General features: G+C 51.8%; 2 protein-coding genes and 1 long non-coding RNA gene across 6 annotated transcripts; all 3 read left to right on the forward strand.

The window, feature by feature from the left end:
• The first annotated feature begins 10,131 nt into the window (after nucleotides 1–10,131).
• On the forward strand, nucleotides 10,132–82,398 carry Poc1a (POC1 centriolar protein A). Of its 3 annotated transcripts, XM_052719230.1 has the most exons (11): nucleotides 10,138–10,493; nucleotides 12,018–12,102; nucleotides 13,940–14,111; nucleotides 14,447–14,626; nucleotides 16,012–16,119; nucleotides 17,172–17,287; nucleotides 22,790–22,923; nucleotides 33,365–33,433; nucleotides 36,521–36,613; nucleotides 61,046–61,189; nucleotides 81,707–82,398. In XM_052719230.1, the coding sequence occupies exons 1-11, from the start codon at nucleotides 10,476–10,478 to the stop codon at nucleotides 81,803–81,805; spliced, it is 1,218 nt and encodes a 405-aa protein (XP_052575190.1). In that variant the 5' UTR covers nucleotides 10,138–10,475; the 3' UTR covers nucleotides 81,806–82,398. The 3 variants fall into 3 exon arrangements, with proteins under 3 accessions (XP_052575207.1, XP_052575190.1, XP_052575200.1); XM_052719247.1 differs by lacking the exon at nucleotides 61,046–61,189 and having other exon boundaries at nucleotides 10,132–10,493; XM_052719240.1 differs by lacking the exon at nucleotides 36,521–36,613.
• Nucleotides 82,399–100,315: 17,917 nt separating this feature from the next.
• Dusp7 (dual specificity phosphatase 7) lies at nucleotides 100,316–107,380 on the forward strand. The gene is made up of 3 exons (XM_052719261.1): nucleotides 100,316–100,916; nucleotides 102,304–102,738; nucleotides 105,209–107,380. Exons 1-3 carry the CDS (start codon nucleotides 100,400–100,402, stop codon nucleotides 105,514–105,516), a joined length of 1,260 nt encoding a protein of 419 aa, XP_052575221.1. The 5' UTR covers nucleotides 100,316–100,399; the 3' UTR covers nucleotides 105,517–107,380.
• A 5,874-nt stretch (nucleotides 107,381–113,254) lies between these two features.
• Nucleotides 113,255–125,614, forward strand: LOC128098307 (uncharacterized). Of its 2 annotated transcripts, XR_008214203.1 has the most exons (3): nucleotides 113,257–113,367; nucleotides 114,819–120,191; nucleotides 124,944–125,614. It is a non-coding gene; the product is annotated as an uncharacterized LOC128098307 (long non-coding RNA). The 2 variants fall into 2 exon arrangements; XR_008214202.1 differs by having other exon boundaries at nucleotides 113,255–120,191.
• The last annotated feature ends 15,477 nt before the right edge of the window (nucleotides 125,615–141,091 follow it).

Raw genomic sequence — 141,091 nt, forward strand, 5'->3', positions numbered from 1 at the left:
CCTGCATCCCCTGGAGGCCCGGGCTGGGGGGACTCATCCTATTTGAGGATCGGCTGAGCAGTCAGGCATGGCATAGTGGTACACATATAATCTGAACAAACACTCGGGATGTGGAGGCAGGAGAATCTGGAGTTTAAGATCGGCCTGGCTACATCATGAGTTCAAGGCTAGCTTGAATTACACAGTGAGACCCTCTCTCAAAAAAAAAAAAAAAAAAAAAAAAGGGCAGGGCGGTGGTGGCACACGACTTTAATCTCAGCACCCCGAGGCAGGCAGATCTCTGAGTTTGAGGCATCCTGGTCTATAAAACAAGTTCCAGGATGGCAAAGGATACACAGAGAAGCCCTGTCTCAAAAAACAGACAACAACCAAAAAAATAATCAAGTGCTGTCAGTACGACAGCTCAGCAGTCAAAGGCCCTTGTCACCGATGACGCAAATCTGATGATCTGAGTTTGATCCCAGGAATTCATGTAAAGGCAGAGAGAACACATTCCACAGAGTGGTCCTCTGACCTCCACATGTATGCTGTGGCAAAGTACCACATTAAAAACTGTTGCTCAAATTTCTAAATGGTCTTTTAATAAAAACCTGGAGCCAGATATTGGTGTAAATGCTGAAAGATCAGAGAGACAAAGGAACAAGTCACCTCTTACCTCTAGGACTCCTCAGCCTGAAAAGCCTCAGCCGATAAGCCTCTAGCCGAATGAGCTTCCTCAGCCAAAAAGGCTTCTAGTTCCTGTCTCCTCATGCCTTATACACTTTTCTCCACCCAGCCATTAAAGGCGTGTGTGCCTCCCAAGTACTGGGATTAAAGGTGTGTGCCACCACTGCCTGACTCTCTTTCTCTCCTAGACTGAGTCAATCTCATGTAGTCCAGGGTGGCTTTGAACTCACAGAGATCCAGATAGATCTCTGTCTCCTGAGTGCTAGGATTAAAGGTGTGTGCCATCACTGCCTGGCCTCTATGTTTAATCTAGTGGCTTGTTCTGTTCTCTGATCTTCAGGTAAATTTTATTAGGGTACACAACATATCACTATAAAAAAGGGCAACACTCAGGAGGCGGAGGTAGGGAGGATCTCTGCGAATTCGAGCCCAGCTTGGTCTACAGAGCAAGTGCCAGGACAGCCAGAGCTACACAGAGAAACCTTGTCTTGGTAAAACCAACCAAACAAACAAACAAACAAAAAGGGATGTAGCTTAGTGGTAGAGAGCATGCTTAACACAAGCAAGGTTCTGGGTTTGAATCCCCACTACTGAAAATAAAAAGTCTTAAAAACTACGACAAGGGACTGGAGCCATAGCTCAGTGGTTAAGAACACTGACTGCTCTTCTGGAGGACCCCAGTTCAATTCCCAGCACCCACATCTGGAAGCTCACAACTGTCTCTAACTCCAGTTCCAGGTGATCCAACACCCTCTTCTGGCTTCCACAGGCACCAGACACACATGTGATGCACTGGACATGCATACAGGCAAAACATCAATATTACATAAAATAAAATAAGAAAGAATTAAAAAATACGACCATCTGAGTGACAGTGAACCTTCACAGGACAACTAGGGACTTTTAAGTGTGAGACTAGCTGCTTTGGGACAGTCTTGGCTCCATTTCTTTTGTGGGGGGCAGGCAAATCTCCAGAGCCCGCTTAAGTAGTGCAGCATCCCAAACTGGTTCAGACCTCTTAGTCTTTCTCCCTGAATACAGTAGAATTAAGAGGTCAGGCCTGCAGACAGATGGGTTCTAATCTTAGTGCCTCCTTATCAACTTTGTGCCTCAGTTTCTCCAACAGTAAAATGGGCTTAGTACTGCACTGCTCCTGAGGTCATGGTTAAGACTTCATTTGCATTAGTTATCTATCCACGAAGTAGATGAGAGTTATTTTCTCCTGACAGTCTGGTTCCAGGCTACTTCCTGAAGTCCCATTAATGTTCCCACCTCAAATACTCTGGAAACAGCCAGAGAAGCCCTGTTATGTGGCAGAAAGAGTTATGGCCAATCTCATTCTGTCCTGTTCCAGGTATCTAGTTTGGACTAGTTTATCTGACCCCTCGCCTTTACCAGGATACTGGGGCATAGGCCAAAAAACTTCCACAGGTACCATAGATTAGGTACCACATCCCTTCATGACCTTACCAGAAGACTAAAGTCCAAGTGGTCAATAACTTGCCTGAGGTCACAGAGCCAACTCATAATCTGGAGCTGTGCTGGCCAATACAGTAGCCATAGCCATACACAGCTAACTATATCTAAATGAATTAAGGTGAAATAAGAGGAAGAATTCAGTTCTTCAGCCACACTAACCACAGTTCAAGTATTCACATATGACCAGTGGATACCATGTTGGACAAAGCATATGGACATTTGCACAGTCCTAGTTTTCTAGTCATTTGGTCATTACGAGTCCAGAGCCAGGGTTCTCAGTCCTGGCTGTCCATAGGACTCACCTGGAGAGCTTTAAAACACTGACATTAGGGTATGCATGATGGCACATACCTTTAATCCTAGCACTGGGCAGGAAGATCTCTGTGAGTTCAAGCCCAGCCAGGTCTACAGAACAACTTTCAGGCTGGCCAGGGATACATAGCGAGACCACATCACAAACAAAATCAGCGATGTTAGGCTGGGCATGTAGTTCACTAGGTAGGATGCTTGCCTAGCAAGTACAAGGCCCAACATTTGAGTCTGGTGCCTTAGACCCGCCCCCCACCATCCTGACATGATAAGGCCCTGGGTTTCATCCCGGCACCATATAAACTGGGCATAGTGAGCATGCCTGTGATCCAAGTATTTAGCAGGCAGAGGCAGGGGGATCGGAAATTCACGATTCTCTTAAGGCTACATGATAAATTTGCTGTCAGCCTAGTATACAGGAAGCTGTCTAAAACAACAAAGTATGCCAGGCGATGGTGGTGCATGCCTTTAACCCCAGCACTTGGGAGACAGAGACAGGCGGTCTTTGTGAGTTTGAGGCCAGCCTGGTCTGCAGCATGAGTTCCAAGACAGCCAGGGCTACACAGAGAAACCCTGTCTCAACAACAACAACAACAACACTAAAACACGGATGTTGGAGCTCCTCATGCAGAGGTTCTGCACAACAACCAGGTTGAAAGCTGTGCTCTGACGCTGTGGTTGCTTTATTTATTGGAAAAGATCTGCACTTTGAACTCAGCCTATGTGTATTTCCGCCCGTGCTTGCAGGCCCACAGCAGGAAATACTGCTGAGAAATTTGCCTTCATCACAGCTGGGATTCCCTAGCTCATCCCCTGGCTCTGGGCACTGTGAAAGTGGCCTGGGACTTTTGGGGGACAGGAGAGAAAGCGCATAGGTCAGGCTTAGGGGATGTGAATAGAAGGCTTGGAACACAGGTATCCCCATCTGACTTGAGAGGGTGGTTAATAGTCAGCTCCATGTCCACACACTTCTTAGGAACCAACTGCAAGGAAACATGGTCCAAAGTCAGCATTATGTTTTATTTCCAGAAACCACAAGACAGTTCCAGTCAGGTCCACTGCCTACAACATGGGAAGATGGGCCAAAGCTAGGTGCTCATCTAGAGGGACCCCCTTTAACATCCCTATTGGCGAGGGATATTTTACCAGAGTGACTGCTGCAGCTGGACGGAGGAGCAGGGTAGGCAAGGCTGAAGACCTATGGCCCCATTGGCTTTCTTCTCTCTCTAGGTTGTGGCCTGCTTTTAGAGACAGCTGACTCACAGGGTCATGCCAGCTCTGCGAAGGGTACCACTAACACCCAGAATTGCTGTGGACTCCCTGGGGAGGGTACTTTGCAACATCACTCCCACAGCAGGTAGACCTGGGCTATAGTCCCACCTGAGGGGCATGTGGAGCTCTTTTATTTCGCTGTAGCTCTAGGGCAGGGTGTGTGGTTTACTGGAGACCAATTCCCAAGGATCCAGTCTGCTTTTCTGTCCTTACAATCTGGTTTTGCCCCTGATCTCATCTGCCCTGTCCTGATCCATATTCTTCTGTTTATCTCTTTTTTCAGACCTTTCTTGAGTGTGTTACCTACAAACTGTCCTTCCTAAGCCAGATAAGGCAGCCCACACCCAAAGTCACAGCACTTGGGACACAGAGGCAAGAGATCGGTAGTTCAGGTTCCCTTTGGCTATATAGTGAATTAGGGACTAGCCTGGGCTACATGAGATCTTGTCTCAAAACAAAACAAAACAAGAAACAAGGCTGGTTGTGGTGGCACATGCCTGTAATCTGAGCACTCTAGAGGCAGAGGTGGGCCAATCTCTATGAATTCTAGGCCAGCCTCGTCTACACATTGAGTTTCAGGCTATTGAAGGCTACATAGTGAGACCCCAGTCACAACAACAAAGGACAACAACGAAATAAACCCAGTGTGTAGATGACAATACGTCACCGGAGGAAAATGAAGCAGGCATAAGGGAGGAGAGGGCTGGTATTTTAAGTAGAGTGGTGATGATATTTGAACAAGTCCTCATGGAGGTGACAGTCAGAACCAGTTGTCACTGGCATTGAATCCAGTATAAAAGTCCCAAGCATGGAGCCAGGCACACTCCTGTTCAATGACTGATGAGGCCAACGAGGCTGCAGCACAGAGAGCTGGGAAGAGTACTGGGAGTCGGGGCAGGAGGTGCTGGCTAGACTGTTGGCGCAGAGGAAGTATGATGTCATACATTTCATATTAAGTGACAGAGAAACATCAGGCTCCACCATGAATTAATAGCTCATGGGATGTCCCCACCCTCATGTAGCAAGTATAGAACTATGATTATACTATAATTGAGAACACAGAGGCTGGGAGAGGCAGTGTGACTCTTACTAGCTTATCCAGCTTTCGGGGGGCAGAGCCTGGATGCATCCCCAGACCAGCCTAACCCTGGGGACAAGCCCTGAGCTGCCCTGGCACAGAATTTCAAACCCAGGCCATGGGCAGATACAGACCAGATTACCTGAGAGCCCTGATGGGCTCTCCAGGCTGGACTGGGCTAGGCTGAAGAGTGGGGTCCCTGCCTTTCCTATTTCTGTCTTCACTCCATCCCGGGATGCCCTGAGAATTTGGGTTGCAGAATGATGACGAGATGAGAGGTTCACGCAGGTGGACAAAGACTTTCTGGTTCAGGGGCTTGAAAAGGCAGTGCCTCTTGTAGCCCCTCAACATTAAGCTCCCTCCAGCAAGGAGGCTCCTCAAACATTGAACTCTGACACAATGTGGAGGTCCCAGTCAAAACTGCAGTTCAATCTAATGGAGCGGACAAGGGTTAGAGGCCTGCTCACTGAGGTGGGGCTTCTCTCATCTCTCTGGTGGACAGGGAGAGAGAAGACTGGGATTTGGAAAGATCTGGAGGAGACCTAGAGATTGAGCAAAATCTTCCGGTGACTCTTGGTTGGAGCAAAACTATTTTATATATAAGTTTTTCTTTTTCCTTCTTTTGTTCTTTTGAGGTGGGGTCTCTCTATATAGTCTTGGCTGTCCTGGAACTTGCTCTGTAGACCAAGCTAGCATCGAACTTACAGAGACCTGCCTGCCTCTGCCTCCCGAGTGCTGGGATTAAAGGTATTCACTACCACTGCTCGATCTTAAGTTTTTCCAAATTCAACTTTCTTTTTTATTTTGTAGCACTGGAGATGGAATTTAGGGCCTTGATGGAGCTATAGCCTCAGCTTCCTTTTTTACACACACACACACACACACACACACACACACACACACACACACACATATCATTTGTTTAATTAATTTATTTTTGTGTTTGTGGGCACACATGCCATGGTACACATGTGGATGTCAAAGGACAACTTGAAGGAGTTGATTGCCTGCTTTCACCACGTAGATTCCTTCTTTGGTGGTGGTGGTAGTGGTGGTGGTGGTGGTGGTGGTGGTGGTGGTGGTGGTGGTGGTGTGTGTGTGTGTGTGTGTGTGTAAGAGTAAAGATCAAAGGAAGCAAGAAAGTAGTTTGGTTCAACATCACTAAGTAGCCAGTGTTGGTTCAAACTTGAGGAAGTCTGAACCCAAGTAGTTTATTTTAGGCATATTAAAATTTAGTAAAGCCAGGCAGCAGTGGCACACGCCTTTAATCACAGCACTCAGGAGGCAGAGCCAGGTGGATCTCTGTTGAGTTCAAGGCTAGCCTGGTCTACAGAGCGAGATCCAGGATAGGCACCAAAATTACATGGAGAAAGCCTGTCTCAAAAAACCAACCAACCAACCAACCAAACAAACAAACAAACAAAAAAGCACCTTAGTAAAATTTGGTGAAAATATTCCTAGTGACAATGGACTCCATCCCATATGAACATTAAAGATGAGATTATATCAAAACTCTTTGTAAAGTACATGTGACACCTTCCATAAAGATAGGTTCTGTAGATTGACAAGCTCACAATAAGGGTGTGGGGAAAGATTTCCACGTGGTCTCGCCATACTGATAGAGAAAAAGGTCATCAGGCTATTAACAACATCCATTCCCAGCCTTCTAGGTGGATGACAGGTTATGCATCCCTTCCTTTGAAGGAACAAGCCTGTGTGTCGAACATTCCTAGTTCCCTTAGTGCTTTTCTGTGAGCACAAGGACCTCCATGCCTCCCATACCTTCTGGGATTGAACTTAATCACCAGGCTTGCTTGGCAGCAGGCACTTTTCCTTGCTCAGCCATCTCACTGGTCCTTTCCTTTGAAAAATATTTATTTATTTATTTAGTTAGTTAGTTAGTTAGTGTGTACCTGTCTGTGCACACTCCTGTGTGTGAAAATGGAGGCCAGAAGAGAGGGTGAACCACTGAGTTACTTACAGGAGTATGGACAAAGGATTAATTACCCCTTCTCACCTTTTATTTTGAGACAGGGTCTTACTGAATTTCCCAGGCTGGACTCACATTCACTCTGTGGCCCAGGCAGGCTAAGAACCTGTGATCATCCTATCTCAGCTTCTCCAGTAACTGTGATTACAGGGCTGCGCCACTGGGCCTGCTTAAACCCAGTCTTCTGAACTGAAGATTCCTAGACCAAGGGTGTTTAACCGGTAAAACAGACAAAACTGCTGCCACCCAACAAGAAAACATCCTAAGTTTAGTAGACAGACTTCTCTGCATTCCCTGCCCCCACCCCACCACCCCCACCCCCGACATCCCACTCCCCACCCCTCAGCACGTGCCTTGAACATTTAGCTGGCTACAGAGATCAGGCTGTGCCCTGCTCTAAATGACTCCACCTTGTTTGAAAGAGTGGCTTTCCAGCTATGCCCTGCCCTTGGTGACTCCATGGCACACAGCAGCAGCTGGCTTTATTGTGAATGCAAACGCAGAGGCAGAATGACTCTATATTTCTTTTTGCATGCAGGTTATCACTACCTGTCTAGACACCAACCATGATACAAGTATTGAAGATTGGAATCATGGGGCTCAGTTGGGCCAGTGCTTGCCTAGCGTGCACAAATCCCTGGGTTCAATCTCCACCACTGTATAACCCAAACACGATAGTACAAACCTCTACTCCAAGAATGGAGGCAGTATCCTCTGGAGTTCAAAATCGTCTTCAGTTATGTAGTGATCTGGAGGCCAGCCTGGGCTACATGAGACCCTTCTTGTAACAGGGCCCCAGACCTTAGCCCAACTGACTTCATGGTAGAAGTTACTGTACCATTCAGGCTGTAAACTCAGCACATAGACAACACCATCTGCCAAAACTAAAACAAAGGCCTAATCCACCAAAGTCCCTGCTTATGGGGAAATCTCTAAATGGACTAACCTTGCTTTCTGGCTTCTGTGGTTCCTCTTCTGGCTAACTGTTCTTGTTAACTGAAGTATGTCAAGCAAAAATATGGTTTTTGTGTTTAAAAGCTGCCCCTGAGAAAGGCTCAGTGCTACACTCAGATCCCAAACACCCTGTGTAGCTGCCGGCTGGCTAATAAGACTTTCTGTTGGCTTAAACACACGTCTGAGTAGTCTTCTCTGGTGGCAACCCTACAATATTCTCAATGAAGTCAAGAAAAAAGAAAAAGATTAGAATAAAGAATTTGTGGCTGGGGCTGGAGAGAGCAGTGAAGGGCATTGGCTGCTCTTGCAGAGGACCTTGGTTTAGTTCCCAGTACCACATGATAACTCACGACTGTTTGTAACTCTAGTTCCAGGGATCTGATGTCTTCTGGCTTCTGTAGACACCAGACATACGTGTGGTGTATATACATACATGTAGGTAAGCATTCATACACATATATTTTTTGTTTGTTTCATTTTTGGAGACAGGATCTCTCCATGTAGCTCTGACTGTCCTGGAACTCACTCTGTAGACCAGGCTGGCCTCAAACTCACAGACATCCACCTGCCTCTGCTTCCTGAGTGAGTGCTAGGATTAAAGGCATGTGCGACCACCACTCAGCTCACATAAATCTTAAAAAATAAAAATAAAAGGGGGGCTGAAGAGATGGCTCAGAAGTTAAGAGCACTGTCTGCTCTTCCAGAGGTCCTGAGTTGAATTCCCAGCAATCACATGGTGGCTCACAACCATCTGTAATGAGATCTGGTGCCCTCTTCTGGCCTGCAGGCAGAACACTGTATACATAATAAATGAATAAATCTTTAAAAAATAAAATAAAAGAATCTATGACTGCTATAGGAAGAGGCAGGAGGATCTCTGTGAGTTTGAAGTCAGCCTGGTCGACAGAGCAAGTTCCAGGAAAGCTAGAGACCCTATCTCAAACAAACTGACATAGCCTGTGAATTTATCGTTATTCGATACATTTCGACATTGCAGAAGTATACAAACGTGTCCACCATGTTTCTGGCATGGTGTGCTCATGACACTTATAGGCAAGAGAACAACTGAATATTGTTATGGGAAGACTGAAAAGTTGTCCCCCGAACAGTGCTGAACAATCCAGACTGTATTGTGTATGTGAGCAACTATTTTTGTCTTGGGAATTTCACAGTGTCTAAGTTAAGTTGGCCCAAACATTTCTAACGTAAAGGAACCAATTATATGCCAACATAATTAAAATAGCTTCAGTTATATATCCACTTCTTGTATCTTTCCTAAAGACATTTTTAAAAATTATTATTTTTAATTCTGTCTGTGTATCTATGCATGTGAGCACAGGTGCCAAAGGAGACCTGAGGTGTTGAATTGCCTTAGAACTGGAGTTACAGGCAGTTGTGAGCCATCTGACATGGGTGCTGGGAATAGAACTTGTGTCCCCTGGGAGAGCCGTATACACTCTTAACCAGTGAGTCATTCTTTTAGGCCCAAATACACTGCTCCACACGCCAGTTTCTGAGTTTACTGTCCCTGCTGATTTAGGGACACAGTCTCAAGCCTAGGCATGTGGTAAGAAACCTCAGGACACATCCAGATCTTAATTAGAGTTGGAGTATGGACAAGTTGGCCTACCCAGGAGAGGTGATGGAAGGTTCTTGAATCTCACAAAACATCCAGTTCAGGTCAGGTGCATGTTGGGAAGATTCCCAGGGGAAGCGCAGTAGGAAAAAGGTCACTAAGGGCCTTCTCTACTTTCACTGCAGGAAGTGAGAAAGGACGGCCTCTGCTGGTCAGGCCCGAGAATTGCGCCTTTTACCTTTTGATAGGGTCAGATTACGTAAACAGGAACCCAAGATTATCCCCCAGACTACCCAGAGATGGGAACACATGGACTTCTTTTAGACGTAGCGTATGTAAAGGCTTCTCAAGGCTGAAGAGTTCTGAGAAGGCCAGGCTGCAATCACATTCACTCTTAGGACGAACGGAGAAGACTGCCCTCAGAGCAGACATTTTTCCTGAGGTCACCCAGTAAAACCAGAGAGACTTAAGAATTGAACACAGGTCTCTCTACTCCATGGTTGTGATTCTGAGTGACTCCAGTCCTTTTAAATAGACGCTTAGGAGCATTCGGAGGAACCAACCATTCTGAGGTCCCGAGGGGCGAGTAACCGGTTCTCAATGGCGCCTTAGGCGGAAGCTTTAAGGCAGCACCAAACAGCAACACCAGTGTCCTCCTTCCGGTATCCTTAAGGCCGTCTCCCTGAACGGTAAAGCTCCGCCCACCCCGGGGCATCTCGGGAAATGTAGTTCTACTTTTATCTAGACTGTAGGGTAAGTGCTATGTAGAACTTCATTTCCCGGAGGGCTGCGCGCTCTGTTACCTGAGCTAGACGATGAGCCGAAGGCCCGAAACCTTTATTTAGGGCTTTTTTAAGTTCTCAGAAGGAAGGTGTGACGGCGAACTGAGGCTTTTGGCTACTCGGCGGGTTATCTCATCGGGCGAAGCTGGAGGACGAGACCTTGGCGCCTGTCGAGCGGCCCCACTTCCGGTCGGCGGGGCAAAACATAGGGCTCTTCTCCTTTAATTGCAGTGGGCGGGACGCGGCGACTCCGCCGGCGTTGCTATTGGCGGCGATTGGGGGCGCGGAAACTGAACTGGCACAACTGCCGCCGCAACTACCTCGGGATTTTGGGGTGCTGCTGGTCCTGCCAGCCCTGCCAGCCCGGCCATGGCCGCTCCCACCCTGGTAAGTCCCTGTAGAGTGGTCGCCTGGGTAGCTGGAGCAATGGCCGCGAGAGGGATTCTGGGGTTGCCTCCCCACGAAGGTCACGGAGTGGGTCTGGGCATTGACTCAGCTCCTCAAGCGCCAGGCTAGGTGCTGGACAACCCGGGCGAACAAACAGGTCCCTGCCTCTGGGATTTGCGACTTAGCAAAGAAGACACATGCAAGGCCTTGTCGTGGCCTGGGACCAGTGTGAGCCTCGTCATCCTGTCCTTTTCTTATGTCTTCTTGGAGGCGACGTCCTTTCCAATCGGTGGAAACAGTAGGCCATTGGGATGCCTTAGGTGTCGGAGGCCTGCAGTATGACCTGGGACCGAATGTGACCTCTCTCTCAGTCCAGAAAAGGACTCCAAATTGGTATTTTAAATAAGAGTTCGCTTCCAAAGTGCCTGGTGCTCTGGCGAGGTGGTACCCGATGGCCCCTGATGCACCTAAAGACTTGGGCAAAAATAGAACCTCGACTTTTGACTGCCAATCTGAAATTCTGTTTACATAAATGACAACACACTGTTTTTAAGGGAGAGGAGGCCCACATGCAGGGAACTACGCAGGGAAGAGGGCATTGGGAAGGGGGTCCCACTGATCAGGGTTGGACCTGAACATGCTTCTGCCCACTGAGCCTAGGATGGACACTGCCTTGCCTTTATTTTTCCAAGAGTGAAAGGTGAGCTCAAGAGACAGAATGGGCACTTGCTGCTTAGTTGGAGCCCTCCCCCTGAACTACCACTCCATCTGTTAAAAGGCGTGGTCTGGCAGGTGTGTTGGGGGTGGAGCTGGGCACTGGGCCTCACCTTTGTTTTGGGTACAGCTTTGTGGGGTAGCAGTGGCTGTGCTATGCCATAGGAATGTCCTTTCCCAAGCTGGGTTCATTGGAGCTCCTAAATTTTGTTTTTCAGTTTTTGATGTTTGAGGTGGCAGGAGATAACTTACTATGGTTGGGGTATAACTCCTAAAGTCTTGTATGTAGCTTTGGCTAGCCTGGAACTCACTATGTAGATCAGGCTGACCTAGAGCTCCCAGAGGTTTACCTGCCCCTGCCTCCTGAGTGCCGGCATTAAAGGTATGTGGCACCACGCTTGACCCATATTTGGTTTATTTATTGTGGATTTATTGATTCATCTGCTCATGGGCCTGTGTTTGTAGATTGTGTATCCTTCCTTCCTTTACTCATTTATTCTAATAGTTTTTAGTGAATTCCTTAGGATTTCCTATATAAAAGTTATAAAAATGTTTGAGTGGCCAGGCGGTGGTGGTTCACACATTTAATCCCAGCTATTAGGAGGCAGAGGCAGGTGGATCTCTGTGAGTTTGAGGCCATCCTCGTCTACAGAGTGAGTTCCTGGACAGCCAGAACTGTTATATAGAGAAACATTGTCTCAGAAAAGAAATACCTTGAGTGTTTTCAACATCTCCTGGTTATAGGAAGAGTCTTGGTCCCAGAGAAGCCCCTTCTTCGGGCTTTACCCATTTGATCTTGCTCTCCCTTAGGATGACCCCTCACTGGAGAGGCATTTTAAGGGCCACCGAGATGCAGTCACCAGTGTGGACTTCAGTCTCAACACGAAGCAGCTGGGTAAGAGAAGGCATCTATCTTGTCTGGGGCTCTAGATTCTAAACTGAGAAGGCTGAGGTTCTTCCTGGGAAGACTGGTGTGGGAACACCAGAGTACAGCCAAACGTGCTGTCTTGTCTAGTCCTTTGTATTGCTTATGAGGCTCCATAAGCTCCATTGTGCATGACAAGGGTATAATGCTCAGAGAGGTTAGCAGCCTTGCCAGGGTCATGCAGCCTTTATTTATTTTAATTTTTTCCTTTTATTGAAAAAGATTCTTTTTCTCACAAAATACATCATGATTACGGTTTCCCCTCCCTCTACTTCTCACAGTTCCTTCCCACATCCCCTCCCATCTGGACCCACTCCCTTGCTGTCTCACATTAGAAAAAAACAGGCTTCTAAGGGATAATAATAAAATATAATATAAGATAAAACAGGGCTGGAGAGATGGCTCAGAGGTTAAGAGCACTGGCTGTTCTTCCAGAGATCCTGAGTTCAATTCCCAGCAACCACATGGTGGCTCACAACCATCTGTAATGAGTCTGGTGCCCTCTTCTGGCTTGAAGGGATACATGCAAGCAGAACACTGTATACATAATAAATAAATCTTAAAAAAAAAAAAAAAAAAAGATAAAACAAAAACTATCGCCTCAGAGTTGGAGAAAACAAACAAGAAAAAGAACCCAAAAAGAAGGCACAAAAACAGAGACACACTTGTTCCACACACTCAGGAATCCCATAATGAACATTAAATTGGAAGCTATAATATATATGAAAAGGAATTGGTGCAGATCCATTCAGGCTCTGTGCATGCTGGTCATGTATCCTTTGAGAGACTAGGGTCTAGGTTTTTCCACATCCTGGCCACTTCTTGAGTCTGCTCTGTGGCGTGGGCCCCAAACTGGCTCCTTTTTCTTGAGTCTTCAGTTTGATTGCCCACAGGTGTGTGGTACATTTTCTTTTTACAGAGACCTACTGGTGAGAAAGATGTTGAGTGAGGTCCATCTCCCAATTCCATACCACTGCCCCTTCCTTGTACACTTCTTATATTTTTCCTAAACAGCTTTCCTGCTGCAGATTCCTCCTTTCTCCATGGCTGAGGCTTGCCTCTTTATCGTATTGTTGAAGTTTCCTGCCAGAAGCTGTCAGTGTAGTGGTTTGCTGTAAGCAAAGAGGGAGCCGAAGCCATTTTTGTGTTCCCCCCTTAGGTGTCTTACTAAGTTTGGTCCTTTCTTTCATTTTTAATTTATTTTTAGATTGTCTTATTTGTATGAATGTTTGCATGTTTGTCTGTGTACCACGCATGTGCATGGTGCCCCCAGAGTCCAGAAGAGGGCACAGGACTCCCCGAAATTGAAGTTGTAGACTGTTGTGAGCCACCCTGTGCTTGCTGGGAATTAAACCCGGCTCCTCTGGAAAAGCAGCAAGTGCTCTTAATCGCTGAGCCATCTCTCTAGCCCCAAGTTGGTCCTTTAACTAGTTAAAGGCCTTCTGTGTCTGACTGGCTCCTGAGTGTCGGGAGGACTTGCCCCATGCTCTCTGAGTATCACTGGGGAGACCCCACAGGGGTCATTTCATAGGACCCTGGGTTGCAGTCAGAAATGGCATGTGAATGGCCTGTCAGTCTGGTTCCTGTGTTGGCCTGCTGCATGGAGAACTGCTAGACCATAACTCTCCAAACTCCATGTCAGCAGTCATAGGAAGTGCGGGCCATCCCATGGGATCCTTTTCATTGCCCTGCTGGGGGTGTCTGTGAAGGTGGAGCTGGGCTTGTTGCTCTCCTGTGTCCCCAGCAATGAGGCAGGTGCTCGAGGTTCTTGAGATCTGAGAATAATCATGTCACTCACTATCCTCAGCCAGCGGCTCCATGGACTCATGCCTCATGATCTGGCACATGAAGCCCCAGTCACGTGCCTACCGCTTCACGGGCCACAAGGACGCTGTGACTTGTGTGAACTTCTCCCCGTCAGGACACCTGCTTGCCTCAGGCTCCAGAGACAAGACTGTTCGCATCTGGGTCCCCAATGTGTGAGTTGTGGATCGAGGGACTGACAGCATCGAGGGACTTGGTGTAAGAGCTGTCCCTCCTGGGTCCTTATCCTGGCTTTGAGCTGGTCACAGTGGGACATGTGACCTCTGAGAGGTGCCAGCAGAGGGCTTCAGTTGGGGCTGTCTCCTTAGGTTGGAAGGACTCGTGAGGGTAGAGGTGGGGGAGAAGCACTTTGTTTCTGTTGGGGAGCCTCTTGCCTTTCTGAGGGGAGACTCAGACAGTCAGGCCTGGAGAGGTCGAGAGAACTTGATGTATTTGTAGCTCCTCAGGTCACTGTTATGAATCTCCTGAGTCTGGATGTCTATCCTCATAGCAAGGGTGAGTCAACCGTGTTCCGTGCACACACGGCCACAGTGAGGAGTGTCCACTGGTGCAGTGATGGCCAGTCGCTCGTGACAGCCTCTGATGACAAGACAGTCAAGGTGTGGTCAACTCATCGCCAGAGATTCCTATTTTCCCTGAGCCAGCACATCAACTGGGTCCGCTGTGCCAAGTGAGCATTCCCTGACTGGAAAACCCGGGAGGATGCAGAGGTTGTGGGGGACAGAGAGGAACTGTGTCAGCTTGTGACCTTGGGCAAGTTGCGTAGCTTCCCTTTGATGTATCCCTGAGCCTTGATTTCCTAATCCGTACTACGTCAGCAGCTGTGGTTGCTGCTTTGAACTTGTCGGGAGCTTCATTGAGCTCATGTGTGATAATATTAGTCAGCCATGCCCCTCTGCCAGGGATGCTGAGTACTCCCAGGACAGCAGCAGCAGCAGCAGCAGCAAGCTCCTGTCAGTACCCTGTGCAGTTGCCCTCGTTCCTCCAGACAGTTCTGCCAGCTAGGGAGCGTCCTTCTCATCTGGCAGAAAAGGAAACAGGCTCAGAACAGTATCTTCCCCGGGGCATGCAGTGGGTAGGTGGTAGAGCTGGGGCCTGAGCCCACATTTCTCTGGCACTCGGGTTCGCCTACTTTCCTCAGAGCTTAATTGTGCTCCAAAGCTGCTAGGTGGGGGCTTGATCTTGAGGCCCTGGCTTTGGTGTGGGCGGCAGTGCTGTGACATAGCCTGCCGGGTGACTTGAAGAATTGCAGACACAGATATGCCTATCTGTGGCTTCTTCAGCTCCTTCCAACAGAGCTTTCTCATGTCACAGCTCTGCTCCAGAGGAGGGGGTTAGGGTGCCCAGAACGCTAAGAAACCATGAAAGTCAGCGGTTAGGGACCATTGAGTCATCTTCCTCTGCAGATACCGTGGAAGTTACTTATTCCCTAGGACAGAACCATTCTTTATTCTGGGAAGGCCCTGTTCTGCGAGGTCTTATGCTCAAGCACCTAAGGATGGAGGGGGCCGGGGTATGATGTCCACAGTAGGCCTCTGATGGTGGGCCTCAGGCCCTCCATGTGTTTTTGTTGGCCCATTGTGTTTTGCTGATGTACCGATGTGGGGCTCCTGATCTCCTCCGTGCATCCTCCTGTGTGTTGCTACAGGCCTTGTGCCCCCTGGGTGTTCTGTGCATTGTGCTGCTGCGTGATGACTGGGCACTGGAGAGGATGGATCTCAGAGAGGGACGCCCCTTGCCAGGAGCACTGAAGGCGCTAGAGCAGCACACGGAACCCTAGTAGTTCCTGGGTCAGGCAGCTGGGCCTAGTGGTGCACACCTATAGTCTCAGGACTTGGGAGGCAGGAGGATTGCCACTCTACAGATAGAGTGTTGCAGTCCAGCCAGGGCTACACAGTGAGACCCTATGTCAAAACAACAATAACACAAAAAGCTTCAAATGCTCAAAGAGTTCCTGGATCAGGAAACAGCGTGTGGGGAGAGGTGGCTGTAGAGAACATGGTGTGGTAACCCAAGAGTCTGTTAGTAGTGTGCCTTATGCCCCATTCAACTTAGGTTCTCCCCTGATGGGCGGCTCATCGTGTCTGCCAGTGATGACAAGACTGTCAAGCTGTGGGACAAGACCAGTCGGGAGTGTGTCCACTCATACTGTGAGCATGGCGGGTGAGTCCCTATCGGTGTCCTCCATCTGCAGGTGCTCCTGCACAGCTCAGTGGCCTCTGGGGACCGGGACTATGTAAGTGGCAGCCCTGCTTGCTGCTCTTTGGCTGACTTGCCTTTTCTATGAGTTTTGTACCTTTTTCTTTGTGGATGGACAGTTAAGCCTGCTCCCCACCCCACAGAGAGCAGAAACACTTCACTTAAAGTCATGCAATAATTTGGTCTCTTTCCCCCTTTAGTTTCTGGTTCTCAGAATATACTGTGTCTCTCAGAGCATTGAATCAGCCCCCTAAACTGCATGTTAAAACTTAGCATCACCCGTGGTGATGATTTATGAACGAAAGCCTCCGGTTCTTGTAGCAGGCAGTGGCTCTTCGTTCTGTGCCACATCCTACATGGAGAGTAGGAGGGGCCTGCCTCTGAGCAGGGCTTAGCTTTCCTAAGTGTCTGAGCGGACTGCAGCTTTACTCCTCTTTCCGTAAGCCGGGACTCACAGACGGGCCCCTGCAGAGTGCCCGAGTACCACGGATAGTGCATTGAAGGCTCTTGGCTGTCTTCTAGAGATAGATGGATTAGTAGTTCTTGTAGCCCTGGTGGACCTTCCCACCTGTGCCTCAGTTGGCAGGACCTGTCTTGGAGCTAGCCCTGGTAAAAGGAACCTCAGAGCAACTTGGCTGACTCATTGGTCTGAAGATCGCTGTTTCCACTTGTACTGAGAACTCAGCAATGGGCTGGACATGGTTACACACACTTGTTATCTCCGTACTGAGGAAGGGAGGTGGGAAGATGAGTCTGGGTACATAGTGAATGGCGAGCTGTTGTCTCAAAAAAATGTCAGGAGGGAGGGAGGGAGGGACGTGGTCCCTGATAAGTCTGCTTTACTTCACTGCTGGCCACTGATGTCACCTACCTCTTGGTCTTTCTTGGCCACCTGGTAAAGAAGCATGTTTCAGGTGGAGGGAACTGTGTGGACAGACAAACAGCAGCAGGACACTTCTGGGTCCATTCTAGCCCAGGAGGACCTCTCAGGGCACGTGACTGTCGTGTCTTTCCAGCTTTGTCACCTACGTGGACTTCCACCCCAGCGGGACGTGCATCGCTGCTGCGGGCATGGACAACACGGTGAAGGTGTGGGATGTGCGGACTCACCGGCTGCTGCAGCATTATCAGCGTGAGTGGTGAACAGTGTCCCAGGCCAAAGGGAGCTCTGGTGAGACTGCTTGTGCCAGGCTTTTGGTTCATTGCTGGGGTGATTAGCCAGGCCCAGGCCCAGCCCTGAGTTGGGAGGAATCCTGTGGCTGTTGGGTTAACCAGGATGAGTAAGTTGGTGGTGTAGCTGTCTTGGCTTGGCATGTTGATTAGGAGGTACCCTGCTAGGAGATAGCAGACTCACATACACTCAGCCGGGGAGTCTTCTGTGGCTTTCTGGCTAGGACTATCCCTGAGGGCTACTTCTTGAGAGCTTTCTTACTGTTCATTTCTCCCTGTGACAGAGATGACTTCCCAGGGTCAGGAAGACAGGGCTACGCATAGTAGTCATTGTTGGTGGGAGCTTGGCCTCATGGTATTCTCTACAGATCTGCCTAGAGCCGTTAACCAAGTAAAAGATTGACTTTGGCTGGAACCAGGCTCCGCTTCCGGGCCCAGGCCCCTTACTTAACTGTCACCTTTGGATGTCGGAGCAGCAGGGAGTTGACATTAGTTTGGAGCTCAGTCTTTTTTTGTTGTTGTTTTTTGTTTTTTTTTCGAGATGGGGTTTCTCTGTGTAGTTTTGGCGCCTGTCCTGGATCTCACTCTGTAGACCAGGCTGGCCTCGAACTCACAGAGATCCACCTGGCTCTGCCTCCCGAGTGCTGGGATTAAAGGCGTGCGCCACCGCTGCCTGGCCTGGAGCTCAGTCTTTAGCGCTCGCTACCCAGTATCCCCAGCAGCACTTTCTTGGTTGCTTCACAGATGTTGGACCACTTTCTTGAGTCACTGAGGTGAGCAGACCTTCTGGAATGGGGAGAAGTTCCTGGTTTGGGACAGGACAGAGTAGAGTGTGGGTTCTGTAGCCAGCTTCATCATTCCCAGCTGTGTGACACTAGGCGAGTTCAGTTGACTCCTTGGAGCTCTTGGGACAATGATAGGGTTCATCTTACGTTGATTTCATATGATATGGGGTTTGTGTTAGCTCATGTGAAGAATGGAAAGTGGCTGGCACAATATGGCAACAGTGACAGTTCCTGCTGCTCCTGGCCCTTCCCGGGATTTGCCTAGGCATGCAGTACACTCGACCACCACCAGGTGGCAGGCCTTAGCCACGAGAACCAGGTCTTTCTATTCTGAGAGCCTAGGCATCTGCCATTGGTGTTCTTTCCCGGCTTCTAGAGCAGAACAGCAGTGTGCTCAGCCTTCCATCTGGAGAGGTGTGGGCCTCCCTCAGGCTCAGAGACTTCTTTTTTCTGTTCCAGACCAGGTCTAAGGGAAGGCCCAGGGTTGGAGACTGGGTATTATCTTCACATTGACTGGTGAAGGCGGCAGAGCCAGGAGGGCTTGGACAGAGAGAGGGAGGCAGGAAAGGGACAAGGGCATGCAGCAGCCGGGAGTGCAGGCTGTGTTCTGTGAGGGGTGATCTGTGAGCGGTAATCCGATGAGAGAGGATGTATAGGGATTCTAGTGCAGTGCTTGGTGTGCTATGTGCCACACAATCCCCACGCTGGGAGAAGAGGATTTCTAGCTGTTTCTGGCAGAGTCCGAGTCTCCCTGATGGATCAGGAGCCTAGAGCTGATGTTCATGAGTTATAGCAGCATGCACTCACTGGAAGGACCTTGAATGCCACCTCTAAACCTAAGGTTCCAAATCCTTGTGGTTGGCAGCTCTGGGGCATAACACTCAAGGAGCAAATGGATGAGGGGCATTTGAGAGGACAAGTGTTGAGTAAGATTCTGCTAGGGTGTGTGGGGGTGATAGACCCTGGCCGCTGGTGCATGGATTTCCATGCCCAGTGTAGCAGGCATCAGAGTGCAGAGGGGTCAGACCAAGGGGACCACTTATGTACAGTGAGTAGAGACAGAAGCAGATGCTGTGGTGGTGGAGGGTCCCACTGGGCCCTGGGATCTGGGACATGAGAAGGGCCAGTGCCATATTCTGTGCTCTTATTATTGGAGGATCACTGAAGAGCAAAGGTCTCCAAAGCAGCCAGACTGAGAACCTTGAGATAGCTGGGGGAAGGCAGAGGCAGAAGGAGAATGGGGTCTCAGGAGGAGGCAGGCAGGAGGTGGGACAATAGAGAGGAGATGTGGGAGAGGGCTATGGGCTCTCAAGGGAGTGAGCTTGGTCATGGGCAGAAGGACGACAGCTCAGTGCTAGCCGAGCTAGGAGGTGTGTGGACTTGAGTGAGCATCAAGGCCGAGTTTCGAGTGGACCAGAGTGCTTGTAACCCACATGTTCCTCTGAAAGCTTTCAGTGGGTGTTTGCTGCTCTCCTTGCCTCTTGGGATAGAACTTCTCAGCAAGGCTGTAGGGTCATATTTGTCAGCTGTCCTCGTGTGTGGTGGAGCCTTGTGGGGACTTTTGGCAGCCTATAAACACAGCCAGCTTCCTCCTGAGCTTCTCGCACAAGGCTGTGGCACCTGGTAGGTGTTCACATGAGAGCAAACTCACTCCTTAGCCTTGGGGATCACCTGGGTGGCGGGGGGAGAAACACCTCTCACTCTACTGTCTGATGCTAGGCTCTGGATAGGTCTGCTCGAGTCTAGGGCCTTCCCAGAGAGCCCCATGGCTAAAACAGTTCTTGGGAGATGCACACCTCTTCAGTGCACCCATAGATCTGTTTGGAGGCTGATTGCTCAAAAAGGCCTCTCAGTACTGGGGTAGCCAACCTCTGATCTCTGTTCTGTTCCAGATCCCTAAGAAATCCTAAGGACTCAGTGATTCCGAATGTCTCCCCTGGTGATGCTGGGTGGTTGCCAGAGAATGTAGTTAGTACTACTGCCGTGTGCACCTAGCTGCCCCATGGTCATGTGTCCTGCCCTTGGCTGAGTTGTTGGAGTAATGCTTGCTTCAGCTTTGAGCTTCAGCAGAGAACCATCACTGTTTATCTAAGGCTGACTGACTGTCCTCCCAGGCAAGGAGTTTCTTGGCTCTGGCCTATCAATGCAAGGAGCATTTCTGATTTCCCAATTCAGTATGGGTTGGTGGAGTCCTGGGAGTGCCACTTCCCGTGGAGGTGGGTTAAGCGCCATATGCTCAGAGCCCACGTTAAGACTGTTCAAACATCTGAGCAGCAGCCCCCGCCATCCCAGAACGCAGAATGTGCTTTGTGGTTTATAGGCATGTGCAGGTCCGTGATCCAGGCACAGGCCTGGGTGACCAGCCAGACATGGGCACTCCCGCTTCACCCACAGAGAGCGTGAGGCTTGCCTACAGCCATGCAGCTGGAAGGCAAATCTGGCTCTTCAGTGGGAAGGGCCTGGGAGTCTGCCCACCATTCCCATGCTGGGTCCCACGCACCCTAGTGTTTTGTTCACAGGGTTTCTAAGAGAGATGGTTTTCTTTTTCTCTCTTTTTTTTTTTTTTTTTTTAGTTTTTCAAGACAAGGTTTCTCTGTGTAGCCCTGGCAGTCCTAGAACTCTCACTCTGCAGACCAGGCTGGCCTCAAACTCACAGAGATCTGCCTGCCTCTGTTCCTGCGTGCTGGGATTAAAGGTGTGCACCATCACCGCTCGGCAGGTGGTTTTCCTGACTGGCTTTCAACAGGTTTGCCCATGTCATGCCCAGGAGCTGGAGTTGAAATTCTTAGTCCTGAGTTCTCTGGTCACTGGTTCCTAAAAACATTTCCGCACCCCCACCCTATTCAAGAGGTGTTTTTTTAATTTCATTTATTTTTGTACATACGGTATGGGTGTTTTTCTGTATGTATGTCTGTGTGCCGCTGCCGTCCCGGTGGTTCAGGGAAGCCCAGGCTCCCTGAGCATGCCTTACCATGCTCACCTGTCTGCCACTGTCCTTACTTCTGCTTCTTTGCTTAGGTGGGGCTCGGGTGGCCCTCCTTTCGGGGCAGGCTGAGGGTCTCCAGGAGTGGGTTGCAGAAGCCTTCAGATCTTCTCCAGGCTGCCTCCTGGAGTTGTGTCATTGGAGCGTGCTGTTCAGATATAAATACCAGATTACATAAAGCCTTGGCTGTCTCCCCTTAGTGTGCTTGGGAACATGTCTCCACACTCCCCAGCACATCACTACACCAGTGTGGTTAGCATCTAAGGCTTCCTGAAATCCTCGTGGGCTCTATTGAGGGCCTTGCAGAGGTTCCTGCATCCTCCCAGAGCCCAGGGGAGAGCCTGGCTTTTGAACTTGCCTCTTTATTTGTGGCAGTGCCGACACATCAGGGTCGTGACTCTCTCAGCTGCTCTGGTTTCTCCAGTAGAGTAGTGGTAGTGGACAGGAAGGGTTGAAGGTCTTTGCAGCAGCTGTGATGAGCAGGGTCATGCGTTGGCTGTGATGGTGCTCCTTCCCCTTGGAGACTACATGGTTCTGCCCATCTCTACTAGCTCCATACACAACGTGCCTTCAACCTCAGGGAAGGACTGTGTAGTCTCAGGGGCTTCTTTCTGAACAACCATCCTAAGTAACTGCTCCCTCTCCATTTTCTGAGTCCCACTCGGTGCCAGCCACTGAGCAGTAGCGAGGCACTTGACTTGGTCTCTGATGGAGGTGGTGATGTCCTGAGACAGCAGATGGGAGTCTGAACGCAGTGCAGAAAGGAGCGGGTGAACTGGTGTGAGGCTTGTGGTATCTGGAAGGACGAATGAACAGGGCCCAGCAAGGAGTTTAACTTGAAGTTACCTCCTCAGAAAGCTTCCCAGGGGAGATGAGTTTAAGTGGAGAGCTTGAAGATCAGGGACAGGGCAAGAGACTTCTAGGCCCATTGGGAACAAGGGGTGAAAAGGCTTTACAGATGGGCAAGCCACCAAAGTCGGGGTGACTGATTTTTGGAGAATGAGGGACACCAGAATAGATGGTAGGCTTGGTAGGGATGGTGGGGAAAGGGAGTCATGAATGCTAAATGGGTAGAGTCGAAGGGCACAGGGGCCAGAGGAGAGGGATACCCATGCTGGCACTGGGGTCCAAGGGTTCAGTTGAGATTAACTGGTAGCATCCCCATGCCAGCCCCAACAGTGCTGTGGTGCAGATGAAGAAGCTGCCTGGGTCAGTCAGGGTGACTGTTTAGGGTCACAAGGCAGGCCAGTGGGGAGACAGGGATGGGAGTTCAAGCCCTGCTGGCCCCTGACAGTCTGCATCTTCTGCTTGCTGTCCCCACACGAGTCCGTCCTGCAGGATAGCACATTGTATTGTATTTGGAGGGTTTCCCTGCAGTAACAGAATGTCAAACATTCAGCACTCTATTTACCTCTTCCCTTCCAGTTTCACTGCAGAGTGTTAGGGGAAAGGTGAAGGATCATGTGATCCTCTTGCTTGCTGTATATGTCTCCCTTTGCCTGCCCTTGGTCCCCATCCATAAATTGTGCCACTCTCCTGGGAAATCCATGTAGGGTTCCCTACCTCAATAAGTAATGGCTGTCCTAGCCTGGTCACCCAAGGCCAAGAGACACTGATGACTCTCAGTGCCTGTCCCAGGCTTCAGCTGTGTTCTGTGGGCCTCCCAGCCAGTGCCTAATGGCTGTCCTTTCTCTAGTACACAGTGCAGCCGTGAATGCCCTCTCCTTCCACCCATCGGGAAGCTACCTCATCACAGCCTCCAGCGACTCAACCCTGAAGATCCTGGACCTGATGGAGGGCCGGCTGCTCTACACACTCCATGGGCACCAGGTGAGGGTATTGGCATGGCGTGGGGCGGAAGCACAGCTTTGATGCAGGTGCATGGCTAGGTTTCACCTGGGGGCATTCATCTGAGGGGCCTTCCCCTGGAGCCCACTGTGGTTCCATCTCAGCCTAGACAATGCAGTGAGATGCAGAGATAGGCCTGGTATCTGCAGGAGCTGATAGAGGCCTTTTTTGTGACCTTGATTGATTGCTGGGGTTGAACTTGGTATGCCTGAGAAGGGAGTGGGGACCTTAAGATTGGGAAAGGTGTGGGCTGAATGGAATCAGTCCCCTAAAGGGCTTAGGCTCCTCGGTCTGGTGGTTGAGTAGCGTCTTAGAACTTTAGTCACCTTTGGAGTTCTGGGGTGCACTAATTTCCATGACCTCAGAGACAAAGACATGTTTTTCAGAGGTTGGGGCAGGAGAGAGAATCTGCATGTTCATTTAGGAATTCCTGGCATTGAATCAAAGGAGCAGAAGCTTTCTGTCTGTGGCTTCAAAGAGCATCGGCCCTCTGAACTCTCTGGTCAATGGTGGCTAGTAGATGACTCCTGGGGGTCATCTACAGGAGTTGGGCTGCCTGCAGTTCTCACCAGCAGCTGGCCCGGGGCCAGGCCTCTCATCTACACCCCACCAGGAAGTTGAGACGGAGCTGTTTCCTGCTAAACAGATCAGTCACCAAAGTGTATTCTGTTGGAACATAGTCACCATGTGCAAGTGGGGGAGAGTGTGGAGTTCAGAGATTTTAAGTGTGTCCTCTCTCCACCTGTGAGCTGGAGGAAGGCAGGACAAGGAGTAGGTCAGGTCCTCAAGGGCTGAGGGGTGCTCTGGGGGAGCTTGTGTAGCCTGGGCCAACAGCCAGGTGTGGAGTATCTAGCCTAAGGCTCCCCTAGCTGTTTCTGTTAGCGCACATGCAGGCCTTCTGACCTTGGCTCGGAGGTGAGGACATAGCCTTTTCTTCTTTTTTGGGACCTGCAAGCTACTTGTCTCCCGCCTAGTGGTGAGCCCCCGTCTTCCCATGTGGAGGAGTAGGCCTGTCTTCCCTGGGCCACCACAGCCAGGTGCAGTGTTCAGTGTCCTAGGGTGTAGAGACTGCAAGCCAGTTGCCCAGACTCTTGTGAAACTGGGAGGGCCCGTGAAAGCTACCTCTCCACTCCCCGTGGACAAAACAAAAGCACTTCTCAGAAACAACTCATAAGCAGATGCATGCCAAATGACAGTCCAGACTTTCCCTCTCTTTGTGAGGGTCCTTTGAACAGTGGACTTCTCGCAGCCCGAGGACACTTCAGTGGGGATTGCAAATGCCATCCCAGTGTTCTGGTGCATTATCCAGCACACAAAGGCAAACCTGTTGACATTGTTTTCGCTGCAGCTGTCTGTCATCTGCTCCCTGCTCACTGGGTCAGACAGGAGGGACATGAAATGGAGGTTGTGGTCCTACTCTTGGGTGCTCACAGCCTGGGCTGTGGAGGACTGCAGTTAAGGCGGAGGCATTAAACTAGAGGGACAAACTGAGTCTTGTAAAGTTCTCGGAAGGCTGGGTGAGAGTGGGCGGGCCCTGCCCGTCTCCCACAGCGCAGATGAAGGTGAGAGTCAGAACCTAAGGCCCAGATGTTTTGCTCTGCTCACCCTCTAAGTCCCCTATCCAATACAGAAACAGGGTTCTTTGCCACAGGTTTCACGAGCTTCTCTTGTTGAGGTCTCTGATGCCTAGCCCTCTTTGGGGGTACTACCAGCCCAGGGTATCCCTAGGCTTGGCTTCTTCAGAGTTCTGCAGGCTGATCAGGAAGCCAGGGTTTGCCCAGACTCTGCTCCATGCCCACGTTTCCCATAATCCTAGCTCTTTCTAGAGACACGTGTTCTTTGTCTACCTCCCTCCTTTTCAAGGCCCTTCGTGAGGCCCTGTACACTCAGCTGGTGGTAGCTGCTCAGTGCTATTCTCCACAGCCAGTGTCCTCACCCTCTGCAGGATGGAGTGGCTGCTTTGGGCTTTCTTTGGGGTGCTTACTAAAGATATAGAGTGTTTGTGGTTTGAAAAGTTGAGTATTGGGACCGAAGCAAGGGAGAGAGTGTGGAGATCAAGGCTGCTGGAGAAAGAGCCTTATTTGCCCCAGCCCAGTCCAGCTCACCCTCCTGGGCCTGTTTGGAGGAAGTTCAGTGTCAGCTTCCCAAAAGGGAGGATGTTACAGGTTAAACAGCCTTGATTATCTGGGTAGTTGGTTCAAACATAAAGCCCACCAGCTGGACTGAACTCTGTGCTTATGGAGAGCTGTGGCCAGGAGTGGAGTTTGATCCACTCCATCCCTGGAGGCTGGTCTGGCTCTCTGTGACTTGAGAGGGTTTGTCAGCTGCTGTGAAGCAGGTTTGGCTAAGCTCCATGAAATTCTCTGTCTTCATCTCTGGCTAAGTCCTTGAGAGAGGATCTAACTGGGAGCCACATCATAAGAGGCTGCAGACTACTGGGCCCCAGTCCCACAGGTAAGCAGTCTTTGGGGCCCTCTACCTGTGAAGTCCATTCCCTACCTTGATCTCCAGAAGTGCAGGTGGGCTCTGGTGACTTGAGCGTTTACATTCTGTTCCAGGAGGCGATGACATGATGGGGGATGAAGCACAGCTCTTACCAGCCCTCCCAGCTGGGTGTGGCTTAGCAGCCCTAGGGCTTGTAAGTGGTTCCTGACTGCCCCGTGAGTCTGTCCTGCAGATAAGCAGGGTGGCAGATTTGAAAACACTTGCAGACGGATGACACTGAGGGCCTTTGTACGTCTCAGGACAGCAGAGCTGAGATGTTTCTGCTGTTCTCACTTGGCTGTCACACATGGCTTTGACATTCGAGCTGTGGTTTCACCCTTGGCTCCGCATCACTGGTCTGGATAAGATGGCAGCAGGCCCCATGGCTGCTATATCCCAACTTTATTGCTGTGTGACCTGGTCTGGCCCAGTAGGAGGGAGCCTTGAAACTAGCTCCACTTTGAGAGGTCTAACTAGTGGCAGTCCCTAGGCGCAATCCCTAGAAAGCTGTCACAGGGAATTCCATTTGGCAAGCAGGACAGCAACTTTCTTTCTTTCTTTTTTTTTTTTTTTGGTTTTTCGAGACAGGGTTTCTCTGTGTAGTTTTGGTGCCTGTCCTGGATCTTGCTCTGTAGACCAGGCTGGCCTCGAACTCACAGAGATCCGCCTGGCTCTGCCTCCCGAGTGCTGGGATTAAAGGTGTGTGCCACCACCGCCTCACTGACAGCAGCTTTCTTATGCTTCCATTTCCACACGTGTGGGAGGAGGAGGAGGAGGACGAGCACGGGCTGAGGGTGGAGCCCTGGGGAGGTCAGCCTCACAGTCATATCGGGAAGCAGACCTCGAGGAGGTCCGAGGGGCTGTGCATGCTGGAGAGCTGTGCTTCCATGTCCTGTCCTGAAGGCAAGGCCTAAGCGAGCGCTTTTGGGGAGACTGTAGGGGAGGGTCCCACATAGGAGGAAGAAGGGTCAGGGCTACAGTGCTTGGGTGGTGTTCTTATCTGGGTTGAGGCCACAGCTGCCTCAGTGTATCTTTCCATTGTCTCCTTAGGCACAAGGGCATTAACACGAAGTAACTTGCCAAGCACCAGGATGAGTCAGGATTACCCAGTCAGCCTTGGGTTTCTTGGATTGGAGCTTTGTGGGGATGTAGAAGGCCGATATCAGCCAAGGAGTCTGACCATGTGGTACTTTGGTCATTCTCTGGTGTGTGATGGGCCAGACTTCCCAGCGGCCCACTTGAAGGGTATTCTATATATGCAGCCTCCCCTGTTGAATATAATGAAATATTTATGAACCCTCAAGGGGTTCAATATAGGGTGAAGGACCCCCATTGTGAGGCTTAGAGTCTCACTGTGGGGTGAGGGGCTTATACCGTTGGGCAAAGAACTTGCTTTTGGGTGAGTGGCTTACTTTGTTGAGCTAAAGGCTTACTCTGGGTCAAGGGGCTTGCTCTTGAGTGAGGAATTTTCTCTGTGTGGCTGGGGCTTGTTTTGTGTGGGAGGGCCTCGTTCTGGGGTAAGAGACTTATTCTGTTGAGCTAAGGGCTTACTCTGTGGATGAGGGGCTCTTACTATGTAGTAATGGGCTCACTCTGAGGGGTAAGCAGGGTTTTTTTGTTTTTTTTGCTTTTTTGCTTTTTATTTGCTATAACAAAATGCCCCAAATTCAGGCATGGTAGCTAGCACATAGTAGCAATGCCAGCATTTAGGAGGCAAGGCAGAAGGTTTACAAGTTCAAGGCCATCTGGGCTGCTAGTGTGCTGTAGCCTCAAAACAACAGCTATAATTTAAAAAGTGTCCCAAGTTGGGAAATTTATAAAGATCAGAAGTTGTTTTCTCATGCTCTGGAGACGGGAAGGTCCAAAGTCAAGGTGCTAGCCCTCTGGTGAGGGCTGTTGCTGTTCTCTGCTTTCAAGGTAGCACCTCGATGCCATATCCTTCAGGGGAGGAATCCTGTGCCATGTGTTCCACCTCACTTGGCAGATAACAGGTGGGCAAAAAAGCCAAATTCCCCGTGTTCAAGCCTTCCATGAGAGCCCCTAATCCCATTCATAAGGCAGAGCCTGATGATTCAACTTCCTCTTAAAGACCACACACTGGAATACTGTTGCTTTGGGGACTAAACTTTAACATGAATTGTTAGAAAGAACAAAAGCATTCAGACCATTGGAGGCCTAGACATTGGCCAGTTTATTGTAGACATAAAGATTTCTGGTATTCTCATGTAGACCTGATTTTGGAACTCAGAACTACATAGGGTCCATTTTACAGTTCTTGTTGCTTGGCACCTGGGGGCCTGTGAGGCTGGCTCTTCTGAGGTTCTGTGGGAAGATTGCTGAGTGACATGGCTGACAGGCCAGAGAGCTGCCTAAGTTCTTTGCTGGCTTGGACTTGCATGGGTCCTGGCCCTTTAACACTCTGCCTTAGCTTGGAGCCTCTGAGCAATGGTGGGAGGCAATGGGCTGTCTAAAGCCTCCAGATGCAACCCTAAGTGGACACTGCCACTCTTCGGGTCAAGTCAGCTCCAGAGAGGGGCCTGCCCTGAGTCTGACTGAGGCCTGGGGAGTCTGCCACTCTGGCGGCAGTTAAGTAGGGAGGAGCGAATCCCAGCTTGTCTCTCCATGCAGTGCAGCTCGGGGGAAGTGAAAGCTATAAAGGAACTGCAGTGTGGCCCCTCATTTTACGTCAGGGAACACCGGCAGGAGAGGGAAAGGCTTTCCTGTCAACTGCAGCTGTCATTTGAAGCCTCGTGCCCTGAGCAGGGCCCTCACAGATCTGTGTGGCAAGTGTGGGGGCAAGGTGCTAGAAATATAGATTTATTTTTCTGAAACATAGTCTTGAGCCATGCTCATTTGGCTTAAATCCCCTAGATCTATTTGGGAGAGGATGGTGGGTGGGCTGTAGGCAGAGAGTTAAATCTGGTATTAATGGCTGTGCAGTTGGTATGCATGTTACTGCAGAGTGCTGCTGTGGAGTGACTGAGCTGCACACCATCCAGCCAGTGCAGACAGCTACCCTGATGTGGGCGGGAACACTTGCCACAGGCCTAGGCATGGGCAGAGGCTGCTGACTGTACTCATGGCGGGAGCTCAGGCTTCTGAGGGACCCACACACGTATTCTGGACACTTGGGCCATGCCAGGCCCTAGGCGGGGGTTGGGGAAGTGAGGGAGAGGACTCTTAGGTGCTTGGGCTGCCCTTGGGGCCGCCGCAGTGGAAGTGAGCTTCTGGAATGTCTCCCCACCCTGTGTCTTGAGTGCACTCAGCCCTTGTCCGATCGATCACTGTGTTGGGAAGGAGTATTTTGATAGTCAGTAGGGTCTTACCTGGTATTGGTTGGACTCCTCTGGGAAGTGTAAGGGCAGTGAAGACAGGGAGTCGTATCTCATGTGTACCATTGTGAGAAACCCAGAGTCAGCCTGGCCCTCTGTCACCCTCTAGCAATCCAGAGTTAAGCGCTAGGAGCAGGTGTTGTGGGTCAGGGTTGAGAGAGAGCTTTGCTTTCCACTGGCAGCATCTCCTACACCGAGCTGTAATGTCCCTGTGGGTCACCACCTGGATATACGAGCACCTGGTGTGCTGGACTGAATTTCTACACAGGGTCAGAGGCCAGAGCACCCACACCAGAAGTCCCTTGGCCTCCTTGGTCACCGTGACGGCCACTCTGCTTTTTTGTCTACTCGGGGCATGTGTGGTGTGATGGCCCTGTTTGTTCGCTGGTACGTGGTGTGTCAGGGTACCTGCCTGGACTTGGGCTCTTAAGGTACCATAGTCAGAATTCAGGTGTCACAGAGTCTGGCGAGTGTGAAGAGAGTCCAGAGATCTGCTTAAAGGTATCAGAGTTTGCAATTTAACTTAGTCACTAGTCACTATGGGCTTTTCTTTGTTTTGCCTGATGCTTGCTGTTTAAGTAAATTAATGGAAATGGACAGAGAACTGGTCAGATGGCTTGTGGGTAAAGGCCCTTGCTGCCAAGCATTGTTATTTTGCCTTCATGTATGTATGTGTGAGGCTGTCAGATCTTGGAGTTGTAGACAGTTGTTAGCTGCCATGTGGGTGCTGGGAATTGAACCCAGGTCCTCTGGAAGAGCAGTCTGTAGTCAGACCTTTTTGTTGGGACCATCAGCTCCCCAATAATGACACGGAGACTTATTAATTATGAAAGCTGGGCTGATAGCTTAGGCTTGTTTCTAACTAGCTCCTATAACTTAAATTAACCCATTTCTATTCATTTACTTTCTGCCTCGTGGCTTTATTACTTCACCTCTGTAGTGCCCATCCTGCTTGCTCTGCATCTCCTGGTGACTCTGCCCTTCTTCCCAGCATCCTCTGTACCTGGACATTCTGCCTAGATATTGGCCATTCAGCTTTTTATTAAGCCAGTCAGAGTGACACAACAGCAGTCGGTGCTCTTCACTGCCGAGCCATCTCTCCAGCCCTGATGACCTGAGCTCTCTGCCCAGAACCTGTGTGGTAGAAAGAGAGAACCGACTCCTGCAAGTTGTCCCCCTCCTTCCGCATGTATGCCCTGGTGCGTGTGTGTGCATGCTAAACAATTCAATAAAGCGCAGAGAAAACAATCAGCAGCATAGATCCTCTGAGGTCCTGTTGACAAGAAGAGACATGGGATGAAATGACTGGGTGTGAGGCCAGCCAGGTATGGTAAGGTCAGGAGAGAGAACAGGGAAGACACCGTGTGTATGCAGTGTTCACGACAGGTTAAGAACAATCACCTCATAAAGAACCTCAGGGGAGGGGAGGGCTCTAGTTGAGCTTGTGAAGCATCCGCATGGATGTGGTCAGGAGCAGACAAGGGACAGGGTCCCCAGCATGTGGACCGCTCTGCTGCTGGGGGTGCAGGGCAGCTGGAATCTACATTGCTGAAGGCCCAGCAAGAAATGCTCACGTCACACTCCAGGGAAGACCTGGCCTTGGGGTGAAAGAACCAAGCTCCATCCATGCCTGGAGCTGGCCTCCAGTGCACCAGGAGTAGCTGATCAGATGAAAAGACTCGGCTGCCGTGAAGCTAGAACATACCGTATTTGATCACTGACACCTGTCAGAACAGAACTCCCTAACTCCCCTTGGCTTGGAAACCTTAGATTCAGTCACTTCCAAATAACTGATGACCTAAAGAAGAACTGGAGTCAAAACTGACAATTTGGAAGGGAATGACAGCAAAAGTGTTGCAGACTAGAAACTTCTGGGATCTGGCTAAGGTGGTGTCAGAGATAAATTTGTAGCCTTGAGTGAGTTTATTTACAATGAAGGGAGAGTGAAATGATTGAAGAGCTCAGTTTTGAGCTCTAGGAGGAACACCGAGAAAGAGACCTTTTTTGGCTCAGCCTTTGAGGGCACTGAGCAGTAGAGTAGGCTAGAATGTTGGTGAAGGGCAAGATCAACAGAGGCTGGCTTGTCCAGGCCCTGAGAGCCAAACTCCAGAACACTTGAGCATAGGAAGGAGGGCCTGGTCTGTGTAGTCACCGTCTGAGAAACACATCATGATGTGATTTTGTCATGGGGCAAACATAGTTTGTGCTTTCATGAACTGAGGTGGCTCCAGTGGCGTGGTGATACAATCTGGGGGTGGGGGTGGGTACAGACTGCACTCCGAGTGCCCCAGGCTACTTGCTTGGCTCTCAGCAGACTAGCAGAAGCCTCTGATGAGTGCTGCTCTTTCTAGGGATGCAGAGGCTCCTGGTTGCAGAAGCCTTGCTGCCTCTCAGTAAACAGGCACCACTGGGGAGGAGTGTGGGCCCCACAGAGCCTCCTGGTTGCTTGCTTATCCCTGAGTCTCCTGAGAGACTTGGTCTCCTGGGAAAGCACCAGAACATTAGCACCTGCCCTCTGGCCCTAATCCCCCTATAAGCTGGGCGCATTCTTGGAGTCTGCTGCTGTTGCTGCTGACATCTTGTTCCCAGCCTGGCAGCTGGTGGTGGAGTGATGACAGGCAGTGCGAGCCATGAGTGTGCGTGCTCCCTTCGTTGCTGGCCCTTCCTGGAGCTCTTCTCAGGAGCTCTGGGTGGGCGAAGGGCCTGTCTGCTTTTGAAACTCCGCGCTCTGGTTTCCTTCCTCTCCTTTCTTCCCTCTGTGTCTTTCCCCTCAAAATGGAAAGCATCTTGTTGTCTTATAGCATTGCCATACATTCATTAGAAAGTTCCAGGTATGAAAATGGTCCAGATTGTCAGCAGTCAAGTAGATTTTCTTTGAAAATGTATCACCTTCCTCCATCAGCCTTGTAACCCTTTGCCAGCTGTCCACCGGAAGGGATGTTCCCCACCTCCACTATCTGCAAATGCAGCCAGTGTCACTCAGAATGGAGTCACATGGCCCAGTAGGCCTCACACCTGGGATTTGACACTCACTGTTCATGGATATGAGTGGGCATTGTTCCCTCTCAGCAGAAGTGGGTCCACTTCATCTTGGTTAATGATAGGTTAGAATTCCTGGTGTTGCTGGGGGTAGGGTAGACCTGAGCCTGTGAATCCACTTGTTGGGGAAGGGAGGTGACAGGCAGGCATAGGCTTTGTATGTGTCCTCTTGGGCTTTGTTCTCCCAACTTGGAATGGTAAAGGCACACGCTGTCCTCTGGGGATTAGGTGGGTTAATACAGGTGCAGGCTCTGAGCCAGTCCTAGCCATGTCAAATTCTTCCTGTCTCGTCGCCCCAGTGTGAGCCCCTCTGAGAGGAAGAACTCGAAGTGGATTCTGGAAGCAAGGGCAGGCGTGTACCTTCTGCTCCACGTGCCTGGGCCTGGGAAGCCCTGCTCGCTGCCTGTGTCCTGGGAGAGAAGCTGCTTGTGGCTGGGAGGTCTCTTACCAGCCTAAGCCATGGTGGTCCTTCCTAGCTCTGAGTGCAGGGTGTTTTCCATGTCCCCTTTCTCTAGCCCAGGCTCTGTTGCTGAAAACCCCTCCTGTGGGCAGTTCTTGTTACACTCTGCTGGCCTAGAGGAACTGGGGTGACCTTTCTGACAGATATAAGAAAACTGTGATCTGGTTTTGCCAGCAGAATGCCAGGCACTGGCCATGGTAAACGTTCAGTTGGAAGGGAGAAGGTTCCATCTGTGGCTGTGACCTTGCTTGGCATATCTTTCTGGAATGGATTCCAGGCATATGGGAAGGACTGTTCTTTCTCTAGTGGGAGATCCTGATTCCTTCTCAACCAGGGTGTGCTTGTTGGAGAGCGCTGCATGGCATGCACTTGAAGTGCCTCTTTGGGTGGTCACCCAGACCTTTGTCTCTAGGAAGCCAGAGGAGTACACTACCCTGCCAGGCCCCAAATAAGGAAAATGGCACGGACAGTGCAGGGACACTGGTGTCATTTTGGTCCACCCCCCAAGCACCTTCAGTAATTCCTCCTCAGCCTCCTTCCTGTGCTCAGGCGCCTGACTTGGCCTTGTTCATTTGAGCCGTTGGCTTCTCGTTGGCTCCTACTTCTCTGGTCTACAACAGGGCACTACTGGATGTGCATCACAGAGGTGCATGCTGATCTGGGCATCTCTGACCTCCTGCTTCTTGTTGGGAAGCCACGAAAATGATGCCCTCCTGGCCTGACTGCCAGTGTGAATGTCCTGCTCCCTCCTCTGCCCTCCCTTGAGCCCACAGCCTGGCCTTCGTCTGTTGAGATGTTTGGGAGCAGAGGTCCAGCAGCAGTTCTTGTACCTGACCACATGCGGACTTCTTGGACAAAGGCTGAGGAGGACTGGTGCTGAATGAGTGCTCAGACCTTGTCTCACTGCTGCTGTCTTTCAGGAACTGTGCGTTTAGACTGGAGGGATCTTTTTGGAGGGGGTTGTAGGATGTGTGTTGAGATAGAGTCTTATGTAACCCAGGCCGGCCTGGAATTCCTGGTTTCCCTGCCTCCACCTCCCAAGTGCTGGGATCACTGGTGTGTTACCTTGTTCAGCTGACCTTTGGTGTTATTCTGTTTGTTCTGCTAGGGACCTGCTACCACCGTTGCCTTTTCAAGAACGGGGGCGTATTTTGCTTCTGGAGGCTCTGATGAGCAGGTAAGGAAGAATGGCCTAAGGAGTCTGAGCTGATCCTGCTCAGAACCCCTCAGGAGGCTGGAGGCCATCCGGAGATGGGGCTTCAGCGACTACAGTCACGGTGAAGATACTGTGGTGGAGCTTGGGGGTAGGGGTGGTGCTCAGGTCCAGGCAGTTGCTGTTCCCAAGCGAGTCTCCTTCAGGGATGACCTGTGGAAGTGTCTCAGACTAGAATGGGTTGGAAGGAGTTTGAGCTAATTATTGTGGGGAAAAAGTTGAAGATTTTCAGGTTTGTTTTTTTTCCTCCTGATTACATAAAGAGTGAAGAATTACTAGGTACTTACTGCAGATCTGGTAATGCGTCAGTGTGGTAAGAATTTCATAGCTCATTTAGTTCTAGTCCTGTGGGGCAGTCTTCCTTTTTTATTCTTATAGATGAGAAAACAGTCCCAGCAGGTGGCAGAGACAGGGACAGGCACTAAGCCCGCATGACTGTGGTGGAGCCTTGGTTCTTCCCTGGAAGCCTCTACTCCATTCTTGCTGCCTTTTGCTTCCTGGCCTGCTGCATGTTGAAAGGGTCAGCGTTTTCTGTATCCTTGGTTGCAGAGAGGAAGTCCTGTCCCACCTCATCACCCTTTGCCCTGAGGCTTCATCCTGTCACCCCTGTGACACCTTGCCCAGACTGCTAAAAGCCAAGGGCTTATCTGGGGGGGGGGGGAATGGGGGGGGGATACTCTGACCTTGGTGCCCAGCTCAAAGCCTGGCCTGGGAAAGGTGTGGAGCGCTGAGGACTGAACCTGTCAGCAGTCTCCCAGAGTATTTACACAGTCCTCTTTTTCTGGAGGAAAGAGCAGTGGCTGTGAACACAGTTGATCTCTGGTGGATTGCCGAGAATGCTCATCCTCTGGGTACTAGCCTCACAGCTCTGCTGCTCAGCCTAGACAAATCCTCTGGCCTTCCATGAGTCCCAGCTGCAGTGAAATGTACTGATTTTCCAATAAAGCAGAGGCTAGCTAAAGGTTCTTTGTCCACAGCCACCCCAGCCCTAGCTCCTAGCTAGCAGCCAAAGAGGAAGGTAAAGGGAGAGGAAGGTAAAGGAGAGTCTTGAGCCTCCAGTGAGCACGAAAAACGGGAACTCTATGGCAGATACACATGTTAATTGTGTAGTAGATGTACATGCTAAAACGAAGTCACACAGAACAAGAGGCAACCTAGGGGAAAGCTTCGCCCTGTCATGGCTATCCTCAGACAGCGAGGCTGGCAACTCCCTGGACTTTTTACATCTGCTCATGTATTTCTGGGTGTTATCTCTGCATTCACGGTGGCCACTCTGCTGCTAGGAATGTACGGTCTCCACAGTTATACAAGGACCTTGTACATGGCGTATGCATATGCCAACGTTCTCTTCGTAAATTGACAAGTGAGGTATTCATGTGGCCATCCCTCTTGAGCTGGGAGCAGTGGAACTGCTCAGGGAGTGGTGAGGAGCCTTCATGAGAAGTGCTGTGTCTCAGTGGGATGGTGTCTAGGGCATGTCAAGTCTTCATCTTGGGGGATAGAGTGGTGGTTTCTGTGTTTTGTTTTGGTTTAGTTTTTTGTGGCCTCATTGGCTTCCATTGACTATTGGTCATGTTGCATGATTCCTCCTGTGATGGCCAAGCCAGCCATCCCGAAAGTAACCCGCCAGTAGGGGGTGCTCTTGCTGCCTAAGCTTTTGTGGAAGTGCCTTCCATCATCATCCTGCTTGGGAAGATGCTGCTTGTGGTTGTTTATTTATTTACTTATTTGAAATTCTTTAACATTTATTTTTGTACCTTTTAACTTTTTTTTTCTTTTTTTCTTTTCTTTCTTTTTTTTTTTTTTTTTGGTTTTTCAAAACCGGATTTCTCTGTGTAACAGCCCTGGCTGTCCTGGAACTTGCTTTGCAGACCAGGCTGGCCTCAAACTCACAGAGATCCACCTGCCTCTGTCTCCCGAGTGCTGGGATTAAAGGCGTATGCCACCACTGCTAACTTTTGTTTTGTTTTGTTTTTAATGTGTGTGGATGTTTTGCCTGTGAAGGCCAGAAGTGGGCATCAGATCCCCTGGTACTGGATGGAGTTACAGAGGTTGTTAATATCTGTGCTGGGACTCAAACCTGGGTCCTTTGGAACAGCAGCCAGTGCTCTTAACCACTGAAGCTACTTTGTCTGTTTGTTTGTTTTGATGCTGGATCTCACACTGTGGTGCTAGGTGACCTATGTAGGCTAGCCTGGCCTTGAACTCACAGACTTGCCTGCCTTTACCTCCAGTATTTGTACTATAACACCTGGCTAGGAGTATGTTTTTTACTGTTAAACTTATTAGGCTTAGGATAATGAGTGTGTTAGCATCCATTTCCTGATGCCAATAACTGTGTTACACTGTGTCCTGTGAGCCTCCTAGCAGCCCTGTGAGGTGGGAGCTGGCATCTTTTAAATCCCTCACCTAGGCCTCACAGTAAGCCAGTGGTTCTCAACCTTCCTAACACCGAGACCCTTAAATACAGTTCCTCATGTTGTGGGGACCCCCAACCATAAACTTTTTGTTGCTACTTCATGACTGTAATTTTGCTACTATTATGAATCATGATGTAAATATCTGATATGCAGGATATCTTATATTTGGGGGTAAAAGACCCCCAAAGAGGTCTCGACCCACAGGTTGAAAACTGCGCAGTAAGGGGTAGAGATCTGCCATTAACCCAGTGGGTGGCCTGGAGTTCATGTTCACCTCTTCCCACAGTGTCCTGAACAGGGCCACCACCCTCAAGAGCTTCTTTTTCAGAGAGACAGGTGATAGACGGGGAAAGGGAACAAATGGATTAAGCAGTGATTCTGACATTGAGTAGTCATCTAGGACATTCAGGTAGAGGGACAAGCAGGTGCCCAGGTCTAACCGTGCTCCGTGGCTACATGATGGTACTCCATCCTGGTGCCACAGGCCTGTCCCCAAAGCTTACTCCTCGGGGTGTGGAGCAGGTCCAGAGTGGAGTTGGGGTGTGAGGTGGAAAGCACTTTAGCTCAGAACTTCGGGGTTGACTTCCGGGCCCGTTTTCTCCCCTCATTCTGGGCCTGTTGGTCTTGGCAGGTGATGGTTTGGAAAAGTAACTTCGATGTTGTTGATTGTGGAGACGTGAAAGTACAGAGGCCTCCACCCCTGGCCAGCTCTGCTGCGAATCCGGTAAGTGGCTTAGTGTCAGGCTTGAGCCATGTAACTCTGGGATGGTCACAGTCAGCAGCACTGGGCTTGGAGACGAGGAGGCCTGGGGGCTTCTCTCTTATTAGAAAGGAACCCTGGGAAGGTCTATCAAATAACGCTTTGGTGCCTTGACTCCAATCTGGAATGAACAAGTGAGGCATAAAAGCTACAGAGCAGCCGTAGTGTCCAGGACCCTGGCCCTGTGGGTGGGGAGTGTTGTCATACTGCTGCTGGAGGGTGGAGAGTGTTGTCACGGTGCATACTGCTGCTAGAGTGAGGCCAAGGACCCAAGTACATGTTCCTAGAGGGCTCAGGACATAAAGCCACAGCTGGGACCGATGAGAAGACCCTGGTTGGGTTAATCTCACTTCTTTTTTTTTTTTTTAAACCATGGAGAGGAAGTTCCTCAGCCACAAACCATTTTTAGTACCTTTGTTGGTAAAAGGGCATTCAGTGTTCCTGAATAAAAATAACTAATTTTGTAGAATAAATATTTGGCAGAAAAATGATAACTGATAAAGGCTCATTAAATAGACCCATATTCAACTTTAGTTGAAATAAGTCAAGATTGTGATGTAAGCTCCTGTGGTGACAGACGGTTTAAATCTTTCTTCCCTGGACCATAGAAGCACCGTGGCCTCCCTAGCAGGAGGAAACTGGCCTGAACAACAGGAAGCGGCTCACCCAAAGCCTCAGCAAGTCAAGGCTGGAACTCAGAATAGAGGCAGGAAGCCTCCTTAGTCTGTCCCGGGCTTACTGTGGCTCCATAGCTGAATCTTTCCTACCGCATGCTCGAGCTGCTTCCAGAGTAGGCCACATCGAGCCCACAGTTTTCTCCCAAGGATTTCCCCTTGACTGGCCACTTAGCCGGGAGGTTTTGTTTCTGCTGAGTGTTTGCTAATGAGCCTTGAGCTATGGGCTCATTGGTGCTCTCTAGGTTGCACTGATGTTCTCCTTGCTGCTGATTCCTTTTTTTCTTTTTGTTTTGTTTTGGGGTTTTGTTTGTTTGTTTTGTTTTTTGACAGGGTTTCTCTGTATAGCCCTGGCTGTCCTGGAACTCACTCTCCAGACCAGACTGGCCTTGAACTCACAGAGATCCTCCTGCTTCTGCCTCCTGAGTGCTGGGATCAAAGGCGTGCATTACTACCACCCGGCTTGCTGATTCCTTTTTTACCTAGAAGGATCGTGTGTTGGTCCTGCCTTCTGTCCTATGACTCCCTGACCAAGGCATTCATGGCGCGATCAGCACTGCTAAGACCTTTGTGTGTGCTCATTGCTTGCAGAGTGAATAGGTGGTTCCTGTTGTAGTTCTCAGGTGTAACCATGCTGTCTCCTCTGAGCAAGGCTAAATAACCACGGGGACTGCTGGTGGCAGTGGGTGCCGATGGCAGGGGGTGCCGATGGCAGGGGGTGCTATCCTAGGAGGGTACTGCTATCTGCCTCTTGGGAATGGTTAGTATCCACCAGGTGGAAGAAAAGTCCACATTTTAAAAAATTATTATTAGCCGGGCGGTGGTGGCGCACGCCTTTAATCCCAGCACTCGGGAGGCAGAGCCAGGCGGATCTCTGTGAGTTCAAGGCCAGCCTGGGCTACCAAGTGAGTTCCAGGAAAGGCGCAAAGCTACACAGAGAAACCCTGTCTCGAAAAACCTAAAAAAAAAAAAAAAAAAAATTATTATAAAAAGATTCGTGCCAGTATCGAGCGTATTTCTCCCAACCCCCTGCTCTCCCTTTCTCTTCCTCCCCTCTGGGAGTCTCCTTTGTTCCCTGCAGTCTTACTTCTACCTCCGTGTCATATGTCTGGATAAAATTTCAGGAGTGTATATAAAATCTAGGAACCACAGGTGAGAGGAAACGTGTGGAGTTTGCTTTCTGAGACTGGCTTGATTCAGTTAATCCGGGTGTCACTGGTTGCATCCATTTGTAAACAACATAACTTCATTCTTTTTGTAATTTAGCTGGTGTGAATAATGCTGCAAGTGTCTCGGTGTTCCTCCAGTACATATCCAGCGGTGGTCTAGCTGGGCCACAGTAGATCTCCTTTTAGTTGTTTGAGATGCCTCCATTCTAACTTCCACAGTGGTTATTAGTTCGCATTTCCACCAACAGGTGTAAGTGGTCCGTTTGTCTACATCCTTGTCAGGTCTGTCCTTTGTGTCTTCATGTCTGCTATTCTGACTAGGCTGAGGTGGAATCTCAATGTGGTTTTGATGGTTAGTGAGGTTGCTTGTATTTTTTTTTCTTATAATTATTAGGAAAATAACTTGGAAAACTGCTTATTGTCCCTCAGCCCCACTCAGAATGGAGAACATATCACCTTGTTTCCCAGAGCTTCACGGCCTGAGACTCTATGGTATGATCACGTGGGTAGAGGAAGCCAGCAGGACAAGGTGGGGCATTGGCAGGTGAAAGGCTCAATGGGACTCAAGGCAGCCAGCTGTCCCCAAACTGCTTCGAGGCCCATGGCAGAGCTATTGTTACAGTCCTGCCAGTGGCCTGTCCTACACGGGACTCAAGCAGGGCGCAGGATATGGGTTCTGGCATCATGGAGTTGGCTCTGAACCCTGCTGGGCAGCCCTGGACAGAGCACCTCATCTCCCCAAGCCTCCATTTCCTCAGTGAATTCAGAGTACCCACGGGCCAATCATGAAGACTCCTGAAGTGACATAGTAATCGTGACCCATTCTTGGTCGAGATAAGAACTTCTTGTTCTTTGTCTTAAGTCCCTTGTAGAGCCTTGAGAGGACAGGTAGGCCTTCTGGACAGACATCTACCCACTCACACAAACTCCTACTGCTGCCTGAAAGACTTCTCTGAAAGGGAAAAGGAGGAAAGCCAGAGTGTTGCTAGGCCTGGTGTGTGTGTGTGTGTGTGTGTGTGTGTGTGTGTGTGTGTGTGTGTGTGTGTAAATTGACCATTTTAACCATGTCTCAGTATCTGTCTCAGTAAGCCATCAACATCCTCCTAGGCTGGAGACAGCTAATTTTTTGCGGAACTGTGATGACTAGGCTTTCCCCTGAGGTGGGAAGGGGAACTGGTTAATGTGTTCCTACCCTTCTTTCCAGAGCCTTTTCTGGCACTCAGATTCCCTGGCTGGCCAGAGTGCTCTGCTCCTCAGGGAGCCCAGGAGCACTACTGTGTCCTGTGAACAGAGTTTGACAAGCTCCCATGCTCCATTTTTGCCCACATCCCATCCTTCCAGGAACTAGGGGTTGTTCAACCTCAGCAATTCATATCCAGGGGCAGATAGTTATTTGAGTGTTTGCTGTCCTATGTACTGTGAGATCTTTAGTAGTGTCCCTGGTCTTTCCCCAGTGCATGCTGGTGGCATCCTGCTCCCCAGTTTTGATGACCAGAAATGTCTTCAGATGTTGTCAGGTGTCCCCAGCTGAGAATCACTGCAGAAGCTTCTTCTTCATGAAGAGCCCAGAAAGAGAGCGGTGGGATGGGTGAGGCAAGGGGTGTGGAGAAGTGTGGAGAGGGAACCCCGGGAAGCTGCCCTAGGAGCCTGTGCGAGGACTCCACTCGGTTGGGTCAGTTCTGGACTCCCACCAGGGGTGGACCAGAGCACTCAGATGTTTCTGGTAGTCCATTTTGTAAGAATACTGTTTGGTCTATCAAGTTTCAGGGTCTCAGAGATGGTGGTACACAATAAGAAAAGACTTTTCACCTTGTAACAACTCAATTTTCTTCAAATTGGAGCATGTTTCTTGCCTTTCCTGCCCAAAGGCTACCTGGCTCAGCGATAATGCCTGATAAGAGATTTAGTGACTGCCCAGGGTGGTTTGACTTCTCAAAGAGCCGTGATCCAGCTCTGCTGTGTATCTGATGCCCTCTGCCCCTTCACCTCTGTCTCCAAATCACCTTAGGCACTGAAACAGAGTGGATGCTCCTGGACATTTGGGGTTTTCAGAGAGTTCATAGAGTCAGGTATGGTGTGGAACTTCTGACCATGTGCTTTCTCCATTGTGTCCATTGGAAGCCCGAGGGGCAGACCTTGCCTGGACCCCTTGCTGCTCCCCAACCAACAGAGGATGTCAAGGACAACTTTGTGAGCCTGTGGAGGTCCCTTCACCCTTGAGCCCCCCTGTCTGTGACCCCGTCTGTGACTATGACGTTTCAGCTTTCAGATCTTGGAAGGAAGGCTGTCCTTAAACTCACTCCAAGCAGAGCTCTGTTCACTGCGGAGCTATTTTCAACCTCTGGTTGAGATTCACAGCTTATTTTTAGGCACATTTCATGTTGAAAAGCACAAGCCACTTCCCAGCCATTCAGAATGAGAATAATGGGTGCCATTTTCCTTCTGTTCTGGGCTGAGTCGTCCAAAGGGGGGTTTCAGGGCTCGTGACTGTAGCATTTCCTCTGCTTGGAAAGTTGCACATGAAGGATTCCAGGCCATGCTGTGGGCTGAAAGTGGGCAGGAGTCTCCATGCTCAGTCCTGAAAGGAGATTGGAAGGGCTGCTTTGGGGCAGATGAGTGCCTCTAGAGGGGTATGGTTGGATACCGCAAGGGCCTCTCTGTAGCAGATACTTGTACTGGTGTTTCGGGGTCTAATGTTTAGCCCTGTTTCCTGCTGCAGCCCTGGCCTTCTGCCCTCTATTCTTGCCCTCCTGGTACTTAAGGGTCTATCCCTTATGCAGAAGGACCCTTGTGTCTTGGCTGATTTTGGAGTAGCATCTTGCCCACCCCAAATCTCAAGCTTCTCCAGGACGGATTTCTACCCCAGCAGCAGAAGTACTTTTACACTTTTTTTTTTTTGGACAAGGTCTCACTATGTAGACCAGGCTGACTTTGAACTCATATCTGCCTGCCTCTGCCTGCATGCCAGGATTAAAGGTGTGTACCACCATGCCCAGCGTTTTTTTTTTTTTTTTACCCCTCCCCCCTTCTTTTTTTTTTACCCCTCCCCCCCATGCCCAGCTTTTTAAGCTACTTTTAATAACAAAGATGCATTATTTGGATCTACCCTTATTTTTGCCACAATCAGAGACCCGTTATGCAATTGAGAGGGTTGTACTAGTCGGGTAGGGGCGAAAGAACACAAAGTTCTAGGTAATTCAGTGAAGCTGACAGAGGGAAAAAAAACAACCCACTTCCTGAGTTCTCAGGGTTGGCTGCTCCGGTTTAGACATTAACCTTATCTCTGGGGTTGAGGGCTTTTCTCTGCTTACTTCTCAAGATTGCATTTGAAGGAAAAAAGCTTACCTGTGGTTAAGAGCTTGGCTTCTGGCTTCCGACCAACCAGTGATTGAATCCTGTCCCTGCCCTGTTTGCACTGTGACCCCAGCCAGTGGCCGGATCTCTGTGGTCTCAGTTCCTCCTCTGTCAACCTGGGAGTCACTGGGTCCTCCTTCATGAGATTTCACAGGTGGCATGCCAAGCAGCACTTGGCCCTGTTCCTGGCACATGGCGAGTGCTCACCAAGCTGTAGCTATTTCAAGAATGTTCCTTTTCCCTCTTCTGTCTTCTAAGAGGCAGTCAGAATGATCAAGTGTTCAAACCGTTGGGGGTGAGGGGCATGGACAGGGGTGGGAGTGCATTGCTGACTGGGATAAGTTTGGTGCTGGCTCCTCCCTACAGCAGGTGGTCCTTGTGAGGACTGGGGAGGGTTTCAGACCCTTGCAAGCATATGTTGTGTTTTTAAATGACAGATCCCAAGTCTTCTGAGCTTGCGGGTAAGAAAATAAACCTCTGAGGTGGGTGGAAACAAAACATATACACACATACACCCCACACACATCACACATACACCCCACACATATACATACATACACACATATCACACATACACACGCCACACATATATATATACACACCACACCACACATACACACACACCACACACACCACTCATATACACACCCCACACACATACACACACCACACACACCACACACACACACCCCTACACACCCCACACATATACACACACACACACACCCCACACATATACACACACACATACACACACACACACCACACACACACACCCCTACACACACCTCTCCTATCACCCTCAGCACTCCTTAGGACACAATGCCCAGGAATCTCAGAACCTCAGTGCTAGAACCTTCCCTGGAGAAGGGGTTGGTCAGCTAAGAACATCTGCCCATAGCCTGAGGCCTCCTCCTTAAGGTCTCCCTCTCCTCTTTGTGCCCCAGGTTCTGAGGACAAAGCTGTCGTCACCTGCTATGCCTGTGTTTTTGTTTTGGGTGCTGCCATGGAGTTCTGATTTTGGGGTGCTAAAGGGATCTGATTCCTGCTCTGTAGATACTTGCCCTATGCTGAGGATCTGGGGGGTTCTAAGTGCTTGTGGTGGTTTCTCAAGAACTAGCTTTTCCTTACAGGAACCTCACTTAAGAAGGCAAAGAGGAGACCCGTGTCTTGGTGCCTTTCAGCTGCTGTAACAAAATACTGCAGACTAGGTAGCTTTTAAACTACAGAAGTTCATGTCTCACAGTTCTGGAGGCTGGGGTGTGCAAGCAAGGCACTGATAGTCACTGGCGAGGATCCAGTGGTGCAGAAGTAATTCCTTCCCTCCGTCTTTCTTCTATAGTAGACAGTGTTGGCTAAAACCCTTTTATAAGGGCACTGATCCTAATCATGGCAGGTCCATCCTCATGACCTAGTTACCCCCAAAGACTCAATTCCAAATACGTTAGGGATTATGATTCTAACATATAAATTTTTTTTGTTTTGTTTTGTTTTGTTTTTTTTGTTTTTCGAGACAGGATTTCTCTGTGTAGCTTTGCGCCTTTCCTGGAACTCACTTGGTAGGCCAGGCTGGCCTCGAACTCAGAGAGATCCGCCTGGCTCTGCCTCCCAAGTGCTGGGATTAAAGGCGTGCGCCACCACCGCCCGGCTCTAACATATAAATTTTATAGGGGACACAAATATTCAGGCTATTAGCAATTTGACTTTCAGACTTGGGTCTGTTTCCCAAACACAGATTTCTGTTTCGGCATTTGTTTTTTGTAGTGAGAAATAAGGATTTAAGCTAGGTACAATGGCACATACCGATAATCCCAGTCCTTGGAAGGTGGTGGGAGGAAGACCAGGAGTTCAAGGTCATTCTTGACTGTGTAAGAGGTTGGAGGCCAGCATGAGCTACAGGGGAGCCTCCTGCCCCCCAAAAACAAAACATCACAAAATAAAGCAGAAGAAATTCAAATTCAAAAGCATGCTTAGCAGGAGGGTCATTGAGGGTATTTGAAGCAGAATGAACCCCAGATTTATGTATCTTAAAAAAGAACTTCTCCCTTCTCCACTTGACCCCATTCTGGCTCTCTCTCTTTTTTTTTTTTTTTTTTTTCCCCTCAAGACTGTTAAAGGGAATTCTTGGCTTTCTGCCTGCTGTGGTGAATCAGATGCCCAGCAGTTGCACAGCTTGGAAAAGGGCTGTTTTCACAGGGCCCATCCCCCCAACCTATGGAACTGCCCCTGCCTCTGGGTCCAGGGCATTTCTGGTAGTTGAGCTGTATCTCTTCATATGTTGTATGTTGTGCACCTGCTGAATGACTAGCTGTGTCCATGTGTCCCTCATCTCTGTTGATGAAAGCTTGGTGGGAAATGGGGAAGCAGATCCTCTCCTGAAGGACCCCCATTCCTCCCTGTTTGGCTCTTGGGAAGCTTTGCACATCTCAGAGGGCTTTGAGGGGTGACTTGGGAACAATGGGGATATTGCGACTTTTCTGGTTGTATGTCTCTGTGTGGCTCCTGGTACAATTCATTCATGCCTTCTGCATACAGAGGAGGAACCTAGACTCAGAGGTCATATGACATGCTGGTGAATGGTTCTAGACCCAGTCTGTCCCCCTTGGGTGCAGCAAAACCAAGAGACCTTTGAATGAAGAAGCAAAGGGGTCTCCCCCATTTCTTCTTCAGCATCCTCAGACCTAGGGCAAATATCCAGGCTCGGCATGTGTGTGAATGTACACTCACATGCAGAGCCATGGCATTGCTGTCTTAGGGGGGCCTCTGGAGTCGGACTCCCTACCACCGTTGGTCAGGTGTGATCATCAGTTCCTCCCACTGCTGTTTATTTTTCCCACTGCAGACATGGGTGCTGTGGGTCTGGGCACAGTCCAGGGGATGCCAGGTAATCTGGCTGCTCAGGTGCCTTTCTGGCATGAAGAGGGAAATCTTACAAAGATGGACTGTGGGGGTTGGGGATTTAGCTCAGTGGTAGAGCGCTTGCCTAGCAAGCACAAGGTCCTGGGTTCGGTCTTCAGCTCCAGAAAAGAAAAGAAGAAAAAAAAAACAAAACACCACCAACAACAAAAACAAAGATGGACTGTGTTTGCACAAAGTGACATTTGCAGATGTCCCTAAGTCATGTTAGCTGGACTTCCCTGACAGTAGTGGGATCAAGACAGGCTTATGAGACAATCACTATGTAATCCTAGCTGGTGGTCTGGAGGTCAGGCTGGCCTCGAGCTCATAGAGATTTGCTTGCCTCTCTGCTTCCTGGGTGCTGGGATTACAAGAGTGCACCACCGTGCCCAGCCAAGCCAGTTCTTTTAACACTTGACATTGATTGTCCTGAGCTCCTCCAGCTGGTTCTCAAACTCAGATGGACATCATAGCCCATGTAGGGATATTACAACTTACTGCTGGCTGGGCCGTCCCCGGAGTGTCTGGTTTGGTAGAGAGCTTACACTTCCAACACATTTCCAGGAGATGCTGATGCTGCTAGTACAGAGACCCATTCTGAAAACCATTGGTCTGTTGGAAGACAGTCTATCCAGCAGTATCTGGCATCCTAGACAAGGAGTCTTTTTGCATCCTAGACATTTCTGTGTCTGGTAGAAGCAACAGCTTAGGAGAGGTGATTGAAGAATCAGCGTCCCTCTCATCCCACTCTAGTGGAAAAGGGGTGTAGGGGGAGGGGTACAGGTCTGGTTAGAACCTTCAGGATTGTTCACTGTCCCTAAACCTTTAAACCTGTGGGTACCCATCAGTCTGCTTAGAACTAGGCTGACTGACATACAGTTTATTACCAGCCATGACAGTAAGGAAGATGCTGCCCTGCCATAGGCCTCTGCCAGGCCTGTCTTCCCATCTTGTCTCCAGGCTGCCACTAGATGCTCTGCCTCTAATCTAGTCACTTGTCCTTAAATCTCCATGTCCAGGCCACTGCTTTCTACACTGTCCTCAGTGTCTCCTTTTATGCTATCTCTATCTCCTACCTCTCACACTGTAATTGTGGGCACCTAGGCCAGCTCCTGTCCTCTAGATGTGGGTACCTAGGCCAGCTCCCATCCTCTAGATGTGGGTACCTAGGCCAGCTCCCGTCCTCTAGATGTGGGCACCTAGGCCAGCTCCCATCCTCTAGATGTGGGCACCTAGGCCAGCTCCCATCCTGAAGAGAGCCTGCTGACTCTTGAATCCACACGAAGTCCAGAGGCCTCGGGTTCAGTCCTGCATGTATCATGATTTACCCAGCATGTAAATCAGACCATAATACCCCTTTTTGAGTTCTTTGGGAGATTTTCCTCCTCACTGTGGGCTCAGGGCTCTTGTAGCCCCCCTTTTGCATGTGAGGAGCTGGTTCCGAGTCAGAGACAACAATGGGGTGGCCAAACCATTGAGCTTCACTATAAGGCCCACATCGCCCTCAGACACCTGTCATCTCAACCACTGCTGTGTTACTGCCGTTTTGCTAATGGTGATGACAAGCCACCTCTAACCCTGTCAGTCCACACTTTGAAGTCACCTTTCCATGTAAGAGCCAGCAGAGGCCACAGAATGGTCTAGCCAGCTTTGTGCTGCAGAGTAAAGAGCGCACGAGAACTGGGGCTGCAGGCAATGGGGCTCTTCCTCCTTTGGTTCTATCCTAATTTTCAAAACCTAGAAAGCCGAAAGAGGGAGAAAGAAGCCCCATGTAGAGACAAGTCCAGATGCCTAAGTCTGGCTCTGCTCCTCTGAGATGCTGTTCCCAGCAGGGTTGCTCTCAGCTCTTCCCTGGTGGTCAGGAGGCTGGAAGTTCTTCTTTGTTTTTGAGACGGGGGTCTCTCTACATAGCCCTGGCTGTCCTAAAACTCACTCTGTAGACTAGGTTGGCCTTGAACTGACACAGATCTACCTGCTTCTGCCTCTGTCTCCTGAGTACTAGGATTAAAAGCATGTGCTACCAAGTCTGGGCTTTTTTATTTTTATTTTTATTTTTAAGGGGTGTGTGTGTGTGTGTGTGTGTGTGTGTGTGTGTGTGTGTGTACGCAAGTGTGGAAGTCAGAAGACAACTTTCGGGAGTTCTCTCCTTCTACCATGTGGGTCTTGGACTCAGGTCACCAAATTTGGTGGCAAGCACCTTTGCTCCCTGAGCCATCTCACCAGCCCTAGAAATTCTTCCTCCCACACCTGCCCAGGGCAGTCCCCTTCCCAGAGTAGCTGCTCTTTCCCACATCAGTTATCCGAAGCCCTAGGACTGAGCTTTGCTCTGCCCACAGCAGCCAGCATGTGCCTGGAAAAGGATGCTCAGGAAATGAGGATGTGGAGGACATCCTGGGATCACTGAGCACTGTGGCTGGGTGTGTGAGCCTGCCGCCTGCCTTTGGCCCTTTCCTGAGGCATTTTTTTTCATGGTCCCAGACTGAATGAAGAAAGTAACTTTGTGGCCTCATTTGTCTCTTTGGCAGCAGGTGGTATGGGGTGATATGGGCAGCCAGCAAGCCACAAAGGGTGGTAGAAGCTGCGTGTCTGGAATAGAGTTCCAGAATTTCTTTTCATTTGAAATGGAAAAACCCTTTTTGCATTTTATATTTTCCAGATTGGCTAGTAGTGTTGACCATGTGGTGTAAGGGTGTTGGGTAATACTTATGTTTATGTTCTCATTGGTTACCATGGCAAAAAAAAAAAAAATCAGAATAGATGGTTTCCATGGAGATTGTCTTACAGTTAGTTTCTGTGAAGGTCTGGACACTGCTATGGGTTCAGTGAATATTGTCACTGCCATCAGGGGTTTTCTCTGTGCAGTGCCAAAGACTCATGCAGACATTCTTTGGGTTTGGGCAAAGCCATCTGCCTCCCATGCTTGCAGATCTCAGGGCCCCAAAGGTGGCTCTGCTTCCTGCTGGGGTTCCCCAGGCTGGTGGCATCAGCCCACAGCACTTGTTATTAAAACAAACAAAAGCCTTTGTGTGACAGAAATGTTCAGCTTAGTGGAGTGGAGCGGATAACATATCAGCCCCCATGAGCCCCTCACCTGGTTTCTCCGGTCGCCAACCTTACATCTTCCCCTCACTTTTTAGAAGCCTTCAGAGCATTTCTTTAATTCCAGATATAACATTTTACTCTAAATAAGGATTTTCCTTGTTATATAACTGTGATACTCTTGTCACATTTAACAAAATTAGTGATTTCTTCCTAGCAATACCTAGAACATGTTCACATTTTCCCATATTGTGTCAAGAATGTCATTTTGTGGGGCTGAGAATGTGGCTTAGTTGGCCATCCTAATAAACTTATCTGGGGTCAGAGAACAGAACAGCCACTAGATAGACATAGAGGCCAGAAAATGGTGGCACACACACCTTTAATCCTTGCATTCTGGAGGCAGAGATCCATCTGGATCTCCGCATTCAAAGCCACACTGGAAACAGCCAGGCATGGCGACTCACGCCTTTAATCCCAGGAAGTGATGGCAAGAAGCAGAAAGGTATATAAGGCGTGAGGACCAGGAACTAGAGCCTGGTTAAGCTTTTAGGCTTTTGAGCAGCAATTCAGCTGAGATCCATTCAGATGAAGACACAGAGGCTTCCAGTTTGAGGAAACGAGATCAGCCGAGGAATTGGCGAGGTGAGGTGGCTGTGGCTTGTGTTCTGTCTCTCTGATCTTCTAGCGTTCACCCCAATACCTGGCTCCTGGGTTTGTTTTCATTAATAAGACCTTTTAAGATCCGTGTTACATGAATACTCCTCTTGTCCTGCCTGTAGTTCAGGGTAGAGGGTCAGAGTCTCTGGTCTGCAGCTGGAGTCAGGCCAGGGACAAGGGGAGCTCCTCAGGGAGACCCGTCTCTTCTGGAACTATGGTGGGCAGGTAGCAAGCTACTGTAGTGACCTGGACCAGGCATTGGATAAGGTACTGGCCCTCTTTGAAGCCTGCAGGAGGAGGGGAGAGAGAGAGGAATAATGTAACTACAGTTCATTCTGCTGTCTACAACTTCATTTTCCGGGAAAAAGAGAGGCCATGAGACCCCATGGGATATGGCCTCCCATGGAAGCATGGGGCACTGGCAAAGGACTCTGGCTAATCTGAGGCCAGCTGCCTCTGCTGAGTGGATCATCAGGCCTGGGTGTCTGTCTTGGCAAGCCTAGTTTATGTACTATTATGCTGTGCAAAACATGAATTAACAGAGCTTGGGAGTGATGCCTGGGGTATGGTCCGTGGCTCCGACACTCTCCATTGAACTAAGTGCAAGGAAAACTTAAAATAGCCAGCCTTTGTTCCTGGAGTTTTAAAATTCAACTCCAGTAGTTACAATGATCTGTCTTCAAGTGGATCTATAAATAAACTGCGACTGTTCCTCTTTGTCACCAAAAGCTTCCTCATCTTCCATAGACGTCTCTCTGCCGCTCATCTTCATTAGATGCCTCTCATCTGTGGGGCAGCTGCAGCCCTCAGCAAGCTGGGCTCACACATGGAGATTGTAAAGACAGCAGCATGTTCCCTCTTTAAAATCCAGTTCCCCCAAAATTAACTACATAGGAGAAATAATAGCTTTGCATTGGAGAAACTTGGAGAGAGGACAGTCCCCACTGATCTAGGTCAGCGCCCTCAGCATTAAGTCCTATCTGCCCAGACCCTGCAGTGTCAAAATGTGTAACCTGAATCCAGCCTCGTGACACATCAGGCAAAACCAAACTGAGAGCCACTTGAGAAAATAACTGACCATATTCTTCAAAAGTATCAGTCATGAAAGACAAAGGAAGATTGAGGAGCTGACACAGATTGCAGGAAGCTGAATTAATAATAAAGTGTGGTGAAGGGACCAGAGAAACGGGGCAGCTGGGAAAGTGCTCATCCCACCAATGTGAGGACCTGAGTTTGGAACCCAGCACTCACGTCGAAAGCCAGGTGTGGCAATGCACGCCTGTAATCCCAGTGGTGGGAAGATCCCGGAGCTGGCTGAGCAGCCAGCTTAGCCGAATCTGTGAGCTTCAACTTCTGTGAGAAATCTTGTCTCAAAAAATAAAGTGGAGAGCACCGAGGAAGACAGCCAACAATGACCTCTGTCCTCCACCGGTGTGTGCAGGCACACACATGCACACACACAAATCCTGGGTAATATCCTGTCTAGACTGGCAACCCAAGGACGTTAGCTGCAGAAACTGGTGAAACTCACATAAGGCTGCTGCTCACTTTGGGTAGTGGTATTTCCCAGTGTTGCGCTCCTGATCCAGACACTGTCCTATGGTTTTGTAAGATGCTAACACTGGGGTGATGGGCTATAAGTCTAAAATTACAATTTAAGCTTTAAAAAAAAAAACTACAGTCAACACTGAGGCTTTATTAGAATTCTTGATCTCCTCCCTGCCCTCCAGGCACTTGCTATATGGAGGGCAGACTTTTCTAGATAGCCCTGAGAGACTCAGCATAGCTGTAGTGGGCCTTAAGGGGTGTTTGTGGAATTGGCCTGAACAGGAGCTGCCCTGATTGGAGACGGTATGTGTTGCTTGAGTTTTCCTGACTGGCCACTGACCAATCAGTAATTTATTTATTGACCAATCAGCAACACATTTGACATACAGACCATCCCACAGCACTTCTCCTTTTCTTTTCTTAAAAAGGAAGGTTTTAACCTTTACACATCTCCAAAGTCAGCTTGGTATATTTGGGAATTTGGGCATAGCTTCTCTTACTACTTCCTGCTGGAGGGGGGGCGCTGTATCTTCTGGGGAAACAAAGAAAATTTTAGGATCATGGAGTAGTCCGTGAGGCTGTATCGTCTGAGCCAGTTGCCTGGATCATCTGGGCCTTGGTGTCACCTTTCAGGGGGTCTTGGCTGGTCAAACCTGATGTATCTTAATCTGGAACAAATCCATAGCCTCTGGCTTTCTTTGGGAACAAAAGCAGAATCTCCTTTCCAAAGCAACATATCCTTATATCCAAATTTTGAAGTCAAGGTACCTTTAAAATATACATTTTGGCATAACTCAACAGCTTTTACAATCAAATGTTTTTTTGTAGTTAAAAATCCCAAAGACAGGGGCTAGAGAGATGGCTCAGAGGTTAAGAGCACTGACTGCTCTTCCAGAGGTCCTGAGTTCAATTCCCAGCACCCACATGGTGGCTCACTACCATCTGTAATGAGATCTGGCACCCTCTCCTGTATACATAATAAATAAATAAATAAATAAATAAATAAATAAATAAATAAATAAATAAATAAATAAATAAAAAATCCCAAAGACAACACAATCCAGATTCTCTGTGTAATATTCATCTTTACGTGGCTTATTTTTTATATTATCTTTACTGTCTCTTTAAAGACTTTATTTTTTAAAACTATGTATTTGTTTCTATAACTCTATATATCACCTTTTTTTGTCTCTTTCAAGCCTACGTATCTTTTACACACATTGTAAACTATTACATCTGAATCTGTCTTATTGTGAATCTATTGCTTTAAACTGCAACAGCTGTGGCTGCTGGCTCCGCCCACCTCAGCTTCCCAACATGGCGGTGGTTTACCGCCAGCTCTGGGAGCTATCGTGGGTCTATGCTTTTATCCAAGCAGCGTGTAGCCCAGAAACCTCTTTTTTTTGTTTTGTACTAGAAAAGGCTAAATCCACCATGCAGCTTAATGTGCCACTTGCAGAGGCCTCATTCCCGCCATACTGCAGGTCGCGCACGCTAGGAATCCACCAGTAGCTCAAACCAGCAGCTGTCGCTCATTTGAGAGAGACAATTAGGAACTGTTTTTAACTCCGTTTTAGAATCCTTTTTCTCAGTTTTTAGGTGGAAACTCGTGCCCCACGTTGGGCGCCATTTGTTGCTTGAGTTTTCCTGCCTGGCCCACAGTCAGGACAAATCTCTCTCACCCACCAGTCCCACAGCCTCTCAGACCCGACCAAGTAAACACAGAGACTTATATTGGTTACAAACTGTATGGCCGTGGCAGGCTTCTTGCTAATTATTCTTATAGCTTAAATTAATCCATTTCTATTAATCTATACCTTGTCACATGGCTCGTGGCTTACCGGCATCTTCACATGCTGTTTCTCATCATGGCGGCTGGCAGTGTCTCTCTCACTCAGCCTTCCACTTCCTAGCTCTATTCTCCTCCTTGTCCCGCCTATACTTCCTGCCTGGCCACTGACCAATCAGTGATTTATTTATTGACCAATCAGCAACACATTTGACATACAGACCATCCCACAGCAGGTATGTGTTCCAAGGGAGCACTGTTTCCCAGGAGTGAGTCTGAGGTTGACTGATTAGCTACATTGTTTCCTTCCTAAAGTCCCTATGGTCTGACTGCTCACCGTTATTCTGGTTTGTCTTCCCTAAATATGTAATATTAGCTCCTTTTAAAGACTTGGTTTGGGTTATTTTTCTTGTTTGTTTGTTTGGTTGGTTTTTGAGACAGGGTCTTTCTAAGTAGCTATGGCTGGCCTGAAATTCCCTATGTAGACCAGGCTTGCCATGAATTCATAGAGATCCACTTGCCTCTGCTTCCCAAGTGCCAGGATTAAAGGAGTACTCTTCCACTGTGCCTGGCAAACATCTGTACTTTTTATTGTTATTGTTATTGTTGTTGCTATATTACTATTATTATTATTATTATTATTATTATTATTATTATTATTATTACTATTATTAGTGTGTGTGTGGTCTGCCAGCACTTGTATGTGGAGGTCAGAGGACAACTTGCAGGAGTAAGTTCTCTCCATTCAGCATGTGTGTCCCAGGGACCCAACAACTCAGGTCTTCAGGCTGGGTGGCAAGCTGAGCCATGAAAGGGTGCTCCAGGGGTGTGTTCCACATTAGTCCTAGGCAGACTGTATGCAGGAAAGTGGGCTTCACTGGGACGGCCCTATCTGCTCTAAGGCTCTTGTGGACCGGGTTAAAGGATCTAGACCTCAGTGACTGCCCACTTCTCTCCTGGGTTCCTGAACCCCCCCCCCCCAACCTGACCTTGCTGCTAACAGTGTGTATGTGGCTCTGGCTGTGCTATGGTCATCACCTGAGAAACTTCAACACCAAAAGGCCGACTGCTGTTTCTTGCCCCCAGGAACAAAGATCAGGGACCTCCTCTGGGAATGTTCTGGTTACATGATGGGCATAGCTAGTTGGTTCTTAAGGTCTCCATTGGTTTCAGTGCTTACCCTTCTCGGTTTCATATTGCTCCCTCTCCCTCACTCCTGGGTCGTTTCAGGAGAGTAGACCTCCTCACTTCTCCTGAGAGCAGATGTGAACCGTGCCTGCCAGGGCATTCTCTCCCCCTTTTGAAGAGTCCCCACTCTGTGCGGGAAATGCTTGGAGACTCTTACAGAGCCAGGTTGGTTGTGAGCCCAGGAGTGGCTGTCCCAGTCCTGGGGCAAGCAGAGTAGGGCTCTGTGTTTTGTCTGTGTGTCATTTACTCATGCCCACAGGCCTGAGAGCAGCCCAGCTGTAGTGGAATCACTTGCTCTCCCTACCCCTCTGAGGGAAATCATGACATGAAAAGGTGTACCATGTTGCCTTTGGTTCTGAAACCCAGGTCACACTGGTTCTTCATGGCAGGGAGGGCCTGGCATCAACGTGTTAATCAGGCCTGTGGATCCCTTGCCATCCATTTAAAGACATGAACTCGGCTTCCCAGCAGTGAGAGCCTATCTAGTCAGGGTGTAGCCCTGAGATCTGTCTGGGGTCTTTGGTTGCAGAGTGTCCCATTCAGCCTTAAGACTGCTGTTTTGGCCCCAGATCTTGTATGTCTATTCCAGGACTTAAGCAAATGACCTAAGACTCTGCCCTCCCCAGAGCTGGTGAGGGGACCAGGCATGTTGATAAGTCTAGAAAGCCAGCAGTGGTAAGCAAATCCTAGACTCACACTTGGGCAAACATTGACTGCCAAACAATTAGATGCTTTTAGGAAACCAGAATCCCTCATGGCTTCAGAGCTATGTTTAGTACCAGAAGTTTCTTCTCCTGTTGGATTCCATGCTGGAACCCTAAATTACAAGACAAATATGACTATAGTCTTATCCAGTCTGCATATATATGTGATTTCAGAAGCTAGCTGTGCCCCTTCCATGTGAGAAGCTGGGCATGAGGCTGAGTCCAAGTAAGCTCTGCTTTTTAATTCCCTCCCCAGGGCCAGGTTCAGAAAACACGAAAGCAACCGTTAGCTTCTGAGAGCGGCCGAAGGCCTGACATCAGGGCAGAGAGACACCTTCTGAACTCCTTTTGCTAAGTGAGCAGACTGCAGTGAAAGGATTTAACTACGGGGTGTGTGTGTGTGTCTGTGTGTCTGTGTGTCTGTGTGTCTGTGTCTATATGTCTGTATGTGTGTCTGTGTGTGTATGTATGTGTGTGTGTCTGTGTCTATATGTCTGTGTGTGTGTCTGAATGTGTATGTGTGTCTCTGTGTGTGTATCTGTGTGTGTGTGTCTGTGTCTCTGTATGTCTATGTGTATGTATCTGTGTGTCTGTGTGTTTGTGTGTGTGTCTGTGGGCATGTGTGTCTCTGTGTGTGTATCTGTGTGTGTGTGTGTGTCTGTCTGTCTCTATGTCTATGTGTATGTATCTGTGTGTGTGTCTGTGTGTTTGTGTGTGTGTCCGTGGGCATGTGTGTCTGAGTGTGTCTCTGTGTGTTCAAGACATGTTTTCTCTGTGTTGTTTTGGTGCATGTCCTGGATTTCACTCTGTAGACCAGACTGGCCTCGAACTCACAAAGATCCGCCTGGCTCTGCCTCCCGAGTGCTGGGATTAAAGGCGTGTGCCACCAGCGCCCGGCTCTGTAACAAAGTGTGTCTGTGTGTTTGTGTGTCTGAGTGCGTCTCTGCGTGTGTGTGTGTGTGTGTGTGTGTGTGTGTGTGTGTATGTGCACCCATTCCTTCTAGTGTGGCACTCAGCGAGTCTTTGGAAGCTCAGTGATATGCTTTGACGTGTTAAGTAGGCAGTGACCAGGCAAGGCTGTGCAAGAAGGAAATGAGTGAGAACTCAGCCCTAGGTCATCTCAGCCTCCCCGTTCTGGCCCCATCTGAAGCCATGGGTCAGTTCTTGGACACTGGTCCATTTTAGGAGCAGGCTGGGCAGAGGACAAGGTCCAGGGTGAACAGTTGTATACTTTGAGCAAGTGTTAATCATCACCCATCTACCCACCTGCAGCTCAGCTCACAGCATCTTCCAGTCAAACAGCAGCTGCTTCTGGCTTCTTGCCCGCTGTGGGCAGTTCTTGCTTGACTCTGCATGGATCCCTGTGTGGCTAAGGGCTGCTGGGGAACCCTGTCTATGGAGTCAGCTTCTTCCTCCCTCCACGGGAGAGACTACATTGAAATGAGGTTCTCTGCCTCACACGTGGGAATTAATTCACGTTTTGATGAATTAATTTGAGTCATCGGCCCTGCGGTTTAGCCCCTTGGTGATGATGCTCTGTGGGAGGTGGTGCTTCCACCTTGAGTGCAGAGTGGCAGGGATGGAATGTCAAGTGTGGGGCGTGCAGGACAGGAGGGCTCCCGGGGCACTGTGGATTTCATATATCTTTGGGGGGGACTGATAGAGCCTTGGAATTACAAATAGTAGTATTCACCTTGGAAAATGAGCAGTTCTGAGCTTTGGCAAACACCCCCCAAACACACACACACACACACACACACACACACACACACACACACACACACACACACACACACAATCAAGGTACAGAATATACAGAATATTTCATTCATTTCCAAAAATTTCCTTGTGCATCTTTGTGTATACAAGCAACTACTAATTGACTTACTTGTTGTGGAGTTTTTTTGTTTGTTTTTGAGACTTTTTTTTTGAGACAAGGTCTCATTGTGTAGACCAGACTGGCCTTGAACTCATAGAGATCTGTCTGCCTCTGCCTCTGCCAAAATTAAAGGCGTATGCTATTATGCACAGCTATTGTGAGGTGGGTTTATCTGGTTTTTTTGCATGTATGTGTGAGTAATACGTAAACATGTGGATGCATGTGTATGCGTGTGTACATGCTTGTAGAGGCCAGAGGTTGATACTCAGTTATCTATTGATCCCAGATCTTGCTGATTCAGCTACTCCAGCTAGCCAGCTTGCTCTTGGAATTCCCTGTCTCCACCTCCAGAACATTGGGATTATAGGCCAGCCATCACACCTGTCAAGATTTATGAGGTTTTGTGAATACGAACTCCAGTCCTTGTGCCTACATGCTAAGCCCTTTACCCACTAAGCCATCTGCAACACAATTATTTTTTTTTCAAGACATGTTTTCTCTGTGTAATTTTGGTGCATGTCCTGGATCTCACTCTGTAGACCAGGCTGGCCTCGAACTCACAAAGATCCGCCTGGCTCTCCCTCCCAAGTGCTGGGATTAAAGGCGTGTGCCGCCAGCGCCTGGCTCTGTAACAAAAATCTTAAAAGGTCTTATTAATAAGAAACCTGGTGCCAGCTATTGGGGTGAATTCTGAAAGATCAGAGAAGCAGAACAAGTCACAGCTAACCTCACCTCAATAACTCCTCATCAGATCCTGTTTCCACGAATCCTCAGATTGAAAGCTTCTGAGTCCTCACTGGAATGGATCTCAGCTGAACTGCTGCTAAAAGCTTAAAAAGCCTCTAGTTCCTGGTCCTCATGCCTTATATACCTTTCTGCTCCTGCCATCACTTCCTGGGATTAAAGGCATGTGTCCTTCCCAAGCAAGACATGAGATCTCAAGTGCTGGGATTAAAGGTGTGTGTCACCATGCCTGGCTATTTCCAGTGTGGCCTTGAACCCACTATGTCTAATCTAGTGGCTGTTCTGTTCTCTGACCCTCAGATAAGTTTTATTAGGGAACACAATTTATTGGGGACACAATATATCACCACAGCCGTCTCCTCGGCCCTACTCACTGACTTGCTGTCTACGTTAGTTTGTACTTAGAATTTATGTAAGTGGAATCATACAATTACTTGCTCATTTTATCTGCTTTCTTTCAACCTAATTATTTTGAGGTTGATCTATGTTGTTACATATATAAGTAGTTCAAAACTTTTACTGCTGAGGAGGATTCAATTGAATGGCTATACCACAGTCTGTTTATCTATCTAAGGTTATTGATAGATAACATTGGGTTATTTTCAGCTATTTGGTATTACAAAAAAAAAAAAGAGCTGCTGTGAACTTTCATATACATATTTTCTATGGATATACGCTTCTGTTTCCTTACAGTGTATGGCTAGAACATATAATGGGCATAATGCAAAGCTTATAATAGGATAGGCTTTTAAGTAACTGTCTAACTGGCATGTGCTCATGGTAGGTATGGGGATCAAACTGAGGGCCTCGGACATGCTAGGCAAGTACTCTGAGCTGTGTCCCTAACCTTGGCTTTTGTGGAGGCTGAGGGGAAAGTTCTTTCCTTCTTTTACAAATGTATGTGTATGAGTGTTTTTACATGTATGTATGTGCACCACATTCCTGGTGCCCGAGGGAATCAGAAGAGGTTGTCAGATCCCCTGGAACTAGAATTAGAAATGTTTGTTAGTCACAATGTTGCTGCTAGGAACAGAACTCAGATTCTCTGGAAGAGTAAAAAAACTTGATTCTTTTAGATTGTCCCCTCTTTTCTTGTTAGGGTGGGATTCATGCTCCCTGGCCCAGTGTCCGAGGCCCATTGTACAGCCAGCTGACCAGGTAGGAGACCAGCTCAGAGTGATAGCTGTGGCAAGGAATACCTACAGACTGTTCAGGTCTGTTTTTAATGAAATTTCATGCTTTGATTCCTCGTGTGCCTGGGTGACTGAGCATCAGCCACTGCTAGAGACTTCAATGCCGTCCTTGCTGTGTGTGAAGGGCAGAGCCCATGGTGACACCTGACAGGGAAGTGACTGAAGAAGCAGAAACCCAGGCAGGCATCCTGTGAACATCCTATGAGAGCCCTGGATCCTCCTCCAGGGTGTGAGAAAGGTCACCTATGGGTCCCAAGGGAAATTTCCATGAAGTTAAGTAGATAAGTCTGGAGATTCATCTTTCTTGTGGTTTTGGTATTAAAATATTTGATGTAAGTGGCATAGTGTGGAGCTGTACTTATGGGCTGGTCTTAGTTGGGAGTTTGCTTATGATACACTGGATGTGTTAGTTTTTCTCCTGCTGTGGAAAAGTACCTATCAGAGCAGATTAAGGAAGGAGGGGTTTATTTTGGCTCACAGTTTGAGAGGATACAGTCCATCATGTGGGGTAGGCACGGTGCAGAGCATGAGATGGCTGGTCAGACTGTGTCTGCAGGCCAGGAAGCGGAACGAGACAGACGCCACTGTCCCGCTCAGTTCTCCTTGTTCAGTATGGGTGCCAACTGTGGGATGCTGTTGCCCACATTCAGGGTGGGCCACTCCTCCTCGGTTAAACCTGTGAAAACACCTCACAGACATGACCAGAGCTGTGTCCCTGATGCCTCCAAGAATAAGGATCACACCCGAGAACCACTAAAGCCCCCAGGATGCTTCTCTGTAAACTGGTGTGATCTTTCCTCTAGCACTGCTGTGGTCTCCCTGCCCTCGGCATTACTCAGGGCCCTGCTACTCCGAGTGCCACTTCTCACCCTGGCACTTAGCTCTCCCATGTCTGCTTTTGTGCCTGCTCACCAGGCTTCCCAGGAAGTGCCACAGCTCTTGAATGCTGGAGTGTAGGTGAATGACCACAGGCTACCCTGGGGTTCACAGCCTCTTGCCTTAGCCTCCAGGTGCTGGGTTTACATTTCTCCCCTCAGTTTCCTTGGCTGTGACATGAAGACAGCCCATATGAAAGCATGGTATCCATGGGAACACACTTCTCTCCCCAAGCCACTTCTCCAGCTTGGAGCACTGTGGCTCTCGTCCTTGCTGCTCCCTTGGATCTGCTCAGCTTTGGCTCAGAGGGAGATTGCTAAAGTTGGCGCTCACTCCCCACCCCCACCTCATCAGCCACTGTTCCCAGAAGCCCAGTTCAGCACTGGCAGCTTCTGGGCTGTTCTGCAGAAACACTCAGAATTTCCATTCCCTCCTTCCCGGGCAGCAGGCAGCACCAGGCTGGCCGTCTCCATGAAGATAGATGCCTGCTGTCGGGACAGGAAGCCTGTAACCTTCTCTCAGTAGTCTTTTCTGGTAGAGCCATGGGGACTCAGTGCCTCGGGGAAGAGTGTGTCTGTCTGGAAGGAGAGGGCACAGGACTGAGAACATTTTTCAAGGCTTCCTGGTGACTTCAGATCAGTTCAGTCATTGACTCCATTTTACAGATGAGGAGGTAGAGGCAGTGGTGGAGGTCAGTGAGGGAGCCAAGGGCTCTCTGGCTTCTCATTCCTCACTAGTGACAGAACTGCCTGGGCCCAGGGATCACTGTAGTAGACCCCAGCTTTCTTGGCAAGCCTGGCAGTCTTCTGAAGTGTTTTCTTTTGGACTGAGCTTCTGGGTGGGCATTGAGATCTGAAATGCTCGGTCCCTGGAAGGACTAGAAGAGCTTAGGAAATGGCCGCATCACCCAGCAGACATGTCAGCGTGGGCATGTGGGCATGGCACTGATTTCCTCCAGAATGCCCCTCCGGCTCACGTCTCACACTCAAGTTCTTTGGCCACCAGATCTATCATTTTCAAGTTCACATCAGTATGTCCTTGAGAGTTTGTGGTTTATGCAATCAGGACTCTTTCCTGATAAAGGAAAATGTGCAGGTAAGTTCCCCACGCTGAATTGTCCTTGTGTTCTTCCTTTGTCTCTTGGGGATCCTCTCCTGGGTCCGTTCTTTTCAAGGACTGTGCTGTAGTCCAGGTGGGCATCTGCCAGGACTGGGTTGCTGTGGATTAGTCAAGGAGGGAAGACATTGAGAGGAGATGCAAGCAGCCAGCTGCTGACTGTGGGTCCACAGGCATCCCAGTATGGTTAGGACTGGGCGTATCCTAGGTACCCAGAGGTACCCAATATACCCCACTACCTGTGCTCTGGGAGGTGGGCGGCTTCTGGGTAGAGTAGGCTTGGCTCTGTGGTGCATGGGTGGTTCACAAGCCTTGAGCCTAGTGATGTCCTGGGTTTGTGGGGAAAGGAGTGATGAGAACAGGCAGGAGGGGGCAACAGGTCTGTGGCTGGGCCCATAGAGAAGCCAGCATTGATTGATGTGCCTGTGTTCCAGCCCTTGTTCTGAGACGAAGTGGAGAGGAACAGGGCTGGAAGGAGGAGGCCCAGGTATGCAGGAGCAGAGCAGTTCCTGATGGGGAGGACCGTGTACTTCTAGCAGAGGGAGAAATGTAGGGAAGGCACCCATGGAGAGGAAAATGTGGTTTGAATGCCAGGGCACCGAGACAAGAGGGGCATGGAAGGAGGTGGACTGGATGGACAGAGCCCTGAGGGTGACATGGTACAACTGGAATGTCCATTAGACATTTGTGGGTCACCAAAACTTGGGGGTGGCCCAGAGCATTGGCTGTCACTAGCACACAGTGGAGCTGCAGGCATTGAACTGTAGCATCTGTTGACCTGCCCCCAGGCACCCATGCTCAGGGAATCCTCCTGCCCAACACATGCAGGCTGCTTCCTGGGGCAGGAGAAGCCTGCATCTAAGTATAGAGAGGGGCTCAGTGACCCCTCAAGTCGTAAAAACCCAAGTGCCTCCCGTTCCTAGAGTCCTGTCCAAAACAAGGCAGCTGTGCCTGTCCTGTGGGCTCTGGCTCTGGCCAGCCATCTGGGCAGAACAGTCACACAGAGATCTTTGTTTTTCCAGGGGATCTGGAGCAGGGCAGGATCTGGAACATCCCCTCTCAATTCTGGGCCACAGCTGCTGGCCCTTAGGAAGGCATTAGTGAAGCCTGGGCAGCCATTATTGGGAGGGTGGACTTGAAGTTAAACCACTGTCTGAGAGAAGAGGTGACTTCAGGGCCATGCAGTCTTTATGTCTCTGGCTCCTCCAAGATGCATCCTGGATAGTGCCTGAGAGTGAGGAGTGAGAGATGGACCAGCCTCCCCAAGGACCTCTGGGGAGCACTCTGAGGGCACTCGGGTCTACCTGCCCCTTTGCCCAGAACCCATCTAGTCTGGACTGCCATGCACTCAACTCCACTTCTCAGTCTCTGCTGTGAAAGATGGATGTGTGAATCTCGATGTGTTGGAAGGGTGTGTGTCCTGTCACTGCTATTTCCTGCTGACACTTAGAAGCCATTTCCTCAAGTTTCCTGATTTCTCAGATATCTGTCTTTGAAGATGATCCTCCCTCCTTGTTTCTTCAAGTACTCAATAGGCTGAGGGACTGTTCTCTTTCTGTCTTTAGCCAGAAATGGATTTGCATGGTCCACCAGGCAGAGACAAGAGTCTGGAGTCAGTGCAAGGCCAGCCCCAAGAGCCCGTCAGTATGCCCCAGACACTGACCAGCACACTGGAGCACATCGTGGGCCAGCTGGACGTCCTCACACAGGTAGGGCCTGATGGAAGCGCGCACACACATTACTGCATTACTCTAGCGTTTGAATTATTTGATGTTGGTTGGCAGGTACTGAGTTTTGTATTGTTTTAATGAGGGTCATTTTGTGTAGCCTAGGCTGACCTTGAACTGGAAATCTTCTTACCTCAGCCTCCTGAGCACTTCTGTTACAGGGGTGTGTGTGTGTGTGTGTGTGTGTGTGTGTGAGAGAGAGAGAGAGAGAGAGAGAGAGAGAGAGAGAGAGAGACCCCGTGCCCAGCAAGTACTGGGTTTTTTAAAATAGAAGCTCACAGTGCCTTAATGTTCCTCATGAACTCAGTGTGTCCTTCACTGGATCAAAGATATCGTGGCTGTCTTGGTTATGTTTTCTGTTGCTGTAATGAAACGCTATGACCAAAAACAAGTTGGAGGAAAGGGTTCATTTGGCTTATACTTTCACATTGTAGTCTGTCATTGGAAGAAGTCAGGACAGGAACTCAAACAGGGCAGGAACCTGAAGGCAGGAACTAATGCCATGGAGGGGTACTGCTTACTGGTTTGCTCCCCATGGCTTGCTTGCTCAGCCTGCTTTCTTATAGAACCCAGGACCACCAGCTCAGGGGTGGTACTGTGGGAGCCCACAGAGGTTTCCTAGTGAGATCTGAGCTTGCTTTACCCAGCAGGGCTGCATAAGAGGATGGCTAGACCACGTGTGGTTACCAGGTGTTTGGAAGGGGCTGCACTTGGCTGTGCGGTGTGCTTTGATCTAGCAGGGGGAGGTCTTTTGCCCCGCCCCTTGGCATTGTTATAAAAAGCCCTTTTGAAGCCACAGAAGGCGCTGGTGGATTTTGATCCAGGTCCTCCCGAAGCTATCCCGTGTTTCTGTCTGTCTCCTCTCCGATATCTTTCTATCTACAAGTTTCTCATCCCTCTCTCCTCAAGAGCACCCTGGGTAAAAGTGGGAGCTGGCTTCCCACATGGCACCACCCACAATTGACTGTGCCTCCTTAAACACTAATTAAGAAAATGCTAGCCGGGCGGTGGTGGCGCACGCCTTTAATCCCAGCACTCGGGAGGCAGAGCCAGGCGGATCTCTGTGAGTTCGAGGCCAGCCTGGTCTCCAAAGCGAGTTCCAGGAAAGGCGCAAAGCTACACAGAGAAACCCTGTCTCGAAAAACCAAAAAAAAAAAAAAAAAAAAAAAAAAAAAAAAAAAAAAAAAAAAAAAAGAAAATGCCCTACAGGCTTGCATGCTGCCTGATCTTACAGAAGCATTTTCTTTTGGTTTTCAAGACAGGGTTCTCTGTGTAGTAGGGGTTTGAACTCAGAGATCCACCTGCCTCTGCCTACCAAGTGCTGGGATCAAAGGTGTGCGCCACCACCTCCCAACTGGAAGCATTTTCTTAATGGAGGTTCTCTCTTCTTGGATGACTCTAATGTGTGTCAAGTTGACATAAGACTAGTACAGAGGCTTACATCTTTGACTTTAGCACTGGGGAAGTAGAGGCAGGTGGGAGTGTCTGAGTTTGAGGCCGGCTTGATCTATATATTAAGTTCCAGGCTGGCCAAGGCTGTATAGTGTGAGACTCTTTTAAAATAAATAAAGTGTTTCTGTGTGTGTGAACAGGGAGGAGGGAGAGAAAGAGAAGAGAGAGAGAGTGGACCTGTTTTCCAAATTACATTATTGAAGTATCAGTGGCTTCCCTGGGATCCTGGCTGTTGGAGCTATGTAAGCCGAAGCCACCAGACTCCAAAATCACCATACAGGTTTCTGCCAGAGTTTGCCCACTGACTATGGCTGAAGCCACAACAGTTCCTTGAGAGAAGTGTACTGTCCATTCATCCCATTCTCACCTTCCAGAATGCTGGGATTAGTGAGTTGGAGTTTCTGCAAACCTGAGTTTGGACCCAGTGTCATTTTTTATTCCCTAGGTGTCCTTGGAAAAACCCTTTAGTTCTCTAAACTCTGTGCCTTGACCTGTAATGCACAAGTGGTCTGGGCACTTGGCTCCATGTTTGTGGTAAGGGTTAGCGGATTTGAATCTCTGCAGAGTTTGGCTCATGCCTGATTCTAGGTATCTGCTGAGTAAGTGTTTATTGGGGTCCTGCCCATGATCTTCATCAGTGAGGAAAATGTGGGTCCTACTCTCCAGAGCTTAACTTACATTGGCAACTTACAATTTATAGCATAGCAGCTTCAGTATGAACAAAATATCCTGGCAAGAGGTAGCAGCTGCACTGAAGTATGCCCAGAGGAGCATCACCTGTGAGGGAGGCCCTGACAGAAGAGCAGCCTGCCTGTGGTCTGGAGGGACCGCACAGATCCCGGGGTAGCTGACTGGTGCAGTGGGCGGGGCGGTGCTGAAAGAGCCTCTGTCCCCCGGTGCCTTGGCTTTAGCTGCCAGGCAGGGACTCCACAGACCCCCATGGCCCATGCTGGCTTGTACCTAATGAGGCTGTGGGAGGGACACGTGGTCTGCTAGGAAGGGTTGTAAAAGCAGGGAGGGAAGATAGCGATCCCCAGTCCAGCTCTAGGGAGGAATGCGAAGGACGGCTAGTAGAAATGGAGCCCAAGCACCTGGTAGCCTTTGCCTGACTCTGGACCTTGGGCTGAGTGAGAAAAGCCACTCCACATCCTGTCTCATCACCGGTGCAACGTCAGCCTTGAGCCCACAGATGGAAGCACCCAAGGGAGAGGCGGGCGTCAGGGTTGTGGGACTCCAGAGCACAGTGTACAGAGACTCTGGAAAGCCTGGTAACCCCCGGAGAAGAAAGCCTGCTCAAAGAGATGTGAGCAGCGTGCGAAGTCTTTAAGATGAGAAACCCACTTCGGGCCTGACAGAAACCGCCTCATGTTCTTCACAGCCTCATCAAGTGAGAGGTCAGGGGAGGCAGAGTCATTAGGACTTTACAGGATAAAATTGGAAATTAAGTCCGAGAAGGTGGCTAAAAATACAGGAGCATAACACTGAAAACATTTCCTGCTGCTTGCTGATTTAGGGGTGCACATGGGAGCTTTGTTTTCTGTTAGCAGTCAGGAGTATGATAGTAGCTTTTTGTTTGTTTGTTTTTGTTTTTGTTTTGTTTTGTTTTTTCGAGACAGGGTTTCTCTGTGTAGCTTTGCACCTTTGCTGGATCTCGCTCTATAGACCAGGCTGGCCTCGAACTCACAGAGATTCACTTGCCTCTGCCTCCCGAGTGCTGGGATTAAAGGCGCCGCCGCTGCCGCCGCCGCCGCCACCACCACCACCACCACCGCCTGGCTGATAGTAGCTTTGTAAGGAACCCATAGCACAGAGCAGAAGGGGCCTGCAGCTGAGTGGATGCCCAATGACACCCTTGTCCTACCTGACAGTGTTTGGTCTCTGCAAATCCACGGTGGTCTTATCCTCTGTTCCTCAGTGCCACGAAATGAAAAGTGTTCCCCTTGAACCCAGTATGTCCTGAGGAAGCTTGGGTTCCATGAAGCCCTACACGAGGCCATAGACTCAGCCCAGTTTTGTACAAGGTACATTGGGTTACTGCAAATGCTCTTGGGAGGCTTGGTCATTGGTTGTTTTCTAGACCTAGTCCAAACTGAACCAGCCCTCTCCTGAGGCCTAAAGGCCAGGTAGCCACTGCTGCCTTTCCTTCTAAGTGACTTGTTCAGCTAGGCTCCCTGTTTAGTCTGTGAGTTCTGGCCTTGGGTCTGCCCCTCAGCAGCTGTTCCTCACTTTGTTCTTAAAGACTAAGTGCTCTGGCCACCTCAGCACTGACTCCTGCTTCAGTGAGGTCCGTATGAATCATGTGCTGTGCGCTCTGAGCACACTTACTGCCCTTTTTCTTCTCTTCATGGAAGTCGACTTCTGTGTGGTCTCCTAGAGAGAGATGGCCTTCTTGGGTCCCTTACACTTCTATCCTACAGAACATCCTTCCAGGGAGAGCCATTGCAGTAGACAGTGGACAAGGATGAGTCCCGAGTGAGTCACGTGTCCTCCCATGCTATGTTACAAAAGACTAGTTCTTTTTTTGGTTCTTTGAGACAGGGTTTCTCTGTATAGTCTTGACTGTGCTGGAACTTGTGCTGTAGGCCAGGCTGGCCTCGAACTCACAGAGATCCGCTTGCCTCTGCTTTCCAAGTGCTGGGATTAAAGGTGTGCACCACTACCACCCTAGTTCTTAAAGATGAATTCTTAGTTCACACTGGCTATCCTGGCTCTTGAAGTGCTGCAGCAGGAGGATCAACAGTGTAAGCCCAGCCTGGTCTACACGGCCAAATGGTTTCTCAAAGTACCAGAAAAATAGAAATAAACAAAAGCCTACCTTCTTTAACAGCCTGGGTGTGTGGGTGGACAGCTCAAGGGAGCAAGACCACCTCTGTGGATGTTTATGGTCTGTCTGCCACCACTGTGAGGGACAGATACAAAATCTCAGCTCTCTAGGGTGATACCCTCACTCAGCAGTCTTTCTAGAAGGAGCAGTCCTGAAGTCAGAAATCCAAGCAGTCCCCCTTGGGGCTCAGTGTGTGTCTGGCTTCACTGCAGCCTTAACTGGTGATCTGGGGACAACCTAAGCCTCCTGTGCCCCGATCTCCAAGCCTGGGGTGCCATGTCCTTACCAGCCCCCACTCTCCAGGCCTCCGGGAAGATAAGCTGTGTCCACCTGTGGAGCTATCTCATCAAGCAGTGCCCAGCAGTGCTGTGTGTTCCTGCTGTGTTAGGAGCCGCCCTGGGGCTGCCACTGCCACTACTCAAGGCTTGCTGGGGACAGAGCCTTCTGTATGACAGCACCACAAGGCCTTCCTCCCAGTCTTCTGCTGCTTCCTGAAGCTAGACCTTCCTCTGCCCAAGAGAGCCATTGCTCAGCCCTTACGTAGAAGTGATGGTTCTCTCTGTGCGCACCCATTCACTGAGCCCATTCTCAGTGTCAGTTCCTATGTGAAACCCAGTCCTGCTCCTGAGAAGTCTCCTTGACTGAATTGGATGCCAGAGCCAGGCTTTAAGGGGGAGCAGGCAACTGGGACCATTGAGAAAGCTAGGAGCCATGATAAGGAGCACAGACAGCCAAGGCATGGACACCTTGGGTCCTCTGGTGGGAGTTAGAGAAGCAGCAGCCCAGAAGTGATTGGACACTGAACAGCAAAGCTGGAGCCTGACCCAGCAGAAGCCTGAGGGATGCGGGGGTGAGACAGAGACACAACAGAGAGACCCGGACTTAAGCAAGAGGCAGAGCTGCCACAGGCTTGCTCCTGGGAAGCAGCTTCCTAAAACCTTGGAGCTAGATTTCACTGCAGGTCAAGGCAGCGGTGGTGAGATCAGCCAACTGTGAGGCATCTAGTCTCCCTAGCAAGCAAGTTGGCCCCGTGGGGCCTAGAGGCCTTGCAGGTCTGTCAAAATTCCAACTGCCCTTGGGGTTTGTGCAACATCAGAAATCAGTTCTTTAACAGACACACACCACACACACACGCGCACACGCACACACACACACGCACACACACACACACACACACACGCATGACTGTACACGCATTTGGGTTGTGCTGGTTTTACCTTTTAGAGAATCTCCTGTTTTTATAAAGTGCGCGCATTACTTGCATTACTTTTCAAAAGTGCATTTATGAGCCAGGTGTAGTAGTGCACACCTTTAGTCCCAGCACTGGGGAGGCAGAGGCAGGAGGATCTCTGTGAGTTCGAGGCCAGCCTGGTCTACAGAGTGAGTTCCAGGACAGCCAGGGCTACACAAACCCTGTCTCAGAAAGGAGTATGTGTGCATGGCATTTATAAGAAGATATAAGAGGAGCATAACTTTTGAAATGACCTTGCGAGGCATGGGCCTTTGCTCGTCTCCTGCTGTCTGTAATCCCAATAGGCAATCTTCAGGTTGGCCTGACCTTTCAGGTCTCCTCCAGCCGTTTTAGATGGAAAGTCCCTGAGAACATCCTCCTGATGCTTAGCTGAGGCCTCAGCTCTTCCAAGGCTTCCCTTTGCAGCCCCCACTTGACCTCACCTCAGGGTTTCCCAGCCGTCAGCATCTTACCAGGTCCTGATAAGGCCTTAGTCTGGCTTGTTGTACCTGGATCTATCCAGCCCATGGCTTTGGCAAGAAGCAGGTGGTCCTGATCTTAGCGTATGTAGGCAGAGCATCCCCTCAACCCCTTACTAAACAGTGTGGGTAGAATTTTGGGGTGTCTTCATCGAAGTTTCCCGTGGAACCAGCAGGACGGCTCTTCCAGTGAAGCACTTCTGTGCACACCTGGAAACTAGGGACAGGTCTTTGAACCTGAGCTAAGGCATTCAGGACCAAGACCAAAGTTCTTCAAAGATGCATGCTTCTCATGTGGTCATTCTTTAAATCGAGTTACACCGTAGCCTGGGAGGCTGCTGTGAGAAGTGCTGTGTGGGGCCATCCAGCAGCTTAGTGGTTTTTGTCTTAGACGCCAACAGTAACTGACTTGGGGAAAATGTGAGTGTTTCTTTTTTCTTAAGATTTGTTTATTTTTATTTTATGTGTATGGGTGTTGTTTTTTTGTTTGTTTGTTTGTTTTTTGTTTTTCGAGACAGGGTTTCTCTGTGTAGTTTTACGTCTTACCTAGAACTCGCTTTGTAGACCAGGCTGGCCTCGAACTCACAGAGATCCGCCTGCCTCTGCCTCCCGAGTGCTGGGATTAAAGGTGTGTGCCACCACCGCCCGGCGTGTATGGGTGTTTTGTCTGCATGTATGTCTGTGTATCACGTGTGTGTCTGGTGCCCATAGAGGCCCTGAAAAGTTGTCAGATCCTCTGGAACTAGAGTTATAGATGATCGTGAGCTGCCGTGTGGGTGCTGAGAACCAAACCCAGGCTCTCTGGGAGAGCAGCGGCCTCTCTTTTTTTTTTTTTTTTTTTGAGACAAGGTTTCAATATGTAGCCTTGGCTGGCCTGGAACTCAGCTCATAGCGATCCACCTGCCTCTGCCTCCTCTGTCTCTCCTGTGGGGAACTTTGCTATGAGATCATCTTCAACCTAGTCACCTCCACACCCAATACATACCTGTCCTATGGCTGCTCACATCACTCTGCTGAGCCTGCCTGAGTCTTTTTTTGCTCACAAAGCTGGCTGTACCGCGAAGGCTGTAGGGTGTACACAAAAGCCAGGAGAAGGGTAAAAAGGCCTGGCTGCTCTGGTTGGGCTTTGCTTCTTAAGGCTTTCTCTAGGGTGAAGCTTCTAGTCCAGCAGATAGAGGCCTGTGGAGTGTCCATTCCTGCTGTTTCTGTACCACTGGCCACCACACTTCCCAGGTTGCCCTTCACAAGCACAGACAGAACCCCTGTGCTGCTGCATGGTGTCTACCTTTCAGTCTTTTGAGGTGGTCAGCAACATCAGCATCTCTGGCAGAGCCAGGTCTTCCCATGAGGCCTTTCAGACTCTGCTCTGCCACCGCGCCAGGTTTGTAGCCCTCATGGCCAGATCCGAAGGACCTAAACCCTAGGGCTGCCAGACCTACTTGCTTGATGTCAGATCCTGAGGGACACCGGCACAGGCCCTGACCTGCATGTCCTTTCCTCTTGTGCCCTGTACAGATGCTGGAAAGCTAGCTAGCAGGCAGGAAGAGTCCTGGTCAAGCTCACTACCCGCATTGGCTCCCCTGTGTTCCTTTGTGGACTCTGAGAATCATCAAGAATTGCTGGGCAGGGGCTAGCTACCCTTCTGAGCATTTGAGGCCCTGGGTTTCTCTTCAGGAGATGGGGTGGAGCATGGAGCTATGGCCAGTGACCCAGGAGCCTGGCAGGCTTCTGTGAGCAACCCAGCACAGACTTAGCCAGTGACTTGGTGGTTTTGTTTCAGAAGCCAACAGCGGAGTTATTTTTGACTCCAGTTTCACATCTTGCTGCTTTTTAAAAATACCAAGCCATGAAATTCTTGCAAATTCTTGCTCCAACTTTTTTTCCCCTAGCACGCAATGCTTCAGGCTAGCCCCAGCCATGCCGTGACGTCACAGTCAGGCTCCTGTGGCTCATGGAGACTGCTGGGGTGCTAATCTAAGACTTGGAATTTCAGCAAGAAGAACCAGGCCCTACGAGCTTGCTGCTTTGGGGCTCCTTGGCAGTTGAGTTCGCTAAATGTTCAGGTCTCTGAGCCCTGCTGATATCATTCAACAAGGCCAAGGGTTTTTGTTTGATTTGGGGATTTAGATGCCTTTAACCACCCCTGTCCTGCTAAATCCTGGCAGTTCTCTGCTTAATGGGCTACTGGGGTAAAGTGTCCAGTTCCACACTGGTGGGAAAGGTGGGATTACTAGGGCATGCCTCTGTGCTATGGGCCAGGCCTGGCTACTCTGGGGCTTTCAGTGTCCTTCTTTGCCAGGCAGGCCAGCTATTGTTTGTAGAAACAGACTAAATTTTTAGTAGTTATGTTTCCCCTAGGGTTGGTCCTCCCATGGGATCCCAAACCCAGTTTGTCGGGAAGGTACAGAGCGAGTCCCCTTGCGTGCCTTCTGCAGTCCCTGCTTCTAAGAGGATGCGTGGTGGCTTCCACCAAACCACCCTCTGCACATCAGTGTTTGCAGCAAGCACGTCTAGCTACCACGCAGTCCTGGTCCAGAGTGGATTTGTCATCCTTCTCTCTATACAGGCATTCATGGGCTACCCTTTCAGCCACAGTCAAGTTCAGAACAGCCTGAGCCCCTGCCACTTGGGGGTTTGGAGACAAGAGGCTTGTTTGTTTCTCTGTTAAGAGGCTACTTCCTGGGAGACAAGGGACTGAAGACCTGAAGACGTTGTGTAATCTGTGGTAGGGACAGGCTTGATGCCCGCCTTTAGCCAGTTGCAGAGGCACCACCGGGGGGAGTAAGAACATCTGTCTGGTCCCCAGCTCCTCCTCCCCAGCCCCGTGGCTGGCTTTGGCATTCAGTCCACAGGCTCCTGTGGCTTTACAATAGGGAAGGGTGGGGGAGGCTGGTCCCTCCTCAAGTACCAAGTCAGGGCAGAATGCAGCCTCCCCTCGTGGCACAAAGCTTATTAGATGCTCTCCAGAACTAGCTCGTGTTTGTTATTGCATGGGGGGCTGGATGGCAGCTCCCTTGGGGATCTGGCAGACATCTCTTGCTCTCCATCTTCTATCCCGTCTGCGGTTGTGGTGAAAAGTATCCCCCCACACAAAGAAGCAGCAGATTGAAATGGGCTGGGCAATGGCTGTGGTTACCTCTGGAGCCTGGGAATGTTCACAGCCAGTCATACGAGATTTCTTCTGAGGCTCCAAGCAGATCTGAGGAGTGGGGAGGGCTGGAAGATGGTGAGCAGGAGTGGGGGATGGGGACATATGAGACACATGCATGAACCCTTCGTTCGGGCTGGTGTAGGATGTGGTTAGAGATGGGTAAGGAACTCCAGTAATTTGTCCTTGTTCATCTGGAGCCCTCTAAAGGAAGGGTCAAGCACAGAACACAAGAAGGGGCCTGTGTAAGCTTTATGGCAGGCAGCTGCAGACAGGCCTGTTCTGCTCTGAGATTAACCAAGCCACAGCTGACCCTGTAGCTGCAGCTCGCTCTGTGCTGAAGTTCCACCGCAGCAAAGCCAGGGAAAGCTGCCACAGATCCTGCTCTTTCCACTCACTCACTTTGGTTCAAGCCTGCACTCTAAGCACAAACGGTCTTCACACCTTGTGGGCTGGAGCAAGAAGAGAAAGAAGTGTTGAGCTTTAACTAGCATGGCTATTGGAAAGAACAGTTCTTTGACTCATTCTGATCTGGGCCTAGCTAGTGCCTCTAGAAGACTCAGGGCGGCGAAGCAGATTTTCGCTGGTGGGTCAGTGGACACTTGGCAGGGCCAGGGAAACTTATAAACACCCACCTGATGTCACATGCCCTTCTCCGTCCCTGCAGTTGTCCTGTTGGGCATGAGCTACAGCCAGCTGGCCAGGCCATGCTGGAGTTTTTCAAGCCTCCCAACTACAGAACAGTCTCCCAGGCGTGAGGCTGCAAAAGGTGGCCAAGGTTTATGCCCCTACTTAGCACTGTTGGGATTCACATAGAATCAGCATAACAGAACACTGGACAAACTTGCCTGGCTTCCTGTACTGTATCTTGGGTTCTGTCAGACACCTGGCTTCCCGGGTGGGCCACACATGGCTGACAAGGAGAGGTACCTAAACCCAGGTCCACATTGGCAGGACTGTGGTTTGGTATCCTTTTTGGTGTGAACAGCACTCTATAGGGCCCAGGAGCATCTGGCTTTACAGATGCAGGGTGTGGGCCCTTTATAGTGTCTCTTTTTAAGGAAAGGCTGTGCTTGTCGGAAAGGAATTGCTATGAAGCCATGAGAAGGTAAATTAGTCAAAATTCCTTAATCCAGTAGCTAATCCACTGATAGAAAATAGCATTTCCTATACATCCCAAAGAGAGCTAATCCTCAGTAGAGATGGGGCCTGGGGCATGTGAAAACATCAGGGAAATCCTATATCCCTGAGATAATGGGAAACAGAGTTCGGACCCAGGGCTCCAGGAGCCAAAAGCTTGTGTTGCTTGCAGCAGACTGTGGACTGGGGGAATGGTTAGCGATTCTGAGGGATTTCTATAGATTCTTGTGTTTTATGGGCCAGCTGTGTGTGATCCAGCATGTCAGATGTCATCATAAGAGGGGACCTCCATTCCTTCCCTCCGGAGTTCAGGCCGTGAAGCTGTAAGTCATCAAATCAGAGCTGAGGCTGGACAAGGAGGAACCCACAGATTCTTTGATTCTGGCCCTGATGTTATCTCCCCCATTTCCTGCTCTGCTGAAGTCAGGCTGTTTCTCCTAAGGCTAGCCAGAGGAGGGCTGCACCGAGGGTAGGGTGTTTGGTCTCTGTCAGCCATCTCCCTCCCCTCCCATCCCTTCAAGCTTGTCATATCCAGGGATTCAAGTGAAGTAAGTGCCATTCAGCAGCCAGGCAGACTCACCACCCACTTGAACTGTCCTTTGGTCTCAGGGAACTGTGTTCTTGACACTCGCCCAGCATTCAGGACTCAACATTTGTCCATCAAGTACTTTCTAAGTGTGTCTTGGAACTTGTCTGTGAACAAGACTTATCCAAAACCCTGCCCTTGTGGTACGGACACTGGACGACTGACTGACAGGCTGCTTGAAGGCCAGTGTTGGCACCCTCAGGGTCGAAAGCCCCTCTGCAACAAATCATGAGATATGGGCTGTGACCTAGGAGGCTATGTCTAGGAGGCAGACTGAGTAGTAGGAAAGATTGAACCCAAACCAGCAGCCTGTCCCCAGGGAACCAAACCAGCAGCCTGTCCCCAGGGAACCAAACCAGCAGCCTGTCCCCAGAGAACCAAACCAGCAGCCTGTCCCCAGAGAACCCAACCAGCAGCCTGTCCCCAGGGAACCAAGTTGGCCCCTCCAGCCCCTTGTCGCCTTGACATATAACTGGCCAGGGCACCATTAGCAAGGCAGGGCTTCCTATGTGCATGTGTGTGCACACGCATAGATAGGGACATGTACCAAGAGATGAGGCTGGGGCTTGCAGAGCTGAGACAGGCTGCATACCCAGCATCCCTACAAGACCTCACAGCAGAGAGAGAAGTTCCCCGTTTACTGCATCTGTTTTAGATGTTGAGCATCTGAGCGGAGTCAAACCATGCTACAGTGAGATTAATTCCACATTTTCTATCTTTAAAATGGAACCAAAGGAGTTAGATAATGTGTTGCACAGTCCAGGCCAGGCTCTTAAAGCCAATGGCCAGCCTCAGAACATCCCCCAACCTGCCACTTTCACTCACAGTGGTGTGCCAGGGTAGCTGCACCCATTTTCTTTGACCAAGAGCAGCTAGCTAGCACTCCTTAGCCGCTAATAATTGAATCCTGTGTTTGGTGCGGGGAGGGGAGGTTACTGGGGAACCCAAGACCCTCCAGAGAGATCTCCTCAGGGAACCCAAATCAGCCACAGTTCTGGAAATGATTAAAAGCAGACTTCTGTCGTAAGGGAGCTATAAGAAGCCACAGACCACTGTGCACTCCAGTGGCTCAGACCCTCTCAGGACTGACCACAGGATACCCTCTTTGGGACTTCAGTGAGATTTCCCCACTATCCCAAAGCTCAGCCAGGGCAAGAACCAGGGGTGTCACATTGCCCACAGTGCACCCTGTTCGCAGCCCAACAGTAGGCGAGTCAACACGAGCTGTTGAGTGTGTGTTGCAGGAGCTCTGAAACCTGTATTTTTACATACAGGAAAACTGAGGCAGGCACCTTAGCCAAGGCCAGTCGGCTTGGGCAAGCCGGTCAAATTCAGATATGAACACGGACCATCAAAGTCTGGAGCTGAGAACTGAACCCAGGGCTTGCCTAGCAAGCGAGCGCTCTACCACTGAGCTAAATCCCCAACCCCCTAGAGGCTGTTCTTTTGTCATCCGGGCCAAAGCTCACTGGGAATCGCTGTGACATTTCCTGGGGGCTCACACCCCTTCTGTAGCCATGCTGAAAGGGGAGAAAGGCAGACCCAAGCATGAACTGGAGCCCAGGAGGGAATCCTGGGAGAGAGGTTGGACTGTGTCTTTGAGAAGCAGTACTGATCTACTGCCCAGGGCCACAAATGCCATGGGAGTGTCACAGCAAGGACCTGAAGTCTTGGGTAGAAGAGGGATATGTCAGAAGGAGTGGGAAGAATGGAAATCAAGGGTGACCTAAGAGAGGGAGTCACTAGGAAGCTGAGATGTGTGTGTTGGGGACAGGCAGGAGTATGACAAGGAAGGTATGGGGCCACGGTGCTGGCTGGATGTGGTGTGTCCTGGTGCAGAAGGAGACCAGTAGAGCATAGGTGGCCACCTGAACCTGTCAGTAGTCCCTTCTCTACAGAGCCTTCATGTAAAGGCTCTGCTGGCTACCGTGTTTACGAGGATAAAACACTCAAGTGCTACCTGTCCAACAGTCCTGCCTTTTCCTAGCCAGAGTGGATCCCTGTCTTGTCCCATCAGACTAGGGAAGATGGCCCAGGCCCAGGCTTCCCTCTAGACTAGTTCCTCCTCCTCTTGCCCACACAGAAGGCTTGGTAGGTATGTGGCTGGATGTCGGCGTTCCATTTCCATCTGGTCACCTGGCCTAGCACCTTGTTCATGTGCACGTTTCCTGCTTTCCAGTTCATGGAGCAAGCCCAGGAGGTTGGCTCCCTCCTCCTTGGACTCTGCTATCTCCCCAGGGAACAAGACCTGGACATAGGGAAGTGCTCTGGCCAGGGCAAGCAGCAACTGCTAGGAAAAAGGGCCCCAGAGCCGAGTGGCAGTGGGGGTGACCGAGGGAAGCCGCAGTGAGTTCTGCACATGCGGAAGCCCTTCTGAGAGTCTAGCCATGTGTGTAAGGAGCATAGCTAGAGTGGCTGGCCTGCCACATGCCTGAAAACTCATTTCTTCCTTCCTGCTACGATGGCACTTATCATCAGTGACAGTGAGCAGTTTCGCCAAAACTCAGCCCTTCCAGACTTGTGCTGGCCACAGCAGTGTCTAGAAGCCCTTGGGAACCGGAGTCCCTGTGCTGCGTGTGTAGGTGCCTGGCAAGTGTGTGGTAAGGAGAGCTGTTGGATGTCCTGAGTGGGTCCTTTTGACCCACTGAGTGTCCTGTGCTCCTTCAGGCTCCAGCTTCCACAAGAGAGGCCTTCTGCATAGCTTGTGGTGGCAGTGGCTGTGGTAGAAAGTAGCTGTGGAGGGTTCGTGCCTCTGAACGTGTGCCCTGTGCCCTGTGTTCTGAAGTGCCATCCATTCCTCTGCTTGTGGGACCAGGTGACTAGGGTCAGTTCTTCACCCAGAGTTCATTCAGCAACCGTCAGCCTGCATGATGGTCCCGGCACCACATCATCTTCCTTGACCGTACCTGCTCAGACCTGTACGCAGTGACAGCAACAGGCAGTGGAGACTTCCTCCTTCCCTTTCCTCTCGGACTGCAGGTGCTGGAACCCCTACTCTAACTTCCTTCTTTTTTCCCTTTTATTGGGGGGGACAGTTCATACAAGGTTTCTCTGCGTAGCCCTGGCTGTCCTGGAACTCACTCTGTAGACCAGGTTGGCTTTGAACTCAGAGATCCTCCTGCCTCTGCCTCCCAACTGCTGGGATTAAAGGCGCATGCCACCACCATTGGCATATCTTCATTATTTCTACTGTATATCTCTTCCTACCCAACCACCCTGGCCTCCTGACAGTTTCCCAGGCATCACTTAGGCCTTTCCACTCATCCTACACTTGAGAAGCACCGCGTTCTACCTGCCTTGTAACATCTTGTCGTGGTTTTCTGCCAGAGATGGTACCCTCCCTCCCAGCACTGCCAGCTGCAGGCTGGGCCCCAGAGCGGGTGAGCTTTGTCAGGGTACCCTCCCAGCGCATCAGCATACACCGTGCTGTTCTCTTGCCTTATCCCAACACAAAGTGAAAAGTAGGATAAAAGAAGAAGTAAGCTTCCGGGCGGTGGTGGCGCACGCCTTTAATCCCAGCACTCGGGAGGCAGAGGCAGGCGGATCTCTGTGAGTTCGAGGCCAGCCTGGTCTACAGAGCGAGATCCAGGAAAGGTGCAAAGCTACACAGAGAAACCCTGTCTCAGAAAACCAAAAAAAGAAGAAGAAATAAGCAAGAATTAAGAAGAAAGAGTTGTAGAAAGATGCAGGACCAGCCCACCTCAAGAGAGAACCGGCCAGAGAGGGGAAGAGGCCAGGGAGACTACAGGAAGGGGAGGTCAGTGGTGAGGAGGTAGGAGAGTGGGCAGGAGATGGCCATCAGGAGAAAGAAGGGCCAAATAAAAGGCCACATGACCCAGGGAGAGAATATGTGGATGTCAAGGGCTCTGTGCCACTCCCTGAGGTGTGAGGGACAACCACACAAGTTGTACCTGACCTTTTTTCACTTTTCACCCTTTTTCAGGGGAAAAATGTAGTCTCAGGGTTCTGGACTTTCTTAGCCCTCTTTACCATGCTCAGAGAACTCTTCTCTGGAATTATGGAGAGCCTATAAGTGCTCTATAGCTACCTCTGAGGCCCTATAAATTTGCCCTGGCTTCCTTTGATCAGTCAAAGAATGCCTGAATCCCAGTCACACCAGTCAGAGAAGCCAAGACTCTCCTCAGTCACTTCAGGCCAACAGAGATACCCAAGCCCAGATTTGGTCCCATGCAGAGCATCTGATGTGACCAGTGTGGGCTTTTGGTCACATGCAGGAGCTGGATTCAGCTGTTTGGGGTCCCAGAGCTTTCTTGGGATCCTAGCAGGCCTTCAGCAAATGCCTCATAACTGCTGCTGGTACAGAAAGTCATCTATCAAAACGACCCTGGTGCTGTGTTCCTCTGCCACTTGGGGTGGGGAGCCCAGGTGCCAGACATCTCAGGCTTGGCATTTTGGTACAGCTTCTTTGAGTATCACCATAGTTCTTAGGTGACTAAAAATAAAGGTTGTCACTTTAAAGTCAGTTCCTTTTGGACTGTTTATAAGGCCCTTCAGGGTGTTACATAAAATGTCTTACTCGCCTTGAACTGTGAGTGAGAGAGACTTGCCCTGTGAATGTTGCCCTAACGGGAGACAGATCACTGCCTCCCTCCCCTTGCAGGAAAGTCAGAATGGAAAGAGAACACCATTGTTGAACCAGTCCTGGGAGGATTTTCCTCCAGAAGCCCAGGATGAGTCATACTGGAAGCCCCACCCCCTAGCCCCAGCTCCTGGATCCTCATCTGCTGCCCAGAGCCAAGGGCTACCCAGGCACTTCTCACTGTGCTCCTGGTTTTGGTCCCCAGTACCTTAATACTTCCTTCCCATCAGTTCCGGGGCTGGCCCGTCCCTCCCTGGCCATCTCCTACAGGGCTCAGTGGCACCCCAGCATTGGCCTTGGCCCTGCCAGACTAGATTCTCTTTCCTGCATCAGGGGCTGTGGATTCACTGTCCTCCCCTCCTTTTCTGCCCCTCCAGCTGTCCCCTCCCCCACAGTGAGGAGCCACTCAGAAACACTTACTCGGCTGCCTCTTCTCAGACCACTACAGGCCTCACATTCCGTCTCTCTGGGCTTTCTTCTCCTCTAACCTGAGTCTTGGCTCACCCTTCAGAGAACTCTCTAATTTTGTCTACTTTCCTCCAGGGCTTCCCTTTCTGCAGTCTGAGACCCCCTCCACCACCCGCCCTCACATCCCTGATTCCACCTTGCCTTCCCACAGCTGTGCAGCCCCTTCCAGACTATTCCTAGGCAGCAGCCAGACTGCCTCACGGCTCTTTCCTGCTGCTCTGATGATGCAGTGGACCGTGGGGCCTGAGGCCCTCTCTCCTTGGCCTACAGTGTAAGCCTCCTGTGGTTCTCTCTCTTGCCTGGTGAGCTCCTCCTCAGCTCCTGCTCTGCCTCATTTCCTTGGCGTAGCTTGAGGCCAGGCAGACCAGCACAGCCCCTGGCCAGTGTTAAGCTTGCCTTGTGCCTCCTTAAACCAGTGGACACCTGTCTGCCTACTGATTCCTGGATAAGATTGTCCCTATAACATTACCTCTTTTTCTACTCTGTTAACCAGGCTGCCCTTGACTCTCGAACTCACAGAGATCCACCTGCCTCCACCTCCTGAGTGCTATTATTAAAGGCCTGCGCCACCACTGCCTAGCTTCTTTAAAAAAAAATAATAATAAATTGTGCATGTATGATGTACACACACACACACACACACACACACAAGCATACCGCAGCATGCATGTAAAGGTCAGTGGACAACTCTGGGCGTTGATTCCGTCCTTCAACCATGGATCCTAAGGCTCAGATCAGAATGGCAGTCTGTTGTGGCAAGTTCTTTTATATGGGGAGCCATCTCACCAACCCCAACATTTATCTTTTCTTGCTTTTATGGCTTCTTAAAACCATACGGCCAAACCTAAGTGTTTAGGCAAATAAAAGATGGTTTGCCTCGGGCAGGGGGAGGGCACTGTGGTCTGGAAAGCACTCTCAGTGTTATCGGGTATGCCAGGGCTGCTGACTAGCCCTGGGCAGTGTCTTTGGACTGCGTGTGTTTAGACATTGGGGCTGGAAGTCGCTGGGACAGGTGCTCTCCCTTAGGTACCTGCCACCTGACTTGACACAGTTCCCTCTGAGGGGCTGGGCTAGGGCTCTGCTCTCTGGCCAGAGCACGCTGAGAGACAGCGTGGCTCACTGGAGGGCCTTTGTAGAAAAGAAAATCAAGGCTGGTGGGCTGTGGCATGGACTCCTAATAGTGCAGGTGCACCTTTAAAGTCCCACTCACACTCTGAGAGTAAGGTGTGACCTTATTTCCTAGCCCAGCCAGACCAGACCCTCTGTGACAGAAGAAGCCCCAGGGGATTGAAATGAGGTGAGCTGCTAGCCACCCTGTGACTGGGCTCCCCTGCATGGGCACTGGGCACGAAGAGGGAACAGCAACTGCTTTTGTCCTTGGACAGTGAGGCAGTACATATTTACTGAGCCTTCTGAGTGCCTGACGCGAGTGTAGACATGTGCTCATCACAGGTAAAAGTCACACTATGAAAAGGCCACATGAAGTGGCCTCGGTTAGTCCTTACCAGGGATGCCCTTTTCCTCCCCTCTAGGTGCTGGCACAGTGGCAGCTTCTCTGCAGTGCTGTGACCCATGCAGACCCTGCCAGGGCCTTGCTCAGCTACATCATCAGGCTAAGCGTGCCCAACCCTTCTACTCAGATGCCCTGGCGGGACTCTTCCATTGCTGGGGAGAAAGGCACATCATGTGCTGGAGATAGAGCCGAGTCGGTAGAGTGCGTGGGTCTAGCTTGCACAAAGCCCTTGCTTGATTTGATACCCAGCACCAAACTGGGCATTAATCAGGCTTGGTGACTCATGTATGCCTATGATCCTAGCACTAAGAGGGAGAGGCAGGAAAAAAGTTCAAGGCCATCCTCAGCTTAACAGTGAGTTCAAGGCCAGCCTGGGCTGCAGGAGATCTTGTCCCAAAACAAAGGAAAAAGAAGAAAAAACTAGAGTTGTTCTGGGAGGGTATACAATCTAAATTAAGGGAGTTACAGTCTCACACTGAGATACCGCAGCGGACGTCAAGAACATGGTTTCCAGCTTAGATGCAAGATTATAAAACATCGGTAGCGAACTTCTGCCCTCCGGGGTTCTCCCATTGTGCTGTAAGCCTGTATTTAAGACCTCGTCCCTCCTTCAATAAATGGCATTCGGCATTAAAAAAAAAGCCAAGTTACAACGCAGTAACCAGACTTCATGAGAGAACCCATGACAGCCAGCCAGACCTCCTCCAAGAATATAGAAAGCATTCAACTTTATGTAAAACCCTGTAACAATGCAGGATTTTTTTCTTTTGTTCTTTCTCTGTTGTAGAATATTATTTTTAAGGTGTGTTAAAAAAAGCATTGTTTTTTGTGAAAATGAACTTGTGTGCTTTATTAGAGTAGGGTCATCAAGGAGAAAATGTGAAGCTGAGGATGCCAGGCAGCATTCTCATGTACAGATATCTAGAAAGCCCCTCCTAGTCAAGCCCATCCTTAAGGCTCAAAACACATTCAGATCAAATGGGTCTTGGAACTGCCTGGTAGTTATCCCTGGTGGTGACTGCCACCTGACCCCTTGGCAGAACAGGCTGAATTTGGGGCAGGACAGACAGGGGTGTGTTGTCCAAACATAAAGATGGCGTGACTCTTCAAGCTTGCCTGGCAGGGAGTGAAGCTAGAGAGTAGTGGGGGAGATGCAGGTACGAGGGACACACTATAAAGCGTCCTTTGCCAGGCATGGCTTGCTTGTCTAGCACCCCAACAGTGGAAAGGTTGAGGCAGGAGGATTGCCACGAGTTTGAGGTTAGTTTGGAATACATATATCAAGGCTTCAAAACAAGGAAGGCGTCCCCCTTCAGAACTGGAAACCAAGTGTCTTCGGTGGGCCCAGCACCCTCCATTAGTGAGTGGCTGTGAACCAGAGGGTGCTTTTCTCTTCAATTTAATCTAATATGGACGTATTTAAGGACCACATTCCTGCTGGCCTGAAGTATAGGCCTCCCTCTGAGGGAACAAGTGGAGGCCCCAGTATTGCCATTGGTCCAATGTCTCTTGTTTTCGGAGTCCACAGTCTGCATTTGGAAATTGGGTTCCTGTTAAAAATTTTAAAAGGAAGGGAAAAAAAAGTCAGAAAAGGAAATGGCACCAGCCAGGCTCCCCCACTGTGGCCTTGAGTCTCGATTGTGTCGGAAAGGGTCTGGAAGAAGAATTATTTTGGCAGTGTGAGTTTCACAGCAGCCAATGGAAACTTCCAGGAATGCTGCTCGGGCCAGCCGGGGGCTGTTTCCACTGCCACTTTTACGAGATGCAGACCCGGTCCTGGCTGGCTGGCTGGCCAACTTGGGGATATGATGAGTTCTTTGAGCTTAGCTCTGCCTCTGGAGGTCCAGTTCATGTTCCACAGGCAGTGGTCTTTCCAGGTTCTGCCCTATGGCACGGTCCTCCCATCCCTGGTTAGCTCATTCAGAAGGGGCCAGCCATCAGGTGGGGCAGGTACCTCTGTGACAGCTGACGTCTTCGCAGGATGCTGTGCACGTTTACAGCTGCATTGAAGGGGAGACTCTCCCAGAATGTCTCCATTTTATCAAGAGCATGAAAGCTCTCTTCTGGATCAAGCTCGAGCCTTCATGGGACCTCAGGGAACGGGACAATCTCTCTTGAGAGATATCACTGGTGAAATTACATGACCTTCCTAGTGCCTGTGGTAACCAAGCCTGCTGCGCTTACAGTGGCCTGGCCTGCAGTGACCTTATCCCCAGTGGCTGGTGTGGCCTTCATGTATGCAGTAGGCACTCAGCAACCCTCAGTGGGGGAAATGAAATGACCAGCTGAGCGTGGGTCAGCCCAGCAAGTGTTAGTGTAGACGTGATTGGTGGGACGGGCTGGGATGGGTAGCCCCTGAGAAGTATACAGCTGTTCTCTACTGACACTTCTCAAAGCCAGAGGAAGTAGACCACTTTCGTGGGAGCCCTGTCTGCAGGGTCTTGGTCCATGAAGTCACACAGCCTCAGGTGACTGGATCTGTAGGCAGCCTTGGTGCTAGGTGTGTGGAAGTAGATCAACGTGGCATTGTCACTTGCCAGTGGTCACCCTCATCCTCACCCCCAGGTGGCACTGTCTCACTCTGTCCTCATAGGACCCACACAAGTAGAGCGCCCACCCTCTGGGCTCCAGGGACACTCCCAGCTTTAGCCCCTGCCCACCTTGGGAAGAGTTCCCTCAGCACAGAGGGGAGGGCCGTGTCCTGGGCAGGACCCGGTGAAGTAGTGTCATTTGTGGGGCAACTTCCTTCCCAGATAGAGGTGGTCCATGGTCTCTGTGATGGACAGAGCCTGGGCCAGGCTAGGGGTCAAAATTCTTTATGCCATGATTGTCTTGGGAGAAGGGCTGAGGGCTGTGAGATCTGCCACCTGCCTCCCCACAAGGCATCTTTTTCTGCCCACAAACTCCAGAGATGCGCACAGAAGGCATGAGAGGCCAGGCAGAGCCTGTTGGTGGGAAGGGAGGCACTGGCATTGGGCAGCAGGCTTGGTGGCTTATGGTGATCCCCAGGGCAGCAAGGTGGGCCCTGCGTCCTGAACTGACCCCTTTTGTTTTGCAGACAGTGTCCATCCTGGAGCAGCGGTTGACCCTGGCAGAAGACAAGCTGAAGCAGTGCCTGGAGAACCAGCAGCTAATCATGCAGAGAACGCCATCATGATCAGGGGGCAAGAATCAGGAGCTCAGTCCATTAGGGATTTGTACAGGGACATGAGTAAATAAATAAAGGGAGCCACATCTGTACAGCCCAGTCTGGGATTGGGTGCTCCTGCTCCCCCACCCCCAAGTGCTGTTTGCACTGGAGCCTCCCCACCCGACCATAGGACACTCCCAGTGGGCAGTGCCACACAGAAGGGAGCCTTGAGACCCTGCTGGCAGGACCACACTCAGTTTAACCAAAAGGAACCACTTGGACTGTGCGCTTCCTCAGAGTCCTAAGATGGTGGCGCGCTGTCTAGAGAGCCTTGCTAGGTTTTCATTCACCTCACCTTCAGGCCCCTGACTGGCTTCTAAGTTGGCAGCTCATTGCTTGGATGAACCAAGAATTTTCTCTCCATCTGACCACCCCCTCCAGAAAGCCCCCAGTGGGCCCATCTGAGTCGGGTTTGTTCAGGAACAAGCTTGATGGAATGGGTAAGGCCTTTGCAAAGGCTTTATTTTCTGTCACCACATAGATTCACCAGGACCTGTGACTTCTTCCTCTCTACATGCATGAGAACAAAGGAATCTGAAAATTAAAACTAATTTGACTGATCTTGTTGCAGGAATGGCTTGTTCTGGGTAAGACCTAATCAGTCCTCCATCCCAGGGCCCGTAAAGAGAGAAGCACAGCGACAACAGGGGGCTTGGGGGGCGTTGTTGGAGGATACCCTTGTTTGCAGCTGTTTAGGGGTGCTGGAGTGCAAGGGTAGCCAAAGCCCTGTGTACTACCCACCTTCCCCTAACTGGCTTCTGTCAGGGTGTGGAGGCCCCACGCACCCTATTTCCATTCATTCATGAGGGTTTCCAGGGGTCCCTCCTCCACATCTGGACTGGGAAAGCCAGAGTGAGTGCTTTCCATGTCTGCATTGCCTGTACCTCCAGCCTTCAGCGTCTTGAGGCTTAGCCAACCAGGGAGGTCCTTATCCCGTAACATACTGTCCTGCCCTGCCCTGGGGTGGGTGCAGTGCTAGAACTCCCCGAAAGCTGTCAGTCCCGGCTCGTTAGCATGGTCACAGCCCATTCAGGAGAGCCTGAATGTCTAAGAGTGCAGGCTGGCAAGAGGGCCAGCCTGTGTTGATTTCTGATAAATCACAAGTGTGGGAGGTTGCCTCCTCCAGCTTGCACTAGGCGGGGAGAGCTGAATTCCAGAGTTAGACCTTGGTCCTGCCCGCCCCCAGCTGTACCCCTCAATACTCGGTCTAACCTGTCTGAGGCTCTGATGGTTACAGAGTTTTGAAGCAATGACCTCTGTTCCTCTAGGTGCTGCACTCTGCCAGTGCAGAGTCGTGGCTCAAGGGACCCTGTCACTCTGTCCAGTCCCACTAGATGGCAGAGCCCATTGTCAGGGACAGCAGCTGGGGTTCCCTGGGAAGCTGCAGTGCAGGCCTGGTAGCCTGCACTGGCAGGAAAGCCTCTCAGCTGCTTCAGGAGGTAGAAGGCACCCCGTCCCAGGAGCTTTAGCTGGCTGCTACTCAAAGGGTGCAGCTTGTGGAGCCGACCTTGTCACCCCTGCCATGCTGGTCTGCCACCCGGCATGGGCTCCTTTGGTGAAGGCAGGCCGAGGGTGGCACACGCCTTTAGTCCCAGCACTCAGGAGGCAGAGACAGGTGGATCTCCGAGTCTGAGCCTGTTCTCACAGTGAGACCCTGTCTCAAAAACAGTTGAGAGTCAGCCTCCGTCCCCTCTGCCTCCTGGCTGCAGGTGCAGGTGACCAGCTGCTTCGAGCTCCTGCTGCTTGACTTCCCCACCACGATGGACTGTGAACCAAATGAACCTTTCCTTCCTGGAGGTGCTGTCGCCAAGTGAGAGCGGCCTTCCTGGGGTGTTTCCACAGCTCACACACACCTCCCTCAGTAGAGCCACAGAGACCTCGGGATTAGGGAAAGTACAGTTCTCAGTAGGCTCGCCTTCTACCTATCACTGGGCTTTCTCAGCCTCCATTGGAATGAGTGGTAATCTTTACTTCCATGCCCAGGGCAGACTTATGAAGGGCTAAAGCTCATTTAGGGCCAAGTTCTTCCCAAAGGGTCCTTTTTGCTCCCACAAGAACCAACTCAGAACTTCCCTGCTCCAAGAAGCTGGGGACCTGAGTTGCACTGGTTGGGGAGGAGGTCTACAGTCCTCTTTCCACTCCGGGCGTTGACTAGCTACACTGTTACCTCCTACCCCTGTGAAGACGTTCCAGCTCCCTGAGCTGGACAACTGTCTGGAATGCTAGGGGGGTCCAACACGGGAGGTGGGGAGGGGCTGGATGGACTTGGGGGGCTTGCAAGGTTGGAGGTCATGTAGATGGACCTTTCTTGCAATATTTATATCCCCAAATGATACTATCAGCCCTGCCTGATAGCTCCTCTGCTCCCACCCCCTCCCTCTTGCTCCAAGCACAAAAGCAGCCCTCTGAAAGTTCAGCGATGGCTCCAGATTGGATTTAAGTGACTGAGCTCCCAGAGAGGCTCTAACTCTTTCCCTCCCCTCCTGTCCTCATCCCTCTCTCTCTCCCTAAGAAGTATCTGGTTAAGTTGCCCTGGCCAGCTTGCGGAGGTTCCAGGGCATGGGCCTGCACTTGTCAGAGATGAAATGGTGCCAGGCAGCCCCAGGAAGAAGTGGCCAAGCCAGCTCCCAGCCACGGTTTGCCTCTACTGCTGTGATAAGACATTCTGACCCCAAGCATCCTGGGGAGGAAAAGGTTAACTTATCTTACACATCCAGATCTCAGGCCATGCCTAAGGAAAGTCAGGGCAAGAATTCAAGCAGAGGCCATGGAGAAACCCAGCTTGCTGTCCATGGCTCACTCAGCCTTTTTATACAACCCCGGACCACTAGCTGAGGGGTGGCACCACAAGGGGCTGGACCCTCCCACACCAATCATTATTCAAGAAAGTGTCCCACAGATTTGCCTGCAGGCCAATACGATGCAAGTATTTTCTCAGTTGAGGGTCCACCCTTCTTCCCAAATGACTCTAGCTTGTCAAGTTAACCACAACTAACCACACATGGCAAGCCACCTGCCCCTCATCTTTGAGTACCACCCCCCAACTCAAGGGCGTCTAACAGGTGTGGTCCAAGAGCCCCCAAAGGCCTGTGGCTATTTCCACAGTCTCTGCCTTGGAGCACTCTCCCATGCTTTTCCTGCCTTCTGTCCTGGGGTCTCTGTCTTACGACTTTGCCACGGCTCATCATGATTTCTTCCTGGTAGTGGGCAGAGCAGCAGAGGTGAGATGATCTTCCTCATCATTGCCCAGATTCTGGCTCTTTGGTCTTGAAAAGTCCCCTCAGCTGGGCAGTGATGGCACATGCATGCCTTTAATCCCAGCATTCGGGAGACAGGCTGGTGAGTCTCCATGAGTTCAAGGCCAGTCTGATCTACAGAACAAGTTCTGGGACAGCTGAGACTGCACAGAGAAACCCTATCTCACAAAAAGAAAGAAAGAAAAGCCCCTCCTATTTTCCGTCCTCTGTACAATACTCAGTGTGAATGTGGATAGTATATGACTGTCTATTACCACACAGCAAGGTCTCTTTTCTGACACTTGGCTTACATATCTATGGAGACAGGGGACTCGTGGGCCCAGGGTCTCTGGCTCAGAACTCCAGGTGGCCTTCATTCCTTGTTCAGTAGCTCCTGCCACAGGCATCTCCAGGGGTGAGGAGGAGTTTGGGAGGCCACTTCTGCCACCACTAGGGCTAGCGCAGGTTTGGGAGTGGATATTTGTGATTACCGAGAACCCCGGAAACCCTGCCCGCTGAGCAAGGGAGTGCAGGTTGAGTCACCCTCCCCCTGCCTGCCGCCGCCGCAGTCCCAGCTCCGTCATTAACCTCATCTTCCTAATGGTTGGCTCAAGATAGGCCCTTGATGGCCCCAGCCTAAACTGGTGTGTGACCATGGGGGCGGGGGGTGCACCAGAGGCCACAGGGGCAGCTTCTCACCCACAGCCCCTCTCCCCCTGCCTCACCCACCTCGGGTTGCTGAGGAGAACCAAGTTTGCTGAGGAAGCTGTGACAGGCAGCATCATTGCCCCAGGGCATAATTCTATTTCCTGTGAACATTGCTGCTTGGCCATGGGACCCGGTTCCTTTACCTGGGAGACTAGCCCACCCCAGCCACGGCACCGTGAGCGCTGTGCGCTTACTTCCAGCACACTAAGGAAGTACCCCTCTAGAAGCTCCACTCTGCCTTTTGGCTCAGGATGTGGGGCACTCATGACTATGCTTGGGGTGGACCGTGAGCCGGCCCGAGTGCCTGTTGCTGCCTAGCTGCTAGGAAGCATGGGGGGCCAGCGCCTCCTGCATGTGGAAGCGCTCTCCAGAGAGCCTATTTATAGAGCAAGGGTAGGTGTTTTCACTTAGATGAGGCCACCAGCCAGTGGCTTGCAGTCAGTTGTGGAAGAACCCCCACCCCTCCCCCCACCCCACCCCTCCCACTCCTACTGCCTGGAGAAGCCTGTTCACTGGGAGGAAGGAAGGAAGCCTGCTTTCCTGCCCTTCCTGTTCTCAGCCTCCACTTCTCTCTTTCAGGCACAGCATCTGTTCCTGGAAGGGGGTCCTTTAGTCTGCTTGGTGGGTCCCCTGTGGGCCCACAGGTTAGTGTCATGAAGCCACACACACCAACACCCTGTCCATCTCCACCTTCCAGATGGACACCTGCACTTGGTGATTTAGATGTCCCTGAGCTCCTGGGCTCATGTTTAACCAGGCCTGTGTGTTCCCTCGATCTCAGCCCTAGCCCTGGAAGAATGGTGTCCTTGCCTCTAAATGCTCCGCTCCCTTGCCTCCTGTACCCTCTGCCTTCCACCAGGCTTGGCTTGGCCCAGGGCCTTGCTGGGATTTGACAGATCCCTCTAGAACAACCCTGCTCTTCAAGAAACTGCTGCACTAACCCAGCCCACCTCCACACTGAGCTCCTTAGACTGACCCCAGCCGAGGACCCAACCCTTGTGCTCAGGGCAGGACATGTTCATCTCTCCCCAGCCCTGCTCAGGGCTCAGAATCTTTTTCCCATGACAGCTGCTGCAGAATTTGTCCCTCAGAAGCCTCTGAAACCTGGAGCTGAAAAGCATGTGTAACTAGCACCCCTCCTCTCCAGGCAGCAGCTCGCATGCGCCCACACCTATGCCTGCTCCCTGGAAACAGAAGGAACTTTCTGTCCCAGAAACCAGGCTGCTATGGACTCCGGCAGGAGCTGGGAGACTGACCTCTGTTCTGAGGCTGCCCCTGGAATGTGGGTTGTGACCATCTCCCCCAAGTGGTTGGGATGCACCTAGAACAAGGCCAGTCGTGAGATCTCACAAGAATGCTCACAGCCCTTTTGAGAGGAGTCTAGTCTCCTGTTGAAAACCAATGCCTCTGATCTGAAGGAAACGCAGGTCCTCAGACCCCTCTGGTGGGAGTGGAAGCCTCAGGCAGGGAGGCCAGGTGCCGACCACCAACCTCCCCAAGAGCATGAGCCTCTTCAGCCCTCCTGCAGATCAACAGGGAGCCTGGCAAGGAGCCCAGGCCTTTCCAACCTGGTCTCCCACGCCTGCCCCTGGCAACCCCATTGGTTCTCAGCACAGCACTCAAGCTGCCAAAGGGTCAAACTGAAAGACAGTAGGTAACAGAAAGGTTATGGACAGCTCATGCCGCTCCTGCTCAGCCTCCTCCAAAGACAGGCCAAGTGGGCCCCTCATTCCCGTCCCCCTCAGTCCCAGGGCCTTTGCACACACTGCCCCTGCAGCCAGGAATGCAGGACCTCACCTCTGAGTCTCAGCCTTCATACTGATAGCATGGAGTGACAGCCGAAGGAACCTTGTGGTCTGCTGGAAGACTTGCTGAGACAATTCACGCACAGTTCCAAGAGCTTGTCTCCAGTGGAATAGGATCCATGGCCCAGGGAGGAGATAGGAACTCAAGAGTTGGGCCTGGATTATTGCTGTTCCCATGCTAGCCAGCCAGCTCGGCCTCTGTTGACTATCTGGGCTCCACTGGGGCTCGGCCAGTATTCCTGGGGGGGAGGGGGGCCCATTATGCTCCATGGTGCCTTCACATGCCTTTGCCCAACTGCCACACATCTTTTACTGGACTCTACCACCCACCACATAACCAGTATGGCCTTTCCCTAGTGGACTTCCAACCACCAGGCCAAGCCAGGTGCCTCCACACAACTCATGTGCCAGGCAGGCCTCCCCATGCACTAGCTGAGAAAGCCAAGGTGGTTAGCTCCTCAGACCAGCGGGCCTGGTGAGAGGGCAGGGTTTGAGAGAACACTGTCACTAGTCACCAGAAGTGAGGCGCCTTCTGTCCCCAATTTCTCCTGCTTACCAGGTGCTTCCCCCCCAACCCGACCCACTGTGGTCCGGGACCCTAGATAAGCAGAGTGAGGATTGGGACTTTTTCTGGCTGAGAGAAAAGAGCGGCCTCCTAGGGGCCCCTTGCACCGCCCCCATCCAACCACTGGCCTGGGGCCTCCTGCAGGGGCCTGGGAGCCTGTCTGCCAATCTGGAGTTGTGGTAGAGCTTCTGGGGACCAAGTCTGCCTTGGCTTCCTCCACAGCCATATGTTTCCAATCCCTTCCCAGGCCCCCTCTCCTCCTCCCCAGCCCCTTCCCATTTCCTCGCTCAGCCATCCACTCCATGTGGAACTAATTAAGAGACCCTCAGGGCTCGTAACCCAACTCTGGCCCCGGCTTGGGGAGGGTGCTCTGTCCTGGGCCGTGTGCAGAGCTGCAGCTTCCCCACACTTCCCACCTCATCCCTGTCTGGTCCTGACCAGCTCTAAGCTGAGACCACAAAGAACTGGCCATAACCAAGAGTCAGCTTGTTGATGGAAGGAAGTATAGCCAGGCAGGCCATCTTGGCTCTTCCTCTTGTCTCCCTTGAAGTACCCCAGCCTCCCAAGTAGCTGGACTAGGAGCTCTGCTCCCAATGAGGAGCTGGACCCGTGTAAAAGGCAAAGCCCGGGGTCCCTGGGGCAGACTTTGGGGGTTCTGAACCACTAACTTGGTGATCTGCAGCTTCCCATTTGAAAAATGTTGAATAGCCACCAAGCAACATAAGGCCACATTCTCCTAAAAGCCCCACTCCCTGGAGGTTATGCAAAAAAAAATCTGGTGCTGATCACTCAGATCACCGAAGTTTGGGAAATGCCAGACTTCTTTGGGATGGACAGGTATAGCTGGAGCCTCCCTGCAGGACTCGTCAGAGCCTTCCGTGTAGTCCTCTACACGGAAGTTGTTTCCAGAGGCGTGACCACGCGAGCTCTTGTACAGAGGTGGGAATCCGTTCTGGAAAATACTGTCAGGACAGTCGTTTTCCCCTGGCTCTTAGGAAAGGCGGGCACTGAATGGCGGTGACCGCTAAGAAGAGAGCCGGAGCCCATGGTGGCGGGGGTGGGATTGGGGGTACTGTGGCCAAGACTAGAGGTTGAAGGATGCTTGAGTCAGGCCAGGGCCCTGGTGATTCCCCGCCTGATCTTCCTTCCTTATGGGAGAGCAGGCAGTGGGTGGGACAGCATGGGTGCTGAGGCCCAAGCTGGCAGGCAGGGCCTTTCCCATGCAGTGAGACCTGCACAGGCAGGCCCAGGCTGTTGGGAGTGTCCGCGCTGCCACCCCACGGCAATATCAGCCTGGGGATGGGGCAGCCACTGGCTCAAGGTTCAAAAGAGCGCCTTTGTCTCTGCTTCACACCCGGTTGGGGCCAGCCTCTGCCCAGAGCCCACTCTACCTGCATGCTGGCACAGGTGTCCCACACCCTCCTGGCACTCGGCTCCAGAGCCTCCCCACCAGGGTCCTCTACTGGTTCTCTCTCCTCTCCTGCCTGAACACAAGGAGAGCTGGGCAGGGGAAGGCTAGGCTTTTCACACATGCGTGGGCCTTTCCTGCCTCATAGAGGCCTTGCATGGCATCCCACAACCCACTTTACAGAGAAAGAAACAGGTTGGGAGAGAGGCAGTGATGGGCTGGGGTTGGATCCAGCTGTCTTAGGCTTTCCAGTTTCCACCCCACCCACCCCATTTCATCCCTACTCCGTCCTGAAAGTCACAGTGTAAGGCCTGGCAGGTGTCTGTACTTGACCTTGTCTGACACAGTTGGACCAGGCCAAGACGGCTCCTGCTACCTCCTATAGGGCATGAGAACAAAACAGCGTCTGTGCTCCGCCAGCCCCCTGGGCCACGGAGGTGCTTCCCCGGTGTTTCCGCCTAAGAACCTGCCAGGCTTCCCTCTGGGAGTTAGTGAGGCAAATGGACAGATGCAGGGCCAAGGGCCGGAGCCCCGCCTGGAGCCATCCCAAGTGACAGCACAGTTGATGTCTTCTCAGCTCTCCGGGTCTTCGTGTGGCTCCTGGGAGCTGCCTGGAAGTCCCACATCCTGTCTGGAAATGAGAGTCAGAGCGATGATTTTAGTTCTGGTTTTGCTGTCTCCTTCCTTCCTCCCTTTCTTTGTTTTCTTTCTTTCTTTTTCTTCCTCTTTTTTTTTTTTTTTTTTTTTAACTTTTTTGAGGAGACAGGGTCTCACTATGCAGCTCTAACTGTCCCGGAACTCACTATGTAGACCAGGCTGGCCTCAAACTCATAGAAATCCAAGATCCGCCTGCCTCTGCCTCCCAAGTGCTGGGATTAAAGGTGTGCGTCACTCCTCCTGGCTCATGCTCTCTTCATGAGCTAGAGCTGAGTGCCAGGAGGAAGACGGGGTAACTTCCAGCAAAGCTAGCCTCTTGCCCATCCTGTCCTCACATTAGAGAGCAGAGTCAAAGTTCACTGAACCTCTGCATCCTTCCACAATCTTTTATGTGCTTTCTGGGATGGAGGGGGACCTTCCTTGGGACACTGGCTGATATGGCAGAAGTAGGCCTCGGGGCAGCCACCAGATAGGGGCACCCCCAATCTGTTTCCTGGCACCACCAACCTGGGGACAGGCAGCCTAGCTCCAGGACAGCCCAGCCTATGTGAGTTGTACTAGGTGTGAAACCTGGGACAGGGACCTCAAGCTAGCGCCCGTGTCTGGCCAGGCCAGGTGGTTCCCAGGCCATTTCCCTGGCATCATCATGGTCACCGTCATTGTCACTATCAATGCCTCATAGGAGGGATTCCTGAAAAACAGGGCTGCGTAGGCTGCTAGGGAGGGGACCAGACAGGCCCAGGCGACAGGCAGATTCTAATGAGGCAATTAGGCTGAGCAGTTACTGAGAGACCTGCCCACCCAAGGCAAGCCCAGCCCAGGCCCCTGGCACATCCGCCAGCCCAGGCCAGGTGCCCTGGGAATTCCTGGCCTGCTCCACCCTCCCAGCCTCAGAGGTGGGACTGGTTTGATTGTCAAGAACCTTTTTACTCCTGCTTTCCTAGTTTGAAAACCATAGGCACGTTTGGCGAGACAGAACCAGGGGACTCCTAACTCCATCACTACTTTTTATAATTGAGTTAGGGGGGCTAGCAGGGCCCCACCCATAGGTACTCTAGGCCCTTCCTGGCTGAGGTAGCCATAAAAGGACCAGAAGCTTAGAGACAGAGGCCAAGGATGACATGGTGAGCAGTAGCAGGCAGCTAAATACCCTGCTTTCCAAAGCACTGCTTCCTTCAGAGTCCAGGGTGGGCTCATGGGGGTGCTGCCTCTAGCCAGGGTCTTTCATAGAGGAGGGAAGGACAGAGTTCTTGGAATGCTGGAAAGGGGATACTTCGGGGCGGGGACCCCTCTCCTTCTCTACCCAGCCTGCCTCTGAGGCCTAAGAAAATTTTCAGCAGCCTACCTGATTTCCCCAGGCTGTGGAATGGCTTCTCCTGGCCCTCCAGAGATGACTTCAGTGTTGGCAGATGGAGCATCTGGATGAATCAATACCCCTCATACTTCTTTGGGTTTAAGGGGTGCTGGTATGGGCCTAGACCCAGGCTCAGGGTTCTAAGGATTCAAGTTCCACAAAGAGGCTAGAGTTCTGGTTCAGCCTGTGGAGGAAGGGTATGCCATACCGATCCTGGCAGGGGAAGGAGGAGCTCTGACAGGAATTTGAGGCCCTGGCAAGGGGGAGAGCAGAGGCTTGGGGCAGGGAGCCTTTGGGCTCCAGGTTCTCCTACCGAGCATCTCCAGGTAGGTCAGAGGGAACATACTGAAGGCCACATGGGGAATGGAAGTGAGGGGCTTCCAGAATCGTATCACGTGACAGGGGAGGCCCCAACACATTTTAAATCATAGGAGCAGATGCTTACGGCTGACAACATAGAAGCTTCTAGAAGCATGCTGGGGTGGGTTCTAATCCTGACACAGCCACTTTGCAGGTATCTGCTCTGGCTCAGAAGGGGAGTCTGGGGAAGAAAGAGAAGGTAGTCCAAGGCAACAGCAGGAAGGCAGGTTCTAGTAGAGGGACCGATAAGGGCACCACCACCCAAGCAAGAACCAGCCAAGTGTCCAAGAGGAAGCCAGATGAGCCTTGTCAGAGGCTAGCCAAAGAGTCAAAGAGTGTGGTGGACAGCTGAGACTCCAGGGCCTGGGTAGACCTCCTATGTTTGCCGTTACCCCCCCCCCACCGCCCTACCCCCCACCCCCCCTGTCTTCCCACACTGTGCCAGTCTTCCAACCTGGGGGTGGGAGATGTGGGGGAGGGCAGAAGAGCCTGGAACCAATTGAGAACCCTGGCAAAGAAAGAGGAGCTCTGGATTTTAGTCCGGACCCAGGCCTTGGCCACAGCTTGACTTGTGACCGTGGGCCTCAGTTTCTTCATCTGTCAAAGAAGTTGGCAACGCTCCCAGAGCTGACGCAAAGCCCGGGGAACATGTTGGACACAGTCATTTGTGCACCTGGCCAGTAAGCCCAAGGGGGCTGGTGTGTGGGAACTCTTCTGGAAGCCCCAGGCAGTCCTCCAGCCTCTCCCTAGACGGCCCTTCCTACTTGCTCATGTTTATATGTTTCCTTCCCATCACCTGGGCCACCGTGACTCACCCCCGGCCCTGTGGGTATGTGAGTAAGTGGCTGGGACCAGTGCCAAGCCAATGGGCAAGACACTTCCCTTCCTGGGCCTCAGCGTTCCCATCTGTAGAACGGTCGGAGGCCTTCTTTGCTCACCTCATTGAGGAATCTGGAACAATCGCAGGGCTGAGGAGGTGAAAGCAAGAAATGGCCAGGAAGAGAGGGCAGCGCAGGCCTCACCTGCCCAGAACCAACCGGCACAGCTGTCCCCATCCTCTCAGGGATGCCAAGAACTTGGAATGGCCAATGAGAGGCCTAGCTGCTCCAGGACTCTGGCTTGACACTGTGGGTGTCGTACTCAAGCGATGGAAGGGACCAGGCCCCGTGGGATGAAGTACCTTATAAGCAGGTAAAGGGTGGGAACTGCTGGACCCTGTAAGGGAGAATTTGGAGCTTGAAGAGACCCTGCCATGGCCGGGCAGAAAAACTTCCCGAGCCAGGGGCACCCCGGGAACTCAAGAGGTGATGATGGGCACTGTGGCATAAACATGTAATTCCAGCAGAGAGAATGGGCCTGAAGTGGGAGGCTTGAGAGTTCAAGGCCAGCCTTAGGTACACAATGAGACCCTTTCTCAAAACAAAACGGCTTAGAGAGAGAGCTCAATGGCAGAGTGCCTGTCCCCTGTGTGAGAGAGTCCCTAAGTTCAATCTCCATCCAGTACTTGGGAAGAGGATGGGATGAGTTCAGAGGGTGTGGGCAGGAGCACTGTGTCTGGAACAGGGAGTGGGAGGGTCAAAGGTCATGAGTGAGGGGGCGAGCCAAGAGGCCACAGCTGGTATGGCTGTGAATTGAGAGCCCACCACAAAGAAGGGGTTTTGTGTTTTTGCAGTACAAGGGCATTGAGTATGGAGTCAGAGAAGAACCTGGTGTTCCCCTTGCATCATGTGAGTCCCAGGGATCGAACTCAGATCCACAGGCTCAGTGGCAAGTGCTTATACCTGATGAATCATTTCACCAGCCCCTACTTCTTATTTTTGAGCTAAGGTCTCACTAGGTTGCCCAAGCTGGTCTTCAATTCACTCTGTAGTCTAGTCAGGCCTTGAGCTTGGGAGCCTCCCACCTCACCTCCTGGATAGCTGGGGACTACAGACTTGTGTCACCAGGCCTGGCTACAAATGGGTTTTATGCCCTTTTCCTATCACAATTATTTGGCCTGGTAATGTTTGCTGTAAAGATTTTGGAAGCCAGGGTATGGCTTAGCAAGAAGTGCTGCAATTGACTAGTAATACCTGCCTGGAGTAAAACATAGATGCCTGCCCCATGTGGATTCCTGCCTCCTATTTCCCATTCTCAGACTGGTTTCTGTAGATGGGGCCTGTGGCTGAGAGAGGCACACTCTCAGAGTGAGTAGCTACGGGGACTCCATGTAGAGAGGTTCTGTTTTGTCCTGCTGGGTGAGGAGGACTCTTACATTATTCTGCTCTTACATGAATGTCCATTCCTGCCTTGTATCTTTCCTAGCACAGAGCAGGCGCTCAAAAAGTGTTTGAGAAGCTGGGCAGTGGTAGTGCATGCCTTTAATCTCGGCAGAGGCAGAGGCACAGGCAGGTGGATCTCTGGATCTCTGTGAACAGAGCTAGTTCCAGAACAGCCAAGGCTACACAAAGAACCCTATCTTGAAAAACAAACAAACAAAAACAAGCGTTTGAGAGGCAGCAGGTGGGAGGCTGGCCTAAGACCTGGTTCTTTTCTCTCCCGTTCCTTTGCATTCTTTTTTTTTTTTTTTTTTTTTTTTTTTTTTTGGTTTTTCGAGACAGGGTTTCTCTGTGTAGCTTTGCGCCTCTCCTGGAACTCACTTGGTAGCCCAGGCTGGCCTCGAACTCACAGAGATCCGCCTGGCTCTGCCTCCCGAGTGCTGGGATTAAAGGTGTGCGCCACCACCGCCCGGCTCCTTTGCATTCTTTAGGCAGCCTTGGGATCAGATTCCCACAGATATTCCCAGGCCCTTGCTTCCGTCCTGTCATGTTTCATGCTCTGATTGACCTGGACGTGGCCCTATCTCTTGCTCTGGTTATTTGTTCCCCAAGGCTCTGCATTCTCACCTGCTCAGCCCACACATCTGGGCAGATGTGGTTCCCAGCTACCCTGTGCCCTAAGACTGTCATTTGGGGTTGGGGGGGGGGGGGGTAAGCCAAGAGTGGAATCCTCATCCTTCAAGAACTTCAAACCACTGAGACCCTAGAACCAACCAATAGGAGACAGTGGGTCTGGGTTGGGGGAAGGAGTATGGTTCCCATTGGTTTGGTGGGACAGTTCCTCTGGCTAGCCCATCTGCCCCACCTAACAGGAACAGCAAGTGCCAGACTGGAGCTGAGTATGTGCATGCATCCAACAATGTGTGTGCACATTCACTTAGGTGGCTGTGAGCGTGTATGGATCCTAGGGAGATGCATGCATGCCTCAGGGCCTATGTTGTGTGTTCTTGAATGTATATGTGTGTGTAGATGCAAACATATGAGCATGTACAGCAAGAGTTCTGTTCAGAACTAGTCTTTCACAGATTACTGCTCACCTACTTGTCTGGACATCTACCCAGGTGAATGACCCACCAAAGGCTGAGCAAGCTGTTCCAAGGGGCAAGGGTAAGCAGAGTGAGTATGAGTTTCCAATAGTGGCATGGGGGAGCTTCACTGGGCACAGGGTGGCTGAGCCAACAGCAGCAGGAGTTGTCGACTGCAGTGTTCCTCACGGCCCCAGCCGCTACTCATTTCTAATAGGGGATGGTAGGTAGATCTGCTAGGAACTCACCCTCTTAGCTGGAATCATAGGACACACCTGTCGTCCCAGCATTCAGGAGGCAGAAATGAGGGGTATAATTTGAAGCCAGCCTGGGCTACAACCCAGGCTACAAAAGAGAGGTCTTGTCTCAAAAGCAAAACAAAACAAAACAAAAAACAAACCAACCAAACAAAAAACAAGAAAAAAAGTTAGAGGGGTTACAGAAAGGAGAAAGAATACATAAAGTAAATAGGTGCTCACCCTAAATGTGTGCTAGCTTCATTGGGCTCAGGAGGACAGGAAAGTGACCCTTACCTACAGGACATGCTGCTCAACATGATTGTTCATCTTGAAGAAATCCATGTTTGGTGACACAGCAGTGGGGTCACCAAGCCACACAGGGGATAGGGGCACACCAGTTCACATCTGTCCTCCTGCCAGAAAGCAGCGAAAGGCAGGAAATGCCCCCCCTGCTCCCACCCTCCCCCCCATCATGGCTAGGCTTGTCCTCCGTCATTCTGGGTTGGATGTGCACAGACAAGAAAGGCAGCTTCAAACGCGCCTTGTGGGTTCCAGGTAATTAGGGATGAGACAGGGACAGAGGAAGCGGATGACCATACATCTCCCTGGGCATCCAAACTGAGGAAGTCTGTAGGTGTACTGTCCGGTCACTGTGACGGAATGCAGACCCGATGGGGACAAGGATCCTGGAAGCTTGCTGCAGCTAATCGCACTGAAGGATCAGAGGAGGCTCCTGGAAAGTGACATCTAAGCTGAGCTCAGAAAGTAGGCAATGGCTAGGGGCAAGAACTGTCCAGGCCTTTGCAGGGGATGGTTGTTGTGCAACAGTTTCCTCTGAGATTGAAATATTCCATCCTACAGGGAAGCTCCTTAAGCAGGAAAGTAAACAACTCAAAATAGCTTCAGGAAGTCCCTGACACCGACCAGATTCACTAGGCCCCTCCCTGTCAGAGTAAGCAATAAAGGCTGAGCCCGTCCTTACAGAAGAGCAGAGACAAGCTGCAAAGAAGACTCTGAGACCAGACCAGCTGCCAGAAAGAAGCCGAAGCCAGCTGAGCTGCCTGGGAGAGGTTTAGATCAGAGTCACTTGGAAAGGACACTCTCCAGCCTGTGGATCTGCCTGCAGGCTGTGCAGGGTGCTCCAAGTTCCCAGCTTCGTGAGCTGTCACCTGTGCTGGGGTGGGCTTTGAGTTATTTCTGCTCCTGTACGTAACTCCTCACCCATATCTCTGTAAGTAACCCCAATAAAACCCATGGTTCACCAAACTGGACTTTGGTGGTATCTGTACCTTGGTCTGTCATGGGCTCTATCTGCAGTAAGTAGATTTTGTGTGTGTGTGTGTGTGTGTGTGTGTGTGTGTTGCCATCTCCTCAGGAAGTTTTGTCACACAACAATGGTACAAAGGCCTGGAAGTGTGGAAGAGGCTCACTCTCCCTGCAGACAGCTAGGGTAAACCCACCTGTGTACCCCCTTCTGGGGTCTGCTTACCTCAGGGGTGCAGACCTATGAAAGAAGCCTTCCTCTGCTCTACCTTTCCCTCAGGGTCACCCTGGTAATTAGGCACTTCTGTGAGATGCAAGAGAGATCAAAAAGAATGTCCAAAGGGAGGGAGCACCAGGTTCCCAGCAAGATAAACAGAACATCTCTTTCAAGGCCCTTCTCCCAGCATCTATGAGACTCCCAGGTCCTGAACGTTCACTCAGAACCAAGGCTTTGGGACTTTCCTCCAACCTGGCTAATGCCCTGGCCCTGCCCGCCTCTCACAGGCTTCTTCTCCTGCATCCCTTTGTTCCCATGGTCATCCCCTCCCCACGTGGTCTCCCTCACCCAAACTGCTTCTTTTTCCGTCCCTGCTGAGTGCACCCCCACTCCCATCCCCACCGAGGAGCATTTCCAATTCCCACCATCCTGAAGGTATATGTCCCTTTGAGGGACTCCAGAGGGGAGAAGGACCAAGGAGTGGGCTACGGGAACACCCCAAAGCTGTCCGTTTTAACTGAGGCATCACTGGGCCGACCCACTGATTCCCCATCTCCCATTCCCAGGCCTTCAGAAGCATGCCTGCACGCAGTGGGATCTGGCCTGACCTGTGGACAGCTGGAGACTCTTGCTAATGTGACTCTAGCTCGCCCCTCTGGGGATGTCTCCGTGACATCATGTTAGTAAATCACGGACTCACCTGAGGAGAGGCCCTAAGCCCAACCTTCCTCCTAAAGAAAAAGGTCTCTGGGTTTGTGTGGCTCGAAACCATCTGTAATTCTAGTCCCAGGGCATCCTGTGCCCACTTCTGGCCTCTGTGGGCATCAGGCACCCACACAAGTAATACACGAACGTACAAGCCGACAGAACATGTCAACATTTTTTTTTTAAATTAAAGCCAGGTGGTGGCGGCCTTTAATCCTAGCACTCAGGAGCCAGAGGCAGGCAAATATCTCTGTGAGTTCGAGGCCGACCTGGTCTACACAGTTAGTTCCAGGCTGGCCAGGGCTACACAGAGAAATCTTGTCTTGAAAAACCAACAAACAAAATATTAAAAGAAAAGGGACTCTTTAGGCTGCCGAGGGTCTGAGGAGAACAGAGATGAGCGTTTAACCCTGGTAGCACAGAGAGACAAGCACCTAGGCTGCTAGGCCTGGTGCATGGAGGAGGGAACATTGTTTCAGCTCCAGGGGCCCAGCCCTCAGGTCTGCTATGAATGAGTCACAGTCCACATTCATTCTCCCCTGGGGGATTGCTGCTGCATCCATCCATCTCCAACAACCAGCACCCAGACTGGCCCCCAGGAGTACAGCCTGAGTGGTTGTTCTCTACCTGGAAGGATGATGGATGGGTTGACAGTTTGAGTATTGCACTCTCCTTCCTTCCTTCCTTTCTCTCTCTCTCTCTCTCTCTCTCTCTCTCTCTCTCTCTCTCTCTCTCTCTCTCTCTCTCTCTCTCTCTCTCTCTCTCGACAGGGTTTCTCTGTGTCGCCCTGGCTGTCCTGGATGTCCTGGATCTAGCTCTGTAGACCAGGCTGGCCTCGAGGCATTAGAGATCCACCTGCCTCTGCCTCCCGGGTGCTGAGATTAAAAGCAGGCACGCGCCACCACAGCCCGCCCAAATTGGCGCTTATGTTGGCAAAACTGAGGCCAACAGCCCGCCCAAATTGGCGCTTATGTTGGCAAAACTGAGGCCAAGAAAGGAGAAACATTCTCAGGTCATAGGACACATGAGCAAGTGGCGGGACAGACTGGGTCCTGCCAGACTGGGTCCTGCCAGGGGGACTCCAGCTCTGTCTACAAGCAGTGTCCTGCGACCCCAGAACAGTACTCCCCAAAGGGTCAATTCTCCTTTACATCTACAATTCCCCGCTAACAAGACCTTCTCTGGCTGCCCTGCTGGGACCTTTCTGAGAGTGAGCGTAGAAGAGAGCTCCCACGGCTGTCGGGGAGGAGACCCTCTAAGTGGGAGCTGGGGACTCAACTACAGCCCGATCTGACACCACTGCCACCCTATCCGGGGTTGGGAGCAAGGCGGCTCAGAGAAGACTGGCCATCAGAGTGAGGGATTAAGCTTCAAGTTGGGCCACCCTGCCTGTCAAGATAATGCACCTGGGATTTGGGGGGGGGGGGGGACAGCTCTCTCCCAGGAAAGACCACCTCAGTTTGGTAAAGAACGCTCGCACGGTGGGTCCTGCGCACGCGCGCCGCCGGAGCGGAACCGCTTTGTCTCAGCCCTACCTGCAGATCCTTTTACCTCCTCAGCCCCGCCCGCCTGAGCGCTTATATCGCAAGCTCGGCGAGGCCCCGCCCACTCCCGGCTGGGTGGAACCGGCTGCGGGCCCCGCCTCCTTCCCCCACAGCCTCTTTCGGCGGTGATTGACTAGCTGCCGCGCGCGTGCCCGCCCACCGCAAAAGTTGATTGGCGCATGGAGAGGGAGGTAGGTGAAGGAAAGCTGATTATGGAGCGCTTTCTCCCTCCCACCCGCCCCAGTGGGAAAGTCACGTGGCGCTTCACTCCGCGCTAGTCACCGCCGCACTTGTAAAAGCACTTCTTAAAGCGCTCGCGTTCCCTTGCCTAGGGATGGTCCTTTCAGAATCTTTTTTCAGCTGTGCCTGCGGTGGGTGACAGTGGTCCTTGAACCATCCTACCCCCGAGTCACCTAGGTGATGACTCCCTCCGCCGACTTGCTGGGGTTAAGACCCTCCCAACTCGGGTCGGGAACCTATGGCCATCAGGGGGAGGATGGGGTCATCTAAAACTGAGACCGCCCAACACAGAGCACGGCACGTAGTAGGAGTTCAGTTTCCATTTGCTGAATGAACGCGGTCAGAGAATGAATGAGGATAACAGACCAGAGGAGGAAAGGCTGGCTCTGGGTGGCCGCCCCCCACGCCCCAATCCCGGGGAAACTCGGCTTCTGTAAATGTTGGGTGGGGTCCCCGTGCAGCCTTCCTGCAGGGCACAGATCTGGGCGCTCAGCCTGAGGGGATCCACGCGGGCACCTCGGCTGGGGCACCTCGGCTGGGCCCCCTGGGCAGGTCGTCGCCAGGTCCCGGCGAGGCGGGACGGCAGGAGCCGGCCGAGGGCGCTCCCGCGCAGCTGGCGGGGGAGGGGCTGCGGAGGCGCGGTGCCTTTAAGCCCAGGCGCCGGCCTCGCGGCCCCGCCTCCCGGAGGACGCCCGGGCGCGCGGCCGCCGGAGCCGCGGTTTAATTGGGGCTGTCAGGCCGCGGCACGCGCGGAGGGCCGGCCGGGCGGGACTGAGGCCGGAGGCTGGGAGGCCGGGGCGGCGGGGCGCGCGGCTCGGCGGGAGGCGGGCGCCCGGAGACGCGGCTGGGGCCAGCGCGGCCGGGGCGCCGTCCCAGGGCTGGGTTGCCCGGCCCCGGCCCCCGGCCCCGGGCTCCCCATGAAAAACCAGCTCCGCGGGCCCCCAGTGCGGGCGCACATGTCGGCTTCGGGGGCGGCGGCGGCTGGGGGCACCCGGGCGGGGTCGGAGCCCGGTGCGGGATCTGGGTCCGGCGCGGGCATCGGGGCGGGAGCGACGACGGGAGCGGGGGCCATGCCCTGCAAGAGCGCCGAGTGGCTGCAGGAGGAGCTGGAGGCGCGCGGTGGCGCGTCCCTTCTGCTGCTGGATTGCCGGCCACACGAGCTCTTCGAGTCCTCGCACATCGAGACGGCCATCAACCTGGCCATCCCGGGTCTCATGCTGCGCCGCCTGCGCAAGGGCAATCTGCCCATCCGCTCCATCATTCCCAACCACGCTGACAAGGAGCGCTTCGCCACGCGCTGCAAGGCAGCCACCGTGCTGCTCTACGACGAGGCCACGGCTGAGTGGCAGCCCGAACCCGGCGCTCCCGCCTCGGTTCTCGGCCTGCTCCTGCAGAAGCTGCGAGACGACGGCTGCCAGGCCTACTACCTCCAAGGTGAGAGCAGAACCTAGACCCCAGACGGCGTTGGGGTTGCGCCGCTGCTCCCTGGCGCCCTCGCTGCAGGCTGTTTCCTTTCCGCACGCTTGGCCAGGCCGGGCGCCACGTCGCCCCTGGCCCGAATCCGCCCTTCTTCTGGGAGCCATCCCCCAAGGCGTGGGTTTAGCCAGGCACAGGGTACCCAATCTGTATCTTCTTTCTCAGCACCATTTGGTGGCCGAAACAAACTTTTCCCCTTCCTATTATTTTTTTTCCCCTGTTGATGGGGAGGCAGCAGCGCACAGGCTCCCACTGAGCTCCTCCGAGGGGGGAGAGATCACAGCTGGAACCCAGAAAGGAGCAGGGCCCACAGGCTAGCCTGGAATTCGTGTCATTAGAAGGCTAGGATCGGGAAGGCACCTTTCACAGTACCACCCAACCTCCTGTGCATGGGGGCCGTTTATGTTGGGTTCTCTGGGATCCTAGTATGGCCCCTACCAACCAGGATTGCGGCTTCTTGGAGGCACTTGGGCAGGATGTGGGCAGTGGCCCAGGTGTGTGTGTTGGGGAGGGGGGGTGTCCTCAGTCGGTTGCCCCCGAGTTTATAGAAGGGGGAGGCTGGCAGGCGGCCGGCAGGGGGGCTAGTGGCTGCAGCCGGTGTTTCCAATTAACATTCCAAAATGGCCTCTTGCTGGCAGCAGACAGGCGGGGAGGGGAGGGGAGTCCTGCGGCACCCTCGGGTGCCGCAGGGCCATGCCTAGCTGCATGGTGCTTCTTGTCTCTCATGTCCTTGTATAGCCCCCGTGGCCCTTCTCTGTGGGTCACATGCGGGGGGAGGGGGGTGCTTGTCTTTGAGGAAGGGCTCCAGAGAAAAGTGGATCACTAGTACCCATTTCCCCTCTTGCTGGGGGAAAGGACCAACGGTAGCTTCACACCATCCCCTACAAAGTGTGGTTGCCTAGGCTCTCTGCCTCTGACTGGCCAATGGATATGTTCTGGCTCCTCTCTCATTTCGGAATGGGGTTTGCTGACCTACAGGTGCTAGCCTGAGATGGAGCGTTGGCTTTTCTTTACCCATTAGCTCCTACTGAGTACTCAGGTGTGTTAGAGAGATGTGGGCCTGTCCTCAGATGCTCTTTATCAAGTATCAACCCCATAATAATCCCTGGGGTTATGGGAAAGGGCTTAGATCTTAGGCCTCAGTTTCCTTATCTGCGAGGTGGTATTAGTTTTGATGGCAAGACCACATTGAGTGGGTGCATGTGTAATGTGTTTGGCATGGTCACATTGTCCTTTTGACGTGGACATGCTGTGGCCTTTGACATGGGGAATCCTGGCCGTTAATAGTCTTTCACGGCCCTTTTGGACTCACCAGACCCCCGCCCCCATCTTGCCCTGGCCACAGGTGGTTTCAACAAGTTCCAGACGGAATACTCAGAGCATTGTGAGACTAACGTGGACAGCTCGTCCTCTCCGAGTGGCTCGCCACCCACCTCTGTGCTGGGCCTGGGGGGCCTGCGCATCAGTTCTGACTGCTCGGATGGCGAGTCAGACCGAGAGCTGCCCAGCAGTGCCACCGAGTCGGATGGCAGCCCTGTGCCGTCCAGCCAGCCAGCCTTCCCAGTCCAGATCCTGCCCTACCTCTACCTCGGCTGTGCCAAGGACTCTACCAACCTGGATATACTTGGCAAGTACGGCATCAAATACATCCTCAATGTCACACCCAACTTGCCCAATGCCTTTGAGCATGGTGGCGAGTTCACCTACAAGCAGATCCCCATCTCTGACCACTGGAGCCAAAACCTCTCTCAGTTCTTCCCTGAGGCCATCAGCTTTATTGGTAAGTTCCTTTGTGCACTGGGCAGAGTGGGTGGGTGGGCGAGGCAAGGTGTGTGAGGGACGCTGGGTGTCGCCCCTGCCCAACTGGGTACCTCTGGGCCTGTCAAGACCTGTGTGTGCTCTGCATGTGCCAGCGTGTGCCCGTGGGTGTATACCCATGCTTGCTGTGACTCACCGAGTCCCTCGGGCCCCTCTACCTGTTAGGACCTGAGCAGTCCCCTGAATCCTGGACTCCCCCAGCTCTCATCCCCTCCTGGGCGCTCTCTCTGGTCCGACCTGTGTTTTTCTGGCTTTGCTGTAGTTTCAAGCACAGCAAGCTGAAACATCACAGCTTACAGACTCCCACGGGTCTCACTTGCTCTGCATCACGCCTCGGCACATGTGTCTCTCCAGGATGGGGCTGTCACGATGCCTCTTTGGGCTTTATTGTGGATCTGAAAGGGCTAGAAGGTAGCTCTGGAGCCAGACTGACCCCAAACGGGCAGCTTCGGACATGTGATGCCCCCAAGTGCCCCTATGGGACCCAGATGCTCTTAGCTGCCTACACAGAAGAAGGTGGAGGCAGCTTGAGGAAGGCCTCCATCCCCGACCTCAGCTGACTCAGGCTCCCCTTCCTGCTTCCTCCTTGGCCAGCTGGCTTGGAGGTCATCTCTTCTGGCCTCGAGTCTTAACCAGGCAGCCAGGAAAGGACGCAGGCTCGGGATAAACATAAACCCTGTGCCCTTTGAGCCTGGCGCTTCTGTTTCTGCCCAGCCTCCAGTGGCAGAGCGAGAGAGGACCTGGGCAGTGTTTTCCAGATTGATGGCCACTGTGTCCAGCTGAGGGCGTTTGGTGTCAGCTGGGCTGGGCTAACTTTAACAACAGGAAGTGGGAGGCTTCCCCGCCTCATCCGCTTACTGGGAACCAAAACTAGGTGCCCAGGCTGGGAGGAAGGAAGGAAGCTGAGGCCTGGGGGAGGGGCTGCCCAGCGCTTCCAGCCCTGCCCCAGGGGACAGAGCCAAGCACTCTGGCGGTGCTACCTCAGTGTTTGGGCTCCCACAAAGATGGAGGGTGCAGAGAGGGGGACCCCAGTTTGCTCAGGGCTCAACCTGGCTTGTGGGTGGTTTTATTCTTAAAAGCTCTCCTCCATTCCTGGTGAGGAACAAGGAAACAGAACAGGATACAGAAGTGGAAGGGAAGGTTCCCCTTATTTGACAACTGAAGGAAACTCGGGTTCCCAGCCTCCCATTAGGACCCAGTGAGACAGGATTGAGCCACACTCTGAAAACTTAAGGAAAAGTTTCAGTGTGGGTCATCTGGGAGTGACTGTGCTGTGGCATTCTGGGGGCTTTTCCTTTCACCCCTTCCCCAAATTTCAAAGTCAGACCACTTGACCCTTTACAGAGCCCTATCTGTCACCTGTCCTGCCAATCCTGCCCCCAGTACCAAAGCCAGTGGCCAGCCCGTCAGTCCTACTGTCTGCTTAGGAGTAGGTCCCCTCAGATGCACAGAGACCATGAGGAGAAACTTGCCAGGCCAGAGGCAGTCAAGAATTATGGGTGAACAAGTGTATCTTATAGGAGAGCATCAGTTGCCTACTGTGTGCCTGGCTTCCAGGAGGCGTGGAGGCAGGGATCATAAGGACCCTGGGACCGTCTTTTGTTCATGTCCCTGGCAGCAGTGGTACGGAAAGAAGCCACTGCCGTGGGGTCTAGGGGAGAAGGTCCCAGCACCACGGGTCAGTAGCTCTGTCAGTGTTTGTAGAGTTCCTACTATGTGCCAGGCAGAGGTGTCTGTAGTGGCCCTGAGGGAAACTGGAGGGTCACGGGAGGAAGAAAGGGGACTAGCTGTGGTAGGAGATGTCGTCTCATCCCTGGGTCTTCAGGAGCTAGAGTTAAGGTGTTGGGGACTGATTGGGTAGAGCACATGGCCATGCTGGGCCCGGCCACCCACTTCTTTCCACAGATGCCTGTCCCAAGCCCACATTCTAGGATATGCTGGGAGTCCCCATGGGAGCGGGTGCTAAGTAGAAGGACCCTCTGTGTGTGTGGCCTTGTCACTTTGTTTCTGCATCTGTTCTCACATTGACACAATGGGTTTACTGGCTGTGGTGCCATCAGGAGGATGTGGGTGACACCCTTTGTACCACTTGTGGCCATGGTGGGGCTAGTAGTGATCCCAGTGGTGACAGTAATCGTGCTTGGTGAAGCCTTCCTTGACTCAGGTCCCTACGAAAGTCCTGAGAATAAATAAAGTCAGGTTGCATCGAGGAGGACCCTGAGGCACAGAGACAGCCAGGGCTCGGCTGTAGCATGGTGTTGTCTTCTACCACCCCATCCGTGCTGGGCTTTATCAGGCCCTTCAAGCATCAGGCTGTGCTGGCCAGCCACTGCCCTCTGTACCTCAGCTCTTCTGCTGTGACCCATCTGCCCACCTGTTTGGGAGGTTTCTTGGAGATGGCTCTACTCTGACCCATGTTCCTGTTGTTTCAGATGAAGCCCGCTCCAAGAAGTGTGGTGTCTTGGTGCACTGCCTAGCAGGCATCAGCCGTTCAGTGACAGTTACTGTAGCCTACCTGATGCAAAAGATGAACCTGTCTCTCAACGATGCCTATGACTTCGTTAAAAGGAAAAAGTCTAACATCTCGCCCAACTTCAACTTCATGGGGCAGCTGCTGGACTTTGAGCGGACGCTGGGGCTCAGCAGCCCATGCGACAACCATGCTCCCAGTGAACAGCTCTACTTCTCCACACCCACCAACCACAACCTGTTCCCAATCAACACACTCGAGTCCACGTGAGGCCTGATGAACTGATGGGTGCAGCACCAGGGTCTCCCAGCCTTCCACAGGGCCTGATGGCAGGGGGAGGCCTAGCCTGCTGCTCCCCTGGCCTGAAGAACCCACAGATGTCACCTGTGTCCAGAGAACCAGGCTGAGCTCCCCTGTTGTCCCGGGCAGGGCCACAGCAAGGCCGCTTGTGGTAGCACTTGCCGGAGTGGCTTCAGCTTTCCAGACGTGGGTTGCTGAAGTGAGCATTGGCCTCAACTTTCAGACTTGTGGCTTGGGGGCCAGTGGGGCTTTGTCTCTGCCCCAGGACATCCATTCTGCTGATGGCCCAGCCATTGTGACTGTTTTTAAAGACATATCCACAGACCTGAGTTTACTACTTCTGGCAGGTAAATCCAAGCTCCCTGGAGCACCGAGAGTATTCGAGCTCTTCTTGATTTTTTTCTTTCTTTCTTTCTTTTTTAACAAAAAGTGTTATTTTTTCGGGCTACATGCAACAGTGGATTGTATAAACCAATATTTCACCCCTTAATCTGCAAGAGAGAGAGAGATGTTCTCAGTTTCTTTTCTTCCTATTTCAAAAAGCAACCATTGGCGTGTTTTCTTTTTGTTTTCAGTGGAAAAGACAAACCACGTGTTCTTCACCAGATGCATTCTGCACATGTGTGAAACCTCTGTTTTCCCAGCAGGCCATTCTTGAAGGAGTGGGTGGGAGGCTGCTCTCCAGGCATCAGGACCCCTGGTTATACCATCTCCTACCTGTGGCCCAGACCAGTTCAATGCCTCATGTGCACTGGCCAGTTGCTGCGAGTTGTACTTGGTGGGCACTGGTGGTCTCTGGGTTATCTGCCCTCCTGCCCACCTTCTGAGAGTCCTGCAGACCTCTCCGAGGCAGAAGGTGGTGGTTCTGCCACGTCTTAGGGCTGGAAGTGCTGCCACAGGGGAATGCCAAGCAGTAGTGTTAGCCATGTGGGCTTAGTCCCTAAGAGGGCTGGGCCTTGGCCCTGTATTAATTTCCCTTCCATTATGTCATCATCTCTGTCTCTAACTGAGAAGAGAGACCCCACAGTGCCTGGGTACAGCGTGGATGGTGGGGTCCACCCTGCCTCCCCAGTCTCTTCCCTCACCGTGGCTTTGATCCGGTTACCACTCCCAGCCCCCTTGTCCAGGTGCACACCTGCCCTGGCCTGCTCTGCCTGTGCCTTTTACCTGCAGGCAACTGAACACCCACTGCAACCCAAGGAAGCGCTGGGGCAGGTGGGGCAAGGACAGGCCAGTGGAGGGAGTGTGAGGCTCTGGCTGCCACCCAGTATCCATAGCACAAAGCCACAGGTTCCATAATGCTCCCCCGGCTTTATTCCTTTTCAAGCCTCTTCTCATCAGAAACCATGCGAAATGGAAAGGGGAGTGCTGGGGTCCTGGTGGAGCCAGCACCCACAGTGGGCAGTGAACGAGGCCACAGAAATGCCACCCCACCACATCTTACCTCACAGGGGTGGTTTTCAGGGATTCTTTAGGGCAGCAGGTTAAAAATCTTGCCACAGTCGAGAAATTGACAAAAAAAGCTTCCATGCTGTACATGGTATGTCTGTCTGTCTGTCTCTCTCTTATTAAAAAAAAAAAATCTTGAAAGATGGATCAGAGTGTAAATGAGGGTATACCAGAGGGTGGCCAGTTTTGCTTTGTGATCTTATGAAGGAAAATTTGTGACCCTACATATATACATATATACATATATATATATATATATACACACACACATACACACACACACACACACACACACACACACACACACACACACACACACATATATATCCCGAGCCAGCAACGGGACTTTGTTTATATTGCAAATAAATATTATTTTTTCTTTAAATGGAGTCATGGTGTTCAATAAGGGCCTGGGGAGGTGAGGCAGAAGTAGTGTGGCCTGTTCCCATGAGAGTGGGCCTCACCTTGCCTACGGTCGGTCGGGAGGTGCTCCAGTCTAGGAGGGAGCAGCCAGGGCTTCTGGATGAAGCCTTTCTTGTCACCATCTTTAAAGTAGAGTCAAGCTGGGTGGTGGTGGCGCCCACTCGGGAGGCTGAGGCAGGAGATCTCTGTGAGTTCGAGGCTAGCCTGGTCTACAGAGTGAGATCCAGGACAGCCAGGACTACACAGAGAAACCCTGTTTTGAAAAAGCTTAAGTAGAGCCAAGCTCACGGTGACACTAATCTTCTCGTGTTTGGCATGACTAGCTTATGTTTTTCTGGTGAGGGTATGGGCATGCTCAGGCCTCCATTGGGGCTCCCACTGATAGGCGGCTCTGGTGCGTGAGGGCCACAGTGGGCAGCAGCCCCTTACTGGAGATGTGCTTCAATCCCCTTAGGCTGTGCCCTCATCAGGTGGACACAGGTGCAAGATGGGTAGGCAGGGTCAATGCCTGTGTGCCCAAGGCTGCCCTCACCTCTCCCAGGACTTGCCCCTCTGTCTCCAGGCTCCTCTCTGACCCTGTCTCATTGCTGCTCACAAGTTACAGAGCACCGGAACGGTCACTACCTTCGCAGCTTGGCCTGTGACAGAGACCAGGTTCTTCCGCCGTAGGTGCCTCAACTATCTGCTGTGACTGGCAGCCTCAATTCAGTGTTTGGGACTTCAGAGTAAAGGACCTCACATCCCTGCAAGTCGAATGCCAGAGAAGTGGGGCTTCTCAGTGTTGGCTAAGGGGCGGTTGCTACTCAGGGCCGTGGTCCTTCTGTGCCAGGGGCAGGCAGGGGTGGGTGTCTGAGAAGGCAGAGACTGCGCCTTTGTTTCCTCTCAGTGCCCTTGCCTGCGGTTGGGGAAGCCCGCAGGCGCCTGGCTGGGGGCTGGGCCCTTAACAGGCCGAGTAAGTGCCTGGCAGTGCCAGTGTGCCCAAGGACATTCTGGGGGTGGGAACGGCAGTCACTTCCTGAACAGACTCCTCAAGCTGAGGACTGAGGGCTTAAGAGTGCATGAAGGGGGCCAACCCCATTACTTCCCAACCATAAACTCAAGCCCAGTGGTCTCTCTGACCCTCGATATCCTCATTGTATAGAAATTCCTTCCAGCCAGGCGGTGGTGGCGCACACCTTTAATCCCAGCACTCAGGAGGCAGAGCCAGGCCGATCTCTGAGTTCGAGGCCAGCCTGGTCTGCAGAGTGAGATCCAGGACAGGCACCAAAACTACACGGAGAAACCCTGTCTTGGGGAAAAAAAAAAAAAAATTCCTTCCAACCTCACACTGCCTAGCTAAGACAAGGGGGCGGTGGTCCAGATCATGGCTGAGTAGCTGTGCCCTGGTTCCCTGCTCTGAAACCTTAGGCTAGGCCATGCAGCTCTGGACCAGAGTCCAGCCCTGTGGACTCTGTTATTCTGCCCTGTCACAGCCAGTCCTCCATTCCATGGGTTCTGCTCATCCCAAGCCCATCCTTGGCTGCATCCCCAGACGCCAGCCTCCCCTGAACTTGGGGTGAACACTGACTCCACTGGCTCTCGGGCAGCATCCTGGGCCGCTCTACCCTGTCACTCTCCTTCTGGCCCTCTTAGCCCTATAAGGTCCCTGTTTCTGCCTTCTCAGACTCTTCCCCCAGGAACCCAAAGAATTCCACTGCTTTGCCGCTTTTTAGCATTCTCATGGGAGAAGGATCAAGCCACTTACTCACTGGCACATTCATGCACCAGCCATTTCCTGTGCTGGCTGGGCAGTCCCAGGAATGGGAACATGCCCCAGGGAAAGCTCTGTGATGTCAGCCTGGGTGGCAGGATAATGGGCCCTCAACTTGTCTTCTGATAAATGAGTCCGATTGCAACAGCCAGAGTGACTAAGGCTGGACACCAAGAAGAACTTGGAGCACTATGGACTAGTCACCTTGAGGGGGTGTGTGAACAAGAAGACCACATGAAAGATGCTCGTTTCCCTAGGGTGGCCCTACTCTGAGCCTGGGATGGGAAAGACAGCCTTTAGGATAGGGGCCACTCTACCTATCTGCCACCCTCAAGGTTGAAAACACTCATGCCTCCCAAATGGGGCAGGTGTATGGGGGGCAGCAGGTGAATGGGGGGGGGAGGGCAGCAGGCCCTGATGGAACCTGACCTCTCCCTGCCCCTGTTAGTGCACAGCAAACTCAGGGGCTGGGGTTCTGTGTCTCCTTACGGCTGTCCCTGGGTCATCAACCCTTCAAACAGAAGCCACAGGGTCTGCGGGAGTCTGCCTTCTAAGGAGCGCGTTAACGTGAACCTCGACGCCCCGGTACAGGGAGAGCATCTGTTTCCGGCACCTTTCTCCCTGCTTGTTCCATGCACCAAAATGTAGCACCCTTCCTGTCCCAGAAGCCTCCCTGGACTGGTCTTGTCTGATACAGAGACCTAGCAGACCCAAGAAACCTTCAGACTCTTCAGGTATCCCCACAGCGGGGCAGAGGGGTACCAGGGAATAAGTCACTCCTCAACTCCGTCAGTCTTTTCTCAACGCCCTGCCTCCTCCATCAGTCTGGAAACCTTTCTCCCTTGGGCCCTGTGAGAGGTCAGACACACTCACTCATGTGCATGTGTGAGGCCTCCTCATTTCTCAGGCTAAACAGGTCCAAGCAAGTCCCACAGAGATGAAGGAGAGAGCCTGCCTCTGGCGGCAACCTCCTCCCACCGTGTATGCCTGAGTGACATCAGCCCTTCCCAGACCTGGACCTTAAATCCCAGCATTTAAAAGCTCTCGGGCGGGGGGGGGGGGGGGGGGGGGGGGGGGGGGGAGACTTCTCCTCATTGTCTCTTGACTGGGCCACAGGAGCCCTGTCAAGGCCTCTAGGCCAGGCAGGAATCCACCTTGCCTAGGTGGCCAACTCCTTCCCCGGGGCTTCTGTGACACACCTCCAAGGACACTGTCTGCAACAGAGCTTCTGCACTCTGTGGGCTCTTCCACACATCCGCTCACCTGAGGGCCTGCAGGTGAAGCAATGGGAGCCGTTCCTTTCCACAGGAGACCTCTTAAGGGGGCAAAAGGCCCCTTAGTGACTTCCCGTTCAAGGCTGTCAAGGTCTAATTGACATTGTCAGATGTCCTAGTTGCTGAGAGCAAGTGTACAGATCAGGGGATGATGATGAGGCTAGGCAGTCACTCATGATGGGTCAGAAGGGCTGGATCACGAGGCCCAGGAGCTGACAGTGAGACAACCTATCTTCTGGACTGACAAGACTTGGCCCTACGGGAAGCAGATGCCATATGTGAGCAGAGAGTCCCAACTTGTCTGACTCCATGTCCAGGGCCTAAATCCTGACTGCCAGCCTCGTGGGTCCAAACCTTAGGAGATGGTCCTTGGGGCTGGGAAGATGAGATGCTTTAGTCGTGGGGACTCGAATTCCGATCTCCGGAATCAGAATAAATGCCAGTCACTGCACTAGCCTGCTATCCCAGCTAGGAAGGCAGAGAGAGACAAGAGCATCCCTCAAGCTTGCTGGCCAGCCAGTGTAGCCAGATCACACACATGAACACACACACACACACACACACACACACACACACACACACACACACACACGCTTGAATGGGTCTCAGTCCCTGCTTGTACCTCCAGAGGGGAGCTTGTACCACTCTTCCCTATGTTCTACACTGAGCCCCCAGGAGAGGCAGCCTCCTCGGGTTCTTCCCTCCCCATCCTCCCCTGTCCCAGGAAAGCACAACCCCACGGCCCTTCTCAGAGACTTAGGAATATGAGCCACGGGGACTTACATAGGACCACCCCACCCTTGCTGAAAGGGCACCTTTCAGGGGACAGCTGCTACCAAGTCACTGAGGACTGTGGGCAGGCCACCTTCATATAGTCATTGCCCAGCCTGATGAGGATAATGAGCTGGAGAGACCTGGCCCTCAAACTCAAACCCTCAGTCTTGTCCCAAGGACTTGGGCCTCGGTACCCAAGAGGAGCCGAAGGGCCAGTGCTGAAGTCCCTGGCAGGGGGTGGGGGGAGTCTAAGGGCCGCCAGGACAAGGTGGGACCAGGCCAGGCTTTTTTCCACTCCAGCAGCAAACCCCTTCAGACTCCAGCAGCCTGTCCGTCCTCTCTTCCTTCCTTCCTTTTTTTTTTTTTGAGACAGAATTTCCCCATGTAGTTTTGGTGCCTGTCCTAGATCTTACCCTGTAGACCAGGCTGGCCTCGAACTCATAGAGATCCGCCTGGCTCTGCCTCCTGATCCAGTGCTGGGGTTAAAGGCCTGCACCACCACTGCCCAGCTCCCTCCTCTCTTTCTAGGGGACACCCTTCTTCACTTGGTCCTGAGGTCCAGGGAGTCAGAGTGCTCTTAGCAGAGGGTGCTTAGTCTCTGGTCCCGGCTCCATCAACTGCTCCTCCAGGCTCTGCTCTGGAGTTCAGCATGGATTCTGGCTGTGGCCCATGTGGCCATTAGAAAAGGCCTTAATCCCAGCCCACTTCCTTCCAATCTTGTCTTTGGATCTGCTCATCTCCTACACTATCCCTATCTCCTTCCCCACAGCCTCCCAACCTGGCTACCCCCACCCAGCACCTCTGGGAGCCCCCTCTAAGGCCCTCTAACCCAACCAAGACTTGGTTTCTACCTAGCTCTGTCTCACTTCCTCCCTGAAGAGCTGGGAGCTAGGAATGGTGTTATGCCAGGCATGGCAAAGCACAGAGGCAAAACCTTGCTCACACCTGCCCCAGACCCCTAGAGCTGGAATTCTTCTTTTCTCTACCCTGTCCCTGGGGGGGGAAAGAGAGGCTGAATGATAACTGCCCCCTTGGTCATTAGACATTCTGATAGTCTAACTTCTGCCTTGTCCCTTCCATACCTCTGGACAGAGAGTTGGAGTGTGATTTCTGTACATCTGTGATTCTCTCCCTAGGGCATTGTGCCCAGAAATGGCATTTCTGGGACAAACACCTGTGCTCTGTTTTTCTGACTTGGCTTCCGAAGGAAAAGAACAGGACTATTTGACTTTCCTGCTGGACTATGGTCGCTGACTTGCAAAAACCGAAAGTCCCCTGTCCTTGGCAGAGGCTAGAGACCTAGCTAAGCACCCCTCTGTGGTCCGAGCCCCTGTCTGACCTGCACTGCCCCTCCTGGTTGGCCCTACCCGGGAGTTGTGCTGACTCTGGGATCCTCAGCAGTTCTGACCGCAGCAAGAGTGATGATGATAATAATAACACACCCGGCGTGGCCCTCGTTCTGGGTCCCGGTGTCCTGCAGGCTTAAGATGATAAACTCATGTAATCCCCCCTGCAGCCTTCAGAGGAGGGGCTGGGCTAACCCTAATGGGTGATGAGGAAGCTGAAACAGAGCGGTGCAGCCAGGATTAGGGCGATGCTGCACTGAGCTTGGGCTGCTAGATAAAAGCGCCCTTCAGTGTTGGGGGTTTTTAAAAGAATTTGTTTGTGTGGTCATACATGTACTTGGGCGTGTTGTGGAGGTCAGAGGACAACTTACAGGAGTCACCTCTCTTCTTTCATCATGTGGGTCCAGGGGCTCGAACTCCAGTCGTCAGACTTGACAGCAAGCACACGGACCCATCTCACCGACTCCTAAAGGAGACTTTGGTCTCGATTCCCCTCCTAAACCGTAACATCACCAGGGGCCATGTCTCAGGAAGTTGAACATGGAGGCCCCGCTGAGGGGATTCCAGCGTGTCTGTAGGTTACTGGGAAGAGGACAGTAAGCAACAGTGAAGGGAACTTGGAATGGAGCCAGTGCTGTCCTCCCAGAGCACAGAAGCTGGAAGACCAGAGAGGCAGAGACAGCCAGCTCTGATAGGAAACACAGCCTAAGAGGCTCCTCAGAGGGGGCGACATCTTCCAGCGAACCCGAACTTTCTAAGCATCCCGCCTCCAGTCTTTGTGTGTATGACTTTCTCTTTCTGGAAGGTAGGATTACCCACCAGCCCTTTCGAGTGGCTACCTCTTACCCATCTTTTCTCTGAGCCCATCTCCAGTGCCCTCACCTCTAGGAAGCCCTTCCCTAACTTCATTCTCCAAGTGAGGGTCTGATGTCCCTTCTGGTTTCCATGAGCCCCTGTGCGGTATCAACCCTGGGCCAGGCCCATTGCCATCCCCCTGGGCCACCTGAGGAACATGGTCAGCTCTGAATATCTGTCTGTCTTTGTGAACTGTACACAAAGAGGTCTTGCCTAGGTCCCCAGAGGGCTTGCCCCCTTTCATCCCTTCACATGGTCGGGTTACTCAACCCTGCCTGTCCAGGCTTACAGTGATGCTGAGGAGGTGGCACTGGGCACCCCCCACGGTGCTGCCCCACTGCCTCTGCCCACCCTCATTGCTACCCTGCCCTTGGCTAGGTTCCAGCCAGAGAAGGTTCTGGCCACTCCTGTTCAAAGAGATCTGCCATTGCCCCAGTTAAGTGGAGGGGTCTGGAGGCCACACTAATTGATTAATTAAACCCTCTCGGTTAATTAGCTGCATCCCTCCAGGGAAAGAAGTCTAGAGCAGAGCCAAAGCCTAGCTAGGACTGGGGGAGGGGGTTCATTAGCTGGGGTCAGGCCCAGCCTGAAGCTTGATGCTCAATGACTGAGAAGGCAGTGGAGAGGGGGGCTGAAGCAGTGCACAGAGGAGTTCTGGGCTCTGGAGCCAGACAGTTCACCTGGGGCAGGGAGAAGGGGCCTTTGTTTGTCCTGGACCCCCATGACATTCCTGAGCACACCCACCATGAGCTGTAGAGACTGGGGGGAGAGAAAGAAGCGCAGGAGAGCTGGAGCAGTCCTGCAGGAGCAGAGGGTTGAAGCTGCATCTGGCATGGGAAGTCTGGGTCAGTGTTCGTGCACAGGACTGGGAGGATCCAGGTAACCTTGTCCCCAAAGACTGCTGCTTCTGTGCCTTGAGGGAGGCTTTGAATGCCAGCACCAGAACATGAGATCTGGGGTGTGTGGGGCAGGCTGTGGCTTGTTTGCAGCAGGGGAAGCACCTGATCAGGATTGGACTTAAGAAAGAGTTCAGGAGAGGGGCTTGGAGGAACAAGAGAAGGACAGGAACTGGAGCAAAGGGTAGGAACTGGGTGTCCATGGGGCAAGGTCACCCATTAGGTCTGGGGATAAAAAGATAAACTCCCACTACACTGGCTAGGAGCACCCAAGTTCTTCCTCTGCTTCTCTTTCCTCATTGGCAAGGTGCCCCAGGGTGGTGGGTGGGAGGAGATGCCCCTGAGGCTACAGCCTTGGGATATGAATGTCACTGACATGTTTCCTTGCCCCAGGACAAAGCACCTTCTTCACCTTCAGCTCTGGGTGGCACTTACAGTCCCTGAGGCTCACCAGTGTGTGAAGTGCCCAGCACCCCATTCAGGATCTACACAATTTTGATTCCAGGGTCTCAGAAGGATACCTGTGTCTAGCCTGGCTCAAGAGGAAGAGGGATTGGCCACGGGTCAGAGGCAGAGAGCCCAGGACATCCCGAGCAGCCACAGGCAGCAGGCAAGGGCTACAGCCTTGGCACAAAGCCTGCCATGGGCTGGTCCTCCAGCTCCCTGAGTGGCTGCCCAAGTGGGAACAATGACCCTTTCACGTCACGCCTCCTCCAGTCACAGCAACTTTGGCGCCGCAGGACAAAGGGGCCGTTTCATCATTGTTGGATTGAATCAACAGCTTGCCGGACAGAGCTCTACTGCCCCCCCACCCCCAGCCAGGCCCAGGACTCTGTCTGGTCCAACCACATGGGTCCCAGGGACCCTCCTGATCCCTATCTTCCTCTTTACGGCTCGCTATGAGGATACTAGCCCTGCTTCTAAGCCTCCGTCTCCCCGAGTGGGGAGCGGGCAGGGCAATGGGCTATCAGGGCTCCATCCAGGTCGGCTATACTGAGATGTGCATCTTCCACCTGTGCCTTCTGTCCCCAGTCTGCCTGACCCCAAGGAGGGAGCGTTGAGATGGAACAGGGCAGCACAGCCTTTGGAAGGGGTCCTGTGCTGAGGGTAGAGAAAGCAGACTCTTGTCTGAGTCCTTGTCCCCTGCGTAGCCTTCTGATGCTAGTGGCTTTCCATAATGTGAGCTAGTCCAAAGCCAGATTTTCTCATTTTGGGGTTAGCCTCAGCCCACTGTGGACGCCTGACTACACAGAGGCTCAAGAGGTTGGCTTGAGCCGGGATTGGCTAAGGGGGAGATGGAGACGAGCCTTTACCTTGCTTTTTGTGAAGAGACCCTTATCTAGAAACCAAGACACAAAATGCACACCGCCACCATTACCACCACCACCACCACCACCACCATACTACCTCCTGTGATCAGGACTAGAATCCAGCCATATGGGGCCCAACTTCCTCCCAAAGAAGCAAGGACTATGGGACACAGGACAAGCTGTAGTTCCATGTACCTCTGGCCTGAAGGCCATAATGGCATTGATGGTTTACATGGGTCCAAAGACCCAGAGGTCTTGGCAATGGGTCAAGGCAATGGGTCTGGGGATCACAGCTGTCTAGAACCACACAGTCTAAGCCATTCAAGAAGCCTGCTCCAACAGGAGCACTTTTTGGCCCTTCTGCACAGCATGGGTATAGATTCTACCATGACAGGCTTTTTCAAACTCAGAACCCTGAGAGTGGAACACACTTGGAGAGTAGCCTCCATGTGTTGGGGATGGATGGATTCACCATCATCCCCATTTCACAGATAAGAACCTGAGGCCCTGAGGTAGTGGCCACCTGAACCATACTGATAGAGCTGGAATACCTCAGTCGTTAAGAGCACACACTGCTTAAGTTTGGTTCCCAGCACCCATATCAGCAGCTCATAAGCACCCGTAACTCCAGCTTCGGGGGGTTCAAATGCTGGCATCCCCAGGCACCCCCATACATGTGTGCATACTCCCCCCCCACATACACATCATTTTTAAAAAATAAAATCTTAAAAAATAAAACCCATATGCACTGTGACTCTAACGTCTCTGGCAGGTGAGAGGCAGAGATGAGGAGAGAGCTGGAATATGGGACTGGGCTCAGGGTGGCCCCTGAACACTGGGCAGTATGGTGGATGTGGAGGGTAAACACAGCATGTGTGGGTGTGGGAGACCTGCTGGGCTGGGCTGCCATAGTCCCTGCAGGCCTGGCGGCCCTGCATACACATTACCCATTTACCCTGCCTCACTTCCTCTGACTAACCCTAAAGAATTACCCCTCCAGGGGAGTGGAGCCCTGGCATCCATCAGCAGGAAATGCCCAGCTCAGCCCTCCCCAGAGCCACGTGCCCTGGCATCCTTATCTGGGTGCTTGCCCAGGCCTCCTAGGAACATAGGGTTAGAGGTACTGCCTTTGCTGAAGGCTGCTGAGCTCAGCCTGGGCCGTCATTAGGTAATCTGGGGTAGAAGTGGGTGCCCTCTCACACCAGGCTGGCCAAGGATACCCTGCCCCAGTCACCAGTTTTGCTGACACCCTAGCTTTTAGAGTTCTTGGTGTCGAAGAATGCAGGGCCTTGGGAGGAAGTTAGGGGCCCAGCCCCCAGCAGACAGGCAAGGCTTGCACTTTCGAACATGTTCAACTTCCTTCAATTCCTAGGCAGTGCCACTCAGGAACAGTCTCTATCCAAGAGGCTGAGAGGGCGAAACTGCCTTGATGCCTGGAGGAATGGGAGCCTGGCCTACAGACAATGGAGACCAGGCCCCTCTAGGAAGCTCAGATGATCCTCTGTAGCTGCCATCCGGCTGAGGTAATGAGACTCAGGCTTTGGACAGCTTCTAGGTCAAGGGCACCTGCCTAGGTAGGGCCTGTCCTAAGCAGAGGCCACTGAAACCCCAAGAAGAGGTGCAACAAGCCACAGAGGTCCTCAGAAGGGCCAGGAGGCTACATTTCTGGATTCTTACTGTTGCTCCACCCCCGAAGGGACACAGGCTTGCAGCCAGGTCATTCCTGGTCTGGATCCCAGTATCCCTTAAGGCTTCACATTGGCCAGACTGCTGTTGATGATGACCCTGGTTCAGATTCTGAGTGCTTGTAAAATACCTGCTAGGCCAAACACTCTAGTGTCGTGTAGCCAGAAGGCCCAATCAGCATGTTTCTGGAGAGTTCCTACGAGGGGATTCCACTCTGTCCCCCGCCCCCAATGGAGTGGACGGGCACAAAGATTCAGTAACGGCAAGGCCAGCCAGCATTGTCGCTGGGTCGAGTGGCAACATCTAAGATATTCTTAGATGGAGACTAGGCATAGAGCAGCTTGCCTAAGCCCAGAGACGACACTCACACTGAGATTTATGCAGAGTAACCTGAAAGCATTTTTACCACTCAAACCATAAAACAGTGCAGCCAGGGTCGGCATGGGACAAACAGAAAGCCCCATAGCCGCTGGTCCAGCAACCTGTACCCGTGAAACTCCTTAGTGCCTCCTTGTATATTCACTCATGGCTTCCTGGGCCAGTCAGTGACTCCAGGCTATGTGATCCAGGGCCAGCCCTGCAGGCCCTCTCTAGCCTGTAACTGCAAGTCCTACACCGTGAGTTCCTGCCCTCCTTAAAGGATGTGGGGAGAATCGGAGATCTCAGATGAGCAATGTCTGTGGAGAAAGCTCAGTCTGGCTTTGCACTCAGACTGGTCTGTAGCCCACCCTCAGGAGGGACCCTCTGTGTGACTCTCGGGCAGGTCATTTCACTTCTTTGAGTCTCACTTGAATGAGGACACTGACGATACCGCATCACACATGGGGTACCCTGGGGCCCCAGGGAAGAGGAGACAGCCCCTCCCAGGACAGTAGTAGTGCATGCACAGAGGGTACTCAAAAGTTTTAGGGGTGCAGGCTGCTGGGGCCAACTGTGATGGGCTTTCTACCCGTCCCAGGCCATCACCCTAAGGGCAGGTGGCATGGACTATGGCACAGGGGATGGCTGCAGTGGCTCCTGGGTACCCTGTGCCTGGTGCTGTTGACCCAAACTGCAAAGGCTTCTCCTCCCAGGGTTTGGAGTTGCGCTGTTGGGACCATGCAAAGTGCAAATAGCCCCGCCATGGCATCTGCCGTGACTGGAGGACACAGGGATAGACAGCCTGCCTCTAAACAAGGCATGCACTCTGGTGACCCTGTAGAATGGTGGAAGAAAGAGTGCCAGGCCATTGTGCCTAGGGGCACCCCTGTGAAGGAAGGTGGTATCTCTCCCCTGACCATGAAAACCTGAGCCTGTGCCTGAACTGGTGGCAACGGACTCTGCCAAACTCTCCCCCCAGAAGGAATCTCCTTCCTGACATCTGGGGCCAGCAGCGACCGCTGCTCCAAGCCAAAGACTTGGCTCAAGCTCTCCAGCTTACTCCATTAGGTTCGTACTTAGCATGAGTGTGGACACTGAAGCCAGTGTTCAATAAAATGGGGTGTGATGGGGGACCCCAAAGACCCAGTCCTTGCCCGGACAGGAGGGATAGACTGGAGCTGTGTTGTCTTGGGCCCTGGCTTTACAGAGAGGCTTAGGAACCAGGCTGTCCCATGGACTCCGATTCAGGCTATCCCTCTGTGCCAGCGACTGTCTCCTGCTTGAGCTGGTATCACCTCTTCCAGGGATAGATGAAGGCTGCGGCTTGACTGTACCCTCCTCCCTGTCTCCTGCCTCAAGGCAGGGCTAACTCATTCACTCTCAAGTCTCTAAAGAACGAAGTAAAGTGGGAGGAGCCAAGAGAAGAGACCCATGAGGCCATGGAGCCTGGAGATCATGGTGGTAGGGCCCTAGGTGGACTCACCCCTGGCCCTAGGTATGACTGAGTTACCAGCATGGGGGTGGGTAGCTCAGTCAGACAACTGAGCTACACAGTATATTGAGCTGCTTTCTGGAAGCCATTGAGTCAAAAGATCTGAAAATATGCACAGCCTTTAGCCCAGAAATCCATCTACCCCAGTGTGCCTGCCCCGAGGAAACTGCCACCTGAGCGCACAGAAGGGGCAGCCTCTAACTTGCTCTGTGATCCCTGACTCACGTCAGCCTGTCAGCTATGTCCAGAGTCCTTCACGGGGATTGTCCCCTCCCACCAGCCTGTGGTCCCACATCTATGCCCTTCCCTGTCCACCCAGGCAGGATCTCTGTTTCCCAGGAATACAGGTGTCCACAGAGGCAGGGAAAAGCAGACTGTGGGCTTTAGCCCTCCTGTGAGCCAAGCTCCATTCTAGACACACAACGCTCCATCCTGTCCTCACAGCAAGGTTTTATTCGCCCTGTTTTTCAGGCAACAAAGCCAAGGCATCCAGGGCTGCTGAGGCACAGAGCCAGAGAACTCAGCTGTAATCCTGCAGGCAGCCGAGGGAATCCTAAGAGACATGTGGGCAGGGAGGGTATGGAAGCTCCTCCAGGGCCCTCACAGCCTCCCCGGAGTGTTTCAGCACTCCCCTTCACAAGGCCATAGCAGGTGCTAGAGGCAGAGGCTGATGTTTCTCTCTCTCTCTCTCTCTCTCTCTCTCTCTCTCTCTCTCTCTCTCTCTCTCTCTCGTCCCTCTCTTGGCCATGCACACCCGAGCGCTGGTGTCACCCCACAGCCTCTGCTGCAGCCTCTGGATGTGCCTGGAATCCCAACACCGAGCTGCAGAGATGTCTGGCCAGAGCCGCAAGGTCAATCCCTCTCTTAACACGGCACACACTACTGCAGCATTGGCCCGGCCTCAGGGGACCCTCCCCTCATCTTGGAGAAATGGAGCATGAGTCAACTCCCATTCCACCTCCAGACCTGGGAAAGTAGCATGGGAGCGAGAGGCAGGATTCCTGCAGAGCTCTGGACCCATCTCTTCAAGGTAATGGCTGCCGAGCCACCCACACGAGCTGTCCAGAGGGCTGAAGGCAGAGCCAGGAGAAAGCCAACGCTCCTGCCCTGGGAACCTAGAGTTTAGCAGTAACCTGAGAGCCACAGATGCCCCTCATGTGGACTCAGGTCAGGATAGCCCCCCAACTGTGCCCCCTACAGCTACGTAATTTCGTGCACTTAACCCTAGTATGTCCCAGATTCCTGTTTGGTAAATGGGGAGAGTCTGAACAGAACCTAAGGAGTTTGGAAGAGGCAGGCAGGACAAGACCTGATGTGACCATGAAAGCTCCTGCCACTGCCACCTGAGTGTGACCTCAGTCTGTTCAGGCTTCTGCACAAAGCCTTTTGTGTGCACACTGAATCATCACAAAAATCCCATGAGACACACCTATTCTCCTCAAGCATGTGGTATGCTCCATGGGTCACAGACAGGCAGAGTGGGCTGAGTCACCTTGCTGTGAGGACAGTGATAGGGGTGAGGGACTGTTGACTTGAAAAGACAGTGTGGGGTGGGGTGGGGACAGGAATGAGAACTGGATGGGAAGCCCTTGAAGATGGCAGTCCAAGCATGGGCAGGAGCTAAACCAGCTTCTTCGGAGCCCAGGGTTGGTCTTGGTCAACTTTCCAAAGTGCTGCAAAGGTAGATTGTTCTGGGCCCCATCCACTCTTAGCAGCCTCCTGAGCCCTCAGCCCGGCTGTCACGGCTGCCAGTCCTGGCCTCCTCAGTGCTGCTCAGCCGAGTCAGGCTGAGATAAACGTGCTCAGGAGGTGGCAGGCTTAGGTCCTTCATCCCAAGTAACCAGACTCCTATGCAGACCCTGACTGTCCCTGAGACACAGGTGCAGCTCCTGCCTTGTCCCCCTCCCCCCAGTGCCGGCCCAACAGAACGATCAATCACGGCTCTCCAGCCTGCACATGGAGCTGGCATGACTCCCGGAGAAGTCACCAGCATGAATGGATTCCTTGCCCTGCCACCCCAGCCCCCAGCGGATGAGGAATAGTCAGCCATGAGGCAACAGGAGGCCTGATCTGCCCTGGCAGCTTCCTCCTTCCTATGGAGAAAGTGCCAGTTCGAGGCTGGAGACTCCAGGCCGAGGCTCAACCTTGCCTGCTCGCCCTACACCCTCCCAGAAAAGGATGGAAGAGTTAGAGAAAGCGCCCCATGGTCCTCTACCCCAGCCCTTTGCTTCCCTCGTCATGTGACATGCTTCTTGGTCCCTTAGCCAACCTCAACCCGAAGATCCACCAGACCTGACACTGGACACCTGAGAGGCCCCCAGTGGTGGAATTTGGGGCATAGGGATGGAGCCTGAGCCCGCTTGGAAGTGGGTGGGTCTTATTGCTGTCATGAGTGGGGAGGCCAAGGAAAACGGTAGGGGCAACATCTGGATGGAGCTGTTCAGCTGCCATTAGGCAAAGAAAGCAAAAGAACAGCCCAGTCGAGGCAGGGATGAGGAGAGGACTTCCTGGCTTGGGCCTTAGGCTTTAGGACCTGCCGGTGATCAGAGCCCAGTGGCCCTTGTGACTAGTTCTCTAGTATTCTGTGGCAGCCCAGAGTGGCTCTGCGCCTCACCAAGCTGAGATGTGCAGCGCTGAGATTGGCAGCCTCGGGGCTCACAGTGACTGGGGCCTCCTCTGGCTAGCACAGGGTTCCGGCGGCCCTCACTGCACTCAGGCCACAGATGACTGAGAGGCAGCCCTACCGGATCTCGGCACCAGTGTTCTCCAGCTGAGCAATCTCAGGCCAGGCTGGGTGAAGTAAGTTGCAGGATTTCAACGAAAGGGGACCTGCCATGAAAGGGCTGTGACAAGCCTGCAGTCACTAGTTGTCTTGTTTGTTTGTTTAAGCAAGGACTCTATGTAGTTCTGGCTGTCCTGGAGCTCACTCTGTAGACCAGGCTGGCCTTGAACTCACAGAGATCCTTCTGCCTCTGCCTCTGCCTCCCGAGTGCTGGGTTAAAGACATGCAACACTATGCCTGGCCCACCGGTTGTCTCTTGATCCAGGTGGATGTCCCCGAGGCCTACACCTTTGCACACACTCTTCCATCCCTTGTCCCGTTTGATAATGGAGAAGCTGAGCTGACCATAATGCCCTGACTGGTCCAAGGCCACAGGACGTGTGTGTCACAAGTGACTTGATTTGCCTCACCTTGGTCTCCTGGGCCACAGGAACTAGGAAGGTGTTGGGCTAGGGGCGGAGATGGGGAATCCCAGAGACTTGACCCACTCTGGAGAGCCCTGGTGGTGAGCACAGCCCTTTCTAGCCTCCCTTTCACTCCTGAAGCTTCAGCCCCTCCTTTCTAGCTTCTGATGTCATACCCACCCTGAGCACCCCCCATCTTCCCACTGTGCAACTGGGGCCAGGAGGACAGACAAAGGCCTGAGGTTCCTTTGTTCCTTGCTATTCAAGCTCTGCCCAAGGCAAGCCTGAAGCCCAGCTGAGGCTCTGGTCATCACAGGTCAACCTCACCGCAGACAGCTAGCTACCCAGAGGTAGAAGAGAGCACCATGACTGCCTTGTGACTGGAGAGTGTCTGAGGTGACAGGAAGGTGGGCGCACACAGTAGGGGAAAGGTGAGAGAGACGAGATGGAGGAGGAAGGCGCCGGGGCCCGGCAAAGTCAAGGTTCTTAAGCTGTCTTTCATGTCTGGGCCAGCCCTGAAGCCCTAGTCAGGACGTGTTCCTGGGGCCTCAGCTCTGTTCATCTCCCTTTGTCCACAGCAAGTATACAGAGCCATGGTCGACAAGGGAGACTTTGAGGAGCCCCTGGTGGGGGATCCGTGTGTATGTAGGCACATCGAGGGAGGGCCCCGAGGATGTCTCTTGGGATGTCTGTGAATGCCCCTGTGGTATGTAGTCAAGGCCACATCTGCCCTCCACTGGGATAATGGGTGTGCTGGGGGGTCGGTCCACGTCAGCTGAAACCATTTTTTTCTCTAGCAATGGGCTTGGGTTGCTTCTCTGGCTTGTCCCAGTCCCATCACCAGCTCCTGCACCCATCTCACTGGCATCCAGCGGAAGGGCCTGAGATGGGGATATTAAGTGTCCCAGGATCTCTCATCGGGGATCTTGCTGGCCCAGAACCCCTCGCCAGGCCCGGCTCTTAAGCAGTGAGGTACTCCCTGGGGGGTGTCAGTCCCTCTGAGCATGTGCACTGGGCAGGAGGATTATTGATGCTCTGTGATTCTGGGCAGGGTTTAGCCCCTCTGGGCCTTAGCTCCTCATCTGTAAACAGGGATTAATAATTGTGCAAATCTCCCAGGGTCATGAGAATTAATTAAACAAGAGAGTACCGGAAAACTGAGCTCAGCCAGCGTCTGGGGCAGGGCCAGGGCAGAATGTGCTGTTCCCTAGATTTCTTTGGTTGTCCTGTGATCACATAGCTGCTCTGTCCCCCGAGGAGACCTACCTGCTCTGTCTGGAGCCCTGAAGCCAGCAATACCTTTGTCTCCCCACACAAATACCAGAACCACTTCTGAGAAGGATTTACCCTGGTTTCTGGTTCAGGGGCCAGCCAAAATCCTTGTGTCCTAAAGATTGGAGATTGTGTCTCCTCATGGTTTAATGTCAGGTCACTAGACCACTGCCATGTAGCAAAAATCCTTTTTATATCTCCCGGTCCAAATGAGCCCATCTTGGAGTGCAGGTGGAGGCCCCTGGCCAGACTGAAGGAAGGGCCACTCAGCATGGGAGCCTTCAGGGGCCTAGGGTGCTCAGGATGGCACCCATCCAGCAGATCTGCGAAATTCTTTCTGCATGACTGTAATGACCACAAGCTCCTTTCTGAAGCTCAGGGACCCTTCCAATCCGAATCTGGACCTTCATGCCTTCCCAGCAAAGCACAGGCTAAAGAGGATCCAGAATCTCCTAGAAGATAGTTGTGAGCCCCAGGCCCCTCCAATCCCCCTGGGACTTCTGTCGCCTGTCAGACGAACTCAAGGGAAATCTCTGGTTGAGTCTCCTGGAGGGTGAAGGAAATTCAGATTTCCTCTCCAAGACTTGCCCTAGATCCTGAGGTCTAACACCTGAATACACTAGCCCTCAGGCACGCCAGCTGAGGGAGCCGCAAAAGTGTTCACCGTGGTGGGATGGTAAGTCTGGTGCCAGCTAGGAGAAGCATATCCTCACCCCTCCTTCTTCCTCCTCTTCCCCATCTCTGTAATCCAAGGCCCAGGCTCAACTCCTTAGCTTTCAAAGAGGGCACTGTCCTTTTTCAATGGGGCATTCCTGGGGACCCGGCAGATGATGGACACACGTGTCCTCAGTAAGGAACTTGTCATAAGCTAGAAAGATCGATCCGAGGGTAAAGGTACTTAACTGCCGACACTGAAGACCTGAGTTCAACATCCAGGACCCACAGAGTGGAAGGACAGAAGTGTCCCCTGCAGGTTACCCTCTGACTTTCATGCATGTACCAGGGCACGGGCATGTGTATACACACACTATAAACAGAGAAATGTAATAAAAAACCCTCTTAAAAGGTTGTCATCAGCCGGGCCATGGTGGTGCACACCTTTAATCCCAGCACTCGGGAGGCAGAGGCAGATGAATCTCTGAGTTCAAGGCCAGCTTGGTCTACAGAGTGAGTTCCAGGATAGCCAGGGCTACACAGAGCAACCCTGTCTTGAAAAACAAAAACAAAAACAAACAAAAATTGTCATTGTTTATGCTCACGTGTTTACCCCTCACTGAGTCATTTGTTCAGTTGTTCTTTTTCTCTTCTCTTTCTTTTTTGACAGAGTCTCTCTTATACAGTCCAGGCTGGTCTCCAACTCTCGATTCTCCTGCCTCAGCTTCCTGAGTGCTAGGATTGCAAGCACGTGCCACCGCCTTTGGCTGTCCAAAAGCATTTACTGAACCCTACCGAATGCCGAAGGAGGGAGGCGAGGCGGAACAACGCGGGTCATTCAGACAGCTTGGGGTTGATGGCCTCTAGCCGGGCAGAAGGACCCCAGAACTTCCTCCACCTGGTGGGTTTGTCCTAGCCTCTGCCCGTCAGTACCCAGGACCACGATGGACTGACAGGGGTCCACTCTGGCTTGGAACGCTTCTCCAAGCGCCCAGCCTTCAAATTCAAATTGGTCACTTGTAAGAGATGTGGCCTGGGCCTGGTGGATTCGATCTGGGCACTGTCTCCGTCTGCTCCAGACCACGGTGGGAACTGCACAGAGGTCACATGAGTGTATTTAGTAAGTGCCCAGTGTTAGGATTCTGTACATGCGCAGCTCGGGGTCTTGTCTGGCACCTTATTACGTCATCAATGGGCGACTGTGTCCCGGCCTTAAAGCCGGACGTGCGCCCCCACGTGCTCTCTCTCTCTCTGGCCTCTCTTCCTGTTTCCTCTCCGCCAGGCCTGGCTTCTCCGGCCTATCCCCTCTTCTTTCTAATAAAGTGCATTCTAACTCTGGTAGCCATGGCTCGTGACTCTTCCTCCAGACAACCAGCGCCGTTCACCCTTTCACCTCGTGAGGTGTTTCATGAGTTTCCTTCCCTCCCACCCTGTTCAGCAGGGCAAAGGGCAGGCCATGGCCCTGTGTTTGCTTCCTCTGCCAAAGCAGAGGAAGCCAAAGCCAGACCCTGTACCTCAGTTTCCCATTTATGTCAGTGAGACAGAATCACAGAGGTCCTGCTATTGCAGAATTTAGCCAAAAGGAAACATAATTTGCATGGGCTAAAGCAGCCTATTCACCAAGGACCAGGTGCCTGTGGCCTGCAGTTGTGGGAGCAGGCATTCACAGCATGGGGTGGGGGTTGAAGTGGGCCCAGGGTGGAGACATGATTCCTCCTGTGACCTCTGAGTGACCCTGGGCTATCTCCTGCAGACAGCTCCTTCCAGCTCCGCTCTCTGGCCACTGCTTATCTCCCTGATAAATGGCCCAGTGTCCTTGCAGAGGAAGAGCTGTGTGTGTGTCCTTTGGAGCCTTCCCTGCCTGGCCTGGGCAGAGCCGGTGAAGACCTGGGCCTAGGCACATGGCCTGTACTCCAAGAGTTTCCCAGGTAATGGTAGTGCTCTGCATCCAGGGAGGTTAGCTGTCCCCAGATTGTCCTGATGACCACAGTCTGAAAGGAGAAGCAAGGTTTGGCCTTCCAGACTCTGAAAGAAACAAGGTTTGGGGGCTGGAGAGATGTGCTCAGCAGTTAAGAGCACTGGCTCCTCTTCCAGAGGACCCGGGTTCAGTTCCCAGCACCCACATGGCAGCTCACAGCTGTCTGTAACTCCTGTTCCAGGGGATCTGACACCCTCACACAGACATGCATGCAGGAAAAACATCAACGTACATAAAATAAATAAATTAAAAAAAAAGAAGAAGCAAGGTCTGGTTCTTCCCAAAGACCCCTCATTCTATATCTGAGTGCCTATTCCCTGCATACCCTAAGACATACATCAGATAGTCTTGGGTCCTCCGATGCACTGAGCATTGGGCTGGTGGTAGGAGGAACTGGACATTGCTTTGAATTGTGACCTGTACATGACTCTTAGCAACCGTGGCTGGGGACTGGATCCCATCAACGAGGCCATAGATAGGGCATATGTAGAAGAGGGAGGCCTGTGCCTGTCTCTGTGGAGTCTCTTGGTCCTCACAGCTGTTTAAACACATCACTGGAGAGCCAGGCCCAGGCCCCCACCAGAAACAGGAAGCTTCCAGGAGCCTGCAGACCCCAACCAGCCTATCTGTCTGCAGAGGGCAAACAAAAACAACAACAAAATTTTCCCTTCCCTTTGGTCAGAGGACCAAACACCACTAATCCTGCTTCTCCTCCTGGCTTTAGCCTGATGTCCACATAGGCAAAGGCAGGTTTGTCTGTCTGTCCACATGCACAGTGCTCATCCAACCTACAGCATAAATTGCAGCTGAAGGAAATCTATTGATGGGTGGATGCTGGCTCCATATGCTCGGGTATCTGAATGTTTTCATTCAGAAAACTTTTTTGAGTTGTGAGATAGGGTCTTATAAACTTACTATGGAGCCCAGACAGGACTTGAACCCCTGATTCTCCTGCCTCCACTTCCTAAGTACTAAAATTACAGGTGTGTGCCACCATGCCCGACTGCAAATATGTTATTTTGTTTAAAAAAAAATCTCTCCCATTTTGTAATGAAGGGGCCACCAACTCAGCTGGCAGCACTGCTGTTGCCAATCACTTCATGGCTGCCCCCAAACCAGCCACAGGTGACACTGTCAAAGGATCAGAAGCATATGTCTTTCCATGGGTTAATGCTAGGTTATCCAGCCAGCGCCATATGGCAAAATTCATTTCTGTACCTTCCAGTCTTGAACGGCCCCGCTGGAAGTGAAGGTAGGCGCCCACAGCCAGATTTTAAGGACATTGAGAGGACCCTAAAATGGCTTCCTTTTATATTCAGATCTTAACTGTGTCTTAGTTACTTTTCCATTGCTGTGAAGAGACACCATGATCAAGGCAACTTACATAGGAATGAGTTTATTGGGCTTACGATTTTCAGAGGGCAAATCCATCACCATCGTGGCAGAGAGTATGGCAGCAGGCAGGCAGGCATGGCGCTGGTACAGTAGCTGGGAGCCTACATCCTTAGCCATAAGCATGAGGCAGAGAGAGAGCTAACTGGGAATAGCGTGGGCTTTTGAAACCTCAAAGTACCTCTGACTCCAGTGACATACGCCCTCCAAATAGGCCACACCTCCTAATCCTTCCCAAACAGTTCTATCGACTGAGGACCAAACACTCAAATATACATGTCTATGGGAGTCATTTTCATCCAAATACTACAAACCGCCTCTGCAAATTTTCTCAATATGTGGATATGGACTAACATTGCCACTCTTAACAGTTGGGTGCATCTGAACTTGCATTTTTGTTCTAGAAACACTGTGGTTTCTACATTCATTTACTCAATAATCACATATATTTATTAAGAACACTTTCTGGACTCAGTCTGTGGGTAAAGTAATGAGATACAGCCAAGAAAATCATGGTGTATTCCCTAGAGTGGAGTCTGTTGTCATCAAACTCTCTCTCTCTCTCTCTCTCTCTCTCTCTCTCTCTCTCTCTCTCTCCTCCCCTCTGTCTCTCTGTCTCTGTCTCTCTCTCTCTCTCTGAAGGATCTGAAGGTGTTGAGTGCACCGTGGAACAGTGCAGGGGCTGTAGGCACAGGGACCTATCAAAGTCTTAGGAGCCTGGGAACTGTCCTGGGAGTGTTAGTAAACAACAAAATGAACCAGGTGCGCAGGTACACACCTTTAATCCCAGCACTTGGGAGGAAGAGTCAGGCAGATCTCTGTGAGTATGAGGCTAGCCTGGTCTACATAGTGAGTTCCAGGACATAGAGAGACCCTGTACTAAAAAACAAACAAACAAACAAAACAGAAAAGAAAAATGGAACAATTCACAAAATGGAGACACTCCTGCTCAGCATCCTGACGTCATCAGTACATGCTGACAGCAGAAGCAAACACCTGGGCATAACCAGCAAGACCCTGGGAACAGTCAGCCCTCACCAATTAGGAGCAGGCCAAAAAGTCTGCAATTACAAGATAAGCCTCAGAAGACTAAAACCAAGACTCCAGGCAGCTCAGCAGACTGGTCTCCAACATACCTTAACACACACTAATCACGTACTCTAGCAACAAGGGACCCTTTCAGTGAGTAAGTCTCCCATAATATCCTGACTCTGGCCTGGTTCTCACTTTGGGACCACTGAGCGTCTAGCACCCTGGCTGACCTGGCTAAGCGTGACTGAGGCCATGACCAGTCAGCCTCTCACTCTCAGGCCAGCACCCACCCACTGTCCCTCTCCTGCCAGTGGACGAGGACATGATGGCTGGCTGTGCACTGAGCTATCAGGCTTACAGCCCTCTTGGCCACCTCCACCTACTGTCCACGAGTCCTGCCTCCGGATACTACTGGAATCACTTAGAACTAGATTGTTACACTCATTTGTTATGAGTTGTGCCCCCCCCCCCTTTATGTGTGAACAATAAACCGCGCATTTGAAAAAGACACCTGACTGTGACGTCCAAGGTCTGTTTGAGAGAGCTAGGAACTAAGGAGCTGGCTCTTGAGCAGAAAGTGGCAAGTAAAACTAGAAGGGAAGATAGGCCTTGTGGTGACACTGGGTTTAACCTCAGGACTCAGGAGGCAGAGGCAGGTGGAGCTCTGTGAGTTCAAGGACAGCCTGGTCTACAGAGTGAGTTCCAGGACAGCCAGGGATACACAGAGATCGATCCTGTCTCAAAACAAGCAAAGAAACAACAACAAAACAAATCAACAAAATAACAAAAAAGAAAGGGAAAAGGTTCCAGACAGAAAGAAAAGCCTGGCAGAGCCTCATGGCCAGAGGGACCATTGAGGTGGAGGCCAAGAGAGGGTGGAGCCAAGCCCCACACAGGGCCACATGGAGAGCTGTGGCAGGCCAACCTGAAGGAGCAGGAGGCCAGTGGTGACTCTGACAGGCTCCTCTCTGGTTGCCGGATGGAAAGTGGATTCTGAAGGGTTTTGCTCCCAAAAGTCTGGGGCAGCTTTACTACTGTGCCCGGGATTTATTGTCGCCTGCTACCTCCCTTGTGGCTGTCTAGACTGAAAGCTCCTGAGGGCAGAAATTGGGGTTGAGTTCGTATTTAATTCTTTTAGCTCTTCTCCTTCACCCTCTCCCTCTCTCTTCGACATAAGGTTTCATTATTGTAGCTCAGGTTAGCCTTAAACTCACTACCTAGCCTAGGTGGGCCCTGAACTCATGATCTTCCTATCTCAGCCAAGTGCTGGGATTACAGGTGATTAGAACTATGCTAGGCTGGCATCTAGTGAATTTCTAGAAGTCCAGAAGCATTACAGAGCCAGACACACAGCAGGGGCTGACAGAGGGGCTCACTGATCAAGCATTCATCTATCTGATGATGCCCCTGAAGGTGTCTATGTGGCCCGGCCTCTACCTGTGGGCTAGGATCCACAACCTGGTCAGGCACCATTGGATCAACACAGGCAGGATGTACCCGGTAACAAGCTAGGCATTCAGAAAGCAAGCTGGGTACTTCCAATGCCCACATGCTGGCTGTCAAGTGGGGAAGCTCTCACCTGGAACCCCACAGCCATATGGTCAGAACTGCTGGCACTATCCATCAAGACAAATCAGTCTGGCAGCCAGAGCCACGCAGGCTGTGGAACTCAGGGTCCTGTCCGGAGTCCGTCTGTCCCCAGGCTTTCTCAGGCAAAGGAGGTAAAGGGATGAAGATGGGAGCTGGGGGTGGCTGCAGGTTAGCTTCCAGAGAGCCATGGCTGAGAGCTTAAGGCTGAGAACAGCCCCTCATCCAGAAGGATGGCCCAAAGCTGAAGTTGGGCAAATCCAAACTGGTGAGCAATGAGCCGCCTGGCAGGTGAGCTGTGTGAGTCAGAGCCCACGCTGGAGGAACCTCTAGCTCCTCTCCATCCCATCATGCATCCTTTGTCCCACTGGGGCTGGAGAAACCATGTCCTCCAGGCCTGCAGCCAGTCCCTGTGATTGTGGTATCTGTAGAGGAGGGTGATGTGAGATATCCCAGAGAGCCCTCCTCTACCGCCATACCTCTTTACACCACACACACACACACACACACACACACACACACACACACACACACACACCTCTCCCATCGTGGTCTCTTCCTCCTCCCTTCTTGAGGAATCGGATTCCTACTCCCACCCCACCCCATGGCGAATGGACAAGGTCCCCAGATCTGAATGCACCAGTAAATGCTTCCACCCACTCCTTGTGTCTACACCCCAACTCTGCTCCTCTCGCTTGTACTCTGCTCCCCTGGAATGGTCTTCCCCTTGGTCCCGGTTCATTCGGGAGTCCTCCCTAACGGCGTCAGGAGTTCCCACCACCGCTTGCTAGTCCCCTACCAAAGTTACTCCATCCTGTAACCGTCTGGTCACATGACTGTCACCTTCCCTCCCACCCAGTGTTTCAGAGTCCAGCACAGTATCAGAAATGATCTCCAAACTGCCTTTGAACTTGGGGTTGGTCTTGACTGGACCTCTTTGGCTTCAAGCTCACTGTCAAATACCTACAGAGTACAGCCTTGACCTGGATACTGATGGGGGCTCGGGACTTGGGGATCCCTGCACTCAGAAAGGGAGGGTACATGCTTAGAACTCTTTTGTAACATAGTCCTCACTTGGGAACCGGCCAAGTGAGGGCATTTGAGAGCCGGAAACAGGAAGGGAACTTGGCTTCTGTTCTCCTGCCCAATCTCCGATTTGGAAGAGGTGCACCCTGTAATTTGGAAGACTAATTTGGTGTGGGGTTAGGAGAAAGCACTGTGTACCAAATGATGCTGCCAAGCTGGTGGAGAGCACTTCCTCCCACCCGCTGGGGGACCTGAGATCTTCACCTTCAGTCACAGGCCATGCTGCTCCAGGCCTCGGAGACCTGAGCTGGGACTCCAAAAAATGTGGGCAGCCAGGGCTCAGGCATGGAAAGGGAGAGAAGAAGAGACCCGGCTCCTGGGACTCGGTGCTCCGCAGGCATTATCTTCACCTGTTCAAGGGCACATTAAGGACCCAGCATCTAATCACTGACCATCTAAATGGGGGCTTCCTAGGGACAATGGGTCCCAGACATCAATAACCTGCAGAAGCAGGGCTGGAGAGATGACTCAGCATTTAAGAGCACCGGCTGCTCCTCTGGAGGACCTGGGTTCTGTTCCCAGCACCCACATGGCGGCTCGCAACTGTCTATAACTCCAGTTCCAGGGGACCTGACACCCTCTTCTGCTCTCCTCAGGCACCAGGGATACACGTGATGCACAGACACACATACACACACATGTGCAAAACGCACACGCACCTAAAAAGAAATAAATCTTAAAATAACCTGCAGAGGGCCTCCAGAGAGCAAGGGTCATTCCCAGGCCACCCACCCAGAAGATGATGTATTTTTAACTGCTGGGAAAATGGAGGAAATGGGCACTGTAGTAACCTGCCCCAAGTAGTGTCCTCCCTAGACACCCCTGACTCTAATTCCTGCCACTCTTCCAAAAGCATTGGAAACATTTAATGTCCCTTCCACAAAGTCACACTTATTGAAGGCTACAGGCCACTATCACACTTCTTCCACCATCTCTGTTGTTTGAGACAGTGTAATAGGGCCCCAGGCCTTAGCACAACTGACTCCATGATGGAGGTACCATTCGGGCTATAAAAACCAGCACATAGCCGGGTGGTGGTGGCGCATGCCTTTAATCCCAGCACTCGGGAGGCAGAGCCAGGTGGATCTCTGTGAGTTCGAGGCCAGCCTGGTCTCCAAAGCGAGTTCCAGGAAAGGCGCAAAGCTACACAGAGAAACCCTGTCTCGAAAAAACCAAAAAAAAAAAAAAAAACCAGCACATAGACACCACCACCTACCAAAACTAAAATGAAGACCTAACCTATCAAAGTCCATAACTCTGGGGAAATCTCTAAATGGACTAACCTTGCTTTTTGGCTTCTGTGGTTCCTCTTCTGGCTAACTGTTCTTGTTAACTGAAGTATGTCAACCCAGGACATGGTTTTTGAGCTTAAAAGTTCACCCTAAGAAAGGCTCAGGGCTACACTGGGATCCCAAACATCCAGGGTAGTCACCAGCTGGCTAAGAAAGACTTTCTATGGGCCTAAACCCATGTCCAAGCAGTCTGCTCAGGTAGATACCCCACAGCAGACAGGTTCTTCTGTGTAGCCAAGGCTGATCTTGAATTTGGGTCCTTCCTGACTCAGCCTACTGGGATTAAGCCATGCATCACTGTTGCTTTGCTTTGCTTTCAGCATTAAACATGTTTCAGCCTCTTCCCCTGTAAAGTCCTCTGTGATTGGCAAGCTGATTCTGGTCACCTGCCTTGTAGGTGCCTGGTGGCCTTCTCATCAGGACACAGACTCGGTGAGCAGGATTGCTTTTGTTTTGGCCCAGAGACCTGCCTGGGGTCTGGCTTGGCAGAGCTGTGATATCTGATAGGCAGAGAGGCCACTCCACTCATGACTGTGTGGCCCTGGGCCAGAACTGGTACTTCCCTGGGCCTCAGTTTGCTCCTCTGTGGGCCAGACACAGAGCACTCGTTAGTGAGCACTCTGGGGTGAGGAACTGGCTTGGCCTGGGCAGTTTCCAAGCCTCTGACAGCTCAACCTCTCCTCCCTCACAGTGCAAGCCTCCTAGCCCAAGCACAGGTCAACCAGTGTGTGTGTGTTTGGGGGGGGGGGGGGGGCAGCCCTTGTATGGCAAAGCTGGGCAGGAGCCTGGAAGGACAGGGCAGGTAAAAACGGAAAGCCGTGACTCTGAAAGGGTGTCAGGTGACAGGCTCAGTCGGAGTGGGACAAAAGACTCTTTAGAGAGCCCTCCCCCCACGTGTATCAGCTCTTTTAGTTCCAAGACCTAGGTATCCTGGGGTAGCATACCCTCCCCATGCGGTGCCCACCCCCCACCCCTCACCCCCCCAGTTCACCCACACCCTAGCAACTCTGAAACTCCTGCTAACTGGGCTCAAACCGTCTGTCACTGGCGCTGGTGATTCACACACTCCGCTCTTCTTTCCTCTTCCTGACTAATTATAGCTCTTGCGTGTTTTTCCTCCTGGAAAAATGTCTTCTTGAAAAATATATCCCCAAGCCAGAGGTAATTAATTTGGTGAGCCTCACTGTATACATTTCAGACTGACTTTGAGGACAGGCAGGTTCCAGGTATGGGGGTATGTATACTGAGCCACAGAGGAAGGACTGCTGTGGAATGTGAGGTACACGCACATGAGGGGTAAGTCACAGGAGCTCAGCCCAACCCTCAAGCCCCCTCCCCCAGGTCCCATCATGTCTTTAAGGACCCTGGAGAATAGCAGTCACAGGAACAGTCATCTCTGCTGAACACTATGTCCTGAGCTTGAGAGCAAAACACCTGCCATATGCGTAGACATTTGTACCCTGGTCCTTGCTCAAGCATGCCTGGATATAGCTACAACTCTTTAGAAGAGGGCCCACAGTCATCAGTGACCTCAACAGAGATAGACCCCAGGGAAATTAAGCCCTCCAGATTAAGCCTTTCCTCTCTCGCCTCTGGGGAATTACAGTGACTGTCCTGAACAGGTCACCACTGGCACCTTCCAAGCTTCTCCAAAGCTTCAGCGGGTGTCTGAGTGGGCAGCCTGGCATGGAAGGAGGGCCTAAGAACAATCGTGAAATGGGCAATCTGAGTCTGGATCAGAGAGCACCAGCCAGAGGCAGAGAGAAGACAGAGAGCCATGGGGCACCAGCAGAGACAGAGAGAGACAGAGAGCCATGGGGCACCAGCAGAGACACAGAGGGACAGAGAGCCATGGGGCACCAGCAGAGACACAGAGGGACAGAGAGCCATGGGGCACCAGCAGAGACACAGAGGGACAGAGAGCCATGGGGCACCAGCAGAGACACAGAGGGACAGAGAGCCATGGGGCACCAGCAGAGACACAGAGGGACAGAGAACCATGGGGCACCAGCAGAGACACAGAGGGACAGAGAGCCATGGGGCACCAGCAGAGACACAGAGGGACAGAGAGCCATGGGGCACCAGCAGAGACACAGAGGGACAGAGAGTCATAGGGCACCAGCCAGAGGCAAAGAGAAGACAGAGAGCCAGGGGGCACCAGCAGAGACACAGAGGGACAGAGAGCCATGGGGCACCAGCAGAGACACAGAGGGACAGAGAGCCATGGGGCACCAGCAGAGACAGAGAGCCATGGGGCACCAGCAGAGACACAGAGGGACAGAGAGCCATGGGGCACCAGCAGAGACACAGAGGGACAGAGAGTCATGGGGCACCAGCAGAGACAGAGAGAGACAGAGAGCCATGGGGCACCAGCAGAGACAGAGAGCCATGGGGTACCAGCAGAGACAGAGAGCCATGGGGCACCAGCAGAGACAGAGAGGAGGCAGAGAGGGAGCCTGAACCAGAAATAGGTTTGGGTCCAACTCTGAAACAAGAATAAAACCTAGACAGACAAGATAGGAGCTGGAACCCAGCAAAGAGAGAAGCTGGAGTCCTGGACAGAGTCACAGGGACAGCTGAGATGGGTGGGAAGCCCAGATCCTGTGCAGCAGTGCTGTGACTTCTACTAAAAGACCAGGGGCTAGGATAGAGCCCAGGCTGAGGACCACTGAGAACAACAGAGTGGAGCAGAAAGATTCAGGCCCAATGCCTTTATAAGCTTAGGGCTGCTGGTAAGGCTCCAAAGAGAGGCTTCAGCTATGAACACAGTACCTTCTGTCAGTTCAGGAAGACTGCTGGAGCATCCCCAGGGCAGGCTGCACTCTGGCCTAGGGTTTAGGAGAGCAAATGCTAATGGAGCAAGGGAGCCGGATGAGGTAGAAGCAATCCTATTCCAGGACAGAGTCCTCTGGGCCATGCTCTGTGACTGGCCGTCTCCTCTCCACTCTACCATAGAGACGAAGACTGGCCTAGGGGCCTGGAAAATCCAGGCAAAGCTGGACACCTCATTTCCTGCATGGGGAAGTGCAGTCAGGCCCAGACCTCCTTTCTACCCCATTCCCCAACTGTCATTAAGAAATATATCATCAGCTAAGTGTGGTGGCACATACCTTTAATCCCAGCACTCAGGAGGCAGAGGCAGGCAGATCTCTGTGAGTTCAAGGCCAGCCTGATCTATGTAGCAGGTTTCAGGCCAGCCAGGGCTGCTTAGTGAGACTTTGTCTCATAACAAACAAAACCAAAATAGAAATATGTCCTCTCAGACAGGGATGGTGGCATAGGCTATGATCTCAGCACTTGGCAGGCTGAAGCAGAAGGATAGTAAATTCAAGGGCAGCCTGGGCTACACAGCAAGTTGTAGGTCAGCCTAGGGTACAGAATAAGAGTCTGTCATTTTCTTTTTGTAACTAAAATAATTTTTTTTTGCTGGGTGGCGGTGGCGCATGCCTTTAATCCCAGCACTCGGGAGACAGAGCCAGGCGGATCTCTGTGAGTTTGAGGCCAGCCTGGTCTACAGAGCAATCCAGGACAGGTAGAAAACTACACAGAGAAACCTTGTCTCAAAAAAACCCCAAATATATATATATATATATATATATATATATATATATATATATATATATATATATACATACATACATACATACATACATATAAATTTTATCTGCCTGGGTGTTTTGCATGCATAAATGTCTGTGCCGGGTATATGCCTGGTACCCTGAAAAGGGCATCAGATTCCCTGGAACTGGGGTTATTGGCAGTTGTGAGCCACCTTGTGGGTGCTCGGAATTAAACCCAGGTCCTCCAGAAGAGTAGCCAGTGCTTTTAACCACGGAGCTACGTCTTAGCCCTAAGATTCTGTCTTAAACAAATAACAAACACCTAGTGAGGTGGGGCACACCTATAACCCCAGTTTTCAGTAGGCAGAGACAGGAGGATTACTGTTGAGTTTGGGGCCAGCCTGGCCTTCATAGTGAGTTCCAACCCAACCAAGGCTATATAGCAAAACTTGTCTCAAAACAAAACAAGACAGAAAAAAAAGAAAGAAGGGTGTATATGTACAGTGCTCATATATACATACATGTACATATATATATATATATATATATATATATATATATATATATATATGTACATGCATGTATAGCCTCTCTGCCAGCTCATAAGACCAGAAGCCTATCCTTTCTTCAGGTTCCTCAGGCCAGATAGTCTTCCTTACCATAGTGTATGACTATGCTTCTTTCCCTGGGCCCATCAAGGCAAGATCTGTCCCCTGCTTAGACCCCTCAGGACGAAGCCTGTCAGATCCCCAGGACAAAACGTGATGCCCTTCTCAGACTTCAGAACAGGGTCACCTCCTCAAATTCCTCAGGACAGGACCTGCTGCTTCTTGGACTCCCCAAGAGTCCCCAAGGGCTTATCTCCTCAGGCCCCTCAGAACAGAGCCCTGTTGATCTTTCAGACCCCTCAGGGCAGAACCCATCAGCTCCTCAGGTCCTTCCTCAGACCACCCAGATCAGGGAAAGACCCCTCCCCCAGCTCCAGGCCTGCAGGCCTCTGGCAGCTGGGGAGGTGTTGACAGCTTGTTAACCACAGGCAGACTGCCTCCGACTTCAGCTATCACCTCCCCCAACTTCTCTGGACACCTGACATGGCCTCCTCCTGGCCTGGGGTCAGGGCCTGGTGCCCAGGACCTTTTAGCTAGGCAGCTGTCAGGATTTCCGGCACGAGGAATCTCTCAGCCACTTTCTTGTCTGGAATCTCTTGGCCAAGTCTGTGCTCCTCTGGGGTCTGCGTCTGAACTTCGGTGCATCTGTCGTTAGAAAGGAGAGGGATACAAGAGAGAGCAGGTGGCCTTTGGTGGCCTTTAGCCCAGGAAGTTCGAGGACAGTGCTCGTGAGTCCCAGGAATGGGGGGGCGGGGGGGAGATGGCTGTCGATTCTAGGTCAGGGCTGTAGTCAGCGCACGAGTCAGGAGGGCTGCAGATTGCTCACTGGTGGTCCGGGCAGCCCAGTGAGTCCGCAATACATGGTGGCCAGGGATTTTTTTTATGGAAGCTGATGGTTTTTCATGGGCCTACAAAACAAACCAGAAAACTTCCTTTTGGAATCATAACTAGAAACAGCACAGTTAGATCAGTCCAGCTCACACTGGTAGACCAATACCACCCACCTCAGCGTCTGTATCTGTAAAATGCCTTCAGCAAACCATTTTCCACAGTGTTCTGAGGACAAGGTTCTCACCTGCAGCTGAGACAAAAATGGACAATATACTCTGGGCAACCCAGACTCCCCCTCATGGCTCCAAACCATTCCCTACAGCTGTCTTTCTCCTGCCCAGCACCTAATGGCTTACGCTGATAGGCGGCCCTTAGCTACCATCCTAACCCACTGTAGCCCAGAGGACCACGCTGAGCTCCTCGGGAAAGAGAAGCCTGGATGGGCACTTAGAATCCAAGACCTAGAGAAGAATCCCCGCCTGGGAAGAAGCATGGTCAAGGCCCTCCCTCCCAGCCTCTGCAAAACTGGGGGACTGCTGGCTGAGTGCCTGCTTACTCTGATGAGGAAGCCACAGGCTGTGGCCAAAGTTCTTCCCTCTTCCGTATCTTCACCCTGCTTCCCTGCCTTCCAAGCTATCCTGACCTTTGGCCCCAGCTCTTTCAACAAGATGAGAGGGAGGAGAGATGGCCACCCCCATCCCAGACCGTTTTTAGCCCCCTGGGAACTCGGCGTCCTCCCAGCAAGGGTGCGTGGGTCGTAGTGGGTATTAATAGCTTGGCTGGAGGAGGTGACGGGGACTCTCATAACCAAACTCTGGAAGCTTCACATACTAGGCAGGCCAGACAATCCTCTTGTCCCCATCTCCCCTGTTGGCTCTAAACTTCGTCATTTCTGTCCCCCAGGGGCTCTCTCAGCCCCACCAGCTCCCACCCCCTCACACATGCCTCTAGCTGCCCCTTGGTTTGAACCTTCCACAATCCTCTTGGGCCAGAGCCCTGGTGGGTTGGTGGCTTGAGGCTGCTCTGTGACCTGCCCGTGGGAGATGAGAACAGAGGGGCCTGTGACAAGGCTTTTGCCTGTACCCTTCCCTGTCCCCTGGCTGGTTGCTCATTCCTGCATGCCTCCTCCACCTCTGGTTCTGCTGGGGCTATGATGCCTAGTCCTCCAATGTCTGTCCGTGCTCAGCTGAGCATAGGAAAAAGTGGGGAAACTGAGGCAGAAGAATGAGAGTCTGGGAAAGGAGCCTGCACACTGTTCAGGTGGGCAGCTCGGCCAAAAGAAAGGTACTCTGGGCTGTGACTGGGGACAGTGTGCTGGCCCGGTGTTGCCTCTAAGGCTATGCCATGGGGCGGGCACACCCCACACCTGTGGGAGGACTCATCCTTATTTCCACTCTCCCCACCTTGCAGTCTGTGGCCCTGGGGGAAGGGGTTGCAGAAACAGGCAACACCGAAGAAACACCATCAGTGATGGAGGTGACCCGCAGTTCAGCCACTAGCAATGGAAGGAAGCCTGGGGCAGCGGGTATCCTGAGGGCAGGAAAACAGAGTTGGAACCTCTGAAGTGGGGCTTTGGTTCCAGCCCTTTCAAAAGTTCAACCCCTGGAAGCCCCATCTGGCTTAACACAGCAGCCTCTCTGTTCCCAGCCCCCGGCTGGTTTATTTCTAGGAAATGGGACCGTTTCGGGGTCTCTGAGGGCCTCCTTCTCAGGCAGCAGCAGTGGACTAGCATAACCATCTGACCCCTGACCTCTAACTCAACCTTAGCCTAAGTCCTAACCTTGACCTCTGACTGAGCTTACACCTCCACCCTCATCAGATCTGAGTAGCATTCCTGCCCTGTGACCCCTGACTCCAGATCGACCTCTGGCTGCCAAGCAAGATAAAAACTTGAAACTTCTGACCTCTGGCCTCAGCTCCACCTGAAGCCTCATCCCTGCAGCTAGATGGATGCAGGATCCTGACCCGTGACCTGACTGAGCCTCAAACCAGTGCCAGGCTTAGGGAGACTGGTCCCTTCCTCCCTTCCTGAACCCCTATCCCTGGCTCACCCTGCTCCCCGGCTCTGGAGGAACCTCTGTGCTCCTCACAGCCACCTCACCCTGAGTCTTGAAGCAAGATGACACTAGGAACCGTCACACCAGGTGATCTGTGACTTGGGAGAGCAGAGGCTGGAAACAAAGGCTATTTCTGGGATGAATCTTAGTGCTTTAGACTGAGGCCAGCAGAACCCAGTGGGACAGAGGGAAGGAGGCAGACGGACCCTCAGACACATTAAGTGCTGCACGATGCTATAGAGGCCCTTAGATAACCTGAGGCCAGGACGAAACTCTCCTGGGGCAAAAAGGCAGACACCCATACCCCCAACCAGGAGGGAACAAATTATAATAACACACACACCCTCAACTCCTACACCTGTTTTTCTTTCTAATGAAGGAATATGTATTCCTGGTGGCTCAGAGTGGAAATTGGGTATGAGTCCTGGTTCCCCTTCCAAAGAGCAATAAACTGAGCCAAACTGCACAGCTTCAGCCTGTAGTAGCCTCTGTATTCCCATCTGTAAAATGGGACCCCGTGCTACCTTCATTTCAGGATTTTACAACTTCCAAATGCAATTGTGGAGGCAGTGAGTCTCTGCACATGCCTGGCACACATAGAGAGCTCAGATGAGCTGGTTAGGTATGGTGGTGAGAAATGAGGACAGGAGGGTCAGTTTATGTCCAGTCTCAGCTACATAGTGAGTTGAGGTCAGCCTGGACTACATGAGATCCTATCTTTAAAAAAAAAATCAGGCTGGGTGGCAGTGACGCATGCCTTTAATCCCAGCACTCGGGAGGCAGAGGCAGGCAGATCTCTGTGAGTTTGAGGCCAGCCTGGTCTACAGAGCGAGATCCAGGACAGGAGCCAAAACTACACAGAGAAACCCTGTCCCGAAAAACCAAAAATAAATAAATAAATAAAAATAAAAAAAGAAGGGAAAGCTAAAATCAACTCAGATTATGAGGCGAAGACCCCACCCGACGCCTCACCTCTGGTACTTGTCTCGCCCTCTGAGCCAAGGGCTCCTAAGAGACACACTTTGGAAACCCTGAATAAGATTCTTGGCCTGCAGCAGAAGCAGAAGCTGGCAATTACAGGAGCTGGGACAATATGGAATTTGTCAGCATGGAATTAGGTCACAGAACTCTTAAAACCAAGAAACTACAGAAGTCTCCCAAACTCAACATCCTAGGGGACAACGCTCATCAAATTTCCTGACCAAGCAAGAATGGCACAAACTGACCAAGAAAATATGGGTTCCTGCCTTGCAACAGCCTGGGCACTCTCAGATTCTCCCTGAGTGGCCTGAAACACAAAGAGAGGGGTAGGGCTCCCTGGCTTCACAGTGGTCTTATTTTTTTATGTTTCATTATGTGTGTATGTATGCATCTGTGTAGGGGTATGTGCACATG

Source organism: Peromyscus californicus, unplaced genomic scaffold (assembly GCF_007827085.1).
Source record: "Peromyscus californicus insignis strain IS unplaced genomic scaffold, ASM782708v3 Scaffold_11__1_contigs__length_118956290, whole genome shotgun sequence".
Classification (NCBI taxonomy): domain Eukaryota; kingdom Metazoa; phylum Chordata; class Mammalia; order Rodentia; family Cricetidae; genus Peromyscus; species Peromyscus californicus.

Coding starts and splice junctions, on each gene's coding strand:
- Poc1a (XM_052719230.1), top strand. Junction 14,627..16,011: donor AACTGGGTCCGCTGTGCCAA/GTGAGCATTCCC, acceptor CATTCAACTTAG/GTTCTCCCCTGATGGGCGGC. Junction 16,120..17,171: donor TCATACTGTGAGCATGGCGG/GTGAGTCCCTAT, acceptor GTGTCTTTCCAG/CTTTGTCACCTACGTGGACT.
- Dusp7 (XM_052719261.1), top strand. CDS start 100,400: ATGAAAAACCAGCTCCGCGGGCCCCCAGTGCGGGCGCACATGTCGGCT. Junction 100,917..102,303: donor CCAGGCCTACTACCTCCAAG/GTGAGAGCAGAA, acceptor CCCTGGCCACAG/GTGGTTTCAACAAGTTCCAG. Junction 102,739..105,208: donor TGAGGCCATCAGCTTTATTG/GTAAGTTCCTTT, acceptor CTGTTGTTTCAG/ATGAAGCCCGCTCCAAGAAG.